The 123,074-nt window shown below is 48.4% G+C and overlaps 2 protein-coding genes, 1 non-coding gene and 1 pseudogene across 3 annotated transcripts; 1 reads left to right on the forward strand and 3 right to left on the reverse strand.

Moving 5' to 3' along the window:
- The first annotated feature begins 20,228 nt into the window (after positions 1 to 20,228).
- Positions 20,229 to 90,893, forward strand: HK1 (hexokinase 1). Its single transcript, XM_065922487.1, has 18 exons — positions 20,229 to 20,443; positions 37,201 to 37,363; positions 49,678 to 49,826; positions 56,816 to 56,935; positions 58,897 to 58,992; positions 59,602 to 59,701; positions 59,812 to 59,995; positions 66,888 to 67,043; positions 69,781 to 70,014; positions 72,473 to 72,777; positions 73,688 to 73,836; positions 74,115 to 74,234; positions 75,603 to 75,698; positions 77,462 to 77,561; positions 82,613 to 82,796; positions 84,850 to 85,005; positions 88,174 to 88,407; positions 90,009 to 90,893. Exons 1-18 carry the CDS (start codon positions 20,381 to 20,383, stop codon positions 90,151 to 90,153), a joined length of 2,754 nt encoding a protein of 917 aa, XP_065778559.1. The 5' UTR covers positions 20,229 to 20,380; the 3' UTR covers positions 90,154 to 90,893.
- On the reverse strand, positions 55,298 to 55,901 carry LOC136158108 (single-stranded DNA-binding protein, mitochondrial pseudogene; annotated as a pseudogene).
- LOC136162218 (small nucleolar RNA SNORA70) lies at positions 62,331 to 62,469 on the reverse strand. Its single transcript, XR_010662036.1, has one exon. It is a non-coding gene; the product is annotated as a small nucleolar RNA SNORA70 (small nucleolar RNA).
- A 1,344-nt stretch (positions 90,894 to 92,237) lies between the features above and the next one.
- TACR2 (tachykinin receptor 2) lies at positions 92,238 to 103,159 on the reverse strand. Its single transcript, XM_065922491.1, has 5 exons — positions 102,768 to 103,159; positions 100,975 to 101,169; positions 97,450 to 97,603; positions 96,651 to 96,847; positions 92,238 to 93,325 (listed from the first exon to the last, which is right to left on the reverse strand). The coding sequence occupies exons 1-5, from the start codon at positions 103,157 to 103,159 to the stop codon at positions 93,109 to 93,111; spliced, it is 1,155 nt and encodes a 384-aa protein (XP_065778563.1). The 3' UTR covers positions 92,238 to 93,108.
- Positions 103,160 to 123,074: the final 19,915 nt, after the last annotated feature.

A 123,074-nucleotide genomic window follows, 5' to 3' on the forward strand; every position in this document is an offset into this window, starting at 1 on the left:
AAAAGTTGTAAATAAAAGTCCTGATAGCATCTTCAGTCACCCCAACAAACTGTCTTGTGTTCCCTGTGGACTCACTTCTTTAAACCATCTCTGAACAGGCTGTGCCCCCAATTATAAGTCTTTTCTGGCTCTCAATAAAAGCCCTTTCTGCTTTCATGGCTGCTTTGAATTTCAGTAAATTTGCTTATCAATCTACAGGAATGATGGTTAACTAACATATCTTGAATATGCACTAGATACCAAGCTTCTAAGTTTATGTACCTCATTCCTATGTGGCATTATTATTGTTCTCCCCATTTTACAGTTGAGGAAACTGAGACTCAGGCCAAGTAACTTTTCCAGAGTCAAGGCTATTATGTGGTTGAATAGGGCTCCAAACCAAGTAGCCCAACCTCTAGACTATGTTCGACACCTACTATGTATCTAGAACCAGGGAATGCACAAAGTCGCCATATCCTGGGAGCTTATCCTCTGATGGAAGAGTTGGGGCGGGGGGGCAATTATCAAGTAAATGTCAAAGTACTGATATTTCTAAATTCTCTGAAGGATATTTGATAGCCAAGTTCGTGTCTTTTCTCTTCCAGAAACTCTTGGGATAAAGGAATTAAGTGTGAACTTTAAATCAAATTTTGTTTAAGTAAACAAATAACAAAGCAACCCCACAAGTTTTGTTTATGCCTCTGAGCTGGGCCAGGGAGGCTTTGGGGTGTCAGGGGTGCCCCAGATATCCTGCCAAGACCAATTCTGGCAGAATTCACACACCCTGAACTGTTGGGATTCAGTGGCTGCATGCCCAGCTTACGCTAGTGTTTAGAAGCTTGGACTCTTGGCTTACCCTCTGAGAACTGAAAAGGCCTCAAATTGTAAGGAGGCTTTGGATTTGCTTCAGGACCCTAATTGCTAGGCAAATCACATTATATTTGTAAGCTCTTCATGATATGTAGAGACAATAATATTGCTATGAATTTTAACTTTAGGCTATTGAATAAGGATTCTTGAATTAGCCTTTCTGTATAAAAATTCTAAATCTCTACCCAGTGTAACCAACAAAAAATGATGAGATCTTGATTATTGTTGTTGTTTAGTTGCTCAGTCATGTCCTACTCTTTTGCAACCCCATGGACTGTAGTCCAGCAAGCTCTTCTGTCTATGCAATTTCCCAGGCAAGAATATTGGAGTGGGTTGCCACTTCCTTCTCCAGTGGATCTTCCTGACCCAGGAATCAAACCCACATCTCCTGCATTGGCAGACACTCTTTACCACTGAGTCACCAGAGAAGCCACTGAGGTCTTGATTAATTGGCATGAAAAGATTTTCATAATATAGTATTCCATGGAAAAAAGTAGATTTCAAAAGTATATTATAGCATGATTCCATCTTTGTATTCATATTGGTATGTAGTTATCTGGAGAAAAATATAAGGAAAGGGCAGGTACCACAATGTTAATAGAGCTTGTTTCTGTAGGAATGAAGCTGATCTAAAATTTTAAACTACTTGTCTGTATTTTCTAACTTTTAGTTGTGATGAGTGTACATTGCTTTTGTAATTAGAAAATTATTTTTTTACACAGAGATACTCCCTGTGAAAGTCGCTCAGTTGTGTCCGACTCTTTGCGACCCCATGGACTATACAGTCCATGGAATTCTCCAGGCCAGATCACTGGAATGGGCAACTGCTCCCTTCTCCAGGAGATCTTCCCAACCCAGGGGTCAAACCCAGGTCTCCCGCATTGCAGGCGGATGCTTAACCAGCTGAGCAACCAGGGAAGCCCAGAGATACTCCTTACCCTATTTGTTTATTTTTTTAAGACTTTTTTTATATGGACTATTTTAAAAGTCTTTATTAAATTTGTTACAACACTGCTCCTATTTTATATTTTGGTTTTTTGGCCACTAGGCATGTGGGATCTTAGCTCTCCAGCCAGGGATTGAACCTGCACCCCTTATATTGGAAGGTGAAGTCTTAACCACCGGACCACCAGGGAAGTCCCTACCCCATTTTAGACATGGGAGAAGAATGATACTGTGATGAAGATCACGCTTCTGAAACATTGGCGTTATCTTGGTTAACTTCTGTTCCTACTTGGTTTCTTCCCCAAAGGAGCACCGAAGACCAGACCTCTTTCTAATCAGAGGAGGCTGAGGCTGGGATGAGACACCACCTGCAGACTAGGTCCCTGGGAATTTCTTCTGGGATGATAACCTGCCAGAAACCTTCGGACAGTTTACTTTTAGAGACATGGGCCTACATTCAGCCCCTAGTCCTCACTATCTGCCTGTTTAGCATCCCAGCTGGTGAGGATAGGAACAAGGTTGACAAGCCCCTGACGCTGCATCCTCTGGGCTTTGCTTTTCTCCAGGTGTCACCACCCCTGCTGCTGAGAGTGGAAGAGAGGAAAGGCCCTCCAGACAGCAAGTGTCCTCCCCACCATGGGGCAGACCTGCCAGCGAGGAGGGGTAAGAGTTCCTCTAGCTTTCCTCTGACTTGACAAGGTCACATGCGCCCCTTCCTGCTCAGCCCACTCTCTGGAAGGAGTTACATTAGGATCCATTTTACAATCGAAGCCCCAGACCAAGAGCCCTGCAGGGACTTGTTATGGAACAAGTCAGGAGCCCTTTAGATCCAGCCTTTCTCTGTGCAGTTTAATTTTCACCTGAGCCAGAAATGTCCTGACTAAGGTGAGCCCAGAGGATTATTCATGTAACCCCTCTGTTTAATTGCTTCCTAGATAGTCATCTGCAAAGTCACAGATGCGTGATGTAAATAAGACTGTGACTTCTTCTAAGAGAAGACTTCCAGGGCTATTTTCTGTTGCCATGTAAAAGCTGAAGCCCATTCTTGCCTCTCACAGACAGCTTTGCTGCTCCTCTGGATGTTGAAACACATCCTGGAAGATGATTACAGGACAATGTTCTGAGTGGGCTGGCTCATTTTAAATTAACTTGTGCTGCAGATGGCCCCTCTGGGCAAGGGCACACTTGCTCCTTTTTAAAGTTATGGAAATAGAGGCACTGCGGGGTTTTAAGCCCAACAGACAGTCAGACAATCACAGAGCTAAAGTCTTGGGGACAGAACTCTCTCACAGCAGCATCTTACATCTTAAACACTCCTGTGGCCCCAGCACTCCTGGGTGTCAAATTAATTCCAAATAGTGTTTGAAAGTGGGGAAGGGTGTACGAGCTTGTGGGCTGCGTTAGCCTCTAGGTGAGGGGCCTGGGCACACAGGAGAGGGGTGAGGTGGGGGCTCTTTCCCTCAGTCCTGCAGGACTGGTTTAAAATGTGCCCTTCATCATCTCTGAGATGGACTTTGCAAAGTGTAGCCCAGACACATCCTTCCCTACGTCGCAGGGTGTTGAGAGAACTGGATTTCATCTCATTTCTGAGTCCCCAGTGGAAGCTCAGTCTCTGTCTTCTGTGGAATCTGAGGCACCTGTTTGGTTACAGTCGGAGACTGTGAGTCCCTGGTCTTCAACTTCTTTTCCTTCCCTTATCTCCTTTACTCCACAACCAGAACGAGGCAAATTGTGCCTGCTCAGAGGAGGAGGCCCTCCCAACTGGAAGGTTTGTCTGGGGTGTCGTTGCCACCTCTCCTGGTCCCCACTGCCCCTTTCCTGTGCCCCTGCCTGGTTTTGCCAGCTCCAGGCAGAATGCCACTGAGTGTTTAAAGCAGGCCAGGCCAGCCTTGGAGAGGGTCACAAAGCAGCCAGTGTCAGAGGTGCCAGGTGGCAGTCAGCAGGCTTGGCCACTGGCACTTGGAATTTGAGGTCAATCTGTGGGTCTAGGACTGGTCCTCCATGGTACTTGGGGGCCCAGAGAGAGGAACATGGGCTCTGGGGTCTCAGACACAAGCTGAAAACTGCCAAATTGGAGGCCACTTTGACCTCTCAAGTAGCCCGGAGTGAGTTGGGGTAAGTTGGTGTTGTTGCCCTGTGCTTCTGTATAAATCCATGATCCATAAATCCATATAGCCGCTGCCATTTCAGGAGCAGTACCCCATGCCAGCCACTTCAGTTTTCATTCCTTTAATTTTCACAAAGGCCCAACAAAGCAGGTGTTATTCCCATTTTACAGATGGAGAAACTGAGACTTGGAGAGGTTAAATTACTTGCCTAATTTTGCACAGCTAGTCAGTGGCAGATCTAGGATATAAATTCAGGTCTCTCTGACCCAAAACCTGTGCTTTTTGTACCTTCACATCAAACTTATGGCTCAGGGCAAGGCATGCCACTCAAACCATAACTTCCTCAGGGCAGTTCTATTTCCAGTTATTTCAAGTTTAGGAATGTTGTGCTTGGAATATTGCATTCCTACTCTTCATCTAACAAAGGGCCAAAAATTATATGGTTCATTCAGTTTTTTTTCTTTGGTTCCCTGGCTATCACAAGCCCCAGACAACATTTTTTTATTGACCACTCTCTCTTCTTTCTAGGCCTACAAATATTTGTAAGATATTTGCCAGATTTCATGAGAGTCCTTTCAGGGAAGCTTGCTCTCATGGAGTATCAGTGTAAAGCCTAGACTGTTTGGGTCTTGGGCATGCAGAAGACATGCCTGGATTGTCCTGGTCATTTGATGGCTTTTCTTGTTTTCCCAGCTTCCCTAGGACCATGATTTCTTTCTTTCTTTTAGTATTTATTTTATTTGGCTGCACCTGGTCTTCGTTGCAGTTCACAGGATCTTTGATCTTTGTTGTAGCATGAGGGATCTTTTAGTTATGGCCTGAGGGATCTAGTTTCCTGACCTGGGATTGAACCCAGGACCCCTGCATGGGGAGTGTGGAATCTTAGCCACTGGACCACCGGGGATGTCCCAGGGACCATTATATAAGGGCTTCTTTGGTTTGCAGTCTGCTTAGAAGAGGGTGTGGCTTCTCAATTTATAACCACAAACATTAACTGAGCACCTACTCTCTAATTGAGGCAGGATAAAAAATGCTGAAAAGATAGGGGTTGCCTTTCAGGGGGATGCAAATTTTCCTGCTGGTTCTCACAGGGACTGGCTGCATGTCTACTGGCTGCCATGCAACCTTCTCGAAATCTCGGTCTCCTTCCTTGAAAGGAGGATTTCCTCTTGTGCTCTGTCACTCTGGATTCCATTCCCTCTCACCCACTGAGAGTGGTGTTTGCAGGAGTGCCAAGAGCAGCAAGAGGGAGCAGGCCCCAGCACAGGCCATTTTTCAAGTGCTTGCATGCTGTTGCCCCTGTCCTACTGACCAAAGCAAGTCAAACAGCCAGTCTCAGGGTCACTGTGGGAGGAGACAACACTAGCGCATAGATACAGAGAGGCCAACTGTTGTGGCTGGTTTTTTGTTTTTGCAAACAATTTACTATTTATGTCCTCCTTATCACCACAGCTGCCATGATGAAGAAATCCACATGAGCCTGTCTCGCTTGGCAGTTCAGTTCAGTCACTCAGTCGTGTCTGACTCTTTGCAATCCCATGGACCACAGCATACCAGGCCTCCCTGTCCATCACCAGCTCCCAGAGTTTACCCCAACTCATGTCCATTGAGTCAGTGATGCCATCCAACCATTTCATCCTCTGTCGTCCCCTTCTCCTCCTGCCCTGAATCTTTCCCAGCAACAGGGTCTTTTCCAATGAGACAGCTCTTTGCATCAGGTGGCCAAAGTATTGGAGTTTCAGCTATAACATCAGTCCTTCCAATGAAGGACTTGATTGGCAGCAGCTCCCCAAATCTGTTTGGCAGGGGAAACTGTTAGAGGGTTATGGGAGCGTGGGGTGCTAACTGCAGGGCTGAGATCCGGGAAGCATCTCACCCTGCAGTCTTGGGGATGCAGTGGGGCCAGTGGCTCAGCGGAGACAGACTCCTGTGTTCCCGTGGCTTCCCTACCCACCTCTTAGCAGCTAGCTCAGCCAGCTGTGCTTTCATTACTGATGAGCACGTCTGTCTTCTCTTGTGGACTGTGGCTCCCTGAGGGCAGAGCCACTGTTGTTTTTCATCTTTGCATCTCCACCTTCTGGCACAGTGCCTTGCACATTTGTAAATACCTAATAAAGGCTGATGTGAATGAATTCATGAATCGAAGATTTCTGAGCTCGGCTGCATTTCATCCAGAGGCTCATTTGCCGCTATAGGATATGCTTAGGTAGTTCAAGGTTACGTATAATTACTTTCACTTTCTGAGCATAGTTGGTTAATTATAAGCACCAATGTGTTGTGAATGCAAGTTGCATGCCTCTATAACACCTTATCTTGTCCTGTCTTTAAGGGTACAGAAACTGAATGTTCAATCCGGCCTCCGCTTACTGAAGATAAGGTAAGAGGCCTCAATGTTATTTCCATTTCCTTTTGTAATGTTTTCTGTAGAAGAGACTTAGTGTATGGCAATTCCCTTTGGAAATTCTGATCATGGTTTTACTGAGAAGCCCTGCAATAGATTCTGGGGTGAGGGCCCAGACCACCCCCTAGGCAGAGGCTTTTGGAGAGGACTTTGTTCCTAGGCTCCCTTCTTAACCCCCCCCCTTTTTTTTTTTTTTTAATATTATTGGGTTTTCCTGGAGTATAGCTGCTTTACAGTGCTGTGTTAATCAGCCATACATATACATATATCCACTCTTGTTTGGATTTCCTTCCCATTTAGGTCACCACAAAGCACTGAATTAGGGCTCCCTGAACTATACAGTAGGTTTTCATTAGTTATCTATTTTATACATGGTATCAATAGGGTATATGTGTCAACCCCAATCTTCTAATTCATCCCATCCACCCCCTCCCCTTCTTGGTGTCCATACATTTGTTCTCTATGTCTGTGTCTCTATTTTCATTTTGCAAATAAGACCATCTATACCATTTTTCCAGATTCCACATATATGCGTTAATATATGACATCTGCGCCCTTTCTTAGAAGCAAAATGCTAAGCATCAGAGCCAAACACGGTGCTCCCCAGCCTTGGAGCTGTGTGGCATGCTGACTGTGGGAGACTCTGGGAGATGGAACGGAAGGGTCTCGCGCCTCTCTTGTCTCTTCCAGTGAGTCAGGAAGCTGATGCCCACTTCTCCACCCCAGAGGATGGACGGGTCTCAGATCTTCCCTACTGGCATCACCCATGTGCTCCCCAAACAGAATGTTCTGTGCCCATTTGAGGTGGGCACCCCCCTCTCATTCCACAGGCTGGCACTTTACAATGCCTTTAAAATTGCAACAGGGAGTTCCCTGGTGGCCTAGTAGTTATGATTCTGGGCTTTCACCGTCATGGCCTGGGTTCACTCCCTGGTTGGGGAACTGAGATGCTGCAAGTCATGCTGGTGCGGCCAAAAAAAAAAAGAAAGAAAATTTCAACAGAGTAGATCTGAGGTGGATTGCTTCATGCAAAGCTGGTAAATTAGAGTCCGAAGAGTCAGTGTGCTGGAAAAAAAGCAGAATAACTTGATTTCTCCTGCATCTGGGTCCACTATCTGGTCCTAGGTGAGGCTCAAGGCTGGGTTGGCATTCATAGCCACCTCTGCCCTGACCCCTATTCCACTGATAGCTCTATTTTTCTCCTTTCCAAAATAAATAAGAGTCTCCAGTGTTGAGGATTTATGGTTGAGAAGTGAAGCTCAACAGAAAAAAGTTATAACATAGGGTGACATGTGACTTAAGAGCCAGATGAGGGAGGAATCAGTCGTGTCTTGGGAAGAGAAGGAAGGTTGGATAGAAGGGGTGAGATTTGCAGAGGGTCTTGGTTGAGGAAGGAATTTGTAAGGGCAGGAGAGACATGCCCAGCAGAGAGAGTTGAGCCTGTAGCAGATGGAAAGGGGCCTGGAGAGGCTGTCTGGTGTGACACTAGTGTGGAAGACACAGGGGGAGGCTGATGAAGCTGGGTGGGACGGGCACTGGGTGTCTGGTTAAGGATCTCTAGCGACTGGGTCCAAAAGATCTTTAGGCTGAGGCATCATGTGATTACATTGTATTCTATCTGGTAGTGGCAAGGAGCATGAGCCTTGGGCATCCAGGAAACTCAGACATGGGGATGTGGGGATACGTCTAGAGAGATCCCCAGAGGTGTGTGTGCAACATAATCCACTCAGAGTGGGAAGAAAATATTACAAGTTCCATTGTAACCAATTTCTTGATGGTAACCTTGCTTGGTTAGACTTTCAGATGGTCAGTAGTATCGTCTTGTACCTAGGGTCTCACAATGAGAAGTGGTTGTTAGCGGCCCCTTGCTTTGTTTCCTGAACCATTTTAAGTGTCTTAGGAGGCTTTATATCTTCAAACTGCTTGGTTGAAGATTTTTTGTTCTTTATTTTTATTTTTCTCATATGTTTTGTTTTTCAGTTTTCTGGGTAATGTTTTATTTTTATATAATTCCAAACTTAAACTAGTTGAAGTTTTATGCATGATATTATCTGGCTTTAACTAGAACTGACCCTTACGAAACAAGCAAGTGGCTGAGAAAGATTTCTACATAGAAACTGGATTAAAGCTAATGAACAGTGAGAAAATAAGAGTGCTGATTACTTTCCTGTCTGTAATACAAGCTACTCATCAGTCACACCTTGGGGTTAAAAGAAACAAAAGGTCTGATCAATATATGATAAGTAATCAGTCAAAAAAATTAAAGTGAGCAAGGCTATTTGAATTCTGTCTCTACTTCGTATATCACTAATGATAAGCTAGTCCCTATATACATAGAAGGCCTTGAAATAATTAGCTAGTGATACATTAGGCCACAGCCTTTTGAAATAGTTTATTTCATCTTTATCTCTTTATTTTTATTAAAGTATAATTGGCTAGCAGTCAAATGCATAAACCCTAAGTGTTAGATCAATAAGTTTGAACACATGTATGCACCTGTATGTGCTTCCCTCACAGCTCAGTTGGTGAAGAATCCACCTGCAATACAGAAGACCCCGGTTTGATCCCTGAGTTGGGAAGATCCCCTGGAGAAGGGAAAGGCTACCCACTCCAATATTCTGGCCTGGAGAATTTCATGGAGTGTATAGTCCATGGGGTTGCAATGAGTCTGACATGACTGAGCAACTCTCACTGACTCACTCATGGGCTTCCAGGTGGCTCAGCTGGTAAAGAATCTGCCTGCAATGCAGGAGACCCGGGTTCAATCCCCAGAGAGGGAAAATCCCCTGGAGAACGGAATGACAACTCACTCCAGTATTCTCACCTGGGAAATCCTATGGACACAGGAGTCTGGTGGGCTACAGTCCATGGGGTCGTCACAAAGAGTTGGACATGACTGAGCGACTATGACTCACACTCATATACACCTATATAGCCATCATGCAGTTCAAAATATAGAACATTTCCATCACTCCCCAAAATCTCCTCATGCCCCTTTCCAGTCACTGCTTCCCCATCCCCTGTCCTGAAGTTATCCTTGTTTTGGTTTCTAGCACCATACGTTGGGTTTCTTGTTCTTGAAACTCATGTAAATATAATCATATACATGTGCTTTTTGGTACCTGGCTTTAATGTTTTTATATTGCTGCATATATTCATTCCTACATGATTTTGTATATAGAAGATCTTAAGATACACAGACACACACACACCAAAACTGTTAGAATTAATAAACACATCCAGCAAGGATAGAAAATTCATACACAAAAATCAGTGGATTTCTAAATCAAAATTTATTCTCTGCTCAAATGTCACATACTCAGAGAGGCTTCCCTGATCCATCCTATCTAAAATGATACTCAGATTCTCTATTGTTTTCTATTGTAATTTAGTTTTTCTCTTTCAAGTTCTGGAAATCTGGAGGTCATCAGTGTGCGGCTGATATGGGATCCCTGGGTGAGAGGGAAACAAGCTCTTTCTATTTCATTTGTTGCTTTGTCTTGTGTGGCTGCCAATCTCAAGGTTATCTCTTAATCCAAGTGTAGATTGGTTGTCAGCAAAGATTGTATGATTCCATTTATACGAAATGTCCAGAATAGGCAAATTTGTAGAGACAGAAAGCAGATTAGAGGCTGCTTGGGGCTGGGGAGTATGGAATTTGGATGGGAAGGGCAGCTAATGGATATAGGGTTTCTTTAGGGGATGACGAAAATGTTCTAAAATTGATTGTGGTGAGGATCTCACAACTCTGCAACTGTATTAAAAATCATTGAATTTTACACTTTAAATGTGCATATACAATAGTCAATTATATCTCAATAATATTGTTACCCCTAAAAAAGCACTTGCTTTTTATACCTGAGAAGTATAAAGTATGTGTAGATATACTACAATTTGTTTATCCTCTCTTTTGCTCATGGACATTTGGGGCTTCCAGTTTTGGCTGTTACTGATAAAATGTTATGAATATTTGTACACAAATCTTTGTAGGGACATATACCTTAATTTCTCTTGGGTAAATCCCCAGAAAAGGTATTGCTGGGTCATGGAGTCAGTGTCTATGAGACTTTATCAGAAACAAACAAACAGTTCTAAAGTGGCTGTATCGTTTTACACTCCCATCTGTCTCATCCATTTTCATGTCTAGCATAGACATTTAGGTATGTTTTACAACATACTTATTAGTATAGTAGTATGCACTAATAGTTGCAAAATGTTTTTACTACATTGAGATACATGATCAAAACATTTTTACTACAGGGATTTCTAAACAGATAAGTTATGGAGCCTGGAGCTAAGAGAGAGTAGATATTGTGCTAAAGAAAATGTATTCATTTCCTAGGGCCACAAGAACAAATTGCCACAATCTTGGTGGCTTAAAAAAAAACAGGAATATATTGTCTTACACTTCTAGAGGGCCAGAAGACCAAAATAAAGGTGTCAGCAGAGCCAGGTTCCTACCACGGGCTCTAGGGAACTTCTTCCACTGCAGGGGGCTCTAGGCATCCTCTGGCTGGTTTTCAGGTGGCATCTGCCTCTGCCCTCACATGGCACTTTCCTTTCTCCTCCTTATGTCTTGTCTTCTGCCTCTTAATGAGGACAGTCATGGGATTTAGGGCCCATCAATAATCCAGGATAATCTTGAGATCTTTAATTTAATTACACATGCAAAGACCTTTCTTCCAAATAAGGTCACATTCACAGGTTGTGGGGATCAGGCCATGCCTTGGGGGGAGGAGGGTGCCATTCAACCCACTCCAGTCCTGCTCCAGCAGAATGAATCAGAAGGAGAAGATGGATTCAAGACAGTCTGTAGGTTTGATTTGTGTTGTATTTGTTCTCAAGAACCCAAGTATAAGTAAACTTGATGGGGTTTGGTGTCAGATTAGATGTGGGGCATTTGGGAGGGGAAAGGGCTCAAGGATGGTGCTCAGGTTTCCAGCTTGGGTGGCAGGGAGTTGGTTCTGTCTGGAACATTCTTCTCCCAAGAGAGAAGAGAAAGCGCAGGCATGGCATACTCCCTCCTTTTATTCTGGTCTCTGCTCAAATGTCACATACTCAGAGAGGCTTCCCTTATCCATCCTATCTAAAATGATACTCAGATTCTCTATTGTTTTCTATTGTAATTTAGTTTTTTTCTCTCAAGTTCTGGAAATCTGGAGGTCATCAGTGTGGGGCTGATATGGGATCCCTGGGTGAGAGGGAAACAAGCTCTTTCTATTTTATTTTGTTGCTTTGTTTTGTGTGGCTGCCATTCTCAAGGTTATCTCTTAATCCAAGACAGTTCCTGGATCTCCAGCCAGTCTGTCTGCCAGCACGAGGGAAGGAGGAGGGATGGCAGAGGGGAAGCTGTGCAGTCAGGAACGGCTCTGGGAAGCTTCCGTGAGATGCTCTCACTTTCCTTTTGTTACTGATGGAACTTGGGTCCTTCTGCCTGATGTGCAGCAAAACCAATCTACAGACAGCGGGTGGGTGGTAGAGAACAAAGTGCCAAATACCGTCTGTACAATGTTTACTGTGGGACACCAAGGGGCAGCTCGTGCTCAGCAGACTTTCAGGCAAGGGTGTTTTGTTTTGTTTTGTTTTTTCCAGGCAAGGGCTTTTTTAAAGGGAGCATTAGGGGTAAGGGTAGCAGGGTGTGTGATAGGTTAGCAGACATTCTTCTGATTGGTTGGTGGTGAATTAACAGATGTTTCAGGAGTCTTATTCATCAGGCTTCTAGTTCCAATCAGCCTGGGGTGTACATGCTTGGGGTCAGTAAGTTACCACCCTCCTGAGTGGGGGGGTCTTACTTTCTGCAGAACTACTCAAAGATATACACATGCTTCAGATGTTATCTTGTTCCCTTCAGGAGGCCCGGGACCATTGTTCTAATCATTAACTCCAGGAGTTGGTGATGGACAGGGAGGCCTGGTGTGCTGCAGTCCATGGGGTCGCAGAGTCAGACACAACTGAGCGACTGAACTGAACTGAAATACTTTTTGGGGCTCAGGGAAGGCCAAACAAGAAGGCAGATGGGGAGTGGGGAGCATGGAGGGATTTCTGCCTGGGAAGACCATACAGGGTCCCGTTCAGTTTCAGACCCCCTTTTCTTGGATATCCCTCAAGCCTGAGGGGAACAGGGATGGGAGAAGAAAGGGAATAAAGTTTTGCATAGAGAGGTTAATGATAAACTCGGCAGGGGAACTCAGTTTTGGGGGACTCAGGGACAAGGCGAAATAGAAATTGTAGGCCAACACTTTGCTTTATTTTTCCTCCTACCACCTGATATAAGGTATCTTTAATTTGTGATTTGTTTACTGTCTCTCCCCACAGAATGTAAGCAGAGACTCTGTCTTGCTCACCTACACGTTTCTAGTGAACTAGGAAGTACAGGGCACCTTAAGTGTTTCACAAGTATTTGTTGAGTGAATAAATGACAAGGAGAAGAACAGAGAAGAAAATAAATTTAAGAAGAAATGACTGATGGGAGACAAATTGAGTTTCAGGTGCCTGTGGGAGCTAGGACTGGATATTTACAGGCAGTTGGAAATATGAATCTGGAGCTCAGGAGAGGTGGGGGCTGCAGCTCTTGGCAAACAAGAGTGATTCTTTGGGTAGGGCAGGCTGGGGTGCACCCACAGGAGACTCAGAGAGCAGGGAACACTCAGCTCCTTTCTCCAAACTAGACGCCCCACCTCCACCGCACTGGGAGGGGCCGCTGCTTCCCTACCCCCCTTACAGGCCCCTCTGTCACTGGATCGGCCTCAGCACTTGGTCTGAAAATGCCCTTTATAAGATGGCTCTGCAGAGCCGGGTTCCACGTGCTATGTTTTATACATCTAACCAAGAATGGCTCAGTACACTAGGGGAGACAGGCTCCCCAACTCAAGTGCTTGGACCCAGCTGTGACTGAGCCATCACTGGGCTTGGATGAAATAAGAGAAATAAGGACAACTTCTTAGAGCAGCAGGGTGGTCTTGAGTCAGACTGCCTGGGCTTGGATCCCAGCTCTTCCATCAGTAGCCCTATAACCTTGGAGAAGTCACTTAATCTCCCTGTGACTTGGTGTTTGCACCTATAAAATGGGGATAAAATTGGTTTTTACCTCATTGGATTGTTCTGTGGATCAAGCATGTTAACATATGTAAAGATTTTAGAACAATACCTGGTATGTAGTAAATCTTACCCAAACACTATTATTATAAAGGGGGCTTCCCAGGTGGTTTAGTGGTAAAGAATCTGCCTGCCAAGTGGGAGATACAGGTTTGATTCCTGGGTTGGGAAGATCCCCTGGAGAAGGAAATGGCAACCCACTCCAGTATTCTTGCCTGGGAGAATCCCATGTACAGAGGAGCCTGCTGGGCTATGGTCCACAGGTTGTAAAGAGTCAGACATGACTTAGCAACTGTGTGTGTGTCGGTCCCTCAGCTGTGTCCGACTCTTTGTGACCCCATGGCCTGTAGCCTATCAGGCTCCTCTGCAAATGGGATTTTCCAGGCAATAATACTGGGGTGGGTTGCCATTCCCTTCTCCAGAGATCTTCCTGACCCAGGGTTTGAACCCAGGTCTCCCACATTGCAGGCAGATTCTTTACCAACTGAGTCACTGGGGAAGCCTCAATTTCATGACTAAACAGCAGTAAACATTATTATAAAACCAAAGTATTCGATTTAAAAAGCAGCCCTTATTTTTACTTCTCTGGGCTAAAATATATTTTCCTTTAGGATATTATGGTGAGAGGAGATGGAAATTACAATGAAAAAAAAAATCTTTCAGCAAAACAAAAAGCCAGTGCCTAGGTTTTGTTTGTGTTTAATTGGCTGGCCTGTGTGATCGCACAGGCTGGGGACCCTGCCTAGGTGTTGACATGGACTCTCCCATGTAAGCATTTCCCTCTATATTTTGGAGCTAATTCCAAGAGGCAGGATTGAGGAACTTTTTTTGGACCCATGAGGGTGGTTTGTATGGGGGCACTGGGGAGAAATAGCCTAGGAAACTCAGGGTAGCCAGCAGGGTGATTTAAGATTGCTCTGTTCCAACATGATATGGGTGTCATTTGGGGAAGGAGCTGGCCTCAGATAAGGAGCAGGCCTGAGGCCAGGCAGGCCTCAACAGCCTGGTTAACCCTTCTTCCTCCAGGCCATTATTCTTTAAGCACAGGAGGCTTGTCAGGTTCAGAGGTAGTGGGAGGAGGATAGGATGTCCAGGGATTGACAAGACTGGATTGGGCTTCCCTTGGCATCCCTGAGGGAGTCATCCTTAAAGGAGAATAGAGGCCTTTGGGGAAAGAAGTGGAACAAGGTATCTCGGAGGTGGGGGTAGTTTCAGGCCCTTTGTGAACCAGGTAAACAAGTCAGAGGTGAACAGAAGCAGGCATGCAGGGACTTGGATGATACCTGAGAGGGCTGGGACTTGGGTGAAGCAAAAGAGGTGCTAAGAGTAAAGAACTGGGGATGACAGAGCGACTGAGCATGCATGCACACATGTGGGGTGCGAGGCCTCTCTGACCTCAGTCCCGGCTCTGACACCTGAGGCCTTGGGTCTGTAAATTCCAGTTATCAGTTGAAAGTTGAAATGCCTACTGGGGCCAGTCAACTGTGTGTACCAGTAAAGCAGGTGGACTGGGTGGGGTCTGGGGCAAGCTGCAGTACCTCGGTCTTGTCTGAAGGGGGCAGTGGTGCTCAGCGCCCGCTGATTGTTGCCAGTAATAACATGGGCTCTGTGAGGCTAGACTTTAGATGCCAGAAACCTGGATTTTAAAGTGACATCTAGGAGTTCCCTGGCGGTCCAGTGGGCAGACCATGCTTTCAACATAGGGAATATGGGTTCAAACCCCTGCGGGAGAATTAAGATCCCACAAGCCAGGCAGTACACTCTAAAACAACTTAAAAAATAAGGTGACAGCTCCTAATTTTCAAGGGTTGACCCATACATATAAAACATTGTGTATGAGTGCTCAGTCATGTCTGACTCTTCGCACCCCTTGGACTGTAGCCCACCAGGCTCCTCTGTCCACGGAATTTCCCAAGCAAGAATACCAGAATGGGTTGCCATTTCCTTCTCTGGGGAATCTTGTTGACCCAGGGATCAAACCTGTGTCTCCTGCATTGGCAGGCAGACTCTTTACCACTGCGCCACCAGGGAAGCACATAAAGCATTAGGTGGGTCCAATACGATGTTTCAGCCTGGCAGTTGCCAATTTGTAACTTCTGTTTTGAGGTTGTTGGAAGGCAGCACTTTAGGCAAATGAAGGAGGAAGGAAGGCAGGCTGAGGTGATTTTACGACCCCAGCCACTCCTTACCCTTCTCATGCAAGAAGCAGAACTGTGCAAAGTTGATGAGAAAGTCACAATGAACTTTCATCCCAGTGTTCTTCAAATCAACAGGATCACTAGGACCCTGGAGAAACCACGGGCGGCGGTGTCTGAGGGAGCCTGCTAAAAGTATCAATTCATTTCAGACATTTCCTTCAGATGTCCCCTTAGAAAGTTAGGGTCTAAATCAGTCATTCTCATTCCTGACAGTCCCTGGCATTCACCTAGGGAGCCTTTAAAAGGCTGTTTGGACTGCACCCCAGATCAATTCAGCCATCATCTCTGGGATTAGGGCCTGGACATTAGCATTTATAAAAACTCTCCAGGTGATTATTATTATTATTTTGCTGCACTGCCTGGCTTGAGGGAATCTTAAGTTCCCCAACCAGGGATCGAACCAGGGCCCACAGTAGTGAAAGTGTTGAGTCCTAACTGCTTTCACCACCAGGGAATTCCCTCCAGGTGATTCTTTTAGGCACCCAGGTTGAACACCACAGATCTAACTAACAGAAACACTGGGTCAGTCTCCCCACCTGGTGGTGCTTTTCAGAATGTGTTGTGCATGCATGACAGGCCCCCCACTGTCAGTATTCCAAGATGCTGCCCTAGTGTGGGTTTTCTTTCTTTGCTTTCTCTTTCTCTTTGAGAACTTAAACAAGTTCTATAAACCCCATAACCCTCATTGATTAAGTGGGGATAATGATATTTGCCCTTCTAACCTCACCAGCCTGTTATCAGGAGAAATAAGGCAATAAATGAGAAACTACTCTGTAAACTGTCAACATTACGCAAGCATCGCTGTTACAAGTGTGCTGCCAGATGCTGGGGTACAGCTTTGATCCTCTGCAGAGAATTTCTGGAGTAAAGTTCCTAATTCCCATGAGGTTGATGTGAATGATTTCATTCTTTTTTTTTTTTTTTTTGAATGATTTCATTCTGACTTAGCTGCAGCCCTCACTTTCTTAGCAGCAGGGGTGTTTCATGGCTTGGTAATCCAGCAGTCTGATCCTCTATCCCCACCCCAACTTGAACAGAGAAACCCAGCAGTCTTGCAGGAAAGGGGGAGCCATCTAGAGGGGAGACCATAGGCTTCCTATGGTCCAGATCTTTTCTGCTCTTCCTCAGGGTCTGAAAAGTAATTAGCAAAGGACTTCACTGGGGTCCAAGAGATCTGTGACAGCAATAAAAAAGAGGCAGAATAATAAAGGCGTACAAAGGGTGATAAATGGCAGAAATTCTGAGCCCAGTATGGGACACAGCAGCATGGGCCCCGGCCTTAGGAAGCTGTCTGATTGGGGCAGATAAGGCCGCCCAGCCCCAGGCCACCCAGCCCCCAGAAGACAGCCAATATCAGGCAGACTGCCGTGACTCAGTGTTACTTATCTGTGGGCCAGGCTCACAGTGAGGCGGTGCGAAAGGATGAACAGGACACTGGCTGGGCATCCGGACTGGGTGTGAGTCCCAGCTCCAGCCTCTACCACAACCTGACGCTGGGCAAGATGGACCGCCTACTGCTCCTCACCTTCTTACTCTGTAAAGAAGAGCCTTGGTCTAGATCTAGATGGACTCTGACCACAGTCCGAGTTTGCCCTGTGGAAGTGCTGAGGCCTGGGAAACTGCAGTGAGTAGCCATGGTCAGGGAAGGCTTTATGGGGAGGGTGGGAGAGCTGGGTTTCTGGCGAGAGGGACACTGGTCAGGTGGAGGTGAGTGGAGAAGGCTGAGCAAGCAAGGAAATAGTGCAGGGACTCAAACAAGATGGACCTGGTGTGGGCCAAGGACAGGGGGAAGAGGCCTCCTTGGGGTGGAGAAAAGATATGTGGGGAAGAGTGGAGTCAGATTACGTAAGGCCTCAGACACCAGGCAGAGATGTTTGAACTGGCTCCATCAGGAAGGAGGGGGCCATCAAGGGATTTAGGGCATGGTTATGTGATTAGGCTGCTTTTTAGCAGGAATAATGTGGCTCAGACCTCAGAATGACTTGGATGGCAGGAAGCCAGGAGCCAGGAAGGGCAGCTAGAAGACTTGTAATATTTCTGGCATGGGCTGATGAGGACTGAGGGTTGGGAAGAAGCAGCGGGGCAGGCCTAGAGATATTTCTCAGGAAACCTTGATAGGCCTTGGGACCTGGCTGCATTCTGGGGATGGGGAGGAGTGAGTCCCCTTAAGAAACAGATTCTCTCTCAAAGGCAGAGAAGAGAAAGTACTGGCAGCCTCCCTGCCTGCAAACAGAACATCTCAGGGTAGCCTGGCCAGTAGAAGGGTTAGTTTTTCCCTGGCTCCGGCTCAGATAAACATCTCAGTTGTAATGGGGGCTCGGTGATGCTGCTGGTCGGGCCTGGGTAAAAGGGTATGTGTACTCCTGATCACTGCCCTGAACTCATTCCATCTTTGAGTGCCAGGCCCTGGGCTGAGTGTGAGACAGAGCAATTAACAAAGCACAATTCTTGGTCCTTGTGAGTCTGACAGAATCACATTTGCAAGACTTGAATGGCACTTGAGAACAACCAAATTGTTCTCATCCTCCCAATTCTGCTTTATGGAATTGCAGGTGGTGTAAATGGTGGCTGCCAGGAGACCTCTCTGTTCCTGGCTTACAAGAATACTATCCAGGGGGTGAGGCTTTCCTGATGGCTCAGCAGGTAGAGAATCTGCCTGCAATGCAGGAGATACAGGAGATGCGGGTTTGATCCCTGGGTCAGAAAGATCCCCTGGAGGAGGAAATGACAATCCACTCCAGTATTCTTGCCTGGAGAATACCATGGACAGAGGATTACAGTCCAAAGAGTTGCAAAGAGTCAAAAAGGACTGAGCAACTGAGCACACATCTAGGAGGCAGAGCCAGGTTTTGTGAGGCTTGTAGCTTAAACAATTTGGGGGAGCCTCTTTGGAAAATAATTCAAAATTACAAAATAAAATTGTAGGCTCTCTCAGGGCCTAGACTCAAGGGAATGTGAGCAAGAAGCCTCAAAATGTAAACCTCATCAGCTTCCAAGTCAATCTTAAAATACTCACCATTTATTAATTGCATATTATAAGCAAGTGTTTTATTTGTAGTATTTCACAGCAACCAAGGGAGGTAGGTGCCATTAGTATCTCCATGTTATAGACGAGGAAGCAGGCTCAGAGAGGTGACTTTGGATGCCACAACCATAAAGCAAGGGGGTGAGGGTTATGCTCTGGACTGACAGCTCTGGGCTCCAGGGCTACAACTGAGATCCTCTTCAGTTGATGATGGCAAAAATCATGCCCCTGAGGTTCCTGAGAAGTGTTCTGGTCCTAAACCTTCCCCTCCTGACTCCACTGTACCTTTCTCAGGCCTGGCCAGGGGCTCCCAGGATCCAGGCCTCGGGTAGAGGTTATAGGGCTGGACACTGGCCATCTTGCTGCCTTGGTTCCAGGACCATGGCCTGTTTAGGCAGGGAGGCTACCTACCACCGCGAGGACACAAAACCCAGGGGTGAGCACTGGTTTGACTCAAAGTCTAATCCTAGACCTACAGCTTTCTGGTCGTATAGCAAGACACATGGCCTCAGTGAGCCCCCACTTGCTTACCCGCTGAATCAGTAACCACTTCTCTGTATTTTGAGTTCAGTTCACGTCCTCGCGTAAGGCAGTAAAGCGCCTGGTGGTGTCTGGCACACAGAAGCAATTAATCTAAGAATCCTATGGCTGCCATCAGTCCTAGTAGCAACACAAACACCTCTGATTCCGCACCTCCCTTCCCTGTTTTAGAGCCGAATGGTTTTCCGGGGACTCCTCCCAACCCGGCTAACTTCCTTCAGGAAGTGAAAAAGGTGGCATCTAAGAGGGGCGCCTAAACGGCCCCCCACACTCCACCGAGCCTGGGTGCTCAGGAGCCCAGGGGTTGGGGCCAGTGCCTGCCGCTCAAGTCCCGCCCAGCGGCGTGCGGCGTGCGCCCTTGGGGAAGACGGCTGAAAGAACCGGTGACTCAGGGGCGGACGCTGCGGGGCGTCGCTCTTGGTTTAGCAATGCAATCCGCCAGCCGGAGGATCAGGCCTGGAGGCGCTGCCGCTCGGGCGGGCCAGGGTGGAGTGGGGTGATGCCCCGTCTGTGAGGACCCAGGTGGGGCTCCGCGCTCGGCCCCTTGGACCCGCGAGAGCTGGCAGGCGTGGGGCCCTGGTGCGAGGACCGCCAAGCCAGGCCCCGCTGGCTTTTCACGCCCACTTCTTCGAGTCCCCTTAGGGCGTCTCCCCTTCCCTGGAACTAACAGGGCGAACCCTAATTTCCGAGGAAGGGACTGCCTCCCCACCCCGCAAGGCGGCCCAGTTCCCCAGCCAGCCGGGCCGGGCGGTGCCGCCTCCCTGCCTGCGCCCCGCCCAAGCAGGACGCCGCCACGCGTGGCGGTGCGCGCGCGACAAAACCTCCCGCCCCTGCGCCGGCTCCCTACGTGGGGGACGTGCCGGGAGATGCCTGGCCGTGGGGGATTTCGCAGCGTCGCCCGCCCTCTCTCAGACGCTGGGAGGAGCGGCCGCCGCGCCCCCCGGGTCCTGGCCCGCCCGCCGCCGCCGGGCGCAGCCGAGGCGCGCGGCAGCCAATGGGCGCCGAGGAGATGGGCCGGCTGGCGACTGTCACCCTCGCGCGGACGGGAGCGCGCAGACCGGGAGCGCGTGAGCGGGCGCCGCGCTCCGGGTCGTGGGGGAGGAGCCGCCGGAGGAGGAGGAGGAGCCGCGGAGCAGCCGCCAGAGGACCACTGTTCGCCCGGGCTGCGGAGGACAGACGCCGGCCGCCCGCCTGTCGCCCCGAGCCCCCGACCGCCAGCATGATCGCCGCGCAGCTCCTAGCTTATTACTTCACCGAACTGAAGGATGACCAAGTCAAAAAGGTGAGCCGGGGCCGCTGCCGCCGCCCGGCGCTCTGCCCGCAGCCTTGCATTCCGGCATCCGCTCGCCGCCGCAGCCGCCTCCATCCTCCCGCGCCCAGCCTCCCTCAGGCCAGCACTGGTTGGATTGTCGGGCGGTGGGGAAGTCTTCGCCCTTCGATTCTTCCTGGGGCCGTCTGTGTATATGTTGGGGGAAGACCCTCGAGACTGGGCTGCCTGCTGCAGTGTCCTTGAAACGGGCTGTGGAAGTCAAATGGGCCCCCGGGCCATGCGGGGAGGTGGCCATGTGGGGACTGGTGGGCTGGTCCGCAGGGCCTGTTTGGTACGGTCCTAGCGCCGTGGGCGGAGTGATCACAGAGATGCTGGGGAGGTGAGTGCGCGGCAGGCGGGGGTGCTGGCTGGAGGCCAGGCATCCTATATTTGGGGTTCCTGGTGGAGGGCGTCGGGGGTCCGGGAAAACTGTCACCCCAGCTCTCCCAGCTATTGCGGCTGCTCCCTTCATCTGAGGACCGAGCGACCCGCATGGCTTCCTGAAACAGGGAGGGGCGCGGAGGCCACCGGAAACTTTGCTCATAGGCCTCAGGTCTGGAGCGGTACGTCTGAATGGAATTTCTTTTTTTTTTTTTTATCCCTCTACGTGACCGCTCTCTTAAGCTGTAATTTCCAGCCAGCCCAAGGAAGCTCAAATAAGAGACTGCTCTTTTGAGTCGGTTGGAGGTCTTGACTTGTATGCTTGTGGCGTGTGTGTTCTTGCACAAGGACACATCTCCCTCCCCTGACTCCTAACATAAAAAACTGTCAGCTGGCAGGTGTGAAAGGTGTATCTCTCTCTTCTACCAGCTTTGGCACCAAGTTTTTAAGAAACAGCCTAAGCTGTAGGGATAGACGCCCATTTTATCATTGCCGAGCCTGACAGATGCTCCTGACCCACACCCAAAGTGAGTGACATTATTGCTGGGATAAGGTAGGCTGGACAGCAAAGTCAACCTGACTTTGGAGTTCCAACAAGGGAGCGCGTCTGTTCTCCTGGGACTCAGGATTATTAGAGACCACTTACCGTAGGGATCCAAGGTAAGTCCTCCACTTGCAGCACTCCAAGCCCTATTCTTCCTGTGGAGAGGACCCAGTGAAGACAAGCCATGATGATTCAGCCCTCCAGCCCTAGGTGGCCTCTGGAGCACTGAAGACAGCTCTGGCATCCCCCACAAATCCTCATCCATCTCCTTGCCCTCTATCCTGGAGGTGGGAAAGGGGAGATGGTGCCAGTGAAGGTTTATGGGATTGCTTGGGATACCAAAGTGATCATGAAAGGGTATCTTTTCTCTCCCCATTGCTTACGGGACATCAGTAATTCAACCTCATAAATACATTCTGTGTTGAAATGCGCCAAGCATCTGGCTTCCCAGCATGGATCGCTGTTTTCCATACTGTGTATGCATAGTGTTAGATGATGGGGTGCAGTGAAAAGTGTGCCCTGGCATTAGATTGACTTCAGTCTAATGTACAATAGTACAAAACATGGATATCCCTTTTACTCTTCTGTTGCTTTTGGGAGGAGAAGGATGCTTGTGTGCATTCCATCCATCAGAATTCTAGCCACCTGTTAATTCTGCAGCTAGAGCCTGTGTCTTTTGACTTCCAAGCAGCTTTTAACATAACTCTCCTCTCGCCTGCTTCCTCCACTTGGGTTAGCCATTAAAAGCCTGAAGAAAGGTGGAGGGTTACATAGCGCTCTATTCCTTCAGGAAAGGAAGATGGGCCCTGCAAGGTTAGAACTTGACCTCTAAAGAAAGGCTAGACTTCCTTACCTCCAGGGTTGTCAGAATGGTGAACAAATGCCAGTGAATTGCCCCTGGGAGGGATCCCCATACTCTGACGGAATTCCCATAAGCAGGTGAGCAACAAGTGTGATTTGTACAAAGTCCTCGAGTGCTTGGTTCGCAAAGACAGAGGAGAGTATGCTTAGCAGTTACAGGGCTGCCGAGTTCTAGTTCCCTGAGGCCCGAGTGTCCCAGTGGCAAAAGCAAGCAGTTAAAAAATGGCTGTTTCCTTATTGATTGGGGGTGGGGTGGGGGGAGTGAGAGAAAAGTGATAGAAAACCATCACTTGCACCTTTTGATCTAGTGTTATGCAAATACCCAGTAAGAGCCTTACTCCCTGGGGAATCTTCTTTACACAGCCCCTGTCCCCTTTACCCTTCCGAAGTTCCTTGAACTTCCTTTGATTTGACAGTTTGGGATTGTCGTGAGGGAATAAACTGGGAGTGCGGGTGGTTATGAGGGACTTTCACATCTGGCCATGCCGTGCCGTCCTCCCACACTCCTCCTGTTTTCTGGAGAAAGCATGGGCAGCTTTCTCCTAGGACTGTGTGCCTGTAGTCAGGGGTTCCTGCCTGGTAGAATTAGCCACTGGAGTCAGCTCTGAACATGCCTGAGGAGGCCCTGGGGGAGATGCTGGAGAGGCCAACATACACCTCTGTGCCCAGGAAGTAGTCCTGGCTAGACCGCCAGCATCTGCTTAATTGATTTGAGGACCTTTAGAGTCAAATCCGATCATGGGAGTGCAGTCATTTCCTCAGAAAATGTTTGAGTCCTTTATTATGTGCAGAGTACTGTGCTAGGCTGGAGTGATGACTATAAACCTGGAAGAAATAGTCCTTGTTTTCTCATGGAGTATAAATAATTATCTGCTGTCATATGATAAGTGCAAAGCATAGAATGCTATGAGAACTCTGGGGGCCTTGGTCAGATCTTTGGGTGGGAAATCACTAGCCTAGGAGTTGCTTAAAGTCAGGCTCTAGGGAATTCCCTGACAGCCTTGTGATTAGTACTCCATACTTTCACTGCCAAGGGTCCTGGTTTGATCCCTGGTCAGGGAACTAAGATTACACACGCGCTGCAGCAGGGGTAGGGGGAGGTGGGGGTGGCGTGGCGGGGAAGCTGGACTCTAAATGTCCAAATGGGAATATTATACTTAAAAACTTCCTAAGAGTGAGTCAAATGGATAGTTACCAAAATGTAGTTTTGCCTTCTCTTTTTCTAAATGGATCACTTTTTAAAACACCTTCTGGGCGCCATGCGCATATGTGTTAAGTCGCTTCAGCTGTGTCCGACTCTTTGTGACCCTGTGAACCATAGCCCGCCAGGCTCCTCTGTTCATGGGATTCTCCAGTCAAGAATACTAGAGTGTGTTGTCGTGCCCTCCTCCAGGAGATCTTCCCAACCCAGGGATCAAACCTGTCTCTTAACGTCTCCTGCATTGACTGGCAGGTTCTTTACCACTAGCACCACCTGGGAAGCCCTATCAGATATCAATTGTGTGTGTAGATATATATGTCTGTCTGTATCTAACAATACACACAGACATACTGACACCCACGTGGGCATGTGTGTGTGCTTTCATCTGATCTTTCAGAAACCTCAGTGAGGTTGTCACGGCAGGAAGTGTTATCCCCGAGCGTCCCAGGGCGGCTCCGTCCCCCTCACTGCTCCTTCCCTGCACATCCTGCTGCCTGTGGACAGAAGGCAGAGATTTTATTCCCCTTTTAGAAACAGGGACTGGCTGGAGGCCCAGAGGAGATAAGTAACTTTCTCAAGGTCTTAGAAAACCTGGAATGGGATCCAGAGGGCTGTTGTTTTTAGTGACTTAACTTGGAATCTGTATTTTAATTCTCTCCCCCCACCAATCAGTACATAAGAGTTAATTTTTTATTCTGAAATATTCAAGGTGCATAAAAAATATTGAAGCTAATACAACAAACACTTGTGTATCCACTGCATAGCTTGAAAGTAACAGACACAATTGCAATTTTATTACAGATACAACTGAAACTGCTTCTATGCCCTTCTTCAGTCCCATTCATTTCTCCTCCCAGAGGTGACCTCTGTCCTAAATTTGGTGTTTATCATTTCCTGCATGTTTAATATTTTTTATTACATATCATGTATCTATTAAGCACTGTGTACTGTTACTTTATATGGCTTGAACCTTTTGTAAATGGTGTTACTCTGTTTGTATCCTTCTGCAACTGGCCTTCTTTAAAAGCTCAACATTGTATATTTGAGACTCTTCCATGTTGATCCATGTACCTCTGTTTCATCAATTTAAACTGCTCTTACATTGTGTGAACACACTAAACTAATTTATCAGTTCTTTTGGTGTGATTTTGAATTTCTGATTTTTAAAATTGCAGTGCCATAGGGATCCTCTGTCCACAAAGAAGTTGCTCTAGGCTGTGTTTCTAGGGCTGAAATTGCTTGGCGGAAGAGTGTGTATATCTTCCCATTTTTAACGTTTTGCTGGGTTGCCTTCGTGATCAGGCTTCCAGTTAGAAGTTTTGTACAGGTTCTGAACTTACGGTTGCCAGGGGGAGGAAGTGGGGAAGGAATAGCTAGGAACTTTGGGCTGGACATGGACACACTGCTATATTTAAAATGGCTAACCAACAAGGACCTACTGTATAGCACAAGGAGCTCTGCTCGATGTTATGTGGCGGCCTAGATGGGAGGGGAGTTTGTGGGAGAACATGTATGTGTATAGCTGAGCACCTGAAACTGTCACAACACTGTTACTTGGCTATACCCCTATAAAAAATAAAAAGTTAAAAAAATAGAAAAAACAAAACAAAAAAAGTTTTGTACAGATTCCTGTGGTTCCATGGCCAATCCTTGGTGCAGTAAAACCTTTAAAATTTTTAATAGACAATTTTAAAACAGACTGTTTCTTCTCAGACATTTCCACGCACATGACAGCATTTGAGCTTGGTTTAAAAATAGCCATTTCCTAGTTTGCCTTATGAAGGGAGCCCTTGCTGCCAGAGTATTACTGACTGAGGCTGAAAACTCATTGTGAGCAGTGCCCGCCTCCTCGGCTGTTTCCACAATGCACGCGGAGGGGGTGGAGGGTGCAAGGACAAGCTTGTGAGGACTCTCTGTGTCCCCTTGTGCTCTAGCGTGAATCCTGTAAACTTTCCTGGGAGTTGAAACACACAAGTGTGCTTTTGCTCGCACGTCCTCTCTTTTCCTGGGTGGATCTGGGCGGGCAGGGCTGGCTTATCAGCCCCCTAAACGTTTCTCTGTTAGAGAACACTCGGAGCTGGCAGACTCAGACTATCTTCCCTAAAAGGAGAGGGTGGCTGTGTCCCCCGCGGCAGGGAAACAAATGTGAAGTCTGCAGCCCAGCCCTTTGCAAATAGAAGCAGGTCTTGTGAGCCCTGTGAGAGGCAGAAAATGTCGGATCATGTTCATCCAATTCCACGCTTAGTTACCGGCTTGCAGGCGCCGAGGCGTTGAGGGGACCTTGGAGGGAAGGTAGCATTGAATGCCTGCTAGGGGCCTGTCTTTCCTAAAATGGTTCTTATTTAACCATCAATAGTCACAATACTAACCGAAGCCAACTTGTGATGCCTGTCCTGTTTGCTGCACCGAAGGCATTACATCCCCCCAGCTCCCCTGTTAGTGGGGATCGCTTATGATCACTGCTTTTGGATGAGAACCCTGAGGCTCAGGTATAAACAGAAGAGTCAGCATGCAGACCCATCAAGTCTGCTGGCAGAACCCTTGCTTTTTTTTACGCTGAGATATAATTCACATACCAAAAAACTTCACATTGTAAAGAGTGCAAGTCTGTGGTGTCTAATACATTCATGAGCTTGTGCATCTGTCACCACCATCTCATTGCAGAACATTTTCATCAACCCCAGGAGAAACTCTGTACCTGTTAAGCAGTCACTCCCCATTGCTCCCTACGCCTTGGTATCTACTAATCTGTTTCTTTTTTTAATGAGTTTACTTCTTCTGAACATTTCTTATGAACAGAATTATGTAATAATGTGAACTTTGTGTGTGGTTTCTTTCAGTTAGCATGTTTTCATGGTTCATTCATGCATATGTACTCATAAGTATGTGTACTTCAATTCTTTTTATTGCTGAATAATATTCATTTGCGCTTACATACCACATTTTGTTTACACATTTGTTAGGTCAGGATGTTTGTGTTGTTTCCACTTTGAGGCTGTTATGGTAATGCTGCTGTGAGCAGTTTTCCCTGTGTGGACATACTTTCATCTCTTGGGTATGTGTATAAAAGTGGACTTGCTGGAAGAGACCCTGCTTCTGTCCCCCCGAGGAAGGAAATGAGGGAACTGAGGCTCCAAGTGGTGGAGGGACTTGCTGACCACATGGCTTGTGAGTGAAAGAAACACTGTCAGCTCCCCTAACTCAGAAACCCATGTTCTTTCTACCATAACACATCCAACTCTCATTTTGCTATTGAGGGAAACAGATTCAAAGGAGGAAAGAACTGGGGACAAGGCAGAGCTGGGCATAGAATCCTCAAAATCCCCCTGACTCCCGTCTCCCCTTCCTCCCCATCCTCCCCAGCACCAGCACCTGGTTTGTGCCTGCCTGTGGCCACCCTCCACCCCTCACCTCTCCACGCCCCACCCCTCCACCCCCATGCTGCTCAGTGTTGGCCAAATCCTTCCACCTGGGAAGGAAATTGACCCAATAAAGTCTTTTACAATGAATGTTAGGGATTTTCTCTGGTTTCCAAATTTCTCTCTGTACCCTTTGTCCATTTGTCCTTCTCCCTCCATCCTGTTTGCATGTAAAAGAGGACATTTGGGGAGGCCAGTGCTCACCTTGCAAGACCTCCCTATGCTCCCTGTAAGGTGTTATCAGTCTCGCTTTCTCTCCCAACGTCTGCCTGGCCCTTCTGTAAGCAGCTGCTTTCCTTGATTGACTGATGCGTGGGGTTCGTCTGCAGCCTTGTTATTCAATCTGACCTCATTTCTCTGATGTCCCCCAGTGCCTTCCAGGACCCTGCCAGGGTGGGTGCGATGAATCAAGTAGGAGACTCCAGGCCATCATTGTAACAAAGACACTGCCTCACATTTGCAAAGTTCTGTTTCATTTTCGAAATAATTTTACATGCTTGATTTGGTGGAGTCCTTCCGGCAAGCTTGAATGTAGGTATTTCTTCCTACCTCTTCCATGTGGGGCAGGGAAGCCTCAGGAAGTGGAATTGACATGATCTTTGTTGGCCAGAGCTGGGATGGGGCACAGGTGTGCCAGAGCCTAGTGAGTGGCTCTCACTCCTCATGTAGATCCAGGACTTTGGTCCAGGGCTTTAGGTTTCCACAGCCGTGCTTGGCAGTGGCCTCCCAGCAGAAATTGTCACTCAAGGCTCCATGATGGAGATGTGCTAGAGCCCTGCTGTCCAGAACAAGAGCCACTAGCCATGTGTGGCTATTGAGCACTTAAAATGTGGCAAGTCTGGTTTGAGCTGTGCTGTTGAACATAAAATACAGGGTTTTGAAGACTTTGTATGACAAAGAAGATATATAAAACAGCTCATCGACAATTTAAAAGATATTAATTACATGTGGGAATAATAGTTTGGATATATTGGGTTAAATAAAATGTTATTGGAATTAATGTCACCTTTTCAAAAAATGTAGGTACTAGGAAATTTTAAATTACATATGTGCCTTGCATTATATTTCTGCTGGAAGCACTCTGCTAGAAGTGAATTTTATGGCTCAGAAGTTTGGACAGAGGCAGTCTGCATTTAAAGCAGTAGGTTCCTGGGGTCCTTGGGCCTTGATTTCCACATCTTTAAAACCAGGAGGCTGGAATCCTTTATCTCTCAAGGATCCCTGTAGCTGAAGCAGTATTGTTAGGTGGGCATCAAGCTCTTTGGGTCTCAGTTCCCTTATCTGTCAGATGAGGTGATTTGTGTCTCACTGCCCGTTTATTAAATCAGAGAATGAATATGGAAACACTTGGAAAGTGTCCTGAATTATGTAAATGCCAGGTGTTATCATTGTTCATCCAGAGCACACCTGTAGGCACCTGCAGAAGGAGTGCAGCTTCCTGGATAACAGAGGGTAGGTGGCCAGACCCCGGAGCTGGGCAGGAAGCCTGGGTGCCATTCTGCTTGGCCACTATAGGATTCTGAACAGCTTGTATTCTGAGGAATCCATGGTGTCATGGAGCTCCAGTGCTGACCATATGTGACGACGAGAGGGTAGTTTTCAATGATGCTCTTTTACTGATAGGAAAAATACAGATGGAAGTGATGTGCCCAGGGTTATAGGAGGAATCTGTGCAGCCGGAGGAGGCCTGAGGTCCTTAGCTTTCCAGACTGTTCTGCCTCCCCCCCACTGCAGTGCTTTGGAACCATGACTCCGGGGTCTGGATGTCTCCTGGTGAAAGCAAAGCTGTCTATACTTCGGATCTTCTCTTCCCTTGCTTGGAGCCACCTGAGACATTGGAAACTGTGAGTCTGGAGCCTGGCTCCAGCCCAAGCCATTGACCACAAGGCCTAGTATGAAGCCTGTTGTTCTTGCCCTGCCACATTCCAGGGCTGTTCTGTTCACGGTCAGGGACTGGGTACCTCCTTTATTTTTAGCTAGTTCAGTATGACATCTGTGTTCTCATCCTGGGCAAGGGCTTGGTTTCTGCCCAGCAGAAAGTGCCTCATAGCAGGAGCCAAGGTCACCAGGAGGATGTTGGGCATGACCTCTGGCCTCCTGCGGTCCTCCTAGCAAGAGGAGTCTGGGGAGCACCAGGTTGGGGTCTGAAGCCAGAGCCGTCCTAGATCCTAGATGCTGGATGTTCGGGCCTTCCCCTTGGCTGCTTGACCCCAGGTCCCTCCCATGTAAAACGGGGCTGACAGCGCCCACCCTGCACGTGTGCTGCTTAGATCAGGGCAGGTGGAAGTGTCCAGCAGGGCCTCCAGTGCAGCTTACTATTATCTCGGTTCCCAGAACCTCAGTTTCCAAATCAAGAATGGGGATCCCATTTTCCTCCTGATTTGTTGTGATTAAACAGAAGTGTTGTATGAACATTGCTTGGTGCTTAGTGGGTGCTCAGTCCATGCCCACTGAAATGGAACTAACCGTTCAGAAGCACAAAGGACCGAGAGCTGTATCTGAACCTTCGAAAGGGCCTGGGAAAGGGAGCCTCTGAGGACAGTGTTTGAACCTGCCAAAGGGACCCTGATGCTTTGGGGATGTCTGCACACACAACTCTCACTCAGAAGCCTCTAAAATGGAATTTATTTTCCTAAACACGTTTCCTCTCTCAGGTGTTCAGCAGCCTCTGGCCACCTTGAATAGTGGAGACTCCTGATTATCTGTAGAGCTTTTGTGTCCCCCCGGACCCCAGGGTGCAGATGTTGTGAGGGGTGGGGGGATCGGACAGCGCCTGGAGCAGTCCCTCCCTCACAGAGGGGCTGTTGGCTCCACACAAGTCACCGTGAGGCTGAAGTCAGGGGCTGGTGCTGGACAAGGGCTGTGTCGTTCAGGGAACAGGACTCTCCTGCCTTATCTGAGCTAGCAAACCCTTCCGAGAAGACCTCCTGGGTTAGGTGTCGCTGGAGGCCTCCGTTCACCCAGGAGAGCAGCCATTCAGCCCAGCTGAGCAGCCTCCTGAGGGGGTGGGGACCCCAGTGGCCTGGAAGTGCGGCCCCTGCACCCCTGGCGCTCACGGTCTGGCGGGAGGCACACACCGTGCGCACGTCGCTGCGGTGCCCGGGGAGGATCGCTGCCGCTGTCCCCGGGGCAGGTTGCTTCCTCCACGCTGAGCACAGGGGCCAAGGGGATGCTGAGAAGAGTGGCAGCTGGTGCCGGGCGGGCGGATCACCTCGCCCTTCGGAGGAGGTGCGTGTGGAGAAAGGAGCGGGGTATTGAGCGGCATTGACGGGCCCAGGCAGTCAAGTGGAAGCGGATCTGTCAGGAAGGCCCATCAGTGGGGCAGAAGGCAGGAGGGTGCCCGGGACAGATGATTCTGGTAGGGAACCCAGGGCGTCCAAAATGTCTCTCTCTTTGTGCCCAGAGCCCTGCCTGCTCAGGACCTAGCTGCCAAAAGTAGGATAGAAAGGTAGGTTTCCTGGGCCACCACCCTCAATGGTGAGGTGGGGCTGGGCAGGCAGGAAGGGGTTGGACCTGCCAGAGCGGGGCTTGGGATGGTACCCACCATGGCGGAGGGTGCTGTTAGGCCAGGACCTTTGGGTTTGCTATGGCCTTTGAGCATCTTTCCCAGGATGGTGTGAAAGGGCAAATGAAATGAGCAGTTCAGATCGCTTGTGGCTGCTGGGGGGTGAGCGAGTCCTCCAGAATAATCAGGCTGGAGGGTGTGCTTTTGGTGAGGCAAGGGAGCTTGTACATTGCTTCTGTAGTGGATGGAGTGGTGGCATTAATGCCACCGTTTTCCCACATCTCCCTGCTGTCTGACCCTGGGGCTGGGTTCGCCCTGGGCTGAACAAGAAGGGTACCGAGGAAGGGGCACAGAACCAGGAACTTGGTGTCTACTCCAGTTTTCTCGCTGACCAGTGATCACCTCGAAAGTGTTCATCGCTCAGTCGTGTCCGATTCTTTGTGACCTCATGGACTGTAGCTCTCCAGGCTTCTCTGTCCATGGAATTCTCCAGGCAAGAATACTGAGTGGGTAGCCGTTCCCTTCTCCAGGGGATCTTCCCGACCCAGGGATCGAGCCCAGGTCTCCTGCATTGCAGGCAGATTCTTTACCGTCTGAGTCACCAGGTGGTCACCATGGCCAGTTGAACAGCCTCTCTAGACTCTGATTTTTCCTAAGGGCATTGGATGTGATGGCACCTGCCCTGCTTCTCTGCACAGGATAGCTTAAGAATCCGCACTTGAAAGCACCATGCAGAGTAGAAGGCCTTCGTAGGTCAGGGTCAGGTGAACACAGCCACATTACAGATGGGAAGACTGAGGTGCCTACAAGATGGCAAAGCTGGAGTCTGACGTAGGTATCTACACTGCTCAGTCCATGTCATATCTGTGAGCCAGGCAGTGTCCTAAAAATCTAAATTGGCTTAGTGTGAGTCTTAGAGGCAGTTCCCAGAAGTAACAGAGATGGAGTTAAGGTTTCAAGGGAGAAACTGTTTATAAAAAAACCAAGCTCTGTATGTATGGATGTTTAAGTAGGAAAACTGCCCTAGAACATAAAGCTGTATTAGGAAGGAACTTCTCTAGGGAGGTTGAGGGAAGAACTCAGACTCTTTATTAGCACTTCTATGCATTGTTTGTGTTTTTTAATAATAAGTATATGTAACTTACTGTTAGTTTAAAAGAAAAGAATAAAACAATCCAGACGTTTCAGAGGACTTTTGTGAGAATCTTTCATTTACTATGATTTCAGGCAAATGACCACCTGCCTTTTGTTTTCTTTTCTACAAGATGGGTTAGTAATATCTGATAATCAATGCATTTCTTTAGATATTTAGCTAAAGGGAATTAGGAATGTGTGATTATGAGCTAGACAGGCGAGTGAGAGGGATGGATTCCCTTTTGGTCATTTCAGTGGAAGGATGGGAAGAGTTTTTGACGCATTAGTAAAATCCTCCAGTAGCTTTCTGAGGTGAAAGTATTGCGTGTGTGCTCAGTCTTGTCCGACTCTGCAATCCCATGGACTGTAGTCTGCCATGTTCCTCTGTCCATGGAATTTTCCAGGCAACAATACCAGAGTGGGTTGCCGTTTCCTAATCCAGGGGATCTTCGAAACCCAGGGGTCGAACCTGTGTCTCCTACGTCTCCTGCCTTGGCAAGCGGATTCTTTACCACTCTGCCATCTGGGAAGCGAAATATTATTATTCCCATTTAAAAGAGGAACTCAAGAATCAGAGAGATTAAGTAACTTGTCCAAAGTCACACAAGTAATAAATGGTAGGTACTGAATTCACTTCTCTTCATCCACAGCCCTGTGTTCTTCCCACATGTGAGAAAGAATAGAAATCCATAAGGAGGAGCCCCCAAAGAGGGGTTGGAAGGCCTGGAGTCTAGATCCAGCTGCCACTTACAAACCACGTGACTGTGTGTGAGTCATGGGTCTCTGTTTCCTCAGCTATAAAATGAAGATAATGATATCTTTCCTGCCTGCTTCACTGACTTACTGTGCTGGGAGAAGGGGACTACCACACTGAGCGCCCACTTCATGCCAGCCACCTGACATCCATGAGCTCGTTTCTTCCCTTTCTGTGACATCCAGATGGGATAAGATGTGAAAGGCATGTGTATAAATGGCAGAGTCCTCTGCACACGTGAGCACTCATTAAAATAACATTCATCACCCTGGACCCATTCTTTCCTGAGTCAGTCCCCTTAAGAAAGAGAAGTGCATCTGATGTTGAAATCTCTGCTCTGCCCTTAAGCAAGAGTCCTTCTTAACCCTTTACTGCCTGTTGCCCAGTTTCCTCTGTGAGTAAAACATCTCACTTGGGACGTTCACTTCACAGGCCTATGCTGAGCCACTTCAGGCACATCTCTTGCTCTGCCGAGAGAGGGAGTGGAAAATTTTCCATGGCTGTGCCCCTTCCCATGAGGGGTCAGAGTGCCTGAATCACCAGTAGTTACGGTGCCTCCTGCCACAACTGGCCTGTTCACTTGGGCATGTCCAGTCTTGAATTGTTTTTTATGCATGTTTGTTGGGAGCATGAGGTGGCGTCAGGCACAAATACTTTTGAGTTTAGACCAGTGTGGAGCCACTGGGTACTTCCGCTGGCTGGATGGCTCAGTGGGGCTTGGTGAGGCTGTGTTCTCTTCCAACATCTCCCCCTGCCTCTGAGCTGAGTCTGCAGGATCCAGCCCAGCGTGTGGTGTCTGGGACCCTGGCACCCCTGCCCCCATCTCCTTCCCAGTCTGACCGAGTCCTGCATGCTTGTGTCAGACACCAAGTGTGAACGTGAGCTCTCCGAGCCCAGGGAGTTGCTAACACAGACTCCTGGGAGCCTCTGTCTGTGTCTGTGATAGACATCCTATGACGGATGGCTTGCAGCTTGAAGCCACCAGAAGAGGTGCTGTGCCCTCCTGTCACCAAAATGTAGGGCTAGGAGCTGAAGGCACATGTGGGATACATTGGACGCCAGCGTTTGGCCAGAGCAGCAGGGTTTGGAGGCAATATCCTAAGGGAAGAGGAAGGACTGTGGAAATGTGAGAGGTAGGGAGAGAGAGTGGGGAGGAAAAGATCTGGAGCTGTTTGGAGAGGGGACAGAAATAGAAAAGCTGAGAGGACCATGGCTTTGGCCAAATCTCCCAAAGCCAGAAGTTGTCCTTCTCCGGCCCTGCTTCCCTCCCTCATTTTCCCCTCCTGGGCTTCTGGGCCCACCTTCTCTAAGAAAAACAGCTCTCACACTGGGGTTCTTGCAGAGCTCTGGAGCAGACAGGCAGGAGAACCCACTTCCTTTCTACCTCCCTCCACCCACCGCCCATTCCCAGCTTCTTTCCCAGGTAGACAGAGGGCAGCCCAGCCAGCTGCCAGGCAGGGCTCATCTGATGAATAGGAGGAAAGAGGCCCCTTGTTTGGTGAGGTTCTGGGCACTCTGGCTCCCACGGAGTATCCTGCAAGTGTCTCTTGATGTGGCTCCCGTGCTTCCTGGGCTGCTTAAAGAGCCACAGTCCGTATGATGCGAGTCTGCTGAGCCCCACACCAGCTGCTTGCCTGGCCGGGCAGTGTGGGGGGTACTGCAGCCAGCCTCAGGATCTGTGCTGTTGTTCATGCCCCCTCCTGAGCATCTGAGGACCAGGAAGGTACCACCTGAAATCCTAGAGGCTTCAGAGTCAGTTCCAGCTCTGCCCTGGGCTGTGCCCTTTTTCTGGCCCCGATTTCCACATCTCTGCTGAGAGGAGTTGTACCATGTGATGATTCATGAACATGAACCAGAGGGGGAAGGCCCTTCCTTCAACACTTTGGGGCCAGGTTGTCATCTGTTCCCCCAGCCTGCTTTACTGTATTAGCTTCTTGGCTCTGTTTGGGTTTGACGGGCTGTCCTAAAATATTGGACTTCTGGGATCACTGTCCCTGTGCTGAGCTGCACCTTGAGTTAGGAGGCAGGCTGGCTGTGGAGCCCTGCTCTTTCTAGAAGTTTCTCCCTGTCCAGCTAGAAAGTCACAGCAGCTTTGCTTGGGCCTGATCCCCACACAGTAGAGGGGACTGGTCTTTCCACTCCCCAAGGGGTGGGAACGGTGGTAGGCTCCACTTAGCTTCTTGAAGCCTCAATTTCTACAACTGGAAAATGGGGATTAAGAATGTCCTCCTGACAGGGTCATTTTGAAGGTGAAATGACGTATTGGATACGAAAGCACTTGATATACTGTAAACCCTGATATAAAGTATTCTTGCGCCCAGCATTCGTTGAATTCCTCCTTTGTTCCAGGCAACCGGGTAGTTCCAAAGGTCTCCTCGACATGTTTCCTTTCCCTGGGAAACTCATGAGTTATCAGAGGAGAGAGGCATGTCAGTACACAGATGATTGTAAGGAGGGCGAAGAGTGTGGTAGGGAAAACATGTGCAGATGCCAGAGCAGCGTCGTGACTGTCTCTTCTCTGCTCTTGCTCACCCATCCCCTCCCCAGCACACAGCTTGGTCTTTCCGAGACACATGTCACTGTTGAATACTTGGTAGAGTCACATTTAGAGTCTAAATTTGTCCACCTGTCTTATCAGGCTTAGCTCCTGACAAGTCTTCCCAGTTGCTTCCTTCTTGCACTGTGTGCTCCATCATCGCACAGACCACCCTCCCTCCCTCGTCTTTGGCCTTTGCTCTTGCTTGTGCCCTGATGCGGTCTTGCGCTCAGCAGCCGCCCCTACCACCCCCCCACCCCCGCCCCGGGCACTTCTCATGCCCGCACGACTGCCTCTTCCGACCAGCACCTGGTCGCCATGACTTGCAGCAAGAGCTGCCGATGGGCGCTGCCAGCCTTGGCGGTAGAACAGAGCACGTCTCCTGGGGCTGTGTCCTGGACATTCTATTCCAGCTCTCGGTGGTTTCTGATTGCCCTTCTCTTTATTGTGGAGGGGAGAGGAAAAGGTGGTTGTGGTAGAAGCGATGGGGGTGGGGGCAGGGCAGCGATGGGGGTGGGGGCAGGGCACGGGCCGCCGAGGACGCTGGAGGACTCCTGCCTTGTCTGGGAGACAGGAGACAGGCGGGGCCAGGAGCAGCAGGAGGCAGGAGTCCAGAGCCAGAAGGCTGCCTGCGAGCAAGATATGCAGAAATTACTGTGTCCTTGAGTTGAATGTTTCCAGCCACCCCGAAATGTAAGCATGAGTTCCCATTCTCAGAAGCCAGTCAGCATCAAAGGCCTTTTCAGCAGCCTCAGTGAGTCATAAATCAGTCTCTTCATTGACCGGGAGCTTGCTATGTGTGAGGCTCCTTGTGAGGCCCTGGGAGGTCAAGGTGAATGGAGCAGACGCTGTCTCCATGACAGGTGTAGCAGGCAGAGAGCCAGGCTGGACTGTGTGGAGAGATAAGTGCTGAGGGAGTCATTATCTGTACCCTGAGGGTCTCAGACGTCTGCTGGAGGAGGTGACTGCTGGAGGAGGTGACGTTTGATTTGAACCTTGAAGGGGAGGTGAACTGGGAAGAGAAGGAAGGGTGGTTTGACAGGAGAGCCCAGGCCCCTCCCAGGAATGGTAGGAGTGGTTTGGCTGGAGTTCAGAGAGCCCAGAACTGCACCTGCAGAGCGTAGGGGCCTTGGACATGGGAGGCATTGCAAGGTTTTGAGCAGGGGAGTGAAGTGATCAGGGTCCCAGTTTAAGAAAGCGAAATATCCTGAAGAAGCCCCCTGCCTCCTGCCTGCCCCCCTGCAAAAGGCAAAGCGTGGTCATGGTGTAGAAGATAGGTTAAAAAGGGAGAGAAATTGAAGACTGAAAACCATTGCAGTGAATGGGTCAGGAGTCAGGAATCCAGGCACATGGTTAGCAGGGCTTCCTAAGGCAGGGTGTGGCAGAAAGAATGAGCCAGGACACAGAGAGACTTCCGGTGAACTCCATGAGGACAAGTGTCTAACCCAGAGCCAGACATGAAGTAGGCACCCAGTTAATACTTTTCGGGAGAGTCATTGGAAAGGTACTATGAAAGAAAAACAAATGATGACAAGGAGGCCTGAGTTTGGGAGCCTGGGATCCTGAGGAGAGTGGGTAGCCCAGGAAGAGGGGCAAGTTGGCTGAGTCCTGGTTGAGTCAGGGGTGGTCTGATCTGGAAGAGTGGGCACACAGGCATGGGAACTTGGGCTGTTCCAGACCTTTTGGGGGTAGTGAGGTTAAGGCCTCTGTGCCCTGGGCCCGAAGTGCCATGTTCTGAAGGGCTCCAGCCCTTTGCTCACCATTTCCTTTCACCTAGAAGTCATGCCCAAGGAAACCCACCAGCACCACTGCCTCACGATCCTAGTAACAGCTGATGTTTATTGAGCACTTTCTGTGTTCTAAGTGCTTCTCTGTCTCCTTTGATCTTCTAACATTCCGCGAAGTAGGTTCTGTTTATCATCTCAGTTTTTCAGTTGAGGAAACTGAAATTCACACAGCTGTTAAGTGGTGGAGCTGGGATTTGATCCCCAGGTGATGGCTTTGGAGCCCTTGTTCTGTGGCACTGCCATCCATGTGAGGATGAGCCAGAGGGAAGGAGTCACGTGGAGGCTTAAGGTGCCTCTGTGCATGTACTTGGGGATCAAAGGACAGTTTCTATGTAATATTCGAGGGTTGGTAGGGACTTTGGAGGTGTCTTGTTCATTTTACAGGAGAGGGACCAGGGCTCAGAGTATTTGCAAACCTGCTCTGAGCAGCGTGGTTGATGGCAGCTCATTGATGGACCAGCATGGCTGCTCCAGAGCCATGGAGCTGTATTGTCTTAGACAGATGGGTACCTTACCCTGTCCGCCCTGTCCTCCTCCAACCAGACTGGAGCTGAAATGACCTTCCTTAGCCTTGGCCTCACTTCCTTTTCTTCTCATCCTTCCTCCAGATTGACAAGTATCTCTATGCCATGCGGCTCTCTGATGAAACTCTGTTAGATATCATGAATCGTTTCAAAAAGGAGATGAAGAATGGCCTCTCCCGGGATTTTAATCCGACAGCCACAGTCAAGATGTTGCCAACGTTTGTAAGGTCCATTCCCGATGGCTCAGGTGAGTCCTCACCCGGAGATTGGGCTCTCAGGGCTGAAGGCTCTGTGAAACCATCCTTCCAACTTTCATTCACTTGTTCATTTATTCATTTACTCGCTCATCCAGTTATTCATCGATTCACCGTTCCATCCATCTGTTCTTCCATCCATCCATTCACCTATCCATCCATCCATCCAATTTATGTCTGTTGAGATTCTGTCATGTGATAGGGGACACCATGTTTGGACCAGGCTGACTTCCCCTGATCTTCCTGACTTGTCTAGTGACTTGTGGAAAGAAAGCAGAGTGTTCATGGATCTTCCAGATGCTGTGTGAATTACTCTTACATCTCCAGGACATGGAAGGTTCCAGAACAAGCCAAGAGTTCATGTTAGGAGAATCTCTCCATCAGGGCACCAGGGCCTCCCTGTACTATCCCAGATAAGCAGCAATCCTAGTAGCCAAGTGAGTCTCAGACCCAGAGGGGAGATTCAGGTCCCCATTTGAACAAATTTCATAGATGCTAAGTCAGGGTAGCCCCTCAAGCAGAGAAATGGTGTGGGGACTAGGGTTGGAAAAGGGAAATTATCCTCTTGGTCTGCATTTGGTGGCTCATGTCCTGCAGTGGGCATTTGGGGGCTTCCTGAGGATTGTCATTGCCCCCGCCCTAGGGGAGTGGCCTTAGTCCCTCCACTTGGCAGAGTGGAAGCTGAGAGGGCATAGCCTGGCCTTGGCCTGCTCAGTGGAGGTCGTTCTGTCTGGCTGACCCAGTGGTGGGTGTTGTGCCTACCCCAGCTTAGCACATGCCCAGGAATCCCGCCTTGAGCTGGGTTCTGTACTCTAGGCTGGGGATCACCTGCTGTGTGCAAGGGAAGGAGAGAGATTATGAAAGTCAAGTCTCTCTTGGGGTTTTGAATACGCACTCCGAGAGTATGGCCCTTACACTTTCCTGCTATTTCTTCCCTGCTCTGGGGACTCATTTAAAGCTGTGATTTGAGGCATCTGATATGCAGCCTTCAAACTGGACATCAGGAAAACTGCAGCTGTTTCAGCTGATGTTTATGAAAGATGGGCAGGTGCACTGCGTGACGGAGCGACTGGCTGCAGTGGGAAGGTCCTCTTGTGCCAGCAGCCGGCCTTTAAAATCCTGAACAAGATTGGGACACCATGGAAGGGCGGGTGCTTTTGTGTGCCCTGTGGGCACAGGTGGGGTTTGCTTCACACACACACACACTGGTCCTTGTATCTCTCATGTTTCTTGATTTTTTAAAATCTATTCCACTTTTATCCTTTTGTTTTCCTTGAGATCTTGCTTACCAGCAGTTTAGGCTCTTTTATGACTACTGAAGAGATTCTGGCCATCAGAGCGACCAGACCACAGTGTCCCCTGGATTTTTTTTCTGATGTCTCTGGCTTTGCAGTTTGCTCCTACTTTTCCCAACCCCGAATGGTACCCATGACCAGAAGCATTTGTGTCTTTACCGGGTTAGTTGAATTCTGTAAGAGAGATGTGGCTGTACATGCTGTCAGCTGAGAGAGGGGGGAAAAGGAGGTAAGATAGGGGACAGCCCACCAGGGCCCCTGCTCTGGCTTTGCTTAGATAACTCAGAAGGATGCCTGATGCTTGAGGGACCCCTGATCCTGTGTGACTGGCCCTGGCTGGCATGTCCCATGAGAGGCTCCTTCCCTCTCCTAAATGCTGCCTGCAAGCCAGCTTCCCTTCCATGGACCATGTGTCAGCAGGGGGTGCCCTGCCTCATACGTTCACACACCATTTTTAGGGCTGAGGGACTCAAAGTGTGATCCAGATACACTAGTAATCTAGCCATTTGAAAACAGGACTCCAAATGCATTCTTATTTGGGAAAAACAACATTTCCAAAGATCCCTCTTAGAGATTCAAAGCAGGGACTTGGTAGTCCCGAGGTTAGGACCCTGTGCGTCCAGTGCAGGGGGCCTGGATTTGATCCCTGGTCGGAACTAAGTTCCCATATATTACGTGGCATGGAAGAATCAAAACGAAAACAAAAGAAGAGATCAGAAGCAGATACCAGGGTGCTAAGGCCCTGAGCAGTCCTGGAGGAGGGAAACCTGTTAAACCCGGTTTTACCTGCCTTTTCCCCAAACCTGTTTGCTCTTTCCCCAATATTTACTACTCTTATTTCATCTATTTTGAGACCCTATTTTTGTCTTTGTTGTTGAGTCCTCTGAAATTAGCAGTGCATTGTGCAGTAGTTGCCTCTTTAAATTACTGTGAGCAGCACTTTGTTCTCTCTTCGCATTACATAAAATAACGGTGTGTCCACAATCAGTTGCGTCTCAAATGTGATGATGTAGGTGGTGGTTACGCCCATGTTGGGAAATGCTGTCCTAGAGTTTGTGGAGCTGGAGCCAGCAGCCTGGGCCCCATGCCTCCTTCTGAGCCTCTCTTCGTGTTCAGGGTGAAGTGAAGTGAATGGACTAAATGTTCAGGGCCTCTCAGGAGCGCAGAGCAGTGCTGAGAGCAGGAGGAGGAGGAAGGGGAGACGCCGAAGCCCTGAACCCCAGGGACCCACCCTGAGGCCCTGGGCCCCCGCCTGCACTGCTCGCCCTTCCCCAGCTCCGCCTCCCTCTGCCCTTCCTGGTGACTGTTTCTTCTGCTCTGTGTTAATTTCCAAGGCTGCTGTAATGACGTACCGTGAACCGGGTGACTTTAAATGAGAGTGATTGTCTCACAGTTCTGGAAGCCTGAAGTCCAAAATCAAGGTGTCCGTGGGGCCGTGCTCCTTCTGAGACACTGGATTAAGTCTTTCCTTGCCTCTTCCTGGCTTCTGGTGGTGGTTGTCAGTCCCTGACCTTCCTTGGTGTGTAGCTGCATCTCTCCATTCTCAGCCTCTGTCGTCATGCGGCGTTTTCCTCTAATAAGGATACCGGTCAGATTAGAACCCACACTCATGACCTCCTCTTCATCCGATTACATCATCTAAAAAGACGCTTTTCCAAATAAGGCCACATTTACAGGTACCCAGGGTTAGGACTTCTACAGAAATACCTTTTGGTGGGGGGGTGGGGGGTGGATACTGTGCAACCGTAATATACTGTATAGCTCTTCTCTCTATGACTGTTCCTAATATTCATGGCTGGGTTCAAGTCAGGTGTCCAAGGGCCCACACTCCTCCTGGAATGGTCCCTCCAGCCCTACATAGACACTGACACTGATGCCAAGGCCTTGGCTTCCTGACACCAGTCCAGTCCCTGCCACTTTCTGATGGAAGTGCCTCCAACCTCGAGGCCCCTTGGAGGAGCCAGAATGTAGGTCTCCTTCATGGTAAACCATGATGCCAGTCTCTTTTCGAGATGTTAATTACTGCTTCACCTGTATAATTAGTCAGTGACAGAATTAGTGGTAATCCCAAACCACCAAAGGATAAATTGGAATCACTGCAGTGGAGAGGTGGCCCTGCCCTTCAAGCAGTGATGTGACTTCCAAGTCAGAGGGAGAAACCAACCTTTCCTTTCCTGCTGACCTTGACCCTGATGACTGGATTACTGAAAATTGTTGATTTTTGAAACTCTATTGATTTTTTGGAAAATGTTATTAGCCCACTTTTGTTAATTTCCCCCCTTTTGATGATTTTAATGGGCAGTGCTTTTTCTTTAATTGCTCTCAAGTAATCTGTACATTAGGTTAAAAAAAGACGCAAAACCCTAAAGTGGCTTTTAGCTGCTGCATATCCTTTTTGCAATGGGAAAGATATGAATAATACATAAAGGAGGAAGATACTGAAACCATTTTTTGCTGGTGACTTGGCTAAACAGAAACCCTTGTTCAAAGGTGCCCAGTTTCTGGGGATAGCTGCCCACTTGTATACAGCTTCTGTCGGAAGGCCTGCCCGACTTTGGTTCTCACTTGGGAAACCTCCCCTTTTTTTCTCATCTTGTCATTTATCACTCAGGATACTGTAAGTATCAATTAGATTGTAAGCTCCTTGAGGGTAAATTGAGTTGAAGATTTCCTTGTTTCTGCTTTGTGGTTCCTTAGAGTGCTCTCACCCAAAGGATACGTTTAGAATGTTTGATTTGCGGTGTGGTCCTGGGCTTTCCCTGGTGACTCAGGTGGTAAAGAATCTGCCTGCAGTACAGGAGACCCGGGTTTGATCCCTGGGTCGGGAAGAACCCCTGGAGAAGGGAATGGTAACCCATTCTAGTATTCTTGCCTGGGAAATCCCATGGATAGAGGAACCTGGCAGGCTACAGTCCATGGGGTCGCAGAGTCAAACACAACTGGACAACTAACACACTTCTTCCTGGACTTCCCAGGTGGCGCTAGTAGTAAAGAACATACCTGCCAATGCAGGAGATGTAAGATCCCTGGGTTAGGAAGATCACCTGGAGGGAGGGCATGGCAACCTACTCCAGTATTCTTGCCTGGAGAATCCTCATGGACAGAGGAGTCTGGCGGGCTATAGTCCATAGGGTTGCAAAGAGTTAGACATGACTGGAGCGACTTAGCACACTCACAGTTAAATTGGTGGGGCTTAAGATATACTGCTTTTCAGCCAAAGGAAGGAAAACATTTCCTTTTCTCACTGCATTTGGGCTGTTGACTTACCTTTCTCTGTCCTTATGTGGGAAGATGGTTGGATTATCTCAGAAATTCTCCCATTTGAAATCTCCTAAATGCCTAGCATTCCAGTTGGGTTTCTGATGAAGGTGTAAACTCTCACTGGCTAGCAGGATGGCAGACGGGAGGCTTTGTGTCTCGTGTACAGGATTAATTCACGGAGCAGGCAAAGGGAGGCATTTCATGAACGCTGAGTTTTTGTTTGCCCTGTATTCCAGCACAGGTCTGGACTCAAGAGAGACATCTGTTTCAGTGTTTGTTTTCCATTATTTGCTGGTAATAATGGCTGTCATTAGAAAGTGGAGAGTTGCCAGGGGCCCTTCAGTTGCTTTGTTTAATGAGCCTTCTATAGAAGAGCAGCTCTTCTTGACTTCAGTAGAAACGGGAAATGTAGGATGAAGTCTCGGCAGCGGCAGGCAGGAAAGTTGAAGCCAATGATTTAAAGAGGAAGTTAGAGGAAAGTCAACTGCTGCAAGGAGACTGAACTTGAAACTGAAGGAAAAAATAGAGTTTCAGACCACTGGATAAACTCTGGCTCTGCTGCTTATTATCTGTGTGACCTTGGAGAAGTCACTTAACTGCTCTAAGCCTCCATTTCCTCATCTGTAAAATGGGTGTGGCAGTCCTGCTATGCCTGCCTCACAAGGCTGTCAAAAGGATCAAAGTGGTTTGGAAACTGCAAACCACCGTGAGAGTTACCGAGAATCATTGTTCTGTAGGTCATCATTATAACTTAATAACTGACTTTCTAAAAATTCTTTATGAGCTTCCCTGGTGGCTCAGTGGTAAAGAGTCTGCCTGCCAATGCAGGAGACGTGGGTTCAATCCCTGGGTCAGGAAGATCCCCTGGAGAAGGAAATGACAACCCCTTCCAGTATTCTTGCCTGGGAAATCCCATGGACAGAGGAGCCTGGCAGGGTCCGTGGGGTCACAAAAGAATCAGGGATAACTTAGCGACTGAACAACAACAAAGAATTCTTTGAAAGAATTTCCCAACTTTGGAAGGCCCTTCCCATCTGATGTGGTCAAAGGACCCCTACCCATCAGACCTAAATGTAGCGGGCTAGCCTTGGAGGAAAATGTCAGAGCTTTTCAGAATTCGCCAGCATCCCTGTGATGTTATGGGAGGGAGGAGACAAAAAAAGGGGGGAAGCGAAGGCAGGCTGTCTCACCCCCACCCCAATACCCCTCATAATGTGGATGAGCCCACAGACTACAACTCTGGTTCCTCTGCAGCTGGGTGATTGAACACCACAGCTCTGACTGGGGGGACCAACTCAGATAAAGGGGAGGATACATCCTTTATGGAGGGCAAGTTGCTATTTGGAGCGCGCATTGCCTAGTAAAGAATATTGAACCCAGCAGCCTAGGAAGAAAGGGAATTCTAGGTTCACATAATGGAAAATGTAATTGTAAGTTGGCTCCTATAACCAAGGCCTCATCTGTCTCTTAACCACGGCTTCATTCATAGGCTGCCTCTCCCTTATGGGGGCAGAGATAGCCCCAGCAGCTGTAGCTGACACCTCATCTCCAAACTAGAGGTCCCAGGGTAGTCTTGGAGAAGGTGGTGATTGGCTGATGTGGGTCATGTGCCCACCCTGAACCATTGGCCAAAGTTGGGGACTGCTCTTGCGTCACATGTTGATTCCCTGGAGCTGGACTAGGCAGTCAACCCTACCCCCAATTCATATGAAAAAATGGGAAGGGTGGTTATCTAAAGAGACGCCAGACAGCAAACAAAGCTTTTCAGAAACCTTGCTGTCCTTGCCAGAAGTCATTCCTTGGTGTCCTTTGCCTGGCAGAGGATAGGACTGAACAGACCATGCATTTAACCCAGGTAGGGCTTCCCTGATAGCTCAGACGATAAAGCGTCTGCCTACAATGTGGGAGACCCGGGTTTGATCCCTGGGTCAGGAAGATCCCCTGGAGAAGGAAATGGCAACCCACTCCAGTGTTCTTGCCTGGAAAATCCCATGGACTGTAGCCTACCAGGCTCCTCAGTCCATGGGGTCACAAAGAGTTGGACATGACTGAGGGACTTAAACTAAACTGAGTTCTAACTGAACTAGCTGCAAACACTTTCTGATTTGCCTACTGTATGTGGGACTCAGTACTAGGGAGAAGGAAGCAAGCATGCTAAATTGCCCTTGCCTTCAAATTGCTCATCACCCAGATGAGGAAGATAAAACTTTTATGTGTATATATGTGTGTGTGTGTGTGTGTGTGTGTGTGTGTGTATAAATGAGCATCCCAGTATTTGCAAGTATATGAGTGACTAAGGAAAGGGGAGGGCCCTGGCTTTGCCACAGGTGTGACCATGAGCAAGTCATTCAGCAGGTTTGGTTTGGAGCTACCTTATCCATAGGTTGAGAAGGCGAGTTAATATTTGTCCCATATTTCCTGAGCTGCAAATGTGATTTACAGAAGAGATGCCAACTGCCATTTCTTTTAGCAAGCACAGACACACCCTGGAATCAGGGTCACTGCTCAGGAAATGATCAGGGGCTGCACTGGGCTTAACAGTGACCTCTTGTAAAATGCCTTCAGGGAGAGGCACCTTCACAAATCATCTCAAGGCTAACTTTTCTGGTCTCCTTCTCTGCCCCTAATTCCCTGAAACCCTATTGACCTGTGTTTGTTAAAAAAAGAAATGGAGAAATGGGGTGGACAGACTGTGGTGGGAGGCTGGGATGGGGCAGGGGTCTTACAGAGCTGCAGCAGTGTGGGCCAGCTCCATGCACCCTAAGGCCAGGTTCTTCCCTGACCTAGAGGCAGATGAGATCATTTAAACTTATCCTGCTTGAAAACTTGAGACCTGGGGCTTCAGAGGTACTGCCTGAAACCGGATTCCTTCCTGCACAAAGGGCTAAAACTCTTACCTGTTGTGTGTTGACAATGACACCAAGAGATCCCCCACCATCACGTGGAACTTGAGCACAAGAACCTGCTTTTACTTATTAGTCCCTTGACTCAACTGAAGATGAGACTTTTGACCTGACTGATTTATCAAGATTTCTCAAGCTATTTTTTTAAGTTATGATGAAAGCCGGTACAAAACGTGAAATAAATAACTGGCTTTATTTTTTAAGTTAAAACAGTAAATAAATTAATTAAATAAAAATGTTAGGAAGAAAAAGCACCCATATTTTTATCCTAGCACAGTGTTCGCTTTTGTGTGTACTGTTTCCCTTGTTCAAGTGGTTCATAGAGAGATGTAGCCATTCCTGACGTGCTGACATCTCAGTCTAATGCTGTCCCTGGGGATCTTTGTTCCTGAGGTCTGTCCAAGAGGCAGTTGTATCCAATGGCTATGAATTCAGGTTTTGGATTCAAATTCTGGCTTTGTCACTTACTGGCTGTGTGCTTGGTCGAGTTCCCTAACCCCTCCTAGACTTTACTTGCTCATCTGTAGAATGGGGATCATAATAGTACCTACTTCATAGAGTGGAGAGAGGTTAAAATTAAACTGAGGCATAAGAAGTACTTAGCAATTGGAGAACAGAAAGGCTCAATGAATGATAGTGAAGATAGTGTTTCTGATGTTCCAGTAATTCAGTCTCCTGAGAAGGAACCCTCTCATACCAAATTTATTTTTTTATCCAGTGGTAGTGTAAGCCCTATTGGAATTAGGATTCTGATGGGAACTCAGGGAAAACCCTAAACTAATTTGAATGACCTATAACATCAGGGTCAGAATTTCTCACAAAGCTGAGACACCTTCTTCCTAGAATTCTCACTTGGTCTCTTTCCTTTGGATCATTGTTGTTCAGTTGCTAAGCTGTGTTCAACTCTGTGACCTGATGGACTGCAGCACCCCAGACTTCCCTGTCCTTCACTATCTCCCAGAGCTTGCTCAAACTCATGTCATTGAGTCAGTGATGCCATCCAACCATCTTGTCCTCTGTCGCCCCCTTCTCCTCCTGCCCTCAGTCTTTCCTAGCATCAGGGTCTTTTCCAGGGAGTTGGCTCTTCACATCAAGTGGCCAAAGTGTTGGTACTTTAGCTTCAACATCAGTCCTTCCTGAACATTCAGGGTTGATTTCCTTTAGTACTGACTGGCTTGATCTCCTTGATGTCCAAGGGATCAAAGAGTCTTCTCCAGCACCACAGTTTGAAAGCAACAATTCTTTGGTGCTTAGCCTTCTTTATGGTCCAGCTCTCACGTCTGTACATGACTACTGTAAAAACCATAGCTTGGACTATACAGACCTTTGTTGGCAAAGCGTTGTCTCTGCTTTTTAATATACTGTCTAGGTTTGTCATAGGTTTTCTTCCAAGGAGCTAGCGTCTTAATTTCATCAGTGTAGTCACCGTTTGCAGTGATTTTGAAGCCCAAGAAAATAAAGTCTGTCATGGTTTCCATTTTTTCTGTATCTATTTGCCGTGAAGTAATGGGGCTGGATGCTATGATCTTAGTTTTTTGAACGCTGAGTTTTAAGCCAACTTTTTCACTCTCCTCTTTCACCTTCATCAAGAGGCTTTTTAGTTCTTCTTTGCTGTGTGCCATTAGGGTGGTATCATCTGCATATCTGGGGTTATTGACATTTCTCCTGGCAACCTTGTTTCCAGCTTGTGATTCATCCAACCTGGCATTTTGCTTGATGTACTCTGCATTTAAGTTAAATAAGCAGGGTGACAAGGAACCTTGACATACTCCTTTCTCAATTTTGAACCAATCCATTGTTCCATGCCTGGTTCTAACTGTTGCTTCTTGACTTGCATACAGGTTTCTCAGGAGGCAGGTAAGGTGGTCTGATATTCCAATCTCTTTAAGAATTGTCCACAGTTTGTTGTGACCACAGAAGCAGTTTTAAAACAGCAACATCATGTGGTATACCCATACTGTGGAATATAACTCATCACAGAAAGGAATGCAGTACTGGTATATGCTTCAATGCAGGTGAACCTTGAAAACATTATGGTATATGAAAGAAGTCAGCCACAGGGGACCACATATTGTATGTGTCCATTGTAATGAAATGTCCAGAATAAGGAAATCTCTTGAGATAGACAGTAGATTAGTGGTTGTTAGTGGATGAGGCAGTTTGGGAGGAAATGGGGAGTGACTGCTAATGGGTATAGAGTTTCTTTTGTGGATGATGAAAAATTTCTGTAATTAGATAGTGGTGATGTAAATATACTAAAACTCACCAGACTGTACACTTTAAAATGTGATAGATGGAGACTTCATTGGTAGTCCAGTCATGCAGTTAGGACTTCACTCTTTTATTGCAGGGGGCATGGGTTTGATGCCCATGCCCTCTTGAGCCATGTGGCATGGCCAAATAAAGAAAATAAAATCAAATGTGATATTTTAATTATTTCTCAGTAAAGCTGTTACTAAGAAAACAAACAACTAATCAGTGGTATAACTGCTTCCTGTTTAATGAACAAGAAGCCAAACTTCCTTGAATGAATGAATGGGCCACCAACCCTTGTGATCAAGCAGCTACCAAGCACTTACTGAACTACCCTGGGTACCAAGGGCAGATGTAAAGAATCCTAAGTTGTGATTTTTCCCTCAAAGAGCTTGAGAGGATAAGAACAGAAGTTCAGTTGTAGATGTCTTTGGTTTATTCCTCGATTCCCTTTGCCACCCTCATTAATTCAAGTATCAGTATTGGTTGTGTTCATACTATCTGCCAAACAACCATTCTAAGTTCCAGAAGTAGAGCAGTGTGTCAGAGCCTAAAGTTTGTTGGAATCAAAGAGGGTGTCAGTTTATAAAAAAGAAGTTAAAAAAACCCAACAATCCATTACTTAAAAAAAATAAAATAAAAACTTCAAGGGGCTCAAAATAGTGAAAACAATGTTGCAAAAGAAGAACTTTTACTTCCCTGTTTGAAAATTTAGGAAGCAGTCAGGTCAGTGTGGTACTGCTGTTAGGGCAGATAGACAGGCCAATGAGTCAGAATTGAGCGTTCATTATGTCAATTACATCTCAAAACTGGGGGGAAAAAAGAATTGGGAGTTCAGAAATCCATATATTTACGGTCACTTGATTTTTGACAAGGGTGTCAAGACTTTTCAGTGAGGGAAAGAATAGTCTGTTTAGCAGATGGTGTTGCTATTTGACAGTGGCTACCTGGTAGTTCAGTGGTAAAGAATCTGCTTGCGAGTGCAGGAGACATAGGAGACATGGGTTCGATTCCTGGGTTGGGAAGATCTTCTGGAGAAGGAAATGGCAACCCGCTCTAGTATTCTTGCCTGGGAAATCCATGGACAGAGGAACCTGGTGGGTTATAGTCCATTGGATCGCAAAAAACATTACTCAGCAACTAAAACAACAACAATCCACATGCCAAAGAAAGAAGCTGAATCTCTACTTCAGACCATATACACAACTTAACTCAAAATGAATAAAATACCTCAATGTAAGAATTAAAACTATAAAACTCTTAGAAGGAAACATAGGTACAAATCTTTGTGACCTTGAATTTGGCAATGGATTTTTAGATATGACACCAAAAGCATTAACCATAGAAGAAAAGATAAGTCGCACTTCATCAAAATTATAAACTCCTATGCTTCAAAAGTCATCATCAAGAAAACAAGGTGATAGTGAGACAGTGATAATGTAACATCAGAAGTAAAATTAACAGATTTTCATTGATTTTGGAGGGTACCTAGGATAAAGACTGTTAGATGGTGGCTTAGTGGTTTGGTTTCTCATCACGGCCACCTCCATCGGTGCTCTATGGTAGTCTTGACATGCAGGCCTGTTGTCTTTCTGTAACCCACTGAGGTCCACCCCAGTCACACTCACATTGGTCGTGAGGAAGAAAACCAGTTCAAGCCAGTTTACTCTTGTGTGACCAGGAGGGACTTCTGTTAAAAACATCCCCTGGGCAGAAACAACACGAGTGTCCAGTATCTGATGAATGGATACACATACAATGAAATATCATCCAGCCTGAAAAAGGAGTGAACTACTGATATAGGTTATAACATAGATAAACCCTTGAGACTTGATACAATGTGAAATAAGCCAGACACTAAAGGACAAATACTGTATGATTTTGTTTATGAGAAATATCTGGAGTAGGCAAATTCATAGAAATAAAAAGTAGAATAGTGTTTGCCTGGAGCTGGGGACAGGGGAAATGGGGAATTACTGCTTAATGGTTATAGAGGTTCTGTTCAGGATGATGAAAATTTTTGAGAATGGTAGTGGTAGTTGTGTGACATTGTAAACATATTTAATGTCAATGAGTTGTACACTGAGAAATGGTTGCAGTGGAAAATTTTATGTTATGTGTATTTACTACAATTTAAAAAAAATCCCCTGGGGAATCAGTGGAGCTATGGACTAGCTGGAATTGGTGTCTCATGGGGAAGGAACTCAAGGCATGGAATAGACCTCAGATGTAGGGTTTTCTCTGAGTTGAAATGCTGTTTTATTTTTACTTTATGTATAACATAGCCATTTGTGAGAAGGGGTAAAGAATTGGGAGAACGATGGTTGGGACTTTAATGAAGTCCATACTTTGGTTCTCCTGCAGTTGGGACTGAGCGGGACTGTGTGAAGCTGTCTGCCTAGGGACGCCTGGCTGGGAGGGGGCTTCTCTTGACCACTCTTCCAGGTGGGGCTGTAGTGTGATGGGGTCTACATGACTCCTGTTTTGTGGCCGAAAGCACAGTGCAGTGGGGCCAGACCCTGTTGAGAAGTGGGTGAAGCGTGTGGCCTTCCCAGAGCACTTGAATCTGATGTGATGTTATTGTCTCCCTAACAGAGAAGGGAGATTTCATCGCCCTGGATCTTGGCGGATCTTCCTTTCGAATTCTACGGGTGCAGGTGAATCACGAGCAGAACCAGGCTGTTCATATGGAGTCTGAGGCTTACGACACCCCAGAGAACATCATGCATGGCAGTGGAAGCCAGGTAGGTCTCTACTTCCCTTCTGACTAGCCCCTGTGGCCTAAGCATCAGGCTCCAGGGTATCCCCAGGAACCAGCCCCAGAGCAATGGTGGGCCAAGCCCCTGGACGTGTCCATCATAGGCACACATAGAGAAGGACTCTGGGTGGAAGGGTATGACTGTCTGAAGAGATCCCCACCGTGTGAATGAGCTGGTGGATGGGAGGGGGCTACTGGTCCTTTCAGGTGAGGGGTATAAAGAGGAGGCCCAGCGGGTAAATGCATTCAGTCCCTAAGGATCCTGGGGTGGTTCCCCAGCAGAGGGAGAGCAGAGCCCTTGGGTGAAAGCCCTTCTTCCAAGTCATTGTCCTCCTCACCCAGTTCCCCAAGGCCTAAGCCTTGTTGGTTGTGGCTGTCACCTTGTGGGACAGCAGGAATCTGAGTTCAGAGCCCCAGGACTATTCTAAAGGGCTCCTGGCTTCCCAATTGAATAGTCTCCTACGAGACCTTGGCGTGGAAAGCAGCAAGGGCAGGGCCTTGCCTGGAAAGTCACCATCCCTTCCTCTTACACTTGTAACCCCGGCCAACGGAAGGGCTGCCTTCCTTTGCTGGCCGAGGCCATGCGTGTGCTCAGAAGGGCCTGTCCACCCTCCTGCTTCCCCATCTGGTTGTGGTGGGTGGTGGGCTCACTGAGAACCCAGTGATCAGGCTGTGGGCAGCCCTGGGCAGGCTTGCAGTCATTTCTGGTCCTGTTCTGCTCCTCCCCATCTCCTGCAGATATTCTGACCCCTCCCCTCCGTTTAGAGCTCGCCTCCTAAGCCATGGCTGCAGTCAGGATATGTATTATTCAGAGCTTGCCAAATATTTGTTTTAGGGAGGGTGTGTTCACAGCAAGGTTCATGACTAAGTTCTGCAGAAAACTTACTGGCTCTGGGCTGGACTTTGAGATGAAGCCCAGTGCCTTCTCTTGACTCCAGTTTGTAGCCAAATTCCCATGGCTGGGACGTACTGCAAACTCTGCCTTTTCCTTCTACCAGAGAAAAGGGCTAATACTGGTCTTTAACCTGCTGCCAAGGAGGGGCAGGGGTTGTGTTCAGAGCTTTTCAGACTGTGAGCATTGATGGGGACACTGTCCTTAGGTCTCTTTTTATCAGCCACTGAAACGGGTGCATTGCTCATCAGATGCCGGTGCCTGGAGGTCTCTCTGCTATCCCTCCATAACAGGGCTGCAGAGATTGGCTCATTCATTCAGTGTGTGCATGAAAGCTGCCAATCAGTGGGTCTCCTCACCCTGCCCAGTGCTCGCCACATTGCTCCTTTCTGCAGGTGGCCAGCAGCCTCCAGTTGGCATCTTGTTCCTTCTATTTGCCAACAAATATTGATTAGTCACTCTTTTCCCCATGGCCCTTGGAAGGAGCCACCTCTGCCTCCTGCCTTCATCTTTGGAACTTGCCCCCCACCGCCCCCCCATCCCATGGGCATTCATGTGAGTCTTGCCTTGACTTTTTAGGAGCAGGGTTTGTAAATTAAGGGGATGCCCTCCTTCAGGTGCACGCTTGCTGCATCACTTCTGCGGTGACTTTTTTAAAAAAGATTTTTAGAAAAACAGTTATTTCTTAAAAGTTAATATGTGCATACTAGGAGCAGGGTTTGTAAATTAAGGGGATGCCCTCCTTCAGGTGCATGCTTGCTGCATCACTTCTGCGGTGACTTTTTTAAAAAAGATTTTTAGAAAAACATTTATTTCTTAAACGTTAACATGTGCATACTAGGAAACCAAAAAACACAAGAAGCAGAAGACACAGTCATCCAAAATCATGAGCAGTTTACCATTTGATGTGTCCTTCTAGGTCTCGTTTGTGTATTTACACAACTAAGCATCCATTTTTATGTAATTAAGATCATACAGTTGTGTATCATACTTTCTCACACATCATGAATATTTATTGTTTTAAAGTTCCAAAGCTAATGACTCTTCTAATTGCTGTCCCCAGGACCTTGTCTATTCCAGCCTCCTTCCCCATCTCCCCAGCTCCAAGATTACTTTGTTTCCACTTGTTTCTGCAGCTGCCCCTTTCAAGCAGTTTGCAAAGAAAAGATGTTGATGTTGATGAGGATAATGATAATGTTATATTATTAGAGCAAATACTTGCATAGAACTTATGTATGTCACTGATAGAAGCCCTTTATACAGATTAACTCGTTTAATTATCATTACAACTCTGTGGGTAGATATTATTATTCCTGTTTCACAGATGAGAAAATTGAGGTTCAGATGTTAAGTGATCAGCCCCTAGGGTCACACAGCACATAAGTGATAAAGCTGGGATTTGAACCTGGGCAGTCTGGCTCCGGATGTGACCGTTTTAGCAATGTGGGGCACTCTTAGACTGGGTCTTTGTTTTTGATTAATTAATAAATTAATTTGTACTTCTACTAAAATTTTTTGATAGTGTAGAAATGTGAGGGCAAGGAGGAAGGTTCAAGTGATTGAGGGAGGAGAGGGTTGGCAGTTGAAAAATAGAGATAAAACGGCAACCTCTCAGCTAGAAGTTTGGTGTGAGGTTAGCAATAAATATTGGTGGCCCATTTTTCTGATATCTCTTATTGACCTATAGAATACTCTAGTCCACAAAGGGCCCCATTTTGCCCATGAAGCAGCTCAAATTCACAGCCTGTGAATTGTGCTGAATTCTTGGGGCTGTGATCTCATTTTCAAACATAGGCAGGAATTTTTGATAGATTTTAGAACCTTTTACTCTAAATAATTTTAAACTTTCAGAAAAACTTTAAGATAAGCACAAAGAGCTTTTTATATCCTTTATCCAGTTTTCTCAATTAACTATTTGTTTTACCCTTTTTTCTCTCTTGCTCTACACACACACACATAACACACAGAAACACAAAGTATCTTGAAAGTTTCAGCGCAGTTTTAAGCTTTAATAATTTCAGAAACATAAATGTGACCTTCTTAAAACATCACTTATTTAGCTTGGGGAATTTTGAATACTAAATAAATAACTTAAATTTATTTAAATTAAATAAATGTGCATGTTATTGGGAAAGAAAAAAAAAATGTTTTTTAGTCACTAAAATTTTGAGTGCAGAGAGGCTGGGTAACTTCCCTTTCTGGTTAGTCACAGACACGGGTTAGCCTGGGGGAAGCTTCCTGTCTGTTCTGAGCAGGCTTGTCGCCCCTGGGTTGGGGCATTCCACAAATGGCATTTCCTTTTTAGCAGAGTGCAAAGGGGTGGGTGTGTTTGACTTCAATCCAGAGGCTGCTTCCAGCGCCCCAGCCCTGTGTAGCTCACTTCCCTGCCTCTTCCTGCCCGCAGCCTGCCTGCCTTCCGCCCAGCCGGCTGCCCTGAGGGCCACGGGGAGCCTGGAGCTTCTTCCGGCAGATGACGTGGGGCGAGCTGTCGGGCTTAGTAATGGGTTTACGTCGCTCAGATATGTAGGTCGCAGGAAGCTTACTTAGCAGGGTTCTCCCAGGGAGGGTGGCCGTGTGCCTCCTTGGTCAGAGTGGCCGCTGTCACCATGGACTCAGGGACAGAGGCTCCCAAGTCAGAGCTGACACATCTTCCTTTCCTTTGGCAGGACGCTCAGACTGCAGGGCTGGGTCAGGGACATCTGGGGAAAGATGGGGATGGGAATATTGACTTCCGGCCTCCTCTCAAGGAGACTCTACAGAGTGGCTGTCGGGGCGGCCGTGATGCCTGGCCCAGCTCTGGCTGGGCCCTTCCTGGGTTCCTCCTACACAATTTATCCGACGTTTTATTTTGGTTTCCTCTGTCCCCTCAACCTGTCAGGGAGCTCCGACAGAGTGGCCCTGAGTGAGTAGACCGTGGTTTTGGTGAAACTGTCTCTTCTCCCCTCGAATTGCAGCCCTGGTGGGGAGAGGAAGTGGGTGCTGCTTGTGGTCTAGTTGTGTTTTGTCTGTGAATTCAATCTGGAATCAGAAAGCTGTGGCTTCTGGCTAATGGTCCTTGTGTTGCAGGAAGGGGGACCCTTCCAGTCCAAAACTGGGCTCTCGTCTAACACTCGGAAATGAATTGTCCGAGGAGACACATGTTGACAAAGCAAGAGATTTTATTGGGAAAGGGCACCCGGGTGGAGAGCAGGAGGGTAAGGGAACCCAGGAGAACTGCTCTGCCACGTGGCTCGCAGTCTTGGGTTTTATGGTGATGGGATTGGTTTCCGGGTGGTCTTTGGCCAATCACTCTAATTCAGAGTCTTTCCTGGTGGTGCACGCATCGCTCAGCCAAGATGGATGCTAGCGAGAGGGATTCTGGGAAGTGGACGGACAGGCAGTGTTTCCTCTGGACCTTTTCCGAACTCTTCTGGCTGGTGGTGGCTTACTAGTTCCGTATTCCTTATCAGGATCTCCTGTCATGAAACAACTCATGCAAATGGTTACTATGGTGCCTGGCCAGGGTGGGGGGTTTCAGTCAGTGTACTTCCCCTAACACTTGGGCCATTCCCCCACTCCTCCCTGGTCTGGTTTCTTGTTCCTCCATGGTCCTTTATCCCGACACCACCCCCACGGCCCAGGGACCAGCCCCCTCCCCAAGTCCCTTTAGGCGAGGAGGGAAGAGAAGGAGGGGGCGGGGACCTGCCCCCTCCTCAGGCATTTGGGAGCGATCTACCCCCATGGACTCCACCCTTTCCCGTGGACTCTCTCCTCGACACATTTGTTAAAATCAAACCTGAATAGAACTATAAGTTTAATATGGGGGGAAAGGACCCTGCAGAGAAAGCCTTCAGTGAGTTGGCCTTGCCTTGGCTGAGCTTGCTTCCTGTGACTGTGTGGTTTGGTCCTGCGAACGCTGCATTCTCTGGGCTTCAAGAAGCTCCGTTAGCTGTGCCAATCCCATGTACATGGGAGGCCTAGTGTTAAACGACAGCCATGTGAAAAAAAAAGAGGGGTTACCTAGACTGGCACAGTTGCCAAAAGAGCATATATATATGGTTTGGTTATATTAATAGAGGTAGAGAGCTAAGAGAAAGGGAGGTTCTTAATTCAACTATGCTTTTTTTTTTTTTTGATCAGAACACATGTGAAATATTATATTCAGTTCTGGATATACTTTAGAGAAAGAGGGAGGTATTGGAGAAATCCAAAAAGTTGCCTTAGAGGTGATGAGCTTGCTGTCCTTGACAGTATTCACACAGAGGCTAGGGAAACAGTGTTCTGACTTCTTTCTAGTGGATTCTAAGATACATATGCATATCCTGGCAACATGTTGTAGAGCCAGCAAGTTCTACAACATGTCGTAGAACTTAAATTGCAGTTCACTAAATAAACCGCAGTATATTCACACCATAGAATACTGTGCAGCAGTGGGAACCAGCCCTGGGTCTCACTGCTGTAGAGATGCACAACTATGTGGGTGACCCACACACATAATGTAGAGGAGATGAAGGCAGACGCCATGGAGTGCGCACACTGCTGTCCTTTTTTTTTTTTTTTTTTTTTATAACGAAGAATACTTTAATTCTTATCCTTAGGGACTATAAACATTAGCATGATTTGGAAATGAGACTGTACCAAACACCGGCCAGAGAAGAATCGTCCAGTCTACGGCTTCTCTTTCATCTGGTCACTCAGAAATATAATATTATCAGCTATAATTGTTGTTGCTTGTCGTCTCACATTATTTTTATCCGTATATTCACCATAGTCTACTTTCCCTTCCACAAAAATTCGAGACCCCTTTTTCACATACTGATACGCCACGTCTCTGAGGCCCGGTCGGAACACTGAAATTCTATGCCATGTTGTCTTTTGACTGACATCACCCATTTGGTAGGTTTCATTTTCCCCTGATCACCACATCTCATTTGTTGCTAGGGAAAATATTGTGACTGGGTTTTTTTCCTTCTACCTGTCTCATGACAGGGTCCTGACCTACACGACCAAGCAACTGCACGCGATTCAGAGATCTCTCGAGAACCAAACTGCTAGCTACTTCAGACTCATGTCTTACAAACTGGCGAAGCACCTGTACTACAGGTCTTCGAAACATGGCTTCTACTCTCTTTTCTTCCAGTCTAATCTTTAGTCTTTTCCTGAGGCTCTGGCCCGCACAGCCTCCAGGCAGGGAATGACTGCTGTCCTTTTATACATAGTAGACAACCATGGATAGGGTGTTGGAAGTCAGAGTGGCTTGCGATTGGCCTTGTGAGGTTGGGTGGCAGTAGCAGTGACTGCACGGGAGGGTGTCTGGGTGCTGACACAGGTGAGTGCAAATTGTGAGAATTCGATGAACCCTATACTTAGGATGCATGCACTTTTTTTGCATGCATGTAGAACTTGAGTCAAAAGTAAAAATTGGATAACTCGAAGACTGTGAAATCACTCAAGTGGCCTGGAGGCTGGGGAATTGCCTCACAGAGCTTTTGGAACTGACTGAGGGAGAGAGAGATGGAGTTAGAGAGAAGGGGCCAGATGGTCACTCTGCCTGGGTGGCTGCTGGCGGTCCATGGCCTGTGTGTTGTGGGGCACGAACTGTTTTCCTCTTATTTTCACATTTCCTAAGTACCCAGATGATACATCTTAGTACCCAGGTGATACACGAGAGGCCATGTGAAGGCTTAAAAAGGCTTCCTAAGTCGTGCTGGCCAACGAGGCAGGCTATTTTCAAGGGACTCTTCTTGGACAGTCATGCACTTCTTGGCTTCTCTTTTCCTGTTTTTTTTTTTTTTTTTTTTTTTGACTGTGCTGCACATCATACATGATCTTAGTTCCTTAACAAGGGATCGAACCCACATGGAGTGGAAGCATGGGGAGTCTTAACCACTGAACCTCCAGGGAAAGCCCCACCTGCAGTGGAAGCATGGGGAGTCTTAACCACTAAACTCCAGGGAAAGCCCCACCTGGCCACCAGGTGCCTTGGGGATGGGCAGCTAGGGTAGCCAGGCTCCTTTCTGTGCTGGGCAGAGAATCCCTCACATTTTTCCTGAGATGCTCAGTCCTCTTTCTCCCTCCCAACTGCTCTCTTGTGCTTCCTCCAGCTTTTTGATCATGTCGCTGAGTGCCTGGGAGACTTCATGGAGAAAAAAAAAATCAAGGACAAGAAATTACCTGTGGGATTCACGTTTTCTTTCCCTTGTCGGCAATCCAGAATAGACGAGGTAAGACGTTCTGGGATTATCAGGCTTCCCAGACACCCCAGAGGGGAAATGCTAAGGAACCCTTTTCCTTTCTCTTACTGGATGGTCCGCGTATCTTGTGTTTTTTTTTTTTTTTTTTTTTTAAGCATTCGTAGAAAAGAATGTAAGGTCATGATAATCATGTTTATTTTTCAGTTGCTTTAGTCATATGTGTATTTTTCATGACAAATCGTGGTATTTGTGGCCATTTGGTAGAGAAAACCATTTCTTCAACTCAAGCAAGTGAAAGAAAACAAAGTAGGGTTAGTGGCCTTTCATGAGGACTGTTGTCAGTACTAGTTCCCTCGGCTTTTGAGAGCTGAGGCTTGACAGCCACACTCCCTGGGCAGAAGACAGGGTGAGACATCCCTGCTCCCGCCGGAAGAGGTAGGAGATGGGCTGGGAATGAAGTGGCTGCTGGCTGTTTGCTTGTTCATCAGTGGCCGTGGACCGAGTGCCATCCTTGTGGGTTGGGCTAGGCCCTAGGATAAAGCTGCACACAGATATGGCTTGTCTGGCAGAGGTGCTGTCTTCCAAGGAAGGAGGAGTGGCAGAAGTGGATGGGAGCGTCCTTGGGGACACAAGAGCCCCACAGGGCAGAGCAGAGCAGGTGGTGCCTGGCAGAGAAAGAGTCAGAAGGGTGGTCCGCACCTGCCAGCCTTGACCCTTCCCTGGGGAGGGCTTGCTCAGCTGGGCTTGCCGCCTGCCAGGAAGTCAGTGGATCCCAGGATCTAATTACCCATCCGGAGGCCTGTGCCCACTCCTCAAGGCTGCCTGGAACCTTCAAGAGTGTCTAGACCAGCTGCCTTTTTTGACAGATGAGCAGAGTCACCCTCAGAGGAGTTGGGAAGACTGCCCATGAGGAAATGGACAGGAGTGGTGGGGATAGGATTGATGTCCTGATTTCCAACCCATGTTCTTTCCACAGTACCGTGTTTTCCAAGACTTGGGGGGCCCTGAGTGTCGAAGGGGTGATAACAGTGTCTGGAGGCTTTTGGAATGCCTGGTCAGCTGCAGGCTGCTGCCCACCCTTCCTGATGCAGCCTGCATGGAGGCTACCCGGCTTTCGGAGTGCAGGGCAGCCCAATGGGGACATTTCCCCATCCCTGTGTCACCCTGGAGATGACGGGGCCTAAATAGCAGCTCTTCCCAACCAAGCCACATTTATAATGACTTCTGCACTCAGAGAATAGTCACATAGAACAATATTCTTTTCTTGGATCCTTGATTTAAAGAAAAAGATACAGAAGCAATAGATAAAACTATTGAAATAATATAAAGGTGTAAAGCAAAACGTAAAATTCCAATGCTTCTATAGTCTGAAGTGAATAACCACTGGGTATCTGTCCTTAGTGTTTCACTAGTAATATACACACGGAAATGGATTATACTGTATCATAGACTCATTGCTTACAAATGGGAGTTACATTCCAAACTTGCGGAAGAGGCATGAATCACAGTTAGTGTTACCCTTTAAGCTCAGGACTTGGCTCTTAGAAGCACAGTAGCCAAGAATTATCTTAGCATTTTGTTTCTCTTCGAAATTTGGCTCTGACCAAAGTTCCTTGGGGCCATGGAAACCAAGATCTGGTTTGAAAATACAGAAAGGTGATCAGGTAATAACAGTGTTTCTCTTTCTAAATGAAGTCTGGCTGTGCAGTTGACACCAGTTAGATCTGCATGCTGTGAGACACCACCGCACTGGCCAGCCACGGACTGTGTTTGAATGTGAGCTGCAGGGTTTTTTTCCCTGTGGCAGCCCCCAGAGAAATGCATTGTGTGGATGGATAAACAGGAGAGAAGAGTTTGGGTCTGTTACCCGATGTGATGTGTCCCCCCCCGGGCCTCGGCTTAGTCACTGTCCTTGAGCAGACTCCCCAGGGACCTGGAGGTTGTGGAGGCCTCCTAGCCCTCTTCCAACCTCTCTGTACTCTCCTGTGCAGGCCATCCTGATCACCTGGACAAAGAGATTTAAAGCGAGTGGCGTGGAGGGAGCCGATGTGGTGAAGCTTCTTGAAAAAGCCATCAAAAAGCGTGGGGTAACTTCTCATTCGCCACTTGCCTTGACCACCCAGAGGTGGAGGAGAGTAGGGAGTAGGCTGTGTGACTAAGGTTCTTTGGGGGGACAGTAGTGCATGGCCTGAGGCATCACATGGTGGTGGTGGTGTGGTGGGTGCGGGTCCTTGAAGACCCAGGCAGGTGAGCAGTGAGGGCTCACAGTCTGGAAGGTCGCGGCTGGTTCAAAGCAGAGCCGTCCGAGGTGCTGTCAAAGAGCCAAGCTCTTGGGGCAGGGGTTGGCCTCCTTTTGACAGGAGGGCAGCTGTGCAGGGAGCTGGCGTGATCGAGTGCAGCATGCCGGAGTTGCAGCAAATGCAGAAGGCGCGCGGATGCATTGGGATGGTTTACACAGGGCTGTGGCTCTGTGAGTGAACTCCACACTGAAAAAATTGTAAACCAAATAACGAAGGGCACCTTTTCGTCTCCATAATGTGATCACTGGGCTTGAATCCGGTGAATTCGAGTGCCCCCAGTGATGAAAGCAGCAGTGGAGGCTATGAAACGGGAGCCCTCCAGCCAGGCTGTCTTAAAGGCTAGTGATCTCTGCTCCACGTGTGAGTGGGCAGTGACCCCCTCTTCTCTGCCTCCAGGATTATGACGCCAACATTGTGGCTGTGGTGAATGACACGGTGGGGACCATGATGACCTGTGGCTATGATGACCAGCAGTGTGAAGTCGGCCTCATCATTGGTAACGCCCACCCCGTCCTGTCCCTTCCTGAAGCCGGCGTTTCCAGCAGGCGTTGCCGTCTCTCTCATGACGTGGTGTGGTCAGCTTCTGATCTTGTCTCTCTCTCCAAGGTACTGGTACCAATGCCTGCTACATGGAGGAACTCAGGCACATCGACCTGGTGGAGGGCGACGAGGGGAGGATGTGCATCAACACCGAGTGGGGTGCCTTCGGGGACGATGGGGCCCTGGAGGACATCCGCACTGAGTTCGACCGGGAGATAGACCGGGGGTCGCTCAACCCTGGGAAGCAGCTGTGAGTCCCACCCTTTCTTACCACTCATATAAAGGACCTGCCGGACACTTAAGGGGAGATTTGGGGTGGAAGGTGAGAGGGGCAGGAAGTCAGGTGATCACAAAAGGATCACCCATCAAGTGTATGTTATCTAACTTTTTTGGAGACACGTACAGTTGTGTTGTCTGCAGCATTGAAAGCATGTTTTAAATTATTTTTTCCTTGTTAATTTTTATTAAAGTTTAGTTGATTTACTATGTTGGGTTAGTTTCTGCTGTACAACAAAGCAAATCACTTACATTGATACATTTATCCACTCTTTTTCAGATTCTGTTTCCATATAGGTCATTCAGTGTATTGAGTAGAGTTCCCTGTGCTATACAGTAGGTTCTTATTAGTTATCTGTTTTATATATAGTAATAACGTGTATGCATCAATCCCAATCTCCCAATTTACCCCCCCACTCCACCCCCAAATTTCTGTTTAATTACACTGTGATTGTGTCCTTGTAAATGTTTTAAAAATTAAAAGCACAGAATCATTAGCCCGAAGCTAAGGTTTAAAAACATTTCCATATGATGTCCTCAGTAGGGTTTGTTGCTGAGGGTGGGAGAAGCCACTCAGCATGTGGGGTGTCTGGTGAGCAGGGAGAGTGAGTGAGTGTCCATTCATTCTGCACACACTTCTTGAGCACCTGAGATGTGCCAGCTCATTGCTAGGCTCCAGGGATACAGAGTAGCACCTTCCCTTCCAGAACTTAAGGTCCAGTTGGGGAGGGAAGTCACATACGCAAATACCTGTCATGCAGGGGAGTGGTTGGGAGCCATGTGAGTCATGCAGACTGTGGGGAGACCTTCTTCTATGTCATGTATAAGCCAGATGGGTCACAGCTGATAAAGAACATAGCATCAGGCTTCTCTGGCAAGTTGGTCTTAGCCTTGGAGAGCTCTGGCCACAGAAGTATGAGTGATATCATTCAGGCTGGTGTGGGCATTACTTCCTATGAGCTCCTTGTTTCCTGAAGTGCATATTCATATTTCTCTGTGATGCTAGCATGCTGCCCTCTTTGATTGACCTCCCAGCAGCCTTATTCTGGAGTTGGGTGCTGTCAGCACGCTGGGAGATGTTCATTGACCCTGTGAGCTTAATTGCCCTCATCCTTTGCCAGGGAGACACTGTCAGGGAGTTTGTCATTTTGAAATCTGTCGTCCAAAAGATCTCAATCCCCCAGGCTGGCTGATTGGGCTTTCCACCTGAGTTAATGGAATTGCATAAATGGCCAACCTCCCTCCACTGGGAGTGGTGGTGGTGAATAAATGAGGTCTCTCACGGGGAGAATCCTGAGTTCTTAGACCCAGCATTGAACATCTGCTCTGCATGCCAAAACACCAGCTAGGTAATAAAGAGCCCCAGCTCTGATAACCAAAGGTTCTTCCCCCTCAATCCATTGACCTAACCCCCAATTCTAAAACCTGACCCCAGCTGCCTTGAAGCTATTTACTTGCATGTTTATATATGTCACTGGAGATCTGTGCTTGGTTATAGTCCTGCCTCAGGCACCTCGGGCTATTCTGTACTATGTGGCATGTGTACCATATTACATCTCTAAAATCCTCAAATGCCCACATTCCCAAGCAAATGTGACCCAGGAGTTTCAGATAAGAAATGATGTACCTGTAGTTACTGGTCAATCACTGAATCTGAAGTCACCCTTCTCAGCAGAGCAGGTTGGGCAGTTACCTGCGATAACTGAGCAGATAAGGCCCAGGGCCTTGGCTATTTCCTTGGCCTCAATGTAGGGATCCTGCGTGGCTTGGGTGGAAACCTGGATTTTCTGTCATCCATTTTGAGGTAGTTCTGAATTTCTCTAAAGAGTTGAACTGTATCCTCGGGGCTGAAATGTGAACTGGCCTCACAGTTGACTTTTTTTTTTTTTTTTGAAGAGGAAATAGCATTTATTGGTGAGCGTGATTAAGGAGGGAACAGAGCTGATGCTCATGAGTGCAGGGCCTGCCATTTGTCCAGGGGACCACGATTAGGGATGTATTTGACCCCACAGCCGTCCGGGATGAGTCACTTTTCTGCCACCATGTTCTCAAATTCATCCGCATTAAACTTGGTAAATCCCCACTTCTTGGAGATGTGGATCTTCTGACGGCCAGGGAACTTGAACTTGGCCCGGCGGAGGGCTTCAATCACATGCTCCTTGTTCTGCAGCTTGGTGCGGATGGACATTATGACCTGGCCAATGTGGACCCTGGCCACTGTGCCCTGGGGCTTTCCAAAGGCACCGCGCATACCTGTCTGGAGTCTAGATTGAGAAACAGCAGGCCAGTCATGAATGCCCACTAGGAAGAGTTGTCTCCAAGGTCCCTTAGGGCTACCTGTACAGGCAACAGGTTGCATACACTACCAAGGAGGCTGCTTGCTGTTTGCAGCCATCGCACACTAGGCCCCCATGGGGAAAAGAGCACAGTCAGCTTAATTGGCTGCAAACACAGTTGACTTTTAATAAACATATTTGAAATGGTGGATAGATAGAAGATGGACACACAAGGATAAGTGGATGGATGGGGGTTGGAGGATGAGTATTGGATAAGAAGTGTGGCTGGGAAATGGGTGGGAAATAAGTGCGTGGATAAAAGAGTGAGACAGGTGTGCTAAGGTCCATCTCTATCTTCCCTGCTGACTGAACCACAGGTCAGGTCTTGGTAAGAGCAGTTCTGAAAAAATGACAGATTTTGAGTTGTATCATATGTTGCTAGAAATAGGCTATCGGTCAGAAGGTTTTTGGCCAAAGTTACTGTAGCTGGTTTCCTAAGCATCTGCCTGATTTTTGGGGTCTTCCCTGTGTCTTCTGTATGATGTCAAGTTCTTCAAAGCCGTTTTGTTTTCCTTGTACCAGGGAAAGGTGTTTGCTCCATTTGACTGATGGGGAAATTAAGGCCCTAGGACACTGGGACAGGGCAAAGCTGGCCTAATTTGAGGTTTAATTTGGCTTAGGTTTGTGGTTTTCTGTCCTGCTGGAAAGTACATGTTTTTCATAGTGAACTTCCAGAATGTCTTAAGAGGCATTTCATCATTTATGAGCAAAAATTATCATGAATGGTCTAAAGGAATGTTTTTCTTTTTTTTGGCTGTGCCACACGGCATGTGGGATCTTAATTCCCTAGAAGAATTCCCCAGAAAGTCCCCTAGAGGAATGTTTTTCACTAGAATTACATTAAAACATTTTTTTTTTAAAGGGGAATTCCCTGGTGGTCCAGTGGTTAGGACTCTGCGCTTTCACTGCCAAGAGTCTAGGTTCAATCCCTGCTCAGGGAACTAAGATCCCACAAGCTGCATGGCATGGCCAGAAAAAACAAAGAAGAATTCCTTAGAGACCTTTAAAAAACATATTGTTGCCTAGGTATTTCCCCACCCTCCCTACCTTCCCTCCCAATTCTACTTGGCCTGGGCTGAGGCCTGTCTTCAAGAACCTGCAAGTGATTCCAGTTTTTAACCAGGGCTGAAAAACAGAGGTGTGTTTGCTCTATCTGAAGGCTCTGTGCCCAGGTGGGCTCTAGACCACTATGCATCCACTCATTTGTTTTGATTGAAGTTTACATTTACTGAGTACTGACCATATCCAGCTGACAGGAAGGGTATCAGCACAGCGGCTCTGTGGCTCCTGCCTTCGTTGCTGACAGCTGCTTCAGGACCCCTCCCCTAGCCCCCAGGTTAGAAGGTTTCTCCCTTAAAAGGGATCGGACATGGCCTTCCTTCCTCCCTGTTGCCCTCTGTCCTGGTTCCACACCTGTCTCCTACTGTAGGCATAGCCCCACCCTCTTTCATTTTCCTTCTCCTCTTCTTGTCTTCTTAGGCCATTTGCTCTTTTGTTTTCTTTTATTTTCTGCTTTGTAAGGAGTTTTGAATCCCATTCCCCTGTGATTCCCTCTCACATCTTTCAGCGTGAAGGAGACACGGCCCCGCAGAGCAGCAGCAGCAGTGATCGTGACAGCAGGGAGGTCTGGCCTGGATGGTGGTGGAGTAAATTGCACCTCTTTTCAAGTCATCCCCCAAACACCTTCCTTACTGTTGCTCTGCCTGCTCCGTAGACTCTCTCAGCAGTTCTAATCCTCTTTAGGTGCCCACAGACCTCACCCTCCTTCTCCGTCCCTGGGCTGCCCGTCGGAGCAGACCCTGGCTGCCAAAGGCACTCCTTGTCATCCAATCCCCTGCCCACCTTCCCCAGCCTCCCCCAGGCCCTGTGGGCTACAGCACTGCCTGTCCCCACCAGCATGCAGCGAGGCTGCAACACCATGGTGCCACCCACTGGCCTGTGGTCGTAGGTATCTGACTGCTGAGCAGCAGATCACGACTTGCTGGGTTTCTCTGGAGGCTTGTGAGAAGTGCTGTTTCCTTATTCTGCTGCTCCAGCGGGGACTCTAGGGACTGTGAAAGGACAGATTCTTGGCCTCAGGCTTCCTTTATCTGAAAAGGGGGATGGCAGCGTCTATGTGTCTAAGAGACCATCGTGTAGAAAGGGGAGCAGGTCATTCTGAGTGTCTCCAGAAGGCAGAACAAGAAGCAGTGGGTAGGACTTCTCTGACGGTCTAGTGGTTTAGGAATCCACCTGCCAGTGCAGGGGGGGTGGTTTGATCCCTGGTCTGGGAAGATCCCACATGCTGTGGGGCAACGAAGCCTGTGCCCCATAACTGCTGAACCCCAATAGCACTAGAGCCCTTGCTCCACAACCAGAGAGCAGCCCCTGTTCCCCACAACTAGAGAAAGCCTGGGCACGGCAATGAGGACCTGGCGCAGCCAAAAATAATTTAAAAAAGAAGCAGCAGCAGCAATGGTAGTAAGGTGCCCAAGGCAGACTGTAGCTCACCTTAAGGGGGAAGAACCTTCTTGTTGTCATACTTGCCCAATAGGGGGTGCAGTCTGCCTCGAGGAGTGAGCCGGAGGTAGACAAGCAGAGGCTGGGTTGGGCTGGGGCTGGTGGCTGCCAGCATGACAGTAATACAGGTGACTTTTAATGACACTGTCCATGGGAGAGACAGAACAGCACAGTGCTTAGGGCATGGAATCTGAGGCTGGGTTTAACTGGACTGAAAATAATGGATTTGCTACCCATCAGCCCTATGACTGTGGGCAAGTTATATAACCTCTCTATGCCTCAGTTTTCTCATCTGTGGAATGGGGATAATGATAATGTCTATCTCATAAGGTTTATAATAAGGATGAAATAAGTTAATACACATAAAGTGCTTAATTAGGTAGGAGACATAGCAAGGGCCATGGCTCAGTGTTAGTCAAGCCCTGGAGCGTTTTACCCATATCCACCTCTATCTTTTGTACAGAAACCTTATAGGTGGGCCCTGTGTGATCCCCATTAGGCAGGTAAAGAAACTGAGGCCCCAAAAGGTAAGTAGCATAATAAAGTGGCAGGGCTGGAGTTCAGTTCAGGCAGTCTGGCTCCTGTCTGCTCTGAGATTCCAGTTTGGGTGGCACTGAAGCTGTTCCCACAGGTGCTTCGGGCAGGAGCTGGGTGGGGCAGCTAGGACTCAGCAGGGTGCTCTCCTGCCAGGGATCCTCATCACAGCCGTGGCCAGGGCAGGCCTGTCTTTTCCTGTCTGAACAATGAGAGCTAGTGTTTCCCCACTCCTTGATTTGCAGTGGGGAGGGCCGCTCGCTCAGGTCCCAGCAGCATCCCTGGCTCCTGAATCCGGCTCTGAATGGAACAGACTGTTTTGCTGTGTCACAGCCAGCCCTGGGTGTGCCAGCTGGGCTCCCTCAGAGGAGAGGCCAGCCGCCTGGATGTGGACCTGCCTCTGATCTGTCTTGCTCTGGGCTTCCTCCTGGCCCCTCGTCAGCCAGGACTCAGGACCTGGCTCCGGCTCAGATACGGCTTCGAGCCCTAGTTCCTGGCTGCTTCTCTCCTGCAGTGTTGGGCTCGAAATGGCTGCTGCAGTCACAGCACTCACACCGCCCACCACACCTCCCAGGGGAGGCAGGAGGGCCGATCCACTGTGATTGGCCTGTGGCTGAATGTGGCCAGAGTGGTAGGAGGAGCTGGTCGGTTTTCAGCTACTCAGGGAGCCCTCTCCTGGAGTGTAAGGGCAGGTCAGTGGGGAAGGAGTGAATTGCACAAAGCACTTTCTTGGAGACCTTTTTCCTTGGTCTCTCTTGGCTGGAGAAGGAGAACATGGGTGTCAGGAAGGTGACCAGCGACAGAAGTCCCATGGGGAATGGCTGCATTTCAGCCCTGTCATCTTCCTTCAGAGAAGACGTCTACACTTTCTGAGCCGGGAAATGGGGAGAATACTTCCTGACCACCTTGCCACAGGAATTGGAGAGCTTCCTGATAGAGGGATGAAGATGAAAACCCTTTAAAAAGTACAGTAATTGGAATTCCCTGGCAGTCCAGTGGTTAGGACTCAGTGCTTACACTGCTAGGGCATAGGTTCGATCCCTGGTCGAAGAGCTAAGATCCATGCAAGCTAAGATTCTTTAAGCCATGTGGCATGGCCCCAAAATAATAAAAATAAAAAGTAAGGCATAAACTTTTGCACGAGATGATCGTATCCTACTCATTCCTGTCTAGGTCCCTCCTCATTACCCTCCATCTAAATCCTGATGTTCCCTCCGCCTCCAGGCAGCCTTCCCTGACTGCCCCTGCCCCTTGGTGCTCTCCTCCTGTTTCCTACCCTGGGGATGGGTATGGGGTCTGGAAAACCCCTGTTCCCCCGCTGTCTGTCCGTTGTTTACTCACACAGATGCCTGGTCTTGCCTGCCAATGAGACTGTCTGCTTGTGAGAATTGAGGCCATGCCTTCCTCTCCTTTCACATCTCTCCCACCACTCATGAGCTGCCACAGTGGTGAGTACGTAGGAGGGACTGACAAGTCCCTGGTGCTTTTCTGCTGCAGGTTTGAGAAGATGGTCAGCGGCATGTACATGGGCGAGCTGGTCCGACTGATCCTGGTCAAGATGGCCAAGGAGGGCCTCTTATTTGAAGGGCGGATCACCCCAGAGCTGCTCACCAGAGGGAAGTTTAACACCAGTGACGTGTCGGCCATCGAAAAGTAGGTGCCTCCCCTGGAGGCTTTCCGGGGGGCATGGGGCAGAGAAGAACGATGGGTCTCTCGTTACCTGCTTGAGTCCTGGTTTGCTGGGAGTGTCAGGGCTTTCTGGGCCGGCCTCCCCTCTCACTTAGCTGACCCACCCTGAGCTGCTCTCCCTTTGGGCACCTGGTGGCACCAGTCAGGCAAATGCTTCTTGAATGGTGTGATTTCCAAAGCATCCCCTTCTCCTTCACCCTCCCCCAAGCCCACATACACCTGATCCTGGAAGTGAACAGGAACGGATTGAGCTCAGGCCTAGGTTACTTTCCCCTTGGGATATCAGGGTCTTCTCCAGACAGTGTTCCAGGGAACCCTAATGACCTCAAGTTCATTAGGTGTTCCCCGAAGAAAGGGTTTTGTGGCCTCTAGGACTGGGAAATATTTAGAGAAGTATAAGTATTCATTAGCATATAAAAGAAAGCCTAGTTCACTTTGGTTAACTGGTCATTTCCCAAAATCCTTTTGTGCCTGAAGCACCCTCCCCACTCTGCCTACCCAACTCCCCTCTCTGTCTTCCGCCCCCCATCCCCCCATTCTTTCACTTGTTCACAGCCACACATGGTCCTTGGCACAAGTTTGAGAAACATTGGTTAAAAGATGAGATAGGACAGATAGACATAGAAGGACAGAGTCCAGCCAGCAACCTGGCTTCTATCTTTTGACCTCAATGTAAGAAACCCAGACTTCTCTGTCTCAAGTCCACCCAAGGCCTGTTATTTGCAGGCCTTGGGTGGACTTGATGCCAGGCAGCTTGATGTAGACAGGCAGCTCAACGTCTAAAGGGCGCCTGTCCTGTCGCTGGTCCCGTGTGCCATCAGGTTCTATTCCTGGTTCAGGAGACTCCACTTAGCCACATGAGGCCACCTGTTTAAAGATAGGGTTAGCTTGATGCTAGAAATACCCTTTCATTTCTGCTTGAGGCGGTCATCCCACTGCCCATGCTGTGGTCCTGGAAATTCAGAGCCGGTGGCATCATAGCTCTGACTCCAGGGAGATGCTGATGTAAGTGGAAAGGGGTTTATCTGAACCTGCTCTTTCTGAGTCCCAGCCTTTGTCCTAGAACCTCTTCTTCAGGATCTGCAGCGTTACAGTCAGTAGGGAGCCACACTACTGAGTTTCCAACAATCCCCCTTCTCAGGTCTCCTGCTCAGCTGTGGGAGGGGAGGGAGCCTGAGACCTGTGGCTTATCTCAGAATCATTGACAAAGTCAGGAAATGCCTGCCTTCCTCTGGGGCTGTTTATGGTGTTGGCTCTTTGGTTACCAAGAAACAAAACCCACTTCAACTAGCTCAAGAAGGCATATGTGTTGTAATAAAGCCTATCTCAAAAAAAAAACAAACTATTAAGAACGTCTTACCAGTGAAGATATGTTGGAAGCATTCTCTTTAAAATCAGGATCAAGATGGTATCACCTGTTTCTTTCTTTCTTTTCTTTTTTTTTTTTTTGATTGGAGGATAATTGCTTTACAATGTTGTATTGGTTTCTGCTAGACAACAACATGAATCACCCATAAGTATACATATGTCCCCTCCTTCTTGAACCTCTCTCCCACCCATCCCACCCCTCTGGGTTGTCATAGAGCACCGAGTTAAGCGCCCTGTGTTAGTATCACCTGTTTCTATTCAGCATTGTCCTGGAGCCTTAGCCAATAGTTTTTTAGGAAAGAAAAAAGGAAAAGAAATTAAAGGCATAAGAATCAAAAAAAGAGAAAGTAAAACTGTCATTAATTGCAGATGTATTTGTATAGAATACCAAAATATTCTAGACATGTGATTAGAATAACAGAAGAGGTTAGGAATGATGTCTAGAGATAAGATACAAAAGTTAATTATATTTCTATGTATTGACAGTAATTAAAATATGTACATATTTTAAAATCTTTTAGACTATTTTTAGAATTACAGAAAAACTACAAAGATAGTTTATATCTCTTAACCAGTGTTTCCCATTGTTAACATTTTAATATGATACATTTAAAATACGTGTGTATATGTGTGTTTTTTTTTAAGGCAGCATCTACAATAGTAATAAAGCTATATGCTCCATGATATACTTTAAATCCAACAAAAGCTATACAAAGCATGTATGCAGCAAATTATGGACTTCCCAGGTGACTCAGTGTGAAGGATCCACCTGCCAAGCAGGAGATGTGGGTTCGATCCCTGGGTGAGGAAGATCCCCTGAAGAAGGAAATGGCAACCCAGTCCAGCATTCTTGGCTGGGAAAACCCCATGGGCAGAGAAGCCTGGCAGGCCACAGTCCATGGGGTAGCAAAAGAGTTGGACTTGACTTAGCGACTAAATAACAAAAATGCAGGAAATTAAACTCTGACTGAAAAAATCGTGGGAGAATGTGTAAGAATCCAGGGGCATGCGACAGACCCAAAGACCAGCAGACTCCCTCACCTCTCTGAAGCACTGAGCCCTGGGGTGGAAGCCGCTATTCCTCCACCTGCTGAGAGCCCATGTGCCCTGGCCTCTCTTCTCCATGTGCCTGACATAACTTAGCCATAACAGTTCTTCCTCCTGCTGCTTTCCGACCTCTTATGGAGGAGACCCCTTCTCAGGGATTTCTCCCTTGCCACACACACACGATGAATGATCAGCTCACCTCCCCAGGACCTTCAAGCCTCTGCTCACAGCACTGCACCGCCTGCTGTAGTCCTTAACTAACGCGTACTGGCCTCTGACTCCACAGGAATAAGGAAGGCCTCCACAATGCCAAAGAAATCCTGACCCGCCTGGGAGTGGAGCCATCCGATGACGACTGTGTTTCGGTTCAGCACGTGTGCACCATCGTCTCATTTCGCTCTGCCAACCTGGTGGCCGCGACCCTGGGCGCCATCCTGAACCGCCTCCGAGATAACAAGGGCACGCCCAGGCTGCGGACCACGGTTGGTGTCGACGGGTCCCTTTACAAGACGCACCCACAGTGAGTCCCCTTTGCTCTCATTGGCGCTCAGTACCTGCCCTGGCGAAGGACCGTCTCCAGAGGTCAGACTTTTGCACCCAGTAAAAGTTTTTGGCAGACAAGTCAATATCTAGTGTTGGACAGAAGGATCAGAGTTGCCCACTTGGAGAAATATCTGGCTCTCAGCTGATTCCCACTGGTGTTGCTTCTGCACTGCTCTGTCATCTCTCCTCATTTCATAAGTCTTGTTAGAGACTTCTTTAACTGCCAGGAGCACTGGGTGGAATGTGTCTGTATCTTCAATTCTCTTACTTGTCTGCATTTAATCAGGGACTGTCATCCTCACTGTAGTTTGGAACATACATGTGCTGCCCACATTCCTATGTTAGAAGCTCCTGTGAGTTTCTAAAGCTCCCCAAACACTCGGATAGTACTTTTTAAAAATGGGCAGCTTGTCGACGCTTTGCATCTGCGAGCCAGTGAGAGATTAGGTTGTCACTAGTCCTCACCTAGATGCTGCCTTCTTGTCTGCTGGACTCATTAGTGTCAGAAGCCTTCTCTGGCCACTAAGAACATGGTTTGTATTTTTTTTTTAAAGGCTAAAGGTGAATTCTAAGTCTTTATATACTGAGTTTTATTTAATTAATTTTTTAAAGTTTTTTTTTTATGTAGGTCATTTTAAACATCTTCATTGAATTTATTACAATGTTGCTTCTGTTTTTTTGGCCAGGAAGCATGTAGGATCTTAGCCCCCCATTCAGGGATTGAACCCACACCCCTGGATTGGAAGGTGAAGTCTTAACCCCTGGACTGCCAGGGAAGTCCCAGTATTGAGTTTTAAAAATGACTGCCTAGAAGATGGTTTTTTTTTTTTTCAATACATGACTTCAGATATTTCTCCCATTGTATATATAATGTGCCTGTGAAGTGGCCTTGCAGATACTGTGCCTTCATACTAGGTCTCGAAACAGTTAAATGAAGATTGACTTAAACTGAGATAATTCTGTGTTACTGAGGGGATAGGGTTTGAGCTAGTTAGCTCTTGTTATCTGCCAGGTTCACAATTTTATTGCTTTGTATTCTTAGAGTATTTGTAAAATTCTTGATAATGCAATTAGCCATTTTTTAAAAAAATTTCTTGGCTAGTTTTTGGACGAGAAAGCTTAGGCATTTACATCACATTAAAATAATCTTCTAGTTGTGGTAAATATACATAATATGAAATTTACCATCTCAACCATTTTTTGAGTGTACAGATCAGTAAATTTAAGTTCATTCGTACTGTTGTGCAGCCATCACCACCAGCAATCTCTTGAACTCTTCATCTGCAACTTTATTTTTGAAAAAATAACTGATTAAATACAGATTAAAATACAAAGTAACATATTTTTGGTATAGAAACTTCAAATAGTTCAAAAAATGTCAGAGAGAAGTCATTTTTTATCCCATCCTCTGGAATTGACCACTGTTATCATTTTGGGGTTCTAGATTCCCAGTTTCCTTTGGCAAGCAGCCTTCCATACTTACAACAGACCACAAACCTGGAGAAAATTCTGTCTTACTGAGTCTTGTCCTAAAGTCTTCTAACCACTAAAAAATATCTCAGCTCTTGGGGACTGAGGGAAAGGGCCAAGTGAAAGTTAAAAACAAGAGCAATTGTTTATTGAGCCCCCGCTTAGCGCCAGTTTTTCACTGAAGCATTTGATGAACTCATTTGAGTTCCTTCCTCATCATTGTCAGCTAGATGCTGTCATCTGCATTGATTCCAGGATTAAGTAACAGGCCCAGGTCCCCTGGTGTGAAAGTGGGGACTTTTTTTTTTTTTTTTTAAGATTTTTTTATGTGGACCATTTTTAAAGTCTTTATTGAAGTTGCTCCAACACTGCTTCTGTTTTATGTTTTGGTTTTTTAGCCCTGAGGCATGTGGAATCTTAGCTCCCTGACAAGGGATCTAACCTGTACCCCTGCATTGGAAGGCAAAGTCTTAACCACTGGACCTCCAAGGAAGTCCCTTCTGGTCTGACTTTTTAAACACTGGGCTCTTTCTTAACCAGTATCCTGTATTATCTCCTTGTCATGGTGGACAACAGATTTTTGAACCCTGAATTTTCTGTACTCGATACTCTTTTCTTTTCTTTTTTTTGGCTGCACAGTATGTGGGATCCTAGTTCCCTGATCAGGGATCAAACCTGTGCCCCCTGCACTGGAATCATGGAGTCCTAACCATTAGACCACCAGAGAAGACCCCCGATATTCGTATAATAAGGAGAGCTCTCTCTGTGTTTGTGACTATGGGTGATTTCAGTTTTCCTTATTTACCTGTCTGTGTTTGCTAACTTGTCTACAGTGGATGTGTTGTATGACTTGAGTGACGAGGAAAGTGAGTGTAGAAGATGGAATTAAAGTGTGGGAAAAGAAAGGGATCCTAGAGGTCCCTCCACTCTGGCTCAGTCCGTCTACTGCGCGCCCCGTCCCCCAGGTATTCTCGGCGTTTCCACAAGACTCTGCGGCGCCTGGTGCCCGACTGTGACGTGCGTTTCCTCCTCTCCGAGAGCGGCAGTGGCAAGGGGGCCGCCATGGTGACTGCCGTGGCCTACCGGCTGGCTGAGCAACACCGACAGATAGAGGAGACCCTGGCTCACTTCAGTCTCACCAAGGAGATGCTGCTGGAGGTGAAAAAGAGGATGCGGGCCGAGATGGAACTGGGGCTGGGCAAGCAGACGCATGACAAGGCTGTGGTCAAGATGTTGCCCTCCTTCGTCCGGAGCACTCCTGACGGGACTGGTGAGGACCTGAGCTGGGGGCTCACACGTGCCTCCTGCTTCTCATACCAGCGGCCGAGTCACTGTGGGGCTGCTGGGAGGTTGGCTTCTCCAGGAGACACATTGACACTGGGATGGGTGGCATGATTTTGGCAAGAGTTAGAAACTCACTCAGACCTCTCAAAGATTTTTTTTCTTTTTTTGATGTGGACCATTTTTAAAGTCTTTATTGAATTTGTTACAATGTTGCTTCTGTTTTATGTTTTATGTTTTTGACCATGAGGGATGTGGAATCTTAGCTCCCCAACTAGGGATCGAACTTATATCCCCTGCATTAGAAAGTGAAGTCTTAACCACTGGACCACCAGTGAAGTCCCTCTCTTCCATTTTTCCCACCGACTTGCTTGCTGCATGTGAGACTCAAGGCAGTTGACCTCCCCTGATCTGACTCCCAGGCAGTCACTGTCTTTAAAACCATAGCCCTGGCTCCGAATTAGAAAGTATTGCTTAAAGAACAGAGCTGGGTGGATTCTGAAGCCCTGAGATTGCTTGTAGGTCCTTTGCGAAACACAGTAAGGCAGAAGAAGGATAAACAGTGCCTGCTTCCTAGGTGGAGCATGTGAGAGGCCCGCAGAGGCCTGGGGAGTTTTACATCCAGGCACATTGGAGCTCCGCATCCAACGTGTACTGTGACCTTGCTGGTCCTGTTGGTTCATCCATGGGGCCTTTTGTCTTCTAGTGTGACTTGGAGACTGTGGTAGTCGTGAGTTCATGCCCACCTCTCTGAGCCTGGGCTGTATGCTGAGAAAAGACTTAACAGTTTCTCCCCTGTGTTTAATATGGGGTTCCCTCCCTTGAAAGTTTGAAGTTTCTGGCTGCCAGGAGGTGAAATTCACTCTTCTTGACCTGCTTGATGTTCTTGACTACAACAGAGAACGGTGACTTCTTGGCCCTGGATCTTGGAGGAACGAATTTCCGTGTCCTGCTGGTGAAAATCCGTAGTGGGAAGAAGAGATCGGTGGAAATGCACAATAAGATCTATGCCATTCCCATTGAAATCATGCAGGGCACTGGGGAGGAGGTAAGATGGTGTTGCTTTTCCCTTGCCAAGGCATGTGTGCGTCACACACCTGGCCAGTGGCATTGCTGAGCCCCAGAGCCTCCATGTGATACATGCTGTGGTGCAGTTGGGTCCGGGCAGTCCGTAAGCGTCAGGTACCTTCAGCCACGCTGGGCTGAGGATGCTCGGGCCCCTCTGAAGATCCGAGGGAGGGCTCTGCCTGTGTCATTGTGTGTGTGTGTGTGCACTGAGGGTGTGAAACCAGAGGTGCATGAGTAATCCCTTCTTTTCTTCTCAAGCTGTTTGATCACATCGTTTCCTGCATCTCTGACTTCCTGGACTACATGGGCATCAAGGGCCCTAAAATGCCTCTGGGCTTCACATTTTCGTTTCCCTGCAAGCAGACGAGCTTAGATGCGGTAAGTCTCTTTTTTTCCAGGCTTCAGACATCGGGCAGTGCTGACCGACTATTGGCCAGTGTGCGTCAGCTCTTGAAGCCTCCTCCAGACAGTGGGTCACCCCTTGATTCTGGACAATTTAGCTGTCACAGAGGGTTGACCCAGCTCTTACGCCATATCCTTCAAAACATCTTCAGACTCTACTCTTTTATCATTTAAAGCATTCACCTCTTCTGGGAAGCCTTCTAGGCCTCCAGGCAACAAGAATCTCACCCTCCTCAACATTCCCTTTTTCTTCTAATGTTGCCTGGTTGTAGCACTTTTTACCCAGTTTTTAGTGCTCTCCTGTGTCTTTCTTTTCTTCAATGTCATTTGATCCTTGAGCCAAGGATCTGTGTTCCCTATAGGCCCTAGCCCAGGGTGCTAGCAGAAAAGATGCTTAATAAATGTTTATTCAGTAAATGGAATGACACAGAGTTCAAGGTCAAGGCCTGAGCACCTGCTGAGGACTGAGAACTGGGCAGGCAGTTCCTGCCCCCAGGGAGGCCCCAGTCTAGCGGAGCATCCCAGCCCTTAGACCAGCAGCTCCAGCGCCACGCTTAGGGGTCCTGGTGGAGCAGGGGGACAGTCCCTGTGAAAGGATCTGACTGTGCAGTCGTGCAGGCAGGACCTGTCCTGTTGTTGCGGGTGCCTGCGTTTTCCCAGGTAGGGGTATGGCCAGGGAGGAAGCCGTGGTGCTGGCATCACATCACATAGGTCTTAGGCCAGGGTTTGCAGAGTATGATCAGCAGTTGAGAAGCTGGGTAGGGCCACCTGCCTCTGGAAGCCGGTTAATCCAGTCACAGTGCTGACTCGGGGCTTTTTGCCTTTTAAAGGCTTTGCGATCTCAACAGGTGGATCCATGTAAACTTGGTTTTGGCAGTTTTTAAGGGTGATTTGTTAAAGGTCTGGTGGTTTTTAAAAGCAGTTCACTTGTACCATCATCATGGTGAGTACACAGCTAGCAGGTATATAAACTACAGTCCAGTCAAGCTGAAGCTGACTTTAGGTCATAACAGAGTTACTAAAAGTTTGCATTTCTCCACTTCTGTTTTTGGCAAACTGTTCTTCAGGGGCACTAGTTGGTTATACCACGGGCAGCACTGTTAACTTTCTATGCCTCAGTTTCTCCGTTTGTGAAGTGGGGCTCATAAACCAGACCGCTGTGAGAACTGTGAGAGGGGGCAGGCCTGGGAGGACTCTTCATATTCTACCTGTCTGTGCCTCAGATGTTCCAGCATCATCTCACTGTACTGTCTTAGCAGGTGTTTACTCTGGAAGGAGGGAGTGGCATTTTGTGTTCTGCCTGGAAGGATTAATGACAAGACTGCGGTGCCCTTCTTGTTGCAGGGTATCTTAATCACCTGGACCAAAGGTTTTAAGGCAACCGACTGCGTGGGTCACGATGTAGCAACCTTACTGAGGGAGGCGATAAAAAGGAGAGAGGTAACTGTTAAAAGGATGTTTTAAAAAATCTTGACTACTTTTTTCAGGTTATGTTTTGATTTTTTGGCTGCACCCCATAGCATGTGGGGTCTTATTTCCCCAAGCAGGGATTGAACCCTCGACCCTTGCATTGGAAGCTCGGAGTCTTAACCACTGAACTGCCAGTCTTAACCGCTGAACTGCTCCTTTCTTCAGATTATAAAAATTGTACTTTCTTGGGAATTCTCTGGTGACCCAGTGGTTAGGACTCCACAGTTCCACTGCAGGGGGCACAGGTTTGATACCCGGTTGCAGAACTAAGATCCCACCAGCCACTGTACAAGAAAGGTTGTACTTGTGTGTTGTATAGAATTCAGTCGATACAGAAGTATGTGACAAGGGTACTAATGTTCCTCCCAACTGATGGCAATAAAAGATCAGAACAGTTTCCCGTTATTAAGGGATAGTTTAAGCAATGGCTCTCCTCTAGCTTGAAAAAGGGAAAAGCGGCTCCTGACTGCGGGGCCCAGCCTGGCACTGTCGCGGGGCACAGCCCCCATCACAGCCCCCCTGCGACAGTGATGGAATCAGGTGAGATAGAAGCAGTCCATCATCACAGCAGAACTTGGCAGACACTCGGAGATGGCCCTGCGTCCTGACAGCACCCAGTCCAGAGCCAAACCCCACTTCTTGGCATCCTCCCTAAAACCACCAGCACAGGCTCAAATCCTGTATTTGTGCTTTCTAACACATCCTGAGTCACCCCATGGGATGTGCTTGCCTGTGTTGCAGCCACCCAGCCAGGAAGCCCAGCTTTATCCACTGTGGGTGCGCTTCTGTGGGTGTGGTCTTTGGCTGGAGGACATTGACAAAATGTAAAATGAAAAATTAGCTCCTTAGTTAATGAGGGAATCAGTAAGAAGTTTAAAAAAAAAAATCCATTCAAGTCTCTCCAGTTCAGAAGAGCAGATAAATACACAGGCAGTTAGGAAGGCTGAAATGAATGGGCACAAAGAGGAGCCGGTTGTTCCTAGAAGAATATGCTAGACAACAGTTAATGTTTCATTGAAAAGAAATCTGATGACTCATTTTGCGCATTTCACAAAATCTTAGTGTGCTTCCAATGTACTTTCCATGTGTATACAAATATACACATATTTTAAAAATGGGAGTCATTCCATATATACTATATTACAGCTGTTTGGTTTTTTTTTTCCATTTACTATGAAACCAGGAGTCTTTCATGTTACTACATAGAGGCCAACCTCATTCACTTTCTTGGCTGCACAGGATTCCAGGGTTTGCCTGAATAGGGTTTTCCATAGCCCCCTTTGATCTACATTCCAATTGTTTCTCCTGGCTCTCCTGACTCACGGAGAAAAAATGCTTGTATGTGCCTTTGTGTACTTGCTTGTCTGGACAGAGTCTGAGACATGGATTTGGCATTTCCATCACGCCCTCTGAAAGCTATCATTTTTACCTGCCAAGACAAAGAGCTGCGTGGCCATTACCCCTTGGCTTTTCTCCATTCCACCTTGCCCTCTGGGCTGCTCTAGTACTAAATGCCATCTATGAAATGCATCCTTTCTTCCAAGTTCAAGCTTCAGATGCACCTTTAATAGCAGATGTTTAGTGAAGGAGCATCTCATTACCTGGTGAGGAAACAGTTTCAGATGACGCACCAGTGGCTTTCTGACTGGCATGCAGCAGAGTGAACCTGCAGACCTCAAGTTGGGCAGTGCATGTCCTTCCCCTAAAGCTAAACCTGTCTTTTTCTTTCAAAGGAATTTGACCTGGACGTGGTGGCTGTGGTCAACGACACGGTGGGCACCATGATGACCTGTGCTTACGAGGAGCCCACCTGCGAGGTTGGACTCATCGTAGGTGGGTGTCCTGGAAGGTCTTTTTCCACGGCAGGGAAGGCTGGGTTTTCCTGTTTTGTGGGGCCCTGAGTCAACATTTCAGTGCTCGGTGGGTGACATCGTACATGTGTCAGCACTGTCCCCTTACACCTCCGGAGTTGCTTTGTGGACTGAGGCTGCAGGGCTCTCCAGAGGTTTCCCCTTCTAACACCCACCCCACGAGGCTGTGAACTGACCACGAGCAGATTGTCAGAAACTGAACTCTCCGGGACTGAGGCTCCTGGTGGCTCTGATGGCCCCAGTGGACAGGGTGGGAGTGCCTGGAGCCGGCCTGGTCAGCAGGGCAACTCAGAGGGCTTGTATGGGGGGACTTGGGCAGGTGTTGCAGGGCCAGGTCTGTGACTGGGAAGGAAGCAGAGCCTGCTCTTTCCCTGACTGTAGAGAAGGGCCAGGAGGGCAGTCTGGATGCCATTTGGCCTTTAGCAGCAGTGGCCCGCCAGTTGCTGAAGAGGGAGGCACGTTACTGAGCCAAAACCTGGGTCCGCCCGCCCAGTAAAGCCAATCTACTGACACTGGGATATGGTGTAGGAAAAACCACTTTTTTTTTTTTTTAATAGAAAAAGAGGTAGTTTATTAGCATAGGATAAAAGTACAGCATTTACTGTAAGGCGCCACACAAGGAATCCAGGACAGTCAGTGCTCAAAAAGTCTGAACTTCCCAGTTGGTTTCAGCAAAGCCGTTTTAAAGGGGGTTTGATCCCTGGGTTGGGAAGATCCTCTGAAGGAGGACATGGCAACCCACCCCAGGATTCTCGCCTGGAGAATCCCATGGACAGAGGAGCCTGGTGGGCTATAGTTCATGGGGTCCCAAAGAAGGCCAGGTGAGGGAGGGAGTCCCAGAATGTGATCAGCTTGTGCACAATTCTGACTGGTTGATGGTGAGGCAGCAGGGTGGTGTCACAGGGCTTAACATTATCAATCTTTAGGCTCCAGCAGGCCTGTGGGCTGTGTGCCCAAGGTCAGCAAGTAGCTCGTATCTTACATTTGGTAGGGGTTTGAGCATCTGTAAAACAACTCAGGAAACGTTTTTCAGACGTATTATCTAGGCACTTCAGAGAGGCGCTAAAGCAGACAGTGTGGGGGAAGGGTCTGTCCCGGGAAGGCCCCATGGGGTCCTGCTTGATTATAGGCAGAAGGATTATCGTTTGGCTTTTCAGGTTGTTCCTTTATAACCCATATAAAGGGCCTTGAGAGCACAGAATTCCAGAAGCATCTTGATTTAGGTTGCATGAAAACCATTTGTCTAGCTGATCCTGCTCCTAGTCTCAGGAATGCTGAGAAAAGGCCCAGTTTCTTAGTCAACACCTGCAGACTCTCCCTGGGCAGAGAGGGTTAGCACCCTGCTGCGTAGACGTGGGCGATAGGGAGAAGGCCCAAGCAGGCTGCCTTCCTGGTGCCAGGAAGACCTTGTCTTTTATTAATCCCCTTTTGGCTTCAGTGGAGATTTAAAAGACAGGAGCGGCTCCAGAGGAAGGTTGGTTGAGGCGTGACTTTGGGGCGCTTTGTTTCTTTCTTTCTTTTGCAAAGCTTGCTTTCTCCTCCTGGTCCCTTCCCCTGTCTGCTTATGAATGGCCTTAGGTGTGAAATGCAAAGCTAGAGTGACTCAGCACTTTCTCTGCTTCCGGCCTGAGTCAGACCCACAGATGTGGGGGCAGGGGTGTGGGGGAGGTGTAGAAGGGGTTCTGCTGCCTTCAAAGTCACTCTTTTGCCATCAGTTGATCTCTGAGCAGAACTCCCCAGCAAGAAGTATGGTTTGCATATTTTGGTTTTCTTTGTATCCCTTCCATTTCAGGGCCTCTTCTCTCAATTTTACCCTCTGGGTAAAAGGGAACTGAGAAAGCAAAAGTAATCCAGTGATGTTAATCCAAAACTGGGTTGGCTTCTTGGTGGGCATCAAGCCAAAAGACACAACCAAACCAAAAATCAGAAGGGGAACATTGGGGATCTTTCCCAAAGCAGAGTCTCCTAGGACAGAAAAATTGGGGAAGTTTTAAGCTAAGGGTATTTGCATATTCATTAAATACCTTGGGCTTGGGCAGAGGAGAATTCAGTATAGAGTTGGGGCAAAGGTTGACAGAGTCCAGGCTTCATTTGATTTAAGTCCTGAGGGTGAGAAAGATCAACATCATCATCCCTTCAGTCAGTTCAGTTGCTCAGTCTTGTCCAACTCTTTGCGACCCCTTGGACTGCAGCACACCAGGCTTCCCTGTCCTTCACTATCTCTCGGAGATTTCTCAAACTCATGTCTATCAAGTTGGGGATGCCAACCAGCCATCTCATCCTTTGTTGTCCCCTTCTCCTCCTGCCTTCAATCTTTCCCAGCATCAGAATCTTTTCTACTGAGTCAGTTCTTTGCATCAGGTGGCCAAAGTACTGAAGCTTCAGCTTCAGCATCAGTCCCTCCAGTGAATACTCAGGACTGATTTCCTTTAGGATGGACTGGTTTGATCTCCTTGCAGTCCCAGGGACTCTCAAAAGTCTTCTCCAACAGCACAGTTCAAAAGCATTAATTCTTTGGCGCTCAGCTTTCTTTATGATCCAACTCTCACATCCATACATGACAATCTGGCAGTTAAGTGCCTGAGGGGGGTTTAAAGTCTGCAAAACAGCTCAGGAAAGTGCTTCAGGCTAATTCTTTAACATGAAACAGAACTAGGAATCTTTACAACTGATTTATTATTTTTGCTACTGTTATTTCTCTTGCCTGATAATAATTTGTTCTTTTGTCCCTTAAGATCATTATTACTGAGACCTGTTGAAGAGCAAGAATTGTGGCCAAACTTAGATCACAAAATTCATTAGGCCAAAATGGCTTCACTAATGTCAAGAAAGTCATGCCTATTTGTCTTTTTCTGGGGACGCCTACCCAGCTGCTTATAGTTACACAGTCAGAAGCATCTGCAAATTCTACTTAAGTTTCTTTAAAGGGCATAAAACAACCTGAGCCCACTTGTCTACTTGGTAGGGGTGTCTTTGTGTCCCTTAATGATGTTGAAAATCCATCTACCTCTGCATCCCACCCAGGGTGGGTCCATGGTGCTCTAGGGCCTTGTGACTCTTAGGTGTGGTCCACGGACCAGCAACATAAGCATCTCCTGAGAGCATATTAGAAATGCAGGGTCTTGGGACTCACCCTTCACCTCCTGAATCAGGAAATCCATCTTAACAAGTCCTCAGGGGATTCCGGTATATAGAAAAATATCTATGTGAGGGACTCCTTGGTTGGTTGGTTGGTTTTTAAATTTCCCATCCATTCAGTGAGACAAAGCCAACAACCACAAGTTTGATATCTGGTGATTAAAACTGTTATGAAAGTTTTAGAACACTTCCTCCCATCATCTGTACCTAAATCCTCCTGGATGAGAACAGCAAACAGTTTGGGTTCCAACCCTAGTCTTTAAGGGGCCACACTCTGAGTAGCCCTGCCCTGGGTGATCAGGGATGGAAATCAGAGGCTTCTGACTCCCTGGAATCCATTTGTCAGACTGTGTGTATACAGTGTGTGGTTACACCTCGGGAAATGTCCCTTTTCTCAGGAGTGTGTGTGCTAAGTTGATTCAGTTGTGTCCGTCCGACTCTTTGCCAGGCTCCTCTGTCCATGGGATTCTCCAGGCAAGAATACTGGGATAGGTTACCATTTCCTCCTCCAGGAGATCTTCCGGACCCAGAGATCAAACCCGTATCTTTTATGTCTCCTGCATTGACAGGAGGGTTCTTTACCACTAGTACTACCAGTTCCCGGGCCAGGGATCGAACCCCAGCCCCCTGCGCTGGGAGCACAGAATCTTAGCCTCCCTGGACCACCAGGGAAGTTCCTTTCTCAGGAGAATCATCAGAATTTCAAAGAGATCTGTGATAACAAAATGGTGAGGAACCATTGCTTTAGAAATACACCCTGGACATGCTCAGGACGCTGTCCTTCGGTGAACTAACCACAGGCCTCATTGTAGAACACACAGGAGAGTTTATCCAGGCAGAGTCCATGACCAAGTTTGATAAGAAAAGATATATGGATATATGTGGCTAGATAGTAGACAACCCCTCCATGTATTAATAGTATTTTATATATGCATGTGTGCTAAGTCGCTTCAGTTGTGTCCTACTCTTTGCGACCCCGTAGACTGTTGCCTGCCAGGTTTCTCTGCCCAAGGGATTCTCCAGGCAAGAATATTGGAGTGGATTGCCATACCCTAATCCAGGGGAATCTTCCTGACTGATCTCCTGCTTTGGCAGGCAGGTTCTTTACCCCCTGGGAAGCCCAATTATATATATATATATATATATATATATATATACTTATATATATATATATATATATATTGTGTGTGTGTGTGTGTTTGTATCTGTGGCCAGTGTGTTGGGGGGGTAGGGAAAGAGAAATGGAGAAATACCCTTTCAATCTGAATGCTGCATAAACCTCCACCACTTTTAAGATGCATCCGTTTGCTCTAACACTGTCTTATATTAAAGTAAGCATAGCCCTGCTTGGTGGAAAAGGAAATGGCAACCCACTCCAGTACTCTTGCCTGGAAAATCCCATGGACGGAGGATCCTGGTAGTCTATGGTCCATGGGGTTGCTAAGAGTCGGACACGACTGAGCGACTTCACTTTCACTTTTCACTTTCATGCATTGAAGAAGGAAATGGCAACCCACTCCATTGTTCTTGCCTGGAGAATCCCAGGGACAGAGGAGCCTGGTGGGGTGCTGTCTATGGGGTCACATAGAGTCGGACACGACTGAAGTGACTTAGCAGCAGCAGCAGCCCTGCTTGGACAGGTGAACATATGAGGCTGTTAGTATTGATGCCTTGGTATAAAGTGAGTTAATCAAATGCTCTGGGCAGTTTTCGCTCTAACTTTCCTGTTATATTTTGAGATTTTCCTGGAAGACATAGGGAAAGTAAATGTTCATCTCAGAAGCGTGCCTCAGTAGAGTCCCAGGCCTAGTTGCAGTCCCACTCCCCACTAAGCATGGTGACATGGCCATTCATTCCCCACTTTATGTATTTCAGGGACTGGCAGCAATGCCTGCTACATGGAGGAAATGAAAAACGTCGAGACGCTAGAAGGAAACCAGGGACAAATGTGTATCAACATGGAGTGGGGTGCCTTTGGGGACAACGGGTGTCTGGATGATATCAGAACAATCTATGACAAACTGGTGGATGAGTTTTCTCTAAACTCTGGGAAGCAAAGGTAATTCCATCTGGTAGAGGAGACAGGACGGTGGCAGGGGGTGGGGGGGCAGGCAGGGCACGTGGCTATGTTTCTGCCTGTGTTTATTTTTTGTCCGAGTCATGTAGCGTGTGGGATATTAGTTCTCTGACTAGGGATTGAACCTGGGCCCCCTGCAGTAAAAGCGTGGAGTCCTAACCACTGGACTGCCAGGGTTAGGCAGTCCCCTGCCTGTTACAGTGGAAGAAGGTTCTAGTGGGAGGGGGCTTTGCACAGAACCTGGAGACTGTGGTCCCTCAGGTTAACTCCTGACCTTTTCTTTTGGCCCAAAGAGAACAGAGAGCTTAGGGGTGGCCACAGCACGTGGTACAAGATGGCCCGGGTTGATGTTCTGTCCAGGTGCCTCCTCTGGGTACAGCACCATCCTCTCAGTGACCATGTTAATTCTGGAATATTCTGGTCTTGCTGTTGTATCTATGTTTCCTCCCCATAGACTAATAGAAACCTCTTGGTCAGCAGGCTGTTCCCTTGTTTAGTGGAAGCAGAACACACTTGACTTGCACTTGTTAATGGGCAAGGGAAGTTAGGATGTTGCCAGTGGGGGTGGGGATGGGAGTGGGGGGCTCCAGGTCAGGGGTGAGGCTTAGGCCTGCCGCCGTTTAGCCTTCCACAGCAGACCTCTTGCAACACCTAGTGGCTATTTGGAGCTTTGCAGCTTGGGTTTCAGGGACCCTCCCCAAGATGGCAGTGTTCCCCCTTCCCAGCAAAGAGACAAATGATCTCTTGTCTCAGGCTCCCAGGGATCAGGCCATCCTCTGCCACAGCCAAGATGGGGTGGTCTAAGTCACGTCCCCAGGAGCAGAACGAAGAGCTGGGGTAGTACCTCTCAAACATAAGTGGCAGACCGGCTAACCTCAAGATTTATGTCTTTGCCAAATACCACCTATGCTGCATGTTTTTCTTTAAGTCAGCTTGTATTCTTGAGTTTAATGAGGGAGGAAAAAACCAGTATTACCATAAAATGGATATAGTGAAGAAGAGCATTATTTCAGTCCTACCTACTGTGCCCACCAAACGCTCTACAGGAAGACCCTCTTTGTTAAAAGGGAGATCTGTAGGGGTTGGAAGGGGTTAGAGCCATATCAGCACCAAAATGTTCCACACCAAGGAAGTGTCTCCTTGATGGACTGAGAAAGACTAGGTGAGAATTGATGATAGGTGTGCTATTTCTTAGGTTTTTTTTGTTTTTTTTTTCTTTTTTTCTGTGGAGTACCCCAGAGCTTCTGGAGTATCCAGATTCCAGGGGAGCCTCCCCAGCTTAGGGACCCTGAGATGGGGTGTGTGCATGGAAGTAGTTAAACCCCTTGTCATTTCTTGAGACCCCTGGACATGGAGAGGGCAGGAATTAAAAACCCCAAGAAGAGGTGGCCCCCAGGGGTGTGGTGGCCACCTGGGGCCCCCAGTCTGTGGGTGCTTGACCAGTACCCTGGGTTGCGGCAAAACCTTCTAAAAATCTAGTGGAAACATTCCCCGTGTTGTCTTATCCCTTGAAGCTGTTTGCTAGTTCTCCAGTTAGGTATTGAGCGCTTGACTGAGAGCAGCAGTGTGTTGTGCTGGGCCCTGGGACACAAACCTGAGCAAGATACTCATGCTCTGTCCCCTCGAGGCTTTCACTTCAGGGATGCCGAGAGGCGGAGGGCCCGTGTGTGTTGGGAAGAAGGGAGGGTGCCTGGAAGCTGAGACAGGGAGGTGAACCGTGGGGAGGGCAGACCCCTTGGAGCAGTGATGGTTGAACTGAGAGCTAGGAACTTGAGTGGGATTTCACCAGGCAAAGGCAGGGAGTTGGGTGAGGAAGAGGATGATCCAGCCATGAAACAGCGCTGGTGGTAGGTATGGCATCTGATCCTGGGAGGGTTGGGGATTCCTCAGCCCGGTCTTGCACTTTGCCTCTGCCAGGGAGCACAGGGCTGGGTGTGTGGGGTGGTGATGCCCGTGAGGCACAAGAAGGTGCCCATGGTTACTGTGAGACCAGAGGCCTCCTAGAGATCCTCCAGCCTCCCTCCTCTCGTTCCAGATATGAGAAGATGATCAGCGGTATGTACTTGGGTGAGATTGTCCGCAACATCTTGATCGACTTCGCCAAGAGGGGCTTCCTCTTCCGGGGGCAGATCTCTGAGCCGCTGAAAACCCGGGGCCTCTTTCAGACCAAGTATCTCTCTCAGATCGAGAGGTGAGTGGGCAGGGTCTTCAAGTCACAGGTGGACCTGGCCCTGGGGCTGTGATGGGGTTGGTAGGCAATCTAGGGGACATTTTGGCTGTTTGTGAGGGTTTTCTTATTCTCTGGAGTAGTATACCCTGAGCAGTTGCATGTTGAAGTTCCATAATTTTACTGTAAATCATTCCCTTTTATTAATTCTGTATGTTAGGGCATTATATTGATTTGTTTGAAATCATCCTGTGTGTAAGTAGGTTACATTTCAGGATAGAAAAGGTGCATCACAGATATTTGAGTTGAAGGTGCATCGAGTCCAAAAGAGCCAAGCGCCACTGGTCTGACCTCACCCTCTTCTCTGAAAGGCAGCTGGGGATGCAGGGCTCACCACCCACAGTGTCCCAGCGAACTGCTTCTGTCTTCCTCCTGTTTTTCTTACATGGAGTGAATGTTTCATCTCTACCATCTCCATCTTGCACAGTGTACTGTGGGAGAAAGTAGGAAAGTGCTCAGCAAAAGCGCTTGTGCAAGAGCCTCCTACATTTTAGGATGGTCATGATAGCGGCACTGGGCCAGGGCCTGCTCCTCACTGTCCCCCAAGCCTGGGTCTGTAACCTGCAGGTGAAACCCACTGCCCACCAGAACCATGCAGTAAAGTGCTCACTGCTGTAGACAGCCACCCTGACCTTGGAGGTCTTGAGCACTCAGAGTGGTGGCATTTCACAGCCTCAGGGGAGGGAGGGGCCTTGATAGGGAACCAAGTTTCCCACTTCCTTCTCTCTTCATTCGCAGTTCACCCACGAGCCAAGTGTGGAAAATAGCAGCCAGATAAGGAGAAGAAAATATCAGTGAATATTTCTTGTTAATACTTTTTTTATCATGGTGAAGTGAAAGTCGCTCAGTCGAGTCTGACTCTTTGCGACCCCATGGACTTCTTTACGACTTCTATCTGTCCATGGCATTCTCCAGGCCAGAATACTGGAGTGGGTAGCTGTTCCCTTCTTCAGAGGATCTTCCCAACCCAGGGATCAAACCCAGTCTCCTGCATTGCAGGCAGATTCTTTACCAGCTGAGACACAAGGGAAGCCCTTTTTATTGTGGTAGATCCACATAACGTTAACTTTATCATTGTGACCATTTTGGAAGTGGACAGTTCAGTGGCATTAAATACATTCACTTTGTTGTTCGACCATCAGCACCATCCATCTCCAGAACTTTTTCATCTTCCCAAACTGAAATTCCGTACCCATTAAATACTAATTCTCCATATCCCCCTCCCCCCAGCCCCTGGCAACCACTGTTCTATCTTCTGTGTCTATGACTTTGACTTCTCTAGTGACTTCATGTAAGTGGAATCATACAGCATCTGTCCTTTCACATCTGGCTTACTGCACTTAGCATAGTATCTTAAAGGTTCATCCATGTTGTAGCATGTATCAGAATTTCCTTTTTTAAGGCTGAATATGAATAATTCCTTGTATTGTATACACCACATTTTGCTTATCCATTCATCCATTCATGGACACTTGGGTTGCTTACACTTTTTGGCTGTTGTGCATAATGCTGCTATGGACATGAGTGTGCAAATACACGATCACGTCCCTGCTTGCGATTCTTTTGGGTATATACTCAGAAGTGGAATTGTTGGATCACATAATTATTTTATTTATTTATTTGAAGGAACTGCTATACTCTTCCGCAGTGGCTGTACCATTTTACATCCCACCAACAGTATTTACAAGGGCTCCAACTTTATATCCTCGCCAACACTATTTATTTTGTTTTTATTTTTCTTTTAATAATAGCCATCCTGATGGGTGTGAAGTGCTGGGGAAGGTCTTTTCAAGTGTCATATCAAAGGGAGAAATAATAAAGAGAAAATTGCAAATTTTAGCTGCATGGTTTCTGTAAGTTAAAAACAGTATCAATCATCAAGCTTAAAAGACAAAACAGCAAACAAAGAAAACATTTGCATTCTATATGACAAGATACAAAGCATGGCATGGTGGGTGAGAGCTTTGGTAGTTTGGTCCTGAGACCTGCTTTGACCTGGCTGTGAGCTCTGGGTGAGTTACTCAATCTCTTCCAGCCTCAATTGCCACATTTTAAAAATGGGAACAATCAAATTTGGATCAGTTGGCTGTTAGGAAGAGGAATGAAGTGATATATGTAAACACCTGTCACATAGCAAGTCCTCAAAAAAGGCTCACTGCTCTTGTCACTGTTGTTGTCATCGTCCTTGTTTCATTGTCAACTCTTTCAGTCTCATGAGGAGACAAATATCCCAGGAGACCAAGCATCAACTTTCAGAAAGGCACTTGGCTTCTGGGTCAAAAGCCCTTTGACTCAGAAATGTATCCTAAAGGAAAAATCTGAGTTGCACACAAAGACTTATAAACAGGAATGTCACTGGAGGGTTACTTTATAGTAGCAAAAAATTTCAAGTTAAATTTCTCTAAATAAATTATGGTCATTTCCAGAATGGAATACTCTGGCAGCCTTTTTCAATCCTGGTCTTGGATAAGGAGGTAGGAACTACCTCAGATACATGAAGAAAAAAGCAAGAGAGAAAACCATATATAAAGGGCAAGCCCACAACATTATTAATCAACTGTGTGAAAGTGAAAGTCACTCAGTCATGTCTGACCCTTTGTGACCCCATGGACTATCCAGTCCGTGGAATTCTCCAGGCCAGAATGCTGGAGTGGGTAGCCTTTCCCTTCTCCAGGGGATCTTCCCCAATCCAGGGATTGAACCCAGGTTTCTTGCATTGCGGGTGGATTCTTTACCAGCTGAGCCACAAAGGAAGCCCATTAATCAACTATACTCCAGTATAAAATAAAAATTTAAACATAAATAAATGACAAGCCTATTTACATATCAAAACACATGCATTTTAATGATATTCAAGAAAAATAGATTGGAAGGAAATACATTTAAACCTTAATAGTGTCTTCCCCAGTGTTGGGGTTGTAGATAGTTTTAATTTTCCAATTTTAACTTTTCTAGAGTTGCCAGTTTTTCGACAACTTGTAATACTTCGAGGGTCATTTAAAAAAATATAATTTTGAAGGGAAGAGAAAACCCCCTGACCCTTTTCGTGGATAAGCTCTGATTTGGGGCTGGCCCCTGCTGCTCTCGGGCGGGTTCCCTTTCATCTGGCCTCCTGACTTTCGTCCCCCACAGCGACCGATTAGCGCTGCTGCAGGTCCGGGCCATCCTCCAGCAGCTGGGCCTGAACAGCACGTGCGACGACAGTATCCTCGTGAAGACCGTGTGCGGGGTGGTGTCCAAGAGGGCGGCGCAGCTGTGCGGCGCGGGCATGGCCGCCGTGGTGGATAAGATCCGCGAAAACAGGGGGCTGGACCGCCTCAACGTGACTGTGGGCGTGGACGGCACGCTCTACAAGCTTCATCCGCAGTGAGTGCGGCTTCCGCTGGGGTGGGCGCATGGGCGAGGCCCCTTGTGGTGCTGGGACACCAGGATGTGATTTCCCACCGCCCAGTAAAACTCCTCACCAGGAACACAGCCGGCCTGCAGGCTGTGCGGTCAGGGCGGGGCTTGTTTGGCACGAGGAAGGGACGCAGAGAGAAGTGGCTTCACTTGGCCAGCTCACCCTGTGGCCCTGACATTTCCTGCTTGCTGCTCCTCCCGGGCCCCTTGTATCCTGGGTGGGGAGCAGGAAAGCAGGTAAGGGTGGGCGCGGGCTTACCCATCAGCCTGGTGGAGAAGCTATTTTTTAGAAGTGGGGAGAGGGAGTGAAGGAAAGGGAGCCGACCCACTGTCCTGTTAACCTGCTACATCAGATTCTGTCAAGAGCCTTGGAAGGCAGGAGCAATCGTGGCCCTGGGCTTTGGACCACGGAGGCGGGTGGGATCAACCTCCTTTTGGCCTGGAGTCCCACATCCCATGCTGGAGGAGAAGGGGTGGGCCCTTCTGCTCTTTGACCCGCGGCATGTCTCAAAGCTGGGCTCTTAGGAATGGAGTGACCTTATTATTGTCGAAACAGAGGTACTTTGGCCAGTCGAGAGAGGGCTACTAATAACTACACTGAGACCGTTCCCAAGTAAACCAGCTATAATGTTACTCTACTTGAAAGCAGGCCTACCCAACTCAGCATGGACACTGCCTGCCTACCTCACGGCCGTGGCTTGGGATGGAACAGGCTGTCCGGCTCCATCCCCACCTGTTTCTTCACCTTCGCTGCTCTCCTTGTTGTCACTGTGTTTATTTAGAGCTAGTCTTTGGAGCCCAACATGGACAGGCTTGGGTTTAATCCTGACGGCACCCTTTATAAGCTGTGCTCAGCTGATTCATCTCTGTCAAGTCTCCTCTTCTTTGCGGGATAATAGCCTCTGGCAGACTGGACATTACGTATATAAAGTGTGGGACACTAGCAGATCCTCAGCAGAAGGCAAGCAGTATTACCTCTAGGAGCCCTGCTGCCCTGAGCATTCTCACCTGGCCCTATCTCATTTGCAGCACAAAATGCAAGAAGCCAGAGTCGCCTCTCATTTAGAGATTATGCTTCACTTGGGGGCAGAAAGGAAGGCTCCCTGTCAGCTTCAGGTGCTGATGGGCTGGAGTCTCAGAGGGCTGCAAGCTAGGAATGGGTGATGTTTGTTTCCATGAAGCCTGCTGAGCTGAACAGCTGACCCGGCCTGGCCTGCCTCAGTGGTCCACGCCCAGGTCTCGGCAACCCCTTCTTGGATTTCAGTCCTCTAGGATCCTCAGGCTGTGAGGATGGGAGCTGTCTGGGTGTGTTACTCATGCCATTGCCCTCAGAGCTGTCCAGAGGAGCTCGTTTTGGATTCTCCTTCTTGTCTCCCTGCTGCAAATTGTAATCAGATTGGCCGTAAACCCGCTTTCCTCCTAGCCATTCTCAATAAGTCTCCGCTGCTTCAGAGCAGCCCCACCCCTCTCACTTCCCTCCTTCCCTTTGGCTGCTTCAGCATCTTCAGGTGGGTCCGGCATCTCTCCTATTCCTCTACCCACCCATCTCTATTTTTTGTCCTTTTCAGCTTCTCCAGAATCATGCACCAAACCGTGAAGGAACTGTCACCAAAGTGTAATGTGTCCTTCCTCTTATCTGAAGACGGCAGCGGCAAGGGAGCCGCCCTCATCACAGCGGTGGGCGTTCGGCTCCGGCAAGAAATGAGCAGCTGAGAGTCCTCACCCCCAGCCTGCTGCCCTTCCAGCACTCCTCTCTTCAAGCAGCGACCCCTTATTTTGCCCAGCGAGCTGTGCTGGGAGACGCCGGCGCCAGAGCCCGCCTGCACCACCACAGGGAGGAAACCAGAAGCCCACTAACGGCGCGTAACGTAGGGTACAAAATAGAGTGTGTGCTGTTGATAATCTCCCTGCCCTCCAGGTCTCTCCTCACCTGCCCTGCCACTCTGCATGATTTGATTTCAACCTGTCGTATGTTCCCCACGTGTGAAGTTTAGTGGCGTCCGTTTCTAATTTATGCATTCGTCCAACAGTTATTTATTGGCCCAAGATGAAAAGTCACACCATCTGACAGGCCTTAAGGGCCTCCGCTGCCCGTCCCTGGGGACCCATCCCCCATGTGCAATGTATTATCACCAGCAGACACTGCCGGGACTTCTCCTCCCCTGGGTGCAGCGGCCGCCACTTCCTCCCGGCCCCGCACCCACTGCTGTCTGGTGTCCCATCTGGGCATGGCAATGCCACCGAATTGTGTGTCCGTGGAACTGGTCACAGCCACGTTGTGACAGTCTTGCTTTCTGTCTGTCTTGGGGAGGGGAGGTGGGCAGTCCTGCGGGAAAGTGTCTTGTCTCCACGCGGGTAAAAGGAACCAATCAAGAAACAGTACGCTCATTGGAATTACCCATCGCTTTTGTGAGCCATGTTGTATGACCTAGTAAACTTTGTACCAATTCAAAGACCCGAGTGACGCTTAATGACTGGGGAGCAGGGAGGATGTTGGGGGATGTATGTGGCAAATACCAAACCCTGGGGGGTTTTGTGGCCTTCTGGGTCGGAAGTTTGAAAGGAAGGCTGTGTTCTTTAGCCCGCAGCCTTCTTTTGGCTCAAGGACTTGTGTGCTCTCCCCATGTCTTCTAGCACCTGCCCTCCAGGCTCCCTGCTGCAGCCCCAGGGGCCTGTCTTGGGGAGGGATTCCTGCACCCCCGCCTTGACCCCTTTCAGAAGGTAAAGGCCTCTGTCTTCCAACAGCCTGCCTTCCTCACCCGTAGCTGGAACAAAGTAGAAGCTTGGCTTGCAGGGGCTGTTTGGGTTTCCCGAGAGGACGGGGCAACACTGGCCCCCGCTGCTCCCGCTGTTCCCGAGCAAGTCCTGCCTTCATCATCCTGTCCGCCAACTCCAGGCCAACAGATGAAGAGACCCCCTGCCCTGAGTAGATGAAGCCTTGCAGCAGCCCTGCGTAGCAGGGTTGTGGTGCTCTCCCCGCCCCCGCCCCCCCCGCCCCCCGCCAGCCATCGAAAACTAACCCCTTCTATGGGAAACTGGCCCTTGTCCAACCCTTCCATCCCTGCCCCACCTCAGCCTCGAGGGTGCTGCTCCACTCTGTGGCTGCCATTTTGGATTCCTCCCCCCAAGCTGTCAGTGGACCCCACATCCGCCCGCATTCTGGAACCTGTGACTGCAGTGCCGTGTGAGCCTCCCCTGCCATGGTCACCCCTCTGCATGGTTTTCCCCAGGACTGACTGCATGTTCACTTGGTTGGTGAGACCAGGGTCCCTTTATTGGCACTGCCAGCGCCTACGGCACAGTGATTTTTGTGAAGAACACAGGTAACATTAAACTCTAGGTGTGCGTTTACAGCATTACGTGGTTCTTCTGGAAGGGCCCGAGGCAGGGAAGGTGAGTCAGCAGGCAGGGTGAGGTGTGGACCCGGCTGGGCCTGGAGCTTTCTAGGGGATGGGACAGTTGGTGTTCTCTGCCTGCCAGCCTCTCGAGCAGAAGTAAGGGTGACGGCTGTGTTGCTGACTTGCAGAGGCATTCATGTCAGACGGCTGCCATGGTAGTAATGAAAGTCACGGCTGCTGTTTATGAGGGCTTCCCAGGTGACTCAGTGGTAAAGAATCTGCCTGTCAATGCAGGAGACACAGGTTTGATCCCCGGGTCAGGAAGATCCCCTGGAGGAAGACATGGCAACCCACTCCAGTATTCTTGCCTGGATAATCCCACGGACAGGAGCCTGGTGGGCTACAGTCCATGGGGTCACAAAGAGTTGGACATGACATAGTGACTGAGCACACACGCTGTTTATGAAGCACTTAACATGTATTGGACTTGCTGATTTATGGGCATCCCTCCCATCATCCTCACAGCCTCCCTGCAAAGTAGTTTTGCAACTGAAAGAAGAAGGCAATGTGAAGGTCTTTGTCTCGAGACCACCCAGCTGAGCCTCCTTTTGACCCGTTAACCACCACCTCCCCTGGGGTGGATCTCGGTTCTTAGATGCTAAAGCAGAGAAGCCCTGGATTGGCTCACAGGTTAGGGGCTTTGCAAAATTCAGAAGCTTCTTTCCTTGTGTCTTTATCCTGATAATAAATCACTGTCATGGTTGAGTACTGCCCACGGGTGTGTTTTGTTTGGTTCGCACAACATTTATAAAAATGTGAGCCAAATTTAACAATTCTGGAAGTTTCACAAATTTGGATTTCGGGCTTTTCTTGAAAGATGGAGAGGATCAGTCACATGGCAGCATTTGCCCAGAAGTGATCAGCTACTGTCCCCTCTGGATTCCTATGCCCTCCAGTTTGCCACAGTCCCCACCATTCCCTATTGCCCCAACACTGGAAGTCAGTTATCTTTTCTCAATATATCTACAACTTTTATACTGGGTTCAATTTACTCATTATGTTGTATGCCCCAGGAAGGCATTTGACCTTGCAACTCCTGGATTAGACAAGTGTTAGCTCACCCTGTCTTCTTTGAATTATTGGATCCGCTGAAGCACTGTTTGAAGGGCTAGCTGGGAAAGGTAGTACCCACTGCAGAGTTCCTGGCCCCATCTCATCTTTCCATTGATATACTCAAGGGTGAAGCATGGGCCAAACTTTCAGATGTTGTTCTTTCGACTGGCTACTTCTCAAAGGTCCCGAGCCTCCCCCTGCAGCCAGGCACTAGGCTTTAGGGTTCAGTAGACACTCTAGCCTGGGGCCTTTCAGCCTGCCCGTTGACAGCCTCACAGGGGGCCACATTCCCAAACATGAAAAAAATCTCTTTAGTGTGACACCTGTTGACCCTTGTGGAGAGGGATGGAGTGTGGGTCAGCTCCATCTTGTCTTCCTCGGTTGGCGTGACCCATGGACAGCAACGGAAAGCAAGCCGGAATCCAGAGCGAAACCTGAGGGGTGGAGGGTCATCTTGAGAAATGGAGTGAGGGAAACAGTATGGGAACTGCCCTGTGGCTGCCCCACCTCCAGGAGCCGATCTCCCCTTCGGAGGAAAGTTGCTTCGGAAATTCACTCCTAAGAGCTCAGGGTCTCTGGAGGACTTCCCTGGTGGTCCAGTGGTTAAGAATCCTCCCGCCGATGCAGGGGACGAGGATTCGATCCCTGGTCTGGAAACTAAGACCCCACATGACTGTGCAGCTAAGCCCATGACCACAACTACTGAATCCCAAGTGCCCTAGAGCCTGTGCTCCACAACAAGAGAAGCCACTGAAATGAGACGCCTGTGCACCGCAACTGGATAGCAGTCTCTGTTCACTGCATCTAGAGAAAAGCTGGTGTGCAGCAAAAAAGACCCAGGGCAGCCAAAACAAATAAAGAATAATAAATAAAGAATTAAAGAAAAAAGCTCAGAGATACGTTCTTTAGAGGACTGGGGTTTTGGAAGCAGCCAGAAGTAATCTGGAGCCAAGTCCAAGTTTGAAGTGGGTGATTAAGCTGGACAAGACCATTTGTTATTACAAACAAACAAAAACAAACCAAGTACAATTATAACACAACAGATTTTCTTGTTTGATTTGTTAATTGGCTTCTAAAGGAGTATACAAAGAGGAATCTTAAGAAATTGGGGCTTTGGCAATGTTGGCTGGAATGAGGATGCTCTCCAAGGGGACTGCTTTGAAAGGAAATATGCACATTGAACTACTAAGTTTGGGGACATTTGCTTAAAAAATAAGTGAGCTTTCCCCATGGCAGCACGAGGGTCCCTATGTAAATGAGAGATCAGAGGAAGGAGAAAGTGAGTGGGAGAAGTGAGACGGAGCTGGCAGAAGGTAGACACTGTCCTGTCAGGAACAGAAATAGATGAGGCCCTGTGTGGTGCAGACAGAGGCCAACTGAGTGGTCTGTTCCCAGGAGATGCAAGGTTCTGTGTTTCAGAAGCGCGGACCTGACGTTGGTTCTTCCCCCTGTAGCTCTAGAGATTCCATGGTGCAGCCCAATAAATGCCTTTATTATGGGAGCTTCATGGCCACTGTCCCTTATACCTGCACTCAGCATGTCCCAACCTGAGCTCCCTATCCTCTTCCCCCCATGCCCCTGACAGTCGTCCTCATCTCAGCTCCTGATAACTGACCACCCAAGAACCTGGAGTCATCCTTGACTTCCTCTCCATCAAATTCTGTTGACTCTACCTTAGCAATCTCCAGACTCTGACCACTTCTCATGCATCTAAACCCACCATCTCTTGCCTGGTGGGACTATTACAACTGCCTAATCTCCCTGCTTCTCCCCCTTGCCATGTTCCCTCTGCCTGGAACTCTTATCCAGACAGCTACCAGGGCCCACTCAGGCCTCAAGTCTGCTCAAAAGGCCCCTCAGTAAGGCCTACCCTGACCATCCTGTAAAAGTGCAACCTTTATGCCCATTACTTCCCCCATCACTTCCTGTCCTCCCTTACCCAGTTCTCCTTTTTCTTTTATTCTATAGGATTTATCACCTAATACACACTGTGACTTATTGACTCATTAGGTTTGCTTATTGTCTATCTCCACCTGCTCCCCCTAGAAGGTCAGCTCCCTGAGGAAAGGGATCACTGTTTTTGTTCACCAGGGTATCCCAAAGGGCCTGGAAAAGTGCTGGCACACACAGCCACTGGAGATTATTTTCTGGAGAAGACAAGATTGCACCAGGAGGAACAGTCCTACTGCAGGGCTGGTGTCTTCAAATACTGAACGAACAGAGGTTGTTTCAGGAACTCATAGAGCCGTGGCGTGTTCAGACTCCCACGGACTGTGTCATTGGGTACCTGTGCATAGACACAGAAGGCTGGGGGCATGATGTGACAGTCCCTGTCTCTAAGTTCTCACTTCTACAACTGCATGAGAGAAAAATGTGTGATGTAGGGATGAGATTACAGACCTTGGAGACACACGGAATTCTTGTATGAGTTTAGGAGAGTCTTCCTTTCTGAGACTCAGTTTCTTTATCTGTAAAATGGGGATAACACCCCCATCCGATTACACGGGTAGCCCTGGTGGCTCAGATGGTGAAGAATATGCCTGCAATGCAGAAGAGGCAGGTTTCTCCCTGGAGAAGGGAATGGCAACCCACTCTAGTATTTTTGCCTGGAGAATTCCATGGACAGAGGAGCCTGGTGAGCTACAGTCCATGGGGTATACTTGCCTGTCAGGAGACAATGGAGGGTTCTGGTGCCTATTAAACATTCAAAAGATAAAAGTCAGTCTCTCACTTCCTTCTGGCCTGCCCCAGGTGGGTAGGATGTCTGAGCAACAAAGGCTCTACTGGCCTTATGAATGACCTGGATATCTGTGCAAAGAGGTGATAAAAGAGGCCCAGGGTCAATGTCACTCACATCACTGCCTTGTTAAGGCCAGGACTCAGTTCATCTCTCACTGACTCTTCCCTGGCCCCACCGTTCCAGGCTCCTGCCTGGCCCAACATCTCCCACCTGTGCATGTGCTCCAGAGCAAATGCCAGTCCCTCAGTGAGACTCTAGAGGTAGGAGAGCGGCGGGGAGTAAGAATTGGGCTCCTTCCCTGGCAGTCTCTGCCAAGGTCATTTCCCAGCGCCCCTGAAAGCCCCTCCTGTGATCTTCCAGGGAGCAACCTGTTTCCCCTCCAGCCTCGGCCCCAGGCCTCAGGTTGAGTGCTTCATTCTGCTGCGGCTGGCACTGTCCTTGCCCACTGACAGTCCTCAGTGCGTCCTCAATGTAGAAAGCTCTTAAAAACATCAGTACCTCCCTCCTTGGTTTTTTTTTTTTTTCCTGTCTTTATTGAATTTCTTACAATATTGCTTTTTTATGTTTTGGGTTTTTTGGCTGATAGGCATGTGTGACCTTAGCTCCCCAGCCAGGGATCAAACCCACACCCGCTGCATTGGTAGGCAAAGTCTTAACCACTGGACCACCAGGGAAGTAGCCAAGTCCCTCCCTCCTTTACCTGGCTCCTTCCTTCCTCCCTCTCTGACTGTCCTTTTGCCTCTCTGCCCCTCCCTCCATCTGTCTGTCCCCCCTTCTCTTCTCCTTGTCCCAGGTGCAGCCCCCAGAAGAAAGAGCAGGAGCAGGCGGACGTGAAAGCTGTGGCCTAGGCATTGGGCAAAGCTCTGGGGAGGGGGTGGGGCTCAAGCGAGGCCCAGACAAGAGGGAGGATTATGCTGGGGGATCCCTGTGAGGATGGCAATCCCATGGGGGTGGGAGAAGCTGTGCAGGGGGGTCCAGATGGAGCCAGGCTGAGGAGAGGGGCTGGGGTGAGGGCTCACCTGTGGTTGAGGCAGCAGTAGATGATGGGATTGTACATGGTGGAGCTCATGGCCAGCCAGAAGAGCGCCAGGTAGACCTGCTGGATGAACTTGTGGCAGTAGATGTCCTCCTGGAAGGTGCCCAGGATGAAGTAGAGGTGGTAGGGCAGCCAGCAGATAGCAAACGTCACCACCACCAGCACCATGGTCTTCACGAACTGGTCCAGGAGACACTTGGGTCACTCCTCAGCCTGGACGCCCCAAGTCCCAGTCTTCCTGAGGATGGGGGTGGGGCACCCCTCATGCCAGCCTGAGAAGCCCTCAATAATCAGGTCCCCTCTGCGTCCACAGCCTCAGACCCCCAGAACACCTGCTACCCAGGCTTTTGCTCAGGCTGGTCTCTAGGCTCACACTGCTGTCTTTCCTTCTTAGTCCTCACTCCTCAAAGCCCAGTTCAAGGCCACCTTCTCTAAAAGGCGTCCTGGATCCTTCTTTGAGCAAAGCAGCTCCCTTCCCTGGGGAGTGGATGAGCTCTCGCTCCTAACCCCATCCTTAGGAGAGACCCTGCCAGCTATGGGTCCGCAAGACCCCCACTCGCTGCAATCTGTGTCTGTCACGACAGAAAGACCAAAGGCAAGTCGGCCGGCCTGGGGAGGCAGGAATGAAGGCTCTGGCCAGAGACTTGGGACAAACGCAAGGTACACGCGGAGCCCATCCTCCGCGGCGCCCTTTCGGGGATGGGCCCGGAACGGCCGATGCCGAGGCGGGACCAGACTTCCGACCCCGCCCTGACCCCGCCCCCTCCGCCCCCGGAGTTCACCTTCTTCTTGGCCTGCAGGTGGCGCAAGTTGGCACCATGAGCCTGGTGCCCCGGGACAGAGCGTCTCCAAAGCGTGAGTCCGATGACGCTGTAGGCGACGAACATCACCACGAGAGGCAGGAAGTAAATGAGGGCGATCACTACGAGGTGGTACCTGGAGGGAGAGTCAAGGGCCTGGGCACCTGGCGACTGCCAGAGCTCAGTTCCCAGGACTTTGCGGTGCCCCTGAGTTTCCCTGGCAGGCCACCCCCGGGCCGCCTCCCAAGACCTTGGTCTAATTTTTTTTTTTTTTTTTTTTTTAAAGGCAAACCGACTAGCATATGTGCCCAGTGAGGGCTTCCCTTTCCGCAAAGAGGACACCAGTGTAAGCTCTGAGTAATTCCAAGTGGCAGACAAGTTATCAAACGAGGAAATAAAGAGGAATGAAAAAGTTAACCAATACATTTGTTAAAAATTTATGACATTAAGCTCAAGTGAAAGTGGCTCAGTTGTGTCCGACTCTTTGCGGACTCTATACAGTCCATGGAATTCTCTAGGCTAGAATACTGGAGTGGGTAGCCTTTCCCTTCTCCAGGGGATCTTCCCAATCCAGGAATCGAACCGGGGTCTCCTGCATTGCAGGCAGCTTCACCAGCTGAGATATCAGGGAAGTCCCATTAAGCACAAAGGAGGAAGTAAAATTACATATCCCACCCCCACCACTATTAACAACTTGGAATATTTTCTTCCAGAATCATGCATTGTATGTGTGTATATACACATGTATTAGATAGATTATGTATATCGTCTATATCTGCATCTGTCTGTCTAGATAGATTTCCTGGAGTAGATATGTTTTATCCTGCACCAGCATCCCTACCAGGGAATGGGGCAGTGAAGACGGGCCACACAGTTCAAGCTATCGGATCACCTCTTCCCGACCGTGAGCATTGTTGGGAACGCGGCTCACATCAGCAGACACACTTTCTGCTGTGAGCAAGTGGCCTGGAACACCACTGATGGTGCTCATCCAGTCCCCATGGAGGACACCCGGGGCTGTGCTGAGGCCTTTTTATTTCCTCTGGGGTAGAGGACATGCATGCTGCCCCTTCTGGTTTCTGAGTGATGCTGCAGTCATGCTCCAGCAAGACCACGGCAGGAGCATTTGGTGAATGGACCCCAGACCCCTGGCTCTGTCATGTGACCTTCTAGGAAAACTGATGTGTTCCCAAGTCACTTCTCTCCTCCGCATGTGCCAGCCTTTCTGGGCCCCTTTCAAGAGGTGCTGCCACCTGGAGGGAGGAGAGCAGGTGGGTTCTTCCCTAAGTATCTCCCCTAAAACCTGAGTTTAGAATTTGACTTTCTAATAACAGAATGTCTGGGGCCTCCTAGACACCCTGATCCCCATCTAGCCTACTGTGGAGCAGGTAAGGAGAGGAGGAGCAGTGAGTGCCAGGCCCCTGTCACCTTTGATTGTGAGGTCACAGATAGACCTTGAGGATTAGCTGAGCCATCTGCCTCAGTGTCCAGATCGAGGACCTGAGGCTCAGAGAGGCACAGGAAGTCTGTGTCACGTGAAACAGCTCTACAGACTTAACACCCAAATGACTTCCCTTTCACTGAGAATCAGCCCTGTGGAGTCAGAAGACCTGGGTTCTTGTCCAGCCTCTAATTTAAAGCATGACCTTGGACAATCAGATCTCTCCTTCAGTCTCAGTTTCCCCGTTTGTAAAATATGGAGATAATCTCCACTATGCTTCCCAAGTATGAGTGATCCTCCTTTGTTGTCTCATTCTTTTTTTGGGTCGGTGCAGGATAGGGATTCACTCTGGGCTAAGTTCCCACCAGAAGGGAGCGCCAAGGAGCTTTGGGGACCATCTTCTAGGGCCTGCCAGAATCAGGAATGGCTTCTCTCACAGCTGAGACTGCCTTTTTTGCATTTTGATTTTGCAAGTGTATGTGCATTTTCCTGGAGAGGGCGTCTGTCATTTTATCAGATTCATACACACAGAATGTGAGCCTGTAAGGATGGAGCCCCAAATCTAAATCTCAGAAGCTCCCTAACCCAAGAATGAATAAGAAATTCTCACACATAAGAAACCAAGCTTTCGCCCAAATCCTCTCCGAATTCGAAGTATCACCAAAGCATACCCTCCGAGCCCACCTCTGCACTCTTGCTTTCTGCCGTTGTCTGAATCAGGGTCAGAAATCACCAACCCCAGAAAACTGGTGGTTGGTACCCTGAGTTCTCACCACCCCGTGCCTCCAGGAGAAAAGCTCCATGTTGAGGTGGAGAAACATCGCCGCCCAGTGGCCAGTCTCGAAATGTCCTGCTCCCATCCCTTCCTTGAGCCAGGAAAAGGGGCGCGTCCTTACATGGACACCGCCCATGGAGCATTGAGTCCCGAGAACGTGGGGTACAGGGTGAAGGCAAAGACCCATGGCAGGGCCTGCCTCGAAACACAACAGCCCCCAGGAACAGGCTGCTCAGAGGAACGGCGCCTTCTGGCCGGTGCTCGGGACTGCAGGGGCCGGCGTGGGGAGAGGGCTGTCACGGGGGGCGGGGCGGGGCCTGAATTGTCGCCGTGATCGGCGGCTCTGGGCTCAGAGCCTGCACAGCCTTATGCTTGCGGCAGCCAGGCTTTTCTTGGACTAAGTCTGGCAGGTTTGTTTTCGTTTGTTCCCGTTTAAACGACCACATACTGGGCGCAGGTTCTGCTGCAGGCTCGGTACCAAGTGCCTCACAACAGTCCCTGAGCAAAGTGCTCCTGCGAATCTCCTTGGAAAGAGAAAGGGCCAAAGGCTCAGAGAGGTTAGGTGACTCAAAGGATGCTTGAGCCAGCAGGGGACAGAGCAGGATTCCAACCCGAATACTGTCCCCAGAACCTCAACCAATTCTTTATCCTCTATTTTGAACTTCCAAGGTGCGTGGGGATGACTGAGGCACGTGAGAAGTAGGCGAACTGAGGCCCAGAAAAGGAAAGGACTTACCCAGGGTCACACTGCGGCGGCACCGTGTCTGAGTTCTGCTTTCTGCCCCCATCCCCTAGCCCATGGTGCCTGCCTCAACTCAAGGCTGTCTCCAGGCTCCTCCTGAAAACACCCCAGACTCCATCATCTGCCCTTTCTTTCTGCCACCCTGATACGCCCCTTATTTAAGCAAGAGTGTTGAGGAGACTGGGCTCTGAAGCAGGACTGCCTGGATTTAAATCCTTGACTTACCACCTAGCAGCTGTGTGGTCCAGGCCCTTAGTTTTTTTAGAGCTTTGGTTTCCTCATCTGAGAAATGGGAATAATAATAGTACATACCCATACTGTTATGAGAATTAAATGGGTTCATGTATGTAAAGTGCTTAGACCAGCCCTGACATTTACTGAGTGCTAAGTGTCACTTTTAGTTGATACTGTGCCCACATTGTCCCCAGTTCACTCACAGATACCAGTGCACTCACACTTACACACTGCACATGTGTACCCCGTGAATGTGCACGCACGCACACACAGGCACATGCACACACACCGTGTTCCCCCACCCCCAGGCCTTACAAAAGGAGCATCTTGCCACCGCTGTCTTCAGGCCAGGCCACCACGCACTTGGTGGCGCCCTCATCCGTGGTGACGGTGGAGTAGAAGCACTGGGGGAAGGCGAGCGCCAGGGCCACCAGCCAGATGCCGGCAATGACCGCTCTGGTGCCAGGAGCTGAGAGCCGGGGCTGGAAGGGGTGGACGATGGCCATGTACCTGTGAGCAGAGGGCGGTGTGAGTGGGGGGTGCACTCCCATCAGACCAGCCTGCATCTTCTCTTCCCACTCCAGGCCCACACTCTCCAGTCCTATTCCCCGCACCCGACTGGTGACCTGCAGAGAGCTGCCGGGCTGGTGACTGTCTTGTAGACACAGGGCCCACTAGTGCCCTAAACCTCTGTCCACCACGTCACCTCCTTCTGAGCGTGGACATGCTCTCAGAAGGCCACAAGAGGGCAGTGTGGCCACACCAGAAGTCCATCTGGGGCATTGTCCTGCAGCTCTGCCCTGCCGAGTTCCTCAGCAACACAGCCTCTCTTCTGTTCAGAAACTTTAACAGAGCCCAAAGGTCTTCTGCACAAAGCCCAAAGCAGCTGCCCACCAGCTCTCTGCAGTGGAGGAAGTGCTCTACGTATGTAGAAATGACCTTGGTCCTAGATGAGCCCCCGAGTCTTCCCAGGACCTTGGTCCTAGATGAGCCCCCGAGTCTTCCTCCCTGGGATTAATCTGAATCTTGAGACATGGCCAGAACAGTAAGACAAAGCTCAAATCCCACCCTTTAGCTGATCCTGACACGATATCTGATATACTACCTGCCCCACTCCAAAACACAAACCCTAGCGCCTCAAATCCCCTATCCCCGTCCTAATATTTTCCCATAGCCCTCATGACCTCAAAATACAATATATAGTTTATTTAGTCTTGTGTTTCTATTTGAATTTTCACCAGGGCAGGCATCTTTATCTGTTTTTACCTGAATGTGCAGAACAGTATCTGTACATAGTGGGCACTGAACGTAAGAATGAATGAAGAAATGAGTGGACGAGTCTCCATTATTACCATCTGGACCTGAGCCACCATCTTCCCTCCCCTGAGTTACTAGTCAACCGCCTCCTGCCTGTCTGGACTCCTGGCTTCCACCCTGCCCTTTACAGTCCATACTACCCACCCCCCACCTGACCTTTAAGGCGGAAGTTCCATGAGACCATGCTTTTCCCACTGGTGTATGTTCCCCAGTGCCTGAAACAGTGCCTCAAATATTTATTGGGAGAACGAAAAAGTCTTAGGTGACTTTAAGATCTGCCGACTGATCACTCCTCCACCCTCCTGCCCCCATCCCCTGCAGAGGCTCAGTCTGCAGCCCCAGAGATCAGCACCCAGGAGGTAATTGGCCCCATCGTAATTATGTGGTAACTGCATGCAGTGTTTAATTTCCCCCCTCATATAATCTATCTAGGAATAGGAAACAATATAAGCAATTTCCTTGTAAAAGAAAGAAACGAAAACAAAAATCAACTCCAGAGAAGATCACTCCAGAAGGTCCCTAAAACACTGTTGCTCTTCCCCTATAGCCTTGAACAGCCATCTAGGGCAAAGTTCTTTCTCATGTCTAACCTTACCCTTTCTCGTCTCAGTTGCACAGTCCTCTGTGAGACTACTCCAGGTGCATAGCTTAGGATCATGAACAGGTTAGAAGGCGGTTAATTCCCTGGGTTCTACCCTTACTTGCTGTGTGACTAGGGGCGTGTTATCTGCCCTCTCTGAAGCCAACACAGTGAGCCGGCTCCCCCCAGCTGCCCCGCTGCCCCTTCTTGCCTGTCAGCAGCAATGGCAGTCATGGAGTAGATACTGACGAACATGGCAGTGATGGGGAAGAGGTTCTGGAAGTAGCAGAAGGCACGGCCAAAGTACCAGATGTTGTGGCTGGCATAGACGAAGTTGAAGGCAGCATTGAAGGCAGCCATGCAGAGGTCAGCCAGGGCCAGGTTGACGATGAAGTAGTTGGTGACCGTGCGCATCCTCTGATGGGCCAGAATGATCCAGATGACTGTGGCATTACCCATCACAGCCACCAGCACCAGGGCCAGGTAGGCTGCGGTCCACAGTGCCAGCTGCCAGCCGGGCATGGAGAAGGCTGTGATGCCGGTGGCATTGCTGTCAAGGCCAGATGAGATATTGATATCAGTCATCACAACACAGGCCCCCATGGCCGCCTCTGGGTCTGGGGACAAGGGATAAGGCTCCTTGGCTCCCTCCAGGCCCTGGTGCCCTGTGGGAGCACACAAATCCTCTCTGAGTGCGGGGAGCAGAGGAGTGGGTGCCGAGCCAGGCGCGTCCAGGGAGCCGGGGGGGGTCACTCCCAAGTCTCAAACAGAGATGAGTTAGGCTGAGCAGAGAGCTGGGTCCAGAGCCCTAGGCATTTCAGATTCCCATGTCTTGGCCAGCCTTCTCCAATGTCACGTGGATATCTAGAATCCAAGACGTGGATTCAGAGTAAGAAGCATCCTTATAAATCATCAGCCTGCGTCTTCACTGCAGAAATGGAAAAACAGATTCCAAGTGGGGACCAGCCCAGGTCATGTAGTAAGTTGGTGATAAACTCGAAGCCAGGTTCCTCCTGATGTGGTTCAGGGACCATCAGGGCTCAGAGGTGCGCAGAGCAGCTGTCTGGATGCGGCAGGTCAGCTGTGCAGCAGGCGGTCTCTGCAGGCGCTGGGGTGCAGGCGGGGCGGTCTTCCCGCTGCTCTCCGGGCGGGGCCGTGCGGCGCGGGGCGGCAAGGGCCTTGGCAGAGGTGCTGTCTTCTCACGAGCTGGGGCTTTGCCTCCACCCTTCGTCCCACCTCCTGCGTGGATGGCCCGGCTTCGTCTCTTAGGAAAGGTTTAGGACTGGCTGCTGAGGCAGGGAGAGACCCAGGGAAAGTGGGGGGTGGCAGGGGTGGGGCCTGGCATGGAGGGCACAGTCCTCAGTAGGGTGTTTACATTCAGCGGGGCCGCAGCTACATCTAGAATGTGACTAGGGGTACAGGCTTGGGCGGCTCGGGGACTCCAGGCAAGGACTCCTAAGCCTTTTCGAACGTCAGTTTCCCCATCTGAAAAAAAAATAGGAACGATACAGCGTGCATCTCACAGTGCCTTGGTGAGTTTTAAATGAGATAGTGTATGTTAAGTCTGCTTAGCACGGGAGCTGACGCATAAAAGGCGTGACAAGGAGCCGCAGCCCCGTGGGAGGCCTTGGGGCCTGCTCAGGGCTCTGTGGCCAAGATGGAATGCAAAGCATGTCCAACCCGTTCTCAGGTGATGCTAATGCTGCTGGCTCAGGGGCCTCACTTTGAGAACCACTGTCTTAGGACGAGGACAGAGCTCACTGCCTCTCCTGTGAGCTCCAGAAAACCCCGAGGGGCGGCCCGCAGACTCCACTCTTCCGCCCCGACTGTGTGATGTGTCGGGCACTGCCTGAAGCTGCTGTGTCTGAGTGACTGTACGTGTGTGTAACAGGCATGTGTAAGCACATGCACATTCGTGTACTGTGCACACCCGTGGGGGTGTAGACCATCAAGACCCGGCAGCCCCAGAAGGGCAGGGCATGTCCCTCCTTAAAGCCTGGAGGGCTCAAGTGTGCTTCATCTCCTTGGACTCCAGCCAGCCGCCGGGGACCCCTACTCCTCCCGTGGTTGTGTATACTGTAGGACCCTGGGCCCCCTGCCCTCCCAGAGTCAGCTTAGGACACAATGGCTCCCACCCCACGGCCAAGCCATGGGGCAGAGGGAGGCCTGTTCCCTGTCTGGATTGGGCCACCAGCCTCTGTTTGGACAACTGTCTTTTGCTGAATGACCTCTGCCTCTGATGTCTTTTGGCGGGAGAGCAACAGACACTCCAGTTTCAGGGCTTGTTTGTCTCATGCTCCACTGACCAGGGTTTTGGAGGCAGAATGTGTAGAAATAAGGATGTAAGCTGGGGCAACCTACTCTGTTGGTGGTTCTGCCTCCTCCTTCAGGCTGTGAGAATTTGAGTTTCAGGTACGAGTAGAGTGCAAGGATAGGACACCAGAGAGTGTGTCACCCACCAGAGAAGCCCCAAATGGTACCCGTTTCTCCTCCCCGCCAGCATCCCACCACCTCCAGTATTTACATGAGGATTATGTTTTGGAACTGTTAAATCTAAGAGTTTTATTTCCCCCTTAAATCATGTGTCTTGTAGTTTTCCAACTATGTACTGTCTCGTAGAAGGAGAGGGTGGGGCCACCCTGGACAGAGGAGCGTGCAGAGCTGGCCTGCAAAGTCCATCACTAAACAATGGACATGAAGGCCGGTCCTTCTCAAAACAGGAAAACATTCTGAATTCCTTTAGCTCCTCTGCACACGTCCAGACTCCAGTTTGGTCTTCGAGGATTTGTATGGGAAGTTCCCTCCACCAGGAAGTGGAGGAGAATGCCGCCCACCGGTTCTGTTGGATGGGCTGAGTGGCGGCGCAGGTTGGGTACTCCTGGGAGGCTACTCTGGTTCCGACTTTAGAGTGCTCCTTATTAAGGATCCCATGGGATCAACCCCTGGGGAAGGAAGGGGAGAGGAGCGGGTGTGGGCAAAGGGGGTGGCTGAGCAGTGATGGTGAGACAGTGGCCTTGGACAGCCCCAGGTCGGATCACTCTGAGCTAGAAGGACCCATTAGAGTCACCCTCACGGTTTGTGCTATTGTGGTTTTGAAGCTGGAGTCCTGAAGACTAGAATGGAAGAGGAGTTGTATGTCAGGGTGTTTGGAGGCGACGGTGGGAGCTGCTGCAGGGGTTAGGGACGGGAGAAAGAAAGGGGTTCCAGGAAGCACTGTGGCCCAGGTGCCCCTCAACAGCATCCCAGAGATGCCATGTCGCCTGGTCATGGCTTCAGCGGGTCACATGTGGCTGCAGGTCATCTGGTCACCTCGAAGTTCACCTGGGCTGGGCAAAACGAGGTCGAGGACGGCTCGGGGAGTTGTTTATTTGGGTAAATGAATCCCATTGGAAAAATCAGCCTTCATTCTGAAACTATGCGCTTCTTGCTTTGGGGGTTAAAATATCCTTTGTTTCATGAAATAATGGTGATGGTAGATGGTAGTTGCCTCCGTGATTTTTCTTTTCCTTTAATGTTTCTTACTCAATGGAATATCATGCTGATGAGCTGTATGGTTCCCTCAATTAGGTGTTTTGATGCTTTATTGGTCCATGAAATTCAAAGACCCAGGAGCCCTGATCTAGTTCCTCCTTTGGAGAAGAGGAGGGGGCGCCCCCGAGGGGAGGAGGCTGGCCCCGGGTCCTCTGGCCTGTGCAGGGGCCGCTTCCTATGGCTTCCCTCGTCCTGCACAGTCTGCACCCGCCTGTCGGCCTCAGGTCTCATGAAGCCACTTCTCGGTCGCCTCCTTGTCACACAGGTGGGGGGTTCCTCAGGGTCTGGGCTGTGTCTTTGTCTTGTTTATCTCTTTTGTCCAGGAGAGTAGCAAGCATATCACAGGTACCCTCTAAAGGTGGACTGAATGAAAATGATGAATCAAATTTAAAATGACTCAGGGGTGACGGATGGTAGATTGTATATATTGCATGTATCATCTGTTTATCTATCTATCTATAATGCTGTGGCTTAGTGGCTGAGGTGTGTCTGACTCTTTGTGACCCCGTGGACTATAGCCTGCCAGGCTCCTCTGTCATAGAATTTTCCAGGCAAGAGTACTGGAGTGAGTTCCCATTCCTTCTCCAGGGGATTTTCCCAACTCAGAGGTCAAACCCAAGTCTCCCACACTGCAGGCAGATTCTTTACCATCTGAGCCACCATGGAAGCATCTATCTATAATAAGTAGATACATATCTAATAGAGAGAGAGATACTTGACAAATAGATAGGTAGATGTGAAAACCTTTAACTAATGGGATTGGCCGTGATGGGATTTTAGGGAACTTTGAGTGGGCAGGGTAGTGTAAAACCTGGCACATTGGCACACAGTAGGTGCTCAATAAATCTCAGATGAATACATGAATAACAAATAATGAGTAAAGTTTAGAACATAACCCAGTCAGGGATGATGGGAGTAGCATTCTTATTTTCACAGAATCTAAAGCTTAAACTAAAAAACATGTCTGTGTAGGTCAGGCAGAGCTTTTGGAGGATGCTGAGGGTTTCCACAGCATCTCAGGATTTATTCCTCACAGTTCGCCCTGCCTTGTCCACAAACCGGAGGGTCCCAGGCTGGCCCCTTTAGAAGATGAACTCTGGGCCCCCCACCCCCCCGGCCTGCGCATCAGTGGCCCAGAATCTGGGACTTCAGCTGGGAGAGGGAAAGTTGCAGTCTGCCAAGAGCACGCGCTGCAGCTGACACCTTTTTTAAACACTGTGAGTGTGATGGGGTGGTGCCTCCCCCTAAAAGCCTGAAGTTTATCTAGCCAGGGAAGAGAGGCCGTGAGTGTTTACATCTGCCGTGGTGCTGGTGTACACAGAGCTCAGAAGCTCTTAACACCAAACGGGTTCATTTCCCAACATCAGGCTTCTGCAAAATCTGCCCATTTATGGCAGGCAGAGGAGGAAGTGGGCGAGGCTTGCCTAGGAGGGGGCCCCCCAAGACCCGGTTGCTAGTTAGATGATTGGGGTCATCCCAGAGGCAGCCTGGCTGTTGTAGACAGAGGGGACTTGGTGTCTGCCCTGGTGCTGGCAGTTGTGCTGTGGTGAGGAAGCGGGGAATGAGTGAGGAAAAGGGGGGGACAGAGGGTCAGGGTTTCTGCTGAAAAGCCTGAGTCCTCGGCCCTGCAGGGGGTCTCTCAACTGGACTTCGAGTTGAGAAACTCCCTGCAATCATCCCAGAGTTAGGAGAAAGCGTCATGTCTCACCTTCATGAAGCTTCCAGCCAAGATGGAGAGCCAAATCCTGTATGATCTGTCGCTCTCCACTCCATCCTCTGCCACAGTGATCTCTTAAAAACACTGACCATGCACTTCCTGCTTGAAACCCTCAATGAATTCCCATTGCTCTCTGGGTTGAAGAAAATAGCCTCATTCCTTTACTGCTAATTCTTTCTCAGGACCACTTTCCCCTTGCTTCTTTTAGCAATAAAGCCTCCCCTGCTGTTACCTATTGTCACCTGGCTTCCCAGCTAATGACTGTATTTCCAAGCCTCCCTTCCAAGCCAGATGTGGTTACATGATTAAGATCTGGCCAATAGGATGTGGCAGGAGCAATTTATATGTGTCTACAGACAACTTCAAAGTCTCATCTGTTTTTTTTTTTTTTAAAACAAACAGCTCGCTTTTTAAAAAATTCAATTAATTAATTAATTAATTTTTGGTTGTCCTGGGCCTTCAGTGCTGCGTACAGGCTTTCTCTAGTTATGGCGAGTGGAGGCTCCTCTAGTTGTGGTATGTGGGCTTCTCACTGCCGTGGCTCCTCTTGTTGCAGAGCACAGGCCCTAGGCGGGTGGGCTTCAACAGTTGTGGCCCACAGGCTCAGTGGTTGGGGCCCATGGACTTAGTTACCCCACGGCATGTGGAATCTTCCCGGACCAGTGATTGAACCTGTGCCCCTGCACTAGCAGGCAGATTTCTGTCCATGGCACCACCAGGTAAGTCCTCATCTTTCTTTTTAAATTTATTTTTTATTGAGGTATAGTTGAATTACAATGTTGTGCTCATTACTGCGGTACTGCAAAGTGATTCATTATACATATATGAACATTCTTTTTCATATATTTATATTACAGTTTATCATAGGATATTTAATTTAATTCCCTGTGCTGCACAATAAGACTTCCATCATTTATTTATTCTATATACACTAGTTTGCATCTGCTAATCCCAAACTCCCAATCCAACCCTCTCCCACCCGTCTCTCCCTTGGCAACCACTGGTCTGTTCTCTATGTCCCTGATTCTGTTTCATATATAGGTTCATTTGTGTCATATTTTAGGTTCTACTTATAAGTGATGTCATATGGTATTTGTCTGTCTTCCTTACTTCACTTAGTGTGATCATCTTTAGGTCCATCCGTATTGCTGCAAATGACATTATTTCATTCTTTTTTATGACTGAGTAGTATTCCATTGTATACTGTACAACATCTTTATCCATCCATTTGTTGATGGACATTTAGGCTGTTTTCATGTCTCGGCTATTGTGAATAGTGCTGTTATGAACATAGGACTGCATGTATCTTTTTGAATTGTAGTTTTGTCTGGATATATGCCCAGCGGTAGGATTGCTGGATAATATGGTAGTTCAATTTTTAGTTTTCTAAATAGAATCTCTATACTATTTCCCATAGTGACTGCACCAATTTACATTCCCACCAGCAGTTTAGGAGGATTCCCTTTTCTCCATACTCTCTCCAGTATTTGTTATCTGTAGACTTCTTGATGATGGCCATTCTGAAGTTCTCATCTTTAGAGAAGGAGTTGGCTGCTTTCCACTTCCACGCCCCTCTTCCTACTGGGTGGGAAATGGTAACAACGGGAGCTGACATTTTGAATCCAGAGAGGGCAGCCCTGTGTTATGGCTGGCAAAACCCAGGGTTGTTGCATGAAAAAGAAAAACAAAGCAAAACAAACTTCTGTCTTATTTAAGGCATTGCATGTTAGGCTTTATTACAGCATTTAACCCTTCATGATACACTATCCTTTAAGAATTTCCTTGATGATTACACAGGTTGACTATCTTTGTTCTACACTCCAGTAGCATTTCTGTGCTTTCCTTCCTGTTAATACCCTGACCCATGCTAAGAAATTCATGAGGCCAGGAATCCCATCTGTCTTGATTATGGTCATATCTTCCTTTCCCTCCATTATGATTGACACACAGTGTGTGCTAGACGGTATTTGTTGGTTAAATAACTGAATTATTGGGCAAACAAATGAATATATTGAAACAGCTTGGGTGTAATAGTAGAAAACTTTTTGCTGTAAGCAATGGTGACTTAAACAAATGGGGGCTTATTTTCTCACATAACCGGAAGTCTGGAGGTCAGAGATTCCATGCTAAACAGTGCAACGATTTCAAAGTTCTTTAGGAATTTTTTTTTCTTGACCTTTGCCTCTTGGCTGTTAGATGGCTGCAACAGCTCCAAGTAGCAGTTTCTTACATGACAGCATTCCCATTCCAGGAAGGGAGCAGGAAGGAAAAGAATTTCCCTTCCAGGTATTTCTCCTTTGTTAGGGAGGGAAATCTTTTTTCAGGACCCTCCCAGCAGATGTCCCTTATATAATGTGACCAGAACAAGGTCACACGACCACTGTTAACTACATGGGCAGTTGGGAGAGGAAATGTTTTCCTTTTTTAAGACCCAGCTGGGTTTTGGGACTGTGGGGCTCACTGAGGCTGGTAGGAAGAAGCCAGATCTAAGAGCCCATGCCTTTCCTTACCCAAATGGCCCCCATTCAGGAAGTCCCAGGGACTACAGGGTATCATGATGTGGTCACAAATAAAAGGATCATGCATTGTGCTTAATGCTTGCTGGAGAATATCACTTTCTGTCTCTTGAAATTCTTTCCTAGACACTGACCTGCCCAGGAGACTGAACTCTGCCAACAAGCTTACCTGTTTCAGTAAAATCCATTGACTGTCATCTCTGTGGTCACAGCAGTAACTGTTCACCAACCACGTGCCCATGTGCCTAGGGCCTGAACCAGCGAAGTAACCTCTTTGTGCCTCCTCCTCCTTGTTTGTCAAATGGGGCTAGTTATCTCATAGGATTGTTGTGAGGATTAAATTAGTTAATACATGCAAAGTGCTTAGAACAGTACCTGGTGCACAGGGCTAAATAAGAGTTTGCTGTTGTCATTTCATTATATCCCAATTTCATACATGAGATTATATGCTCAGAAAGGTTAAAGAACTTGCCCAAGGCCATGCAGCTGGGAGAACCATCAGTCAAGCCTGATCTGTCTGACTGAAGAGCCCATACCCTTTCTTATCTGACCACAGGCCTTCTCTGAGATGACAAGTTTCTCCTGAATGTCCCAAGGGTGGGGTGTCTGGCCACAGACACTTCAGGGCCCAGATGGAATGCTACTGCCTTCCAGAAACCTGCCTGGAGACTTGCTCTCTATTCCTCACTGGCATGTGGCAGCCTATCTGGAGAACGTGAGAACTGCCCCTTGTCTCTTCCTTGGAGGCAGAGAAGGTCAGTCTTGCCCACTGTTGTGATCATCGACACAGATACAATATTAGTCCTCCAGGAGCACCTTGTCCTGATGAGGACACTGATGCCCAGGTAAGGCGCTCACTGCAGGGCGGACAGCCAGTACTGGCTGAGCTGTGCCTGCAGCTCCCACCAGCAAACACACCATTCAGTGGTCTTTCCTCTGCTCAGGGCTCCTTCCATGAGGTGAGCACTTTGCAGGGACAGTGGCTTATCCAAAGGAGACCTTATTCAAGTTGGGCCAAGCATGGGGCTCCCTGGGAGGCTGTGGCCTGAGCACTAAAAGAGATCATCTCTGATTGCTCACCTCCAGCCCCTGTTCCCACCTGGGTCCAGGTCCTGGGTCCATCTCCTGCATGTGTGTCAACCGATACACAGATAGTGACGCCAGAGGGCGACATCATTACTTTAATCCGTGTGAGCACAAGGGCTTCAAGCAGCCTCTCAGACTCAGATGAAGAGGAAGATGGTGATGATGATAAACACGGCCAGGGTTAAGATATTTTAAGCCAAACCTCTTTGAAATAAGCACACATCACCTCTATCAGAAGGTCTTCCTGTGCGCACCCCCTTTCTCCTGCTGTGTTCTGCATCTCAGAAAATGGACCACATGCACCCAGTTACCCAAGCCTGAAACCTGGGCATCACAGTCAGCAGCTTCTTCACATGCTCCCTCCCCAGGATCACTTACTCCTGTCCATTCTACATCCTAAATCTTAACCCATCCACTTCTCTCCATTCTCACTGTTTGTCCTCTGCCTCCAATTCCTTGTTCCATCTACAGAGAGCCACAGGCTCTGGCCTCAAGCTTGGTGTAGGCCCGTGGTTCCCAAACTTTGCTGCTCATTAGAATCACCTGGGGAGCTTTGAAAATGCTTGCTGCCACATCACACCTCAGATAAGTTAAGGCAGGAAGTAGGGGGCATGGGTGCCTCCCTGATAGCTCAGCTGGTAAAGAATCTGCCTACAATGCAGGAGATCCCAGTTCAACTTCTGGGTTGGGGAGATCCCCTGGAGAAGGGCTGGACTACCCACTCCAGTATTCTTGGGTTTCCCTGGTGGTTCAGACAGTAAAGAATCTGCCTGCAATGCAGGAGACCTGGGTTCGATTCCTGGGTTGGGAAGATCCCCTGGAGGAGGGCATGGCAACCCAGAATACCCCAGTATTCTTGCCTGGAGAATCCCCATGGACAGAGGAGCCTGGTGGGCTGCAGTCCATGGGGTCTAAAAGAGTCGGACACGACTGAGTGACTTAGCACAGCATGGGGGTGGGAGCCAGGCATCAGTACTTTTTAGAGATCCCCAGGTGGTTCCAGTTTGCAGCCAAGTTTGGGAACCACTCTCCCTTGTTCTGAGACCCTCTACACATCCTTCATCCTTTCATTGGGGCAATATCCACTTAATCTGGCAGGCCTCTCTTTAACATTGCTGCCTCCTGGAACCCTTTCTGCACACACAGATCTAAGCAGCTGCTCCTTCCCAATGTTGATACTTACCACACTGTGTTGTTATTTCTTTTTCAAATGTCTGCCTTACCCCCCTTACCACCACCTCCTTCCCCACTGAGTGGAAACATGCATGCAACTAATCGTCACAACAAGAGGCAAGTTTTATTCACCTTATGATTTTGAACGTTGCCCCAGATTTTTATTTTTGCCGTTTATCTGTTTACAGTGTTTGAAGCGTGAAGAAAATCACTTTCTTCTTTAAATTGAATATAGATATAAAGGGGGCTTCCTAGGTGGCTTCAAGCCAGTTTTTATCTGTTTTCTATTTGAAATTCCCAAGCTGTGGCTAATAATTACCCAGGGAACTTGAGACTGGAGAAAATACCCTGTATATAAAACTGATTTGTTATTTCCTGTCGATTATCTGTTGACATTGCTTCTCTGGTGTCCAGATTCAAGAGCTAAAAATGAAAACTCTAATGTTTGTTTGATGTTTGTTTCTCTTTTAAGGAAGCTGCTCTCTGTAGCTTTTTCTCTTTTTTCTGTGTAATTCAGGAATAAATTGACAAATTTATATCAGGTGTAGAAGGGTATTGGTTTTAAATATGATACTTAGTGAGCCCTTTCAGTTTGAAAACAAGTATTTCTTCACAGGGAAATTTTCTTCTATAATTTCCTAATTTCTTCTCGTATTATGTAAGAATGTAGCAGAACAGTTGAGTAAAGAATGACTTGAATAAACAGGTACTTATTTTCCTCACTTCACAGGGCTCTGGGTAGGCAGCTGCTGACTTGGGTTCTGTTGTTGGACAGGATCAGGGTTTCGACTGGTATCTCCTCGGTTCTCTTGGCCTCTTTTTTGTGGTTACAAGATGGCTGCTGCAGCTCCAGGCATCGTGTTTGCATTCAACGTAGGAGGAAAGGAGAAAAAACTTCAACACTAATCATATCAGAAAAGACAAACAATCTTTCTGGATGTCTATGGCCCATGAACCAGAACAGTCTCCAACAAGGGAAGCTGGTAATAAGCATATTTCACATATCCAGCCTCCACAGTGAAGTCAGAGTAGGAAGGAGGAGGTTGGGAACAGCGTTGAGTTAGTCAGCAGCAGCATCTACCACATTTCGTCCTGGACCTGGCCTCCACATCTCTTATCTTTTTCTTCTGATCCACCTCTTTGTGTTTTTCCTCTAAATTCTGAGATATTTCTCTCTGTTTGTCTTTTAGACCACTGACTCAATTTGCAGCATGGACTGTCTCTATTGGATTGTTATATTTGAAAGTCACACTTTTTAGTTTGCAGGAATCTTTTTGTGTGTGCTCCAACTATATCTTTCCATGACCCTTTTTTCTTTCTTTGAAGTTCTCTTCTGTCTGTCTTGCTAGTTCTAATTTACATGTTCACCTAGGGCTTCCTGCCTTTGTTACTGAGTCCTTTTAAGCAAGTATGATTTTTCTTTACTTGCTCATATTTTTTTCCCCTTGGTCCCCCTAGGGGTCAGGCTGTCGACATGTCCAGAGTGGTGCCAAGCCAGTAAGTGGTGGAAGACAGCCCTTTCTACTCTCCTGGGCCTTTGGCAAAGCAAGGGTCTGGCAGTCATTCCTTCACCGTCCTCCACCCGAGGCATCCTCAGATGTTCACTGGCCACCTGGGATCCATCAGTCCTCCAGTGCAGTTCCCTCTGGTCCATGGTGGTCAGCTGGGTGGAGCAGGCCCCAAGGACCACACACAGCTGGAGGGCAGAAGCAGCCCCCTCCCTGAGAAGAGTTAGGGTTCCACCGTGGGGGGGTTCACCTCTGGGAACCAGGAGTTCCTTGCTACCTGGTGCCAAAAGGAGCTCTGCCTTTTTTCCCACCCCTGGTCCTTGAACTGTGGCTCCAGAGGGTGGGGCCCCAGACCTTCTCTTGTCCTTGGAGATGTAGGGGCTCCCTGTGGTCTTAGATGCTCTTCCCTGGCTTCCTGGTTATGTCACCCAGAGAGTGAGTGGCAGGCAGGGGGAGAGGATGTGAACTCAGTGCTCAATCAAGGCAATCTCAGGATTCACTTGAGCCAAGTTTGTAAGGGTTTTGCTTTTGCTTAATACCTGGGTAGTCTCTGTATAAACAAATGTTATAATAAATCCAGGTGTAACTTACCTGTTTGCTGAAACAGGCCTGGTAGGGCTTCTCTGGAGGCATTTGGTGGGCAGTTTGAATTAGTGATTTCAAACAGTGGGTGATGACTACTGTTTAAAGGGAGGCCATGGAAAATATAGGAATGCATCCGGTGGCCAAGGTTCCTTTGTCTCATGCAGCTTTTGCTGGGTTGTGTGTTTTGTACACTGGACTGTAACGTAAAATACGGCTCTGCATCATGTTACAAAAAGTTGTTTAAGCAGGGGAATTCCCTGGCAGTCCCGTGATTAGGACTCGGTGCTTTCACTGCCACAGTTGGAGTTCAATCCCTGGTTGGGGAACTAAGATCCCACAAGTCACTGGGTGTGGCCTAAAAAAATTATAAGCGGTGTTGAATTGGAGAATGTTCTAGGGCCAGTTGTTTTGGCTTCACATGAAAATAAAAATAGAAGAGGATGAGATCCTTTACTAGAAGAATTCCATGACTCCCTCCAACCCAGCTGATTTTAAACACAGGTTCCTACGACATACGAACTAACTAGTATTTAGCAGCCTAAATTCTCGGTGTTCTTTTCCCCCAGCCCCCACTTGACTCTCCAGAAGTCAGACTAGCCTGCTTCCTCTGCAGTTCTTGTGAAGGTTTGGGGTCATTTGCTGGGGGCAGAGGGGGAGCCCGCTTTGCTCCAGTGTTGGGGGGACGATTGAGGAGGCTGAGCAGGAGGCAGAGACCAGCCCTAGCCTGCGTGGACCCTGTAGGGCTGTGTGCCTTTGGGTGCACACTGCTCATGAATAAAGCAAGAATTATCCTCCCTGTCTAGTTTCGCACACAAGGCTATTCTGAGGACCCATGGAAAAGAAAAAAAATCCCTCAGTCAACATATGTTTGTAACAGAAAATGGCATTTTGCTAATGGAAAGCCTTTTATTTTCTCTGAGCCAGACAGAGAGGGACTTGGGAATGTAAGACAGAGAGTAGGAGCTGTGGTTGATGCAAATTGCTTAGCAAACAGGAAAGAGGAAGTTGAAATGGCCTACAGGGAAATGTAGGCCTTAGGAGTCGGCAAGTCTGGGAGGAGGGAACTGGCTCCTCCCCGGACAAATTTTACATCAAATGTCTGTGGGACTAGGTTTCGGGTGGAAGCCCCAAGGGAGGATGGAACCTGCAGTCTGAATGAAGCTGCAGGCAGAGCCGGCTCGGGTGACCGGGACAACCAATCCGCGGCTGCCATGTTCAATGAGCAGCTGTGTGCCCAACACCCCACCAGGCCCTCAGATACCAGTTGGTGAGATGGTCCTTGCTTCATGCTGCCAACAACCATGCAGAAGGAGGGCGATAGCCAAGTAAACCTAGGGGTGGTGAGGGCTCTAATATGTGGGTGAAAGCACTTTGTCAGCTGTAAACTGGGTGGTCTACCCTTGCTGGGGGTCCCCTAGCAACCAGCACAGGGCAGGATGCTGTGGCTTGTAAACCTTCCTGACACAGATCAGCAGGTCCATGAATGTTTTCTGAGTGTGAAAGCCTTGCATCCCTTCCTCAGTAGCTACAGGATCAGGTCCAGACCCCAGTTCTGTGTTGCCCAAGGCCCAGTCTTGGTACCTTCTGACTGCACCAGGGGCCCAGCCACCTCCTCTGAGGCTCCCTCCCCCAGCAGCACCCAGCCTTCCAGAAGCAGCTGCCCCACTCTTCCGCATGACAGGTGGAACCGCTGCTGCAGCCCTGATGCCCGGGTGCCCGCCACTCCCAGTGAGTCACGCAGGCCTGGCCCAGCACCAGTGTACCCAGGCTGCTTTCCCAGAATTCCCGGCCGGGCCCCGGTGAGGCCAGCCCCTGAAGGTGGCCGGCTCTGAGACCCTTCCTCTGTCTGGGAGGCCAACCTGGAGTCTTCTCCAGAAGGGCCCCTCCCCTATGGAAGAAGAGGTGGGAATGCCATTTCCCCAGTCTGTCAGCCCTTGGTGTTGCCCACTTAAAGGAACCTATTACTTAATTTTAAAATGTACAAAGGGGGAAAGGGGACTTCCCTGGTGGTCCAGTGATCAAGACTCTGTGCTCCCATTGCAGGAGGCGTGGGTTGGATCCCTGGTATGAGAAGTGAGGTCCCACATACTTCACAGCGCAGCCAAAGAAAAAGTGTACAGAGGATAAAATCAGAAAATTTGTAAAACAAATGACTGATCAACATGTAAAAATACACTTGACTTCACTAGTCATAGGGGATATCCAAATTTAAAAACTATTTTCTTTTCAAAAAACATTTTTCTTTTATTGTGCAATATAACACACATAGAAAAGGGCATTAGATGTAAATAGACAACTGTGAGCAGGATGCTAGCTCCTTTTAGCTTGAGTTTCTCTGTTCATTTATGAGGGGGGTGGACAGAATGATATCTGAAGATCCTCCCAGCTTGGTCACTCCTTGAATCATGACTGTCAGTCTTGATTTGCTGCTAATTTCCTCTGTGGTGGGTGGGGATGGGGTTGATGTCCTAACTGCCCTCTTTTCTCATTTGTAATCAGGCACACAAACACGGAATCAGCCTGCCTCCCGGTGCTGGCAGGTGGCTCCAAAAAATTTGAAGGAGAAAACCAGCCAGAGGATAAATGCCCTGGGAGGATGAATGCCAGGCACAGGATCAGCACCCGGGCAGTGAGGGAAGGGAAGGGGTTCTGGTCCACACCCCCCCCCCGCCCCTGCCATGTCTACTGGTCCCCAGTGGACGGGGCCAGCTGTGGGCAGATATGACTCAGTTCTTTAGGACCAGCTTTGTTCTAAGTACAGTGCTTGATAATTTCATTTGGTTACCTTGAAGGGTCCCGTTTCACAGATGGCATTGGTGTCCCAAGAGGGTAACTCGGGTTCCCAGTGCCTCATTCAGAGTTGATTGGCGTGTGGTAGGGCTGCCCCACCCCCAAACCCCTAATTCCGAATCACAGTGTTTTTCTCAAAGCTGTGCTGCTTCAGGGAGCTTGACTCACCCTCAGCATGTCTCCTTGGTCCCTATCCCAAGGGATCCCTTAGAATGAACTTTTCCCTTTCCTCTCATGACAGCCTTCAGAACCTGAAGACACTGGTCCTGTCCCCTCAGCGTTCCCTTCCTCCTTCTCTGACTTTGGGGGGCACAGTCTGAAGCTCTTGCACTGGCTACACCCCTCTGAACATCTGCGAGATGATGGAAAGGATGGAAAGAAATAGGATGACCACTTGTCCTGCTTTTGTACTGGTCCTTCCTAGTTTTAGCATCCAAACTCCTCCAGTCCCAGGTGGACTATTATGGTTTCTTGGGACTGTCCCAGTTTTAAAATCCCATAAGCCACTGACAGGTACTAGTGTTTGAGATGTTAACAGCTGGTGTTTGGGGGAAGATAGAGTTGTGCAGTCACGTATAGCTGAGAAAAGCTGCATCCCCCTCTTTCTTCCTGGAGAGAAACAATATCTGTTCTCATGGTAAAGGCTTTGAAACAGTCCTGCAGCATTTCCCAGACTTATTTGATAGATCTTTTTTTAACAAAACACTTATCTCACAGAACTACTATCTTGCAGTAATGCACAATAATGCTACATAAAGTTTCAAGTCTAGCCAGTATTGAACTCAATATCTGAGCTATGGTGTATTATTTCTTGTTGCTTTTTAAGTCACATAGTTAACTCACTTCACTCTAGCACAGCTGGGCCACATCTGCATTCAGTAGAAAGCATATCATTTGCCAGCTCACAGAGCATTTGAGCTTCCCACTGGAGAAAAGTCAGTTTACGTCTTTGAACCTCAGTTTCCTTCATCCTTCATCTGTAAAGTGGGATTCATCAAATCAAACTCCATGGGTGGTGAGAAATTAAGAGGTAGTTATGTGAAAGCTCAGGGTCTGATACTTAATAAATAACTGGTCAGGAATAAATGGAGATCCTTGAGAGTTAAGATGGGATGGGAAGGAGAAGTGACCTAAATTCTGAGCCATGAGATGGCCCCCAAAAGAGTCAAGGAAAACCTGAAGGACAACAGGTCTTCCCTCCTCCAGAAGAAATAAATAGACTCAGCTGTGCAGTGCTTTAGGGGAAGAACTGGAGGAATGATTTAAATTGATCTGATGATTCTCAAACTTATATCGTCTAACTTAAACCTCATTTTTGAGTTCTCTGGACAACTCTACCTGGGTTTTGAAAAGGTATCTAAAAAAATTAAATGGCCAAAGTAATTGATTTTTGACCCACTTTCCCCCTAGCAACATTCTTCATAACATCCCTCACATTTGTAAATAGGAGCAAACTTTACCTGGTTGCTCAAAGCAAAAACACTTGGGAGTATCTTAATTTCTCTTTTCCTCACATTCCACACCCAATCTATCCGTAAACCCTGCTGGCTCTGTCTTTAAGACACATCCCCAGTGCAGCTACCTGTCACCATTCCCAGTGTGTACCACTAGTCCACAGCCTTTCACACTGACCCTGTGCAAAGGCTTCCTATCCAGCCTTCCTCACCCCCAGGCCTGGCCCCCTCCTGTCTGTCCTCTATGCTGAAACTGTCTTCATTTTTTTTGGTTGTGTGGCTTGTGGGATCTTAGTTCCCTGACCAAGGATCAAACCTGTGCCCCCTGCAATGGAAACTTGGAGTTTCAACCACTGGACTGCCAGGAAAGTCCCAGCTGCAACCTTCTAAAGCTTAAATCAGATTCAGTATCACGTCCCTGCTTAACACAGTACCGGTGGCCCTCACTAAACCTGGAAATAAATCTAAACTGTTTACAAAAGTTGTGAGGCTTCTTCCCACGCCTCTGATCTCTCCCCATTCTATTATATTCTCCTGAGGTCCTTGCACAAGCCATATGGACACTCTCAAAGCTGCAGCTTCTCTCATGGTCTTTGTACCTGTTGCTCCTTCCACTCAGAAGCTCTTCTCCTGCATCTTTAGCACTTTGATATTATCTTTGTCTTGTATTAGTGGTCATACATGTTGCATATCCCCACCCCCACCCCCACCCCCCACCCCTCCAATGCCCCAATAGAAGAGAATAGCCGGTCTTGTCTATCTTCTTTACAGCTGTATCCCCAGAGCCCTGGGCAGGGCCTGAGTCACAGGAGAAGCTCAGTGTTGATCTGCTGACTGATTTGTCTGTGAGGACTATAGCTAAGATTGTTAGAACTAGAAGAGAAACAGTCCAAACTGATGGTTTCACAGAGGGGGGAACACAGGAATGGATGCCAGCTTATGCAAGCTGGGTTGGTTGTGCATGATAGGTAGGTTTCTTTTTCATAGGCAGCAGTAGCCACTAAAGGTGAGGTTAGTTATTTCCTCCTACAATCTCCCTGCCAGCTTATCATGAATTAGATATCAGAACAAATCCTGCTACCCAGGTAAGCACCTATACAGCAAGCATTTACTAGCAAGGAGCCACAAAACCAGTTCATCTGTTATGTGAAGTCAGTGAAGCCCCAGCTCCCTGTATTTTTAGATGTTCTGTCACCTTGCCTGAAGGGTTCACTCAAGACAGATACAACAGGGACTTCTCTGGTGGTCCAGTGGCTAAGACTCCATGCTCCCAATGCAGGGGGCCTGGGTTCAATTCCTGGTCAGGGAACTAGATCCCACATGCTGCAACTAGGCACTTGTACCACAAGTAAGAGTAGCCTGAGTACTGCGACAAACAGCCGGCATGCCGCAATGAAGACCCAGTACAGCCTAAATAAATAAAATTTAAAATGTAAAAGAAGATTAAATCTCTTAAAAAAAAAATACAATATTCTAGATGCAGGATTCAGTTAGATAGATGGTCACATCGGGTGACCAGAATCCCTCAGGATTTGGGATGCCTCAAGGATTTAGCCCAGTGCATCACCCTTAAGTCAGATGCTACAGGCACACCTTGTTTTGTTGCACTTCCCTTTATTGCACTTGGAAGATAACGCATGTTTTACAGACTGGCTGGTGGGAGCCCTATGTCAAGTCCAACAGCATTTGCTCCATACATGTCTCTGTGTCAGACTGTGGTGATTGTCACAGTAGTTCACATTTTTTCATTATTTGTTATGGTGATCAGTGATCTTTGATATTACTATTGCAAAAAGATTACAACTTGATGAAGGTTCAGGTGATGATTAGCATTCTTTAGCAATAAAGTATTTTTAAATTAGGCATAGACATTGCAGTTTTATACATAATGCTATTACACGCTTAATAGACAGTGGTATAGTATAAACCTATCTTTTATATGCACTAAGAAACAGAAATTCATGTCACTCACTTTATTGCAATATTGGAACCCCCAACCTAAAATCTCTCTGAGGTTAGATGGCAGTAACTTCATCAAAGGATAGCTCATTTCTAATACTTGTTGTGCTAATTAATAAGCCATGAATTTCACTGATGCATTCATTATGGTGCTCTCTATGCTAATAAGTATTGAAATAAGGAAAGCTGTGGGGCTGTGTTGAGCTGATTGGGTGTGACTGTGCACATCTCAGACATGGTGGGAGTATTTACACTATGGAAAGTGGCAACAGAATCCCCCTCCCCACCCCCTACCAGAGAGCTAGTTATTTAACATTGACCTACATACCACTGAATAGCTGAGTGTCCTCAGGAATGTGACCTTTCTGATAAAACTCTGACTGACCACCTCACCCTCATGACTACCTCTAGACCGGCAATGCTCAGTCATGCCTGCTCTTTAGAAATTACCTGGGACTTTTACAACAATACTGATACCTGATACGCAGGTCCCTATTGCTGGAGGTTCTGACGTGACTGGACTGGGGTGGGACTTGGAAATCAGGAAACATTGAAAACTCACCACGTGCTTCTAAATTGCAATCAGGGTCACACTCACACCTGTATGTCATATTGGGTTGGCCAAAAATTTCATTAAGCTTTTTTTTCTGTAAGATATTAGGGAATACGATTTATGCCACGTATTCTAACAAAGTTCATGACTAAACCCGGCTTGGCATCAGACCTGGTGACCCGCAGCCAAGAGTTTCTGGAAAAAGGAGAGAAAAACTGGTGCTTCCCTGGTGGTCCAGTGGCTAAGACTTCAAGCTCTCAATGCACAGGGCCCAGGTTCGATCCCTGGTCGGGAACTAGATCCCACATGCTGCAACCAAGAGTTCATGTGTCACAACTAAACATCCTGCGTGCCACAATGAAGAGTAAAGATCCCACGTGCTGCAACTAAGATCCAGTGCAGCCATAAATAAAAATAATTTTTTTTTAAAAAGGAGACGCTGAAAATACATTGTCACCTCTTCTGAGAGTTCAGTGTTTGCCAGTGTGACTGAGCCGCCCATAGCACTTGTGATTAGGTCGGGGACAGGGAGGGACAATAAACTTGCTCAGGAACTGGGGAAAGGCTGTGCTAGCCCCAAAGAGCTCCAGGCTTCCTCTGCAGGGGTGTCTCAGCCTCATCACTCCAGGCGTCACTGTACAGAGGCTTGGGGAGAGCTGGGAGGAGCCACTCAGATGTGTGCTTGTCATTAGGGGAAGATTTGTAGAGGAACCAGTGCAGCTAGCTAGAAGGCCAGGACTAAGACGGGGACAACTGAAAGAAAATCCCAGGTGGGAAGGAGGCTAGGAGGCTAACCCCAGGGAAAAGGAGACAGACAACTCCTCCCAGGGCATGGTGCTGGGTCAGCCCTCCCGGGGATGGAGCACCCCAAAGAGTGGGTGTAAGGTGAGAGCTTGTGAGGAAAGCTAGTCCTGTAAAGAGGGATAAAGAGTTAGTTTCTTCCTCTTTAAAGGACAGAATACGGGCTTCTCTGATAGCTCAGTTGACAAAGAATCTGCCTGCAATGCAGGAGATCCCGGTTCCATTCCTGGGTCAGGAAGATCTGCTGGAGAAGGGATAGGCTACCCACTCCAGTGTTCTTGGGCTTCCCTGTGGCTCAGCTGGTAAATAATCCACTTACAATGTGGGAGACCTGGGTTTGATCCCTGGGTTGGGAAGATCCCCCGGAGAAGGGAAAGGCTACCCACTCCCGTATTTTGGCCTGGAGAATTTCATGGACTATATAGTCCATGGGGTTGCAAAGAGTCAGACACGACTGAGTGAAACCATTCAAAAGACAGAAATGACAACTTCTAACCTTGAGGTAGGATGCCTTTGAAGCCCCAGGTTATTCATTTGAAGGTGACCCTCAGCAGTCCCTGGTTCCACGTCTCAACCCAACCTTGCAGGGTTTGCTTCCCTGCACCAGGAAACTGGCTTCCTTTCAACCCCTGAGCATGGCATTGCTTCCCTCCACACCCAGACCTTACTTGCTTCCTTCTACAGTAAAACCGGCAAAACCATGGGGGTTGGGCCCCCGGTCTCTGTCTGGCTGGCTGGCTTGGGAATTCAGACTTCGGGAATGGGACAAGAGTGCCATTCCCGAAGTCGCCACCAGGGACCCTACCCAGCCCAGCCTTGAATTCAAGTATTTAATTCCTGAATGC

The sequence above is a fragment of the Muntiacus reevesi genome, chromosome 2 (assembly GCF_963930625.1).
Source record: "Muntiacus reevesi chromosome 2, mMunRee1.1, whole genome shotgun sequence".
Taxonomy (NCBI): Eukaryota; Metazoa; Chordata; class Mammalia; order Artiodactyla; family Cervidae; genus Muntiacus; species Muntiacus reevesi.

Coding starts and splice junctions, on each gene's coding strand:
- TACR2 (XM_065922491.1), bottom strand. CDS start 103,159: ATGGGGGCCTGTGTTGTGATGACTGATATCAATATCTCATCTGGCCTT. Junction 101,170..102,767: donor ACTGCCATTGCTGCTGACAG/GCAAGAAGGGGC, acceptor CTCTGCTCACAG/GTACATGGCCATCGTCCACC. Junction 93,326..96,650: donor TACTGCTGCCTCAACCACAG/GTGAGCCCTCAC, acceptor TCCACCCCTCAG/GTTTCGCTCTGGATTCCGGC.
- HK1 (XM_065922487.1), top strand. CDS start 20,381: ATGATCGCCGCGCAGCTCCTAGCTTATTACTTCACCGAACTGAAGGAT. Junction 37,364..49,677: donor GTCCATTCCCGATGGCTCAG/GTGAGTCCTCAC, acceptor TCTCCCTAACAG/AGAAGGGAGATTTCATCGCC. Junction 67,044..69,780: donor GACGTGTCGGCCATCGAAAA/GTAGGTGCCTCC, acceptor CTGACTCCACAG/GAATAAGGAAGGCCTCCACA.